This window comes from Bos indicus, chromosome 11, assembly GCF_029378745.1.
Source record: "Bos indicus isolate NIAB-ARS_2022 breed Sahiwal x Tharparkar chromosome 11, NIAB-ARS_B.indTharparkar_mat_pri_1.0, whole genome shotgun sequence".
Classification (NCBI taxonomy): Eukaryota; Metazoa; Chordata; class Mammalia; order Artiodactyla; family Bovidae; genus Bos; species Bos indicus.
Window position 1 is genome coordinate 103,636,683 of NC_091770.1, and position 122,035 is coordinate 103,758,717.

General features: G+C 62.2%; 1 protein-coding gene and 2 long non-coding RNA genes across 4 annotated transcripts; 2 read left to right on the forward strand and 1 right to left on the reverse strand.

Moving 5' to 3' along the window:
* The first annotated feature begins 2,260 nt into the window (after positions 1-2,260).
* Positions 2,261-9,451, forward strand: LOC139185884 (uncharacterized). The gene is made up of 2 exons (XR_011569499.1): positions 2,261-3,151; positions 7,808-9,451. It is a non-coding gene; the product is annotated as an uncharacterized lncRNA (long non-coding RNA).
* Positions 9,452-13,711: 4,260 nt separating this feature from the next.
* NOTCH1 (notch receptor 1) lies at positions 13,712-59,676 on the reverse strand. 2 transcript variants are annotated; one of them, XM_070799603.1, is made up of 34 exons: positions 59,367-59,676; positions 57,495-57,576; positions 40,431-40,693; positions 39,582-39,920; positions 37,392-37,514; positions 36,674-36,907; positions 36,190-36,345; positions 35,845-36,030; positions 35,506-35,619; positions 34,707-34,820; positions 34,207-34,440; positions 34,004-34,114; positions 33,349-33,541; positions 31,763-31,908; positions 31,449-31,562; positions 29,588-29,707; positions 28,698-28,850; positions 27,800-28,028; positions 26,999-27,200; positions 26,043-26,196; positions 25,724-25,908; positions 25,175-25,307; positions 24,771-25,028; positions 24,580-24,692; positions 23,090-23,661; positions 22,456-22,851; positions 21,762-21,910; positions 20,803-21,019; positions 20,534-20,621; positions 20,290-20,455; positions 19,441-19,736; positions 18,259-18,406; positions 18,040-18,137; positions 13,712-16,806 (listed from the first exon to the last, which is right to left on the reverse strand). In XM_070799603.1, the coding sequence occupies exons 1-34, from the start codon at positions 59,425-59,427 to the stop codon at positions 15,352-15,354; spliced, it is 7,602 nt and encodes a 2,533-aa protein (XP_070655704.1). In that variant the 5' UTR covers positions 59,428-59,676; the 3' UTR covers positions 13,712-15,351. The 2 variants fall into 2 exon arrangements, with proteins under 2 accessions (XP_070655704.1, XP_070655705.1); XM_070799604.1 differs by lacking the exons at positions 37,392-37,514; positions 39,582-39,920; positions 40,431-40,693; positions 57,495-57,576; positions 59,367-59,676 and adding an exon at positions 37,080-37,364.
* A 13,503-nt stretch (positions 59,677-73,179) lies between these two features.
* On the forward strand, positions 73,180-82,308 carry LOC139185885 (uncharacterized). Its single transcript, XR_011569500.1, has 2 exons — positions 73,180-73,801; positions 81,273-82,308. It is a non-coding gene; the product is annotated as an uncharacterized lncRNA (long non-coding RNA).
* Positions 82,309-122,035: the final 39,727 nt, after the last annotated feature.

Below are 122,035 nucleotides of genomic sequence, written 5' to 3' on the forward strand. Positions count from 1 at the left end.
GGACGGAGGCGGAGGACGGAGGCGGTGGACGGAGGCGGAGGACGGAGGCGGAGGACGGAGGCGGAGGACGGAGGCGGTGGACGGAGGCGGAGGACGGAGGCGGTGGACGGAGGCGGAGGACGGAGGCGGTGGACGGAGGCGGTGGACGGAGGCGTGGACGGAGGCGGAGGACGGAGGCGTGGACGGAGGCGTGGACGGAGGCGGTGGACGGAGGCGGTGGACCGAGGCGGAGGACGGAGGCGGAGGACGGAGGCGTGGACGGAGGCGGAGGACGGAGGCGTGGACGGAGGCGGAGGACGGAGGCGGAGGACGGAGGCGGAGGACGGAGGCGGTGGACGGAGGCGGAGGACGGAGGCGGAGGACGGAGGCGGAGGACGGAGGCGTGGACGGAGGCGGTGGACCGAGGCGGAGGACGGAGGCGGAGGACGGAGGCGGAGGACGGAGGCGGAGGACGGAGGCGGAGGACGGAGGCGGTGGACGGAGGCGGAGGACCGAGGCGTGGCCGGAGGCGGAGGACGGAGGCTGTGCATGGAGGCGGAGGCGGGAGCCAGGTTGTCCTGTCGCTTTGTGTGCGGTAGTGACGGTGGCCTCTGCCACCAGACTGCGCCCTCCAGGGTGGCTGGTGCAAACCAGGGTGGGCTCCAGGTGCAGAGTCCATGCCTCGGCGCCAAGAAGCGAACTGGCTCAGTGGCAGCCTTACTTGTTGAAATGAAAATACGTTGGACATACTGGGTTAAATAAAATACACTATTCAAATTTATTTCACATTTCCTTTTAATGTAGCTGCCAGGAAATTTAAAATCTCACCTTTGGCTGGCATTACGTTTCCTTTGGACAGTGCTGGTCTAGCAGTTGAGCACATTGTCAGGGGGTCAAGGGCCCCCCTCAGTATCCCCTGATGACCAGCCTACCAGGCAGACCTCACAGGGGCCCTTGGGCAGCCGTCTCAGGTGGTCCGTGGCCAGGAGCCTGTGCCCCTCTCTCTGCTCGGGGCATCAGGTGTGACCCGTGGGTTTTTGTAGGGCAGGCCAGTTGCTCTGCTCCAGCCCTGACCACACCCTCAGTCCTGGATGCTGCGGCTGAGGGCGTGGGAGGTGGCCTGCCCGGCTCGGCCTGGGAGAAGGGGCGACCTCTGTGAGACGGGGCTGGCTGGGTGGTCCAGGCAGAAAGCGTATCAGGGCCTCAGAGGTGGGAAGAGTTGCAGGGAGGGGTTCCAGAGAGGGATGGGGCTGAGGCAGACTGAGCGATTGGAGAGGAAGGGGTGGCAGCCGGTTCCTCGGGGAGGAGGTGGGTCCAGAGGCGGTGGCTGCGCCTGTCAGTTTGTTCTGTGGCACCTGGGTGTCGGGCAGCTGTCGGGGTGCCTGCAGGTTGGTTACTGGTGTGTGGCCTGGCCAAAGGTGAGACGTGGGAGACATCTCCTTGAGGCGTAAGGCCAGCACCATTAGAACCCTGCCAGAGCCCTGGAGGGCCTCGCAGGAGAATGTTCCGCACCCAGGCCAAGCCCCGACCCAGCCAGGCTTGGTGAATGTCAGCACAAGTGTCACTGTGGCCTGAACGTAGCTCTGTCTCTCACCCCCAGCATCTGGAAACGCATCTGGCACCTCGTAGGTCTCAGAGAACTTCTTTCATAAGAGCCAAGTACTAAGCATATAATGTTGTTCAGTCACTCAGTCCTGTCTGACGTTTTGAGATCCCATGGACTGTAGCCCATCAGCCTCCTCTGTCCATGGGAATTCCTGGCAAGAATCCTAGAGTGGATTGCCATTTCCTCCTCCAGGCGATCTTCCTGACCCAGGGATCAAATCCGAGTCTCCCACATCTGCATTGGAGGCGGATTCTTTCTTGCTGAACCCCCGGGGAAGCAATAAGGGTGAAGTAGAGAACACAGATTGGAGAAGGAAACGGCAACCCACTCCAGTGTTCTTGCCCGGAGAATCCCCGGGACGGGGGAGCCTGGTGGGCTGCCGTCTACGGGGTTGCAGAGTCAGACACGACTGAAGCGACTTAGCAGCAGCAGCAGCAGAGAACACAGGAAAATGCTGATCCCATGGGAGCCACAGGAAAATCTGCGTTGTGTTCTTAGCTGCAGTGGGAACCCGGAAATCCTGGGACCCCTCTGTCTCAGAGCTGAACACAGATGTTTGCCGGGCTCTCACCGAGCCCCGGGCACCCGGAGGAGCTGAGGCTGCGGCCGTGGGGCAGACCAGCGTGGCTTCTGCCCCTGGGGAGCTGGACACAGGGCAGCTGTGAATGTGCTCAGGGCAGGCGGGGGCACCTGGCAAGGCCTGGATCCCACCTGCTGGGGGGTGGGAAAGGAGAAGCATTTGTGGCAGAAGTGAAAAGAAGCTTCTGGAGGGGCAAAGGGCAGACCCAGAAGGCGGGCAATGGTGTGGGAGCCAGTGGGTGTGCATTGCGTACGGCTTTGCAGGCCCCGTGAGGGGATTCACGCTTGTTTTCTGAAAGCAAGGGAAGCCTTCAGGGACTTTCCAGCCAGGCGTGACATCATCTCTTTAACCTCCCCCGGGTTGTGTAGCGGAGCAGTAGCCAGAGCCAGGAGCCCAGGGTCCCCTAGGGACATGGCAAGGCTGCAGGGGCCAGGCTGGTGGGGAGAGTCGAACCTCAGATGACCTCCCAGGGCGGGACGTGGCTCTCTGGCTACCAGCTGCATCTGCACCCTCTCGGCACAGCACACGATTCACACACATCAGCCAAGGGAACAGATAGGACAGGAGGGCAAGACCCCGAGCATCAGCATTATGGTGACCTAAGTCACAGGCGTGCACCTGGAGGCCGGGGGGACTGGGGATCCCGATTGGAGCGGGCCTAGGGCGGAGCCTGGAGGAACTCCTACACCTGCGGGTTGCCAAGTGCCAGGCTGGCTGTGGCCTTGACTCCTGGCAACATGAGCTTGGCACACCCCTCCCTGAGCACGGGCTTCTCTGTCCGAACAGTGATGAATGAGCGAGGGAGGCTCTCCAGGCCTCCAAAGGGAGGTGGCCCCTCGAGGGGTTGAGAGGACAGTGCCTGGGGAGTCACACGCTCTGGCCTGAGTGGGCGAACTCAGGGGAGTGATCTTCCTCTTTGAACCTCAACTTCCTCATCTGTAAAATGGGACAACAGCACCGTCGCAGGCGATGGCCCTGAGCATCAGGTGAGGTGCAGACATATACACGGTAAATAGCCAAGACTCACTGGCCCTCACCAGGCCCTCCAGAGGTGTCCCTGGGGGTCATCTGCTCTGGAAATGGGACCCTGGCAGAGCATTGCCAGCAGGGGGAGCCAAAGTGCCGCCTGTGAGTGGGCTGTCTGGGCCCCGCAAAGCCACCGCCCTGCTGGATCTGGGCTCTGGATGCTGGCATGGCCCAGGCTCATTCAGGATCCAGCTTCGGGGCAGCCAGAGGAAAGAGTTTGCGTCAGGCCCAGACTGCAGCCGTCTCTGGAGGGTATTCACTGCTGGACGCCGCTAGGGTGGTGGGGTCTGTAGCCCCCAATACCTGCTCCATCAATCCTCCCGGGGTTGAGCTTAATCGACACCAGAGAACGTGGCTCTTTCGAGCTCTGTGCTCAGTGGTTGAATCCTCACAGCCACGCGGGCTGGACCCAGGTTCGGCACCCGCGGGCACCCACTAGGTCACTGGTTGCTTGGCAGGTCCTGAGCCCAGTGTGGCGGGAAGGACGTCGCCTGGGGCAGTAAGCTTCTCTTTCTTTCCTTTTGGTGGGGAATAACTAACCTCCTTAAGGTCACACACTCTTCTAAGGCTTGTTTTGTTGTTGTTTGTATTCGGCACGGCTTGTGGGACCTTTTCATACTGTTCATGGGGTTCTCAAGGCAAGAATACTTGGAGTGGTTTGCCATTCTCCTCTCTGGTGGACCACATTCTGTCAGAACTCTCCACCACGACTCGTCCATGTTGGGTGGCCCTACACAGCATGGCTCATGGTTTCCTTCAACTCACATGCTAGCAAAGTAATGCTGAACATTCTCCGAGTGAGGCTTCAGTAATACATGAGTCAAGAACTTCCAGATATTCAAGCTGGATTGAGAAAAGGCAGAGGAACCAGAGATCAAATTGCCAACATCCGGTGGATCATAGAAAAAGCAAGAGTGTTCCAGAAAAACATCTGCTTTATTGACTGCACCAAAGCCTTTGACTGTGTGGATCACAGCAAACTGTGGAAAATTCTTAAAGAGATGGGAATACTAGACCACCTTACCTGCTCCTGAGACGTCTGTATGCAGGTCAAGAAGCAACAGTTAGGACCACACATGGAATATGGACATGTTACGTCCATGAATCAAGGTAGATTGGAAGTGGTCCAACAGGAGAGGGCAAGAGTGAACGTCGACATTCTAGGAATCAGCGAACTAAAATGGGCTGGAAGGGGTGAATTTAACTCAGATGACCATTATATCTACTACTGCAGGCAGGAATCCCTTAGAAGAAATGGAGTAGCCATCATAGTCAACAAAAGAGTTTGAAATTTAGTACTTGGGTACAATCTCAAAAATGACAGAATGATCTCTGTTCATTTCCAAAGCGTACCATTCAATATCACAGTGATCCAAGTCTATGCCCCAAACAGTAACGCTGAAGGAGCTGAAGTTGAAAGATTCTATGAAGACCTACAAGACCTTCTAGAACTAACACCCAAAAAAGATGTCCTTTTTATCATAGAGGACTGGAATACAAAAGTAGGAAGTCAAGAAACACCTGGAGTAACAGGCAAATTTGGCCTTGGAATATGGAATCAAGCAGGGCAAAGGCTAATAGAGTTCTGTCGAGAGAACGCGCTGGTCATAGCAAACACCCTCTTCCAACAACACAAGAGAAGACTCTACATGTGGACATCACCAGATGGTCAACAATGAAATCAGATTGATTATATTCTTTGCAGCCAAAGGGGGAGAAGCTCTAAACAGTCAGCAAAAACAAGACTGGGAGCTGACTGTGGCTCAGACCATGAAGTCCTTATTGCCAAATTCAGACTTAAATGGAAGAAAGTAGGGAAAACCACCAGACCATTCAGGTATGACCTAAATCAAATCCCTTATGATTGTACAGTGGAAGTGACAAATAGATTCAAGGGATTAGATCTGATAGACAGAGCGCCTGAAGAACTATAGACAGAAGTTCGTGACATTGTACAGGAAGCAGTGATCAAGACCATCCCCACAAAAAAGAAATGCAAAAAGGCAAAATGGTTGTCTGAGGAGGCCTTACAAATAGCTGAGAAAAGAAGAGAAGCAAAAGGCAAAGGAGAAAAGGAAAGATTTACCTGTCTGAATGCAGAGTTCCAAAGAATAGCAAGGAGAGATAAGAAAGTTTTCCTCGGCGATCAATGCAAAGAAATAGAGGAAAACAAGAATGGGAAAGACTAGAGATCTCTTCAAGAAAATTAGAGATACCAAGGGAACTTTTCATGCAAAGATGGGCACAATAAAGGACAGAAAAGCTATGGACCTAACAGAAGCAGAAGATATTAAGAAGAGGTGGCAAGAATACACAGAAGAACTGTACAAAAAAGGTCTTCATGACCCAGATAATCACGATGGTGTGATCATTCACCTAGAGCCAGACATCCTGGAATGTGAAGTCAAGTGGGCCTTAGGAAGCATCACTATGAACAAAGCTAGTAGAAGCGAATTCCAGTTGAGCTATTTCAAATCCTAAAAGATGATGCTGTGAAAGTGCTGCACTCAATATGCCAGCAATTTGGGAAATTCAGAAGTGGCCACAGGACTGGAAAAGGTCAGTTTTCATTCCAATCCCAAAGAAAGGCAATGCCAAAGAATGTTCAAACTACCGCACAATTGCACTCATCTCACACGCTAGTAAAGTAATGCTCAAAATTCTCCAAGCCAGGCTTCAACAGTACATGAACCAAGAACTTCCAGATATTCAAGCTGGATTTAGAAAAGGCAGAGGAACCAGTGATCAAATTGCCAACATCCACTGGATCATAGAAAAAGCAAGAGTGTTCCAGAAAAACACCTACTTCTGCTTTATTGAGTAGGCCAAAGCCTTTGACTGTGTGGATCACGACACACTGTGGAAAATTCTTAAAGAGATGGGAATGCCAGACCACCTGACCTGCCTCCTGAGAAATCTGTATAGCGGTCAAAGCAACAGTTGGAACTGGACATGGAACAACAGACTGGTTCCAAATCAGGAAAGGAGTACATCAAGGCTGTATATTGTCACCCTGCTTATTTAACTTATATGCAGAGTACATCATGCTGCATCAACTTATATGCAGAGTACATCAAGCTGGAATCAAGATTGCCGGGAGAAATATCAATAACCTCAGATATCCAGATGACACCACCCTTATGGCAGAAAGAGAAGAGGAACTAAAGAGCTTCTTGATGAAAGTGAAAGAGCAAAGTTAAAAAGCTGGCTTAAAAGTTAACATTCAAAAAACAAAGATCATGGCATCTGGTCCCATCACTTCATGGGAAATAGATGGGGAAACAATGGAAACCGTGACAGACTTTATTTTCTTGGGCTCTAAAATCACTGCAGATGATGACTGCAGCCATGAAATTAAAAGACGCTTGCTCCTAGGAAGAAAAGCTATGACCAATCTAGACAGCATATTAAAAAGCAGAGACATTACTTTGCCAACAAAAGTCCGTCTAGTCAAAGCTATGGTTTTTCCAATAGTCATGTATGGATGTGAGAGTTGGACTGTGAAGAAAGCTGAGCTCCTAAGAATTGATGTCTTTGAACTGTGGTGTTGGAGAAGACTCTTGAGAGTCCCTTGGACTGCAAGGAGATCCAACCAGTCCATCCTAAAGGAGGTCAGTCCTGGGTGTTCATTGGAAGGACTGATGTTGAAGCTGAAGCTCCAATACTTTGGTCACCTAATGTGAAGAACTGACTCCTTGGAAAAGACCCTGATGCTGGAAAAGATTGAAGGCAGGAGGAGAAGTGGCTGACAGAGGATGAGATGGTTGGATGGCCTCACCAACCCGATGGACATGAGTTGGAGTAAGCTCCGGGGTTGGTGATGGACAGGGAGGCCTGGTGTGCTGCAGTCCATGGGGCCGCAAAGAATCTGAGCGACTGAACTGAATTGTGTGTGGATCCTTGGTTGAATCTGTGCCCTCGGCAGTGAAAATTCGTAACCGCTGGACCCCCCGGGAGTTCCCAAGGCTCTTTTTTTGAAAACGCAGAGATCAGAAACAGGGTGGCAACAGCTCTGGTATAAGGCTGCCTCACTCTGTTACACTTCACAGATACTGCGTTGTTTTTTTTTTTAATTGAAGATTTGTGGCAAACTTGCGTGAAACGTCTGTCAGAGTTGTTTTCCAACAGCATTTGCTCACTTCCTGTCTGTCACATTTTGGTAATTTTTACCATATTTCAAACTTTTCATTATTATTATATTTGTTACAATACCCGTGGACAGTGATCTTTGATGTTATTGGTGGTGGTGCTGGTTTAGTCGCTAAGTCTTGTCCGATTCTTGCGACCCCATGAACTGGAGCCCTCCAGGCTCCTCTGTCCTTGGGATTTCCCAGGCAGGAATACTGGAGTGTGTTGCCCTTTCCTTCTCTATTGAATTTATTACTATTATACAACTCACTGAAGGCTCAGAGGATGGTTAGCATTTTTTAGCAATAAAGTGGTTTTTCATTAAGATGTATACATTTTTTTTTCCGGAGATAACGCTATTGCACACCTTATAGACTACAGTCTAACGGAAACATAACTTTTACATGCACTGAGAAACCGAAACACTCACGTGACTTCTGTTCACACTTCATTCACACTAACTTCCTGTGACATTCATTTGATTGCAGCCAAGTGCGTTGGAACCAAACGCATCCTATCTCTGAAGTGCGCCTGCATAGAGATTTGCAGTGAATACCGTGAATCTACACACAAGTACGAATTCAACTGCGGATGTGATCGATAAAACATCATCTGCCGTGTCGTTCAAGGGTGTGAGAAGACAGTAAAGAGTGTAGCCCCGAGGTCCTTCACACGTGGTGTCTGTCGTGTTACCTAGAAACAACGCTTCTGGAGCTCAGAGCATCACTGCGTCCAGCCTGGGTTTCTCGGTCCTAATCGGGATGGTGGCGTGTCCACAGAAAGTGGCTGCTGCCTGGCCCGCGCATGCGCCTGGGTCCCCAGAGGCAGAACCGAGAACGCAGCTGTAGGACTCGATGCCATTTCTGAGTCCTGACCTCGTGCCACGAGCTTTGTGCCAGGGACCTGACAATTGCAGCCCCATCGCCAGCCCAGGAGGCTGGGTCGGAGCAGTTTCCACTTTACCCTGAGGTACTGAGTCTCCAAGACGGCACACCACCTCCCTGCGGTCCTCCGACTGTGACCGGGAAGGCGGAAACACAAGCAACACAAATCAGGAAGCTCAGGAGCAGCCGGCCTGGCCCCTTCGATGATCCTTAGGACGGAGTCACGTGGAGCAGCGCCTCCAGGCCCGGTGCAGCCCGCTCTGCACTGGCTTCTGCAGCAACGGTGAGTCGTTTGGGAGCCAGTGCACACGCGCTCCCTCCCGGAGATGCACGGTGCACACCGGCATTTCAGGGCCCAACAGGTCCCGAGGAAAAGGATCCCCTGACCCAGGGCCGCTTCCCAAACCCATCAAATACCCTCTGGGACACAGCGCTCTGGGTCTCTCGATTCTCCCCGGGGTCAAGCTGAACCACACCGTGCAGGTTCCTGATTGAAATACTTTGACGGAATAATCCTTTGCTGTTATGCCTGGGATCCCATCATGACAGTGAGCGTACGAAGGTCTCCACCCACTGTCTGCTGACAGCTCTGCCCCTCCAGCAGCGCTCCTGGGCACGGTTCCCGAATCTGGGCTGGCCCGCAAAGGATTCGTCATTGGCTGTGATGGGATATGAAGCCGCCGCAGAGTGGTCCTCCGCGCCGAGGCTAAGCACAGCCTCTGGAAGCGAGCCTTTCTCAGTGAAGAGAATGGCAGCTGCGGGCAGCCCCCCGAGTAGCACCAAGGCCTGAGACGCTCTGCTCACTTCTTGGCGTGTGTAGCCCTGCGGGTCTGTTTATTTGTGGGCCCTGAGGTTGTCCTTCCTGGCTCCCAGATCCCGTCTCCGCTCTGGCCAGAGGGGCGCAGAGCCACCTCTGGGGCTCGCTCTGGGACAAGGTGGAGCAGAACCTTGGGTTTTCCTGCAGGGCTGAGGGGCCGACAGCCATCCTGACCGCCTAATCCACACCGCCCAACGTGGTGGCCATGCACACGTGTGGCGGTCAAGTACCTGGGCTGTGGCCGGTCCAAACTGAGGTGCGCCGTAAGCCTGGAACACCCATGAGCTTTTAAAGACAGTCCCCCTCCTACCCCAAAAGAAGCTAAAAGATCCCATTAACTTTGTGTCAGTTACATGCTGAGGTGACAGTATTTTGGGTCTGTTGGATTAACTAAGATATATTACTAAATAAACTTCACCCATTTCTTTTTGCATTTAACGTGGCTGCTAAAATATTTGAAATTGCACACATGGCTTGCATTGCCTTTCTGGCAGACAGCGCTGCTCTAAATCACCCTGGAGGCCTCAGGGAAGGTGCCCCCCCAACCCCACCCCTGACGATGAGCAGCCGGGAGAGGAGGGCACGGCAGGAGGGTGGACTGGCCACTCCGTGTTGACCTCACGAGTTTTGCGTGTTGAAAAGCACAAGTCTCCAGACCCCTGGGGTAGGACACCCCGAGGAGGGGAGGGGACCAGGGCTGACAGCTGGGCCAGCTGGCCGTGGCCGTGGCAGCTGTGGGCATGCACGTGGCACTGGAATGCCTGGGATATATATCTGCTAGGGCTTCCAGAACAAGTGCCACACGGCATTCCCTGGTGCTCCAGTGGTCAGGACCCAGAGCTTTCACTTCCAGGGCCCGGGTTTGATCCCTGGTCAGGAAACTAAGATTCCATGGCTAAAAAACATAAGTGCCACAGGCCAGTGGCTTCACAGAAATTTCACTTGTCACAGTTCTGGGTGCCAGAAGACCGAGACCAAGCTGTTGGTGAGGCGGATTTCCTGAGGCCTCTGTCCTGGGCTGGGAGGTGACCGCCTTCTCCCGGGTCTCACGTTTCCCTCTGTGCGAGTCTGTGTCCCGATTGCTTCTTTTTTGAGGACCCCAGTCACATTGGCTTGGGGCCCCCCGCACTGACCTCACTTTCCCTAAATTACCCCTTTAAAGCCCAGTCTCCAGAGACAGCTATTCTGAGGTCCTGGGAGCTGGGGCTTCCACATACGAATTTGGGAGGACCAGAGCCCCAAGCCAGAACAAGCCAGACCCCCAAGCCAGGGCTGTCTTGGCTGAGTACAGCCCTGAGGGAGAGGCTGTGTCCTTTTCCTTGTGGGAGGTGCACCGTGGCCTGGGAGGTGTCCTTTCAATGCACGGCTGGTGGAGCAGGCCAGCTCAGACTGTGTGTCCAGGATGAGAACGGTGAACAGCAGAAATGCTGGTGGGCAGTGGAGCTGAGGCCGTGGGAGCAGGTTCAGGCCCCAGTGGGCAGGTCTCGGGCGGTCTTTCAGCCTGCAGTGGGCACCCTGGGGCCGGGGGAATCCATGCCGATGCTTCTGAGCCCGAGCACAGCTGGGGGTTGCGTCCCCTGGGCATCAGGGGAGGTTCAGGCAGGGGAGGGCAGAGCCCTCAGCCTGTGGCTGTGATTGGTCTGCCCCCAGGAACTCGCCCGCAAGGCGATGGGCAGGGCCAGGTTCTGGGCATGCCGAGTTTAAACCTGACATGGCATCGCTCTCCTTGTTGCTGGGGGCCCAAGGGTTTGGGGGAGCAGTGAGGTCCCCTGAGGCCCGTCCTGCTGCCTCTGTGGGAATCCCACAACCACCAGGAACTTCTTGGGAGGACAAACACTGCTAGGAGTTCTTTCTTTAAAAAAAATAATTCAGGTAAAATTCATAGAGCATGAAATTAACCATTTTACAGCGAATTCAATGGCATTTACCATGTTAAAAATGTGCAACCACCGCCTCTGTCAGCTTCCAAGACATTTCATCTCTGGAAGTAATGCCCCAGACCCACTGGGCATTCACTGCCCATTGCCCACAGCTCCCAGCCCTGGGAACCACTCATCTGCTTTCCGCCTCTCTGGGTTTATTTACTCTGAATGTTTCATACAAACGGAAGCACACAGCCTTTGCTGTCTGGCTTCTTTCACTCAGCGTGATCTTTCTGCATTTTGACTGAGCTGTAACTTGTGTTGGTAACTTCATTCCTTTTTATGGCTGAAAATAGTCCGTCCTGGAGGAGCAAATGGCAAACCACTCCAGTATCCTTGCCTGGAGAATTCTATGGACAGAGGAGCCTTGTGGGCTACAGTCTGTGGGATCGCAAAGAGTCAAACACGACTGAGTGACTAGCACACACACAATAGTCCATCACGTGTGTGTTTAGTCTGGGTTCTCCAGAGAAACAGAGCCAACAGGATGCTGTTGTTGTTGTTCAATCGCTCAGTCATGTCCAACCCTTTGCAACCCCATGGACTGCAGCACGCCAGGCTTCCCTTTCCCTCACTATCTCCTGGAGTTTGCACAAGTTTGTGTCCATTGAGTCCGTGAGACTATCCAACCATCTCATCCTCTGTCACCCCCTTCTCCTTCTGTCTTCAATCTTTCCCAGCATTGGTGTCTTTTCCCAGTGAGTCAACTATTCTCATCAGGTGGCCAAAATATTGGAGCTTCATCTTCAGCATCAGTCCTTCCAATCAGTATTCAGGGTTGATTTCCTTTAGGATGGACTGGTTTGGTCTCCTTACTGTCCAAGGGACTCTGGAGAGTCTTCTCCAGCACCACAATTTGAAAGCATCAGTTCTTCAGTGCTCAACCTTGTTTATGGTCCAACTCTCAACAGGGTGTATCAATACATAAAGAAATTTATTACAAGGAACTGACTCATATTATTATGGAGACTCCGAAGGCAGGAAGAGACAGATACCCCAACTCCAGTAGTCGGGCCCCAGGACGTCCCTCTTCCTCAGCCTTTCTGTTCTATTCATATCTTCTTCACCTGATTGGGTGAGACCCACCTGCATGGGGGCAGGGGAGGGGGCATCTGCTTTACTCAGCCCAGATTGCAATGCTAATCTCATCCCTCACGTGTGGCCAAATCTGAGCACCGCCCCCCCCCCGCCCCGCCCCGCACCGCCAGCCACGGTGACATATAAAATTAGCCATCACAGTGTGGACCTACCCCACCTGGTTCACCAGTCGGCAGCTGATGGGCATTTGGGTTGTTCCCACCTCTTGGCTGCTGTGAGCACATGTGTATATGGACCGGTTATAGAGCCCGTTTTCACTTCTCTTGGTGTACACCTAGGAGTGTAATTTAGGGGTGCTGGGAGTTTTTTGGGCAGAATTCAGGCTGAGAGCCTCCTCCAAGATGAAAGTTCAGCCATTTGCCATATTCCATTTCCCAGTACCTCTTGTCCCAGAAACGAAGCATCTGCACTCAGTGAGGAAATCTTGGGTTCACCCTTGTGCCCAGATGGGCCACGCCAGGGACAGGTGGCACTTTGCAGCGGAAGGTGGTCAGTTCAGTTCAGTTCAGTCACTCAGTTGTGTCTGACTCTTTGCAACCCCATGCACACCAGGCCTCCCTGTCCATCACCAACTCCTGGAGTTTACTCAAACTCATGTCCATTGAATTGGTGATGCCATCCAACCATCTCATCCTCTGTCATTCCCTTCTCCTCCTGCCTTCAATCTTTTCCAGCATCAGGGTCTTTTTCCAGTGAGTCAGCTCTTCGCATGAGGTGGCAAAAGTATTGGAGTTTCAGCTTCAGCATCAGTCCTTCCAGTGAACACCCAGGACTGATTTCCTTTAGGATGGACGGGTTGGATCTCCTTGCAGTCCAAGGGACTCTCGAGAGTCGTCTCCAACACCACAGCGCAAAAGGTCAGTGGACTGTTAATCTGTTTTGAAGCCACTGGCGTGGAGGCGGGACCAGGTAGAGAAAGGGAGGAGCCAGGTAGAGAGAAGAGGAGCCAAGTAGAGAAGGGGTAAGGTCCAGTGGAGAAGGGGCGGAGTCAGATAGAGAAGGGGCAGGAGCGGGCCAGGCAGAGAAGAGGCGGGGCCAGGCAGAGAAGAGGCGGGGCCAGGTGGAGAAGGGGTGGAGTCATGAGAAGGGGTGGGGCAGGCAGAGAAGGGGCGGGGCCAGGTGGAGAAGGGGCGGAGTCATAAGGGGTGGGACAGGCAGAGAAGGGGCGGGGGCAGGTAGGGAGGAAGGCATAGGGAGGAGGGAGGAAGATCCGAGCCCTGTGCTTGACGGCCCAGTTTGGGATTCCTGAGACAGTGGTTCTGCCCAGCCTGCACCCCTTGGGGGTCACAGAACTTACCCCACTCACTATGTCACCAGCCCCGCCCTGCAAAGTTCCCCTGCTCAGATGTTCCTGTGGCTCTCTCTGCCCCACGCCAGGGCCTGGACTCTTCCCTGTGCCCCTCCTGTCTGCAGTGGTGGGCCCCAGGCTAGTAAGTGGTGCCTCACCCTCCGTGACCCAGACAGTTGAGAGACAGCTGAGAGCCTGGTTTTCGGGTTCTGTGTGCCCTGCTCCCTGTGGGGTCTCTGCCCCGCTGCACAGGGCCTGGCAGGGTAGATGGACACTGGATATCTGACCCGACAAAGTGACCCTGGCACCCAGGAGCCTGGGCTGGCATTCCCTCTCTATCGCTCTCCCTCCCTCTCAGAAAGCAAGCCAAGACCACAGTCGAGTTTAGCAAAATCTGGACGACCATCGGAATCATTTTTATTGCAATGTTAACAAAAAAGATGAAAAAAAATACATCATTTTAATCACCTACAGTTTTGTAGGTAGATAACTTTTTTAAAAAGTTTTCTTTTTATGTAAACTATACTCTATCTTATAAAACACAAAAAGAAACCACATCTTAGGAAGAGTCTGATCGTGCCCACTAGGGGTGGCCCCACAGCACGCCCGGCGAGGCTGGGACAGCAGACTCAGTGCGGTGGGCCGCGGGACCCCCCGGCTTTGCTCTCAGGAGCTACGGTTCGGCAGCTGCAGGTCGTGGGGCCTGGGTTCTGACATCCCTTATCAGCACGACCCTGACAGATTTGTCCAATCAGATTTCTTAAACAAAATCACCCTTTAAAAATGTATTTACAGATATGTATCTGCCACAGGCTTATACTTGATAACGTAAAAATCTGCTCTACCCTGGGCACACACCCACCCCCTGAACTGGGAGGGGTGGCCCGCGAGCAGGCTCCTGGTGACCCGAGCACCCCAGGGCACACCAGGCCCTGGCACCAGGGTCTCTGAGCACTGAGGCTGGACACACTCACATTTTTCCAAGTCTCCTATAAAAACCGGGCGCGTCGGCACTGGGCCCCAGGGGCGCCAGTTCATCTTCCGCTGAACCTGGGAGATGCAGTTCAAGTTGAGATGCCTCCAACAGGGCGGCCCGGCAGTGTCTTTCCCCAGGAAGGGGGAGGCCTCCCCAACGTGGGGTCCAAGGTGAGCACCACATGGCCACACCTCCGACTTCTCACATGATGCTAAACATCAGCAGGGGCGAGGGGCAGGGGAGACTCCAGAAAGAACAAGAACTCACAATGCCAAAGAACAGCTACGTAATACTGCACCTGAAACAAAGATTCATGATTGGTACCATGAGATGTACCCTGGGCATACCCCAAGAACACGTTCTGAGAGACATAGCTTTAAAAAGTTTAAAAGTACACCGAAATGCATGAACCACATCATTTTACACTTTACTTTCCTACTTCAGGTACAAAGTAACCCACGTGCCAGAGGAAAGGGCTTGCTTTTCTTTCTCTAGACGCATCTTTTCATAAGATGCAGGCAGTCCTGGGAGGAGGGCGGTCCGGGTTTGGAGGTGGGGGTGAGGGGATGTCTGGGGAAATCAAAGCAGGCCCCGGGCACCCCTGGAGCTTTCTAAACAATGCTGGCTCAGACCACCCTTGTCTGACATCATTTCTTTTGGGATTCAAAAAAGAGGAACTCAATAAATAAATGGCATTTGCACATCATGAATCTTTGTTTATATTTTACAAATACCTAGGAGTCTTTATCCTAAGTAGGAAAATCATGACTGAGAACTAGTTTATTTTCTTTGAGCAGATAAAAGTTTCTACCTGATGCCATACAAAACAGTACATATAAATAAAAAGGCAGTGTTTCCATGTAAAATAAAAGTACATAAATAAATACTAAAAAAAAAAATTTAAAAACCCTTGTCCTCTTATTTTGTATAAAAACACATTTGTTGAAAAAAAGCTCCTTTGGTCGGCCCCGGCATCCATGGAGCGCACGCACACGCCCCAGCAGGGCTTGGGAAAGGAAGCGCAGGGTCCTGGGGGCAGCCGGCTGTTTACTTGAATGCCTCCGGGACGTGGGCGATCTGGGACAGCACGCTGGTGGGCGGGCTGGAGATGCCCTCGGACCAATCCGAGATGTTGGAATGTGGCGAGGAGCTGGACCACTGGTCGGGGGACTCCGGGGACGGGGTGAGGAAGGGGTGCTCGGGCACCTGTAGCTGGTGGCTGGGGGTGTTGTCCACGGGGGAGGACGAGTAGCTGTGCTGGGAGGGGGGCGTCAGGAACTGGGCGGTGGTCATGGGCGGGGCCATCGTGGGCGGGGCCAGCGTGGACGGCAGCGATGTGGGCAGGACCTGGCCGTCCTGCGGCAGGACGGTGTGCGCCGCCAGGTTGCCGGGCCCCAGCGGCTGCATGTCCGCCTGGCTCAGCTCCCCTCCCAGGAAGCTCCGGCCCAGGTGGCCGCTGGCGGCCGAGCTTACGCCGAGGTGCGGCTGCAGGTTTGGCTGCGGCGGCATGCTCGGCGGCTGCATCTGTAAGTTCTGCTGCGGCTGCACCAGGTGAGGCTGGGAGGCCAGCCGCGTGCTGGGCAGGGCCTGGTAGGTCATCACCTGGGACAGGGCGGGGGCGTGCAGCGGGCCCACCGTGCCATGCTGGAGGCCGGCAGCCTGCGTGCTCAGGGTGCCCGGCGTCACGCCCCCTCGCAGCGGGTTGTACTGGTTGGGCACCAGGCCGTTCTGCAGCCGGGACAGCCACTCGCACTGGCCATTCAAGCCCGCAGCTCCACCCACGGTGAAATTCACAGCCCCACTGCCCCCACTGCCGCCCGAACCCAGGATCGTGCTGGTGCTGGAGGCCACGGGCAGGTGGGAGAGGCGTGGTGGCCCTGCCTCGAAGGCCAGCCGGCTGCCCCCGCTCAGCACCGCCATCTCGGGCTTGGCCGCCACGCTCAGGTGGCTGACGCCCAGGTGGGTCTCGGGCATCCCGGGCAGGTGGTTGAGGGGCACGGAGGGAGACGGCTGGAAAGGGGAGGGCAGGAGGGGTGGGGAGGCCACGTCTGACAGGTAGCCGTGGGGGGACTCGAGGGAGTCCACGGGCGACATCACGCTCCCGCTGTCCAGCAGACAGCCCTTGCCATCTTGGGACTTCTTCCTCCGAGCCTTGAGGTCCTTGGGCTCCTTGCCGCCGCAGGCCAGGCCCTTGGTGCTGGGCTTGCGGGCCTTCTTGCCCTGCATGGGGGGCTTGAGGTTGCCCAGGTAGCCGTTGGGCGAGCAGAGCGGGGGCGACAGGGTGGGCGTGCCGCCCAGGGTGGCGCCATGCAGCGGGGGGCTGCGCACCAGGCTGTACTCGTCCAGCAGCCGCACGATGTCGTGGTGCATACGCTCCTGCGCGATGTCGCGAGGCAGGCGGTCCATGTGGTCTGTGATGTCCCGGTTGGCAAAATGGTCCAGCAGCACCTTGGCGGTCTCGTAGCTGCCCTCCCGGGCGGCCAGGAACAAGGGCGTCTCCTCCTGGGGGGAGCAGACGGGGGCAGGTGCAGGGGTCACCAGTCACCAGATGGACCAGCAGTCAGCCCCGCCTCCGCCCTGCTGCGGAGGGGAGGCACCTCATCTCAACCCTCCCCCTAGAGTCCTACCATCACTGTTACGTCTTACAAACAAAAACACCTTAAACGCATCTTCTAAGACCCAGAGGACCTGTGGGATCCTATATTCTAAACCAGTGGGGATCCACCTTCATGGGGTCAGAGACCCCACAGGAAATCTAACAGACTGTGCCCCCCCTTCCCCTCCTCCAAAACCACACAGATGGAGACCCTGCCACGATTTCAGGGGCTTCAGGGTCACTAAAGTGTGTCTGTGGGCACCAGTTGGTCCCCGAGGAACCCTGACATCTTAGCTCTGTCCCCAGGGCGTGGTTTTCTCATCTGTACAGCGGACATGCCACGTATGCCCCATGAGGCTGCTGTGTGGGCTGAGGCCGATGGTGTCTGCCTGGCATACATGTGGCCTTGGCCGCAGCTGCTGCCCTGCCACGGCAGTCCTGTCACCCCAGTCACGCCAGTCACCCTGTCTCCCCAGAAGGAGGTGGGATGATGCCTCTGCCCCATGGCAGACTCAGAAGTGACCGGGCCCAACAGCATCCCCTGCGTCCCTCCCCCAGGACAGGAGATCCCTTCAGGGGTCAGTGAAGGAAGGGGCGGGTTCGGGGACACAGGAGCCCAAAGACAAGTGCAGGAGACGCAGGGCCAGGCTGGGGTTGGGCAGGAAGGAAAGAGCACACTTTGACTGCAGGGACAGACTGCGGCGAGGCTGAGGGAGGCCGGAGGCGGTCCACGTGTAGAAGGTGGACACCCACCGTTCCATCTGGGGGCCTGGCAATGCAGAGCCCCCCACCTAGCCCACCGGCCTCTTGGCTCAGCATGCACCATCTGGGTCAACCCGCCCTGGCCGGTGACAGCCAAGGACAGAGGTGAGGTCGCAGGTCACAGTGACATGGGGGCGGGGGGACAGCTGCAGCTGCCCATGCCCTGGGCCCGGGAGGGGACTGATAATGTGGCCAGAGGGAGGCAGGGAGCGCCGACCACACGGGCACCCACTACGGGGTCCACGTCTCTGTTTCCCCGGGGCTTCTCCTGGGACTTTACGGGTTAGGGAGCCGAGGCCCAGAAGCTGAAGTCGTGGCTCGGGGTCCCCCGGTCGGGAAGGAGTGGCAGAGGGGAAGTGTCGCGCCAGCCAGCCCACCTTGTTGTTCTGCATGTCCTTGTTGGCCCCGTTCTTCAGCAGCACGACAGCAGCCTCCACGTTGTTCACCGCGGCTGCCCAGTGCAGGGCGGACTTGCCTGCGAGGGGAGCAGAGGGCGGGTCAGGAGTCGGCAAGCAGGTCCGAGGTCGGCAGGCGGGTAGGGGTGGGCAGGTGGCCGTGGTGTGCCCCGTCCCTCGGGCTGGCCCAGCCGGACTCACCCAGGTCATCCACAGCGTTGACGTCGGCGTGAGAGTTGATGAGGTCCTCCAGCATGCCCTCCACGGCCAGGCGGGCAGCGAGGATCAGCGGGGTCGTGCCGTCGTGCATGCGGGCATCCAGGTCGGTGGCTCGGTTCCGGATCAGGATCTGGACCACAGGGAAAGTCTCGGGCTCAGCAAGTGTGAGCGTGAGGCCCCCGCCCGCTCCGGGACACGTGCTTGGGACTCAACCCGATTCGAATGCAGCCCTCCTGGGGTCGGGTGGCCCCAGGGAGCCCGGACACACGTGGCATGGGAGCCTGGGGAGTGGGCAGAACTCCACCAGGCTCTGCCGGAGGGGTGGGGCTGGAGCATGAGAGAGAAGGATGGTCATTGTTCGCAGGCGGGAGGGGGGGACGAAAGGAGCTGGGGAGGAGCTGTGTGTGGACCGGCATCACCCCGAGAAGCGCCCAAGGGAATGTCTCTACGTGCCACAGAGACCGCCTGGGCAAACTCGGCCAGGGCCTGCCTCCAGGGGCTCGTTTAATTGTCCCCAATCTCTCATTTCCATAAAAGACAACATGTCGGAAATCATTAGACTTTTGTGACACCCCCCATTTGTGCCCCATTTACCTGCTCGTCTGTGCAGAGCAGCATGGCCCGGGGCCTGGGGGTTTGTGGCCAGGGGACCGGCTGGCAGCTTTCAAAAGCTGCTTCTGCCAGGGATGCTCCCCAGAGACCCAGGCACCCATGTCCCTAATCCATCCTCATCCTGGAAGCCCAGCAAGGCCAGAGCCGCCCCCCCACTGCTGCTTGCAGGCAGCAATCAGCAGCCTCTAGCCCTTCTCCCCATCGCCAGAAGCGATCGATGCCTGCAGCCAAAGCGGGGAGGGCTTGGGGGCCGGGAGGGGCAGGCGCAGGGGATGGGCCTGTCTTGGGTGACAGTAAGGAGGTCCTGCCCCTGTAGGTCCCTGTGGCCTCTCCTGCTTTAGCACCACCAGCCTGGCTGCCCCGAGGGGATGCCACAGAGGATTTGACACCCTCCCTGGCCTCACGCCCCCTCCAGGGTACAAAGGTTTGGGGTGCGGGGGGAACCCCAGCTGTCCCTGCTCTGGCCAGGCTTGGAATCAGGGCTCTGGGCCCAGACCAGGAAGGAGGGAAGGCAGGCGAGGGCACGCAGAAGGGCGCGTGATGGCTGCCCACCTGGAAAACGCCCTGTGCGTCGGCAGACACGGCCGCGTGCAGCGGGGTGCGCCCCATGTTGTCCTGTATGTTGGCGTCCGCGCTGGCCTCCAGCAGGCGCTTGGCCGCGTCGGAGCGCGAGTAGCGGGCGGCCAGGTGCAGGGCGGTCTCGCCGGTGCGGTCCGTCTGGTTGTGCAGGCTGGCGCCCTGGTAGATGAAGTCCGAGATGACCGCGGGCGCGTCCTCCTCCTCCTCGCTGTTGCCAGTCTCTAGGCCCCCTCCGCTGCAGGAGGCGATCATGAGGGGCGTGAAGCCGTCTGCAGCGGGGCAGGACAGGGACGGGGCCAGGTCAGGAAGGCTGGCCCCTGGCAGCTGCTCCCGGGGGTAACAGACCTCAGCGGGGGCGCAGCCCACAGAGGCCCAGTGCACACGGCCACACTGCCCAGCACCAGTGCAATCCGTCTAAGCTCCCCGAGGGCAGAACCAAGTCCAGCTGCCAGGTAGCTGGTGGGCTCCACGTCCTGACCTGCCCGAGACCTTCACCCACAGCCCCGTCCAGGAGACAGAGGAGGCAAGCTAACAGGCACTCTGGGTGTCTCAAAAGATGCATTTTGAAAGAAGAAATCAACTCTGAGGGCAAAGCACACTTTGAGACCTGTACTCCTAGAGGGGAGGCAGCAAGGAGGCTGACCAACTCCTGGGGGTCCTCACCCCCTCCAAGGCCTGGGGAGTTTTCAGGTACCGACCCTGAGGCTTGGGACAGGGGGGTGGGCGGGTCACCAGGTCAGGGAAGCGCGGGCTGCCCAATGCCACCAGGTGCCTGGGGGTGGAGCCCCGGGTGGGGGGCGGCGTGTCTGGCCAGCCACCTACCCGGCCCGCGGACGTTCACGTCCATGCAGTCGGCATCCGCCTCGCCCTGGGGAGGCGTGGGGGCCATGGCAGACACGCGCAGGTCGGCGGCGTCCAGGTGCTGCTGGGTCCACTGCCGGTGGTCCGTCTGGTCGTCCAGGTCAGGGAGGACCACGGGCTCCTCGAACTAAGGAAGGGCGTGGAGCAGAGGGTCACGCCGTGGCGCGGGGCGGGGTGGGGCAGGGACCCTGGAGCCCCGACTCACCCGGAACTTCTTGGCCTCCAGGCCCTCGTCGCCCCACTCGTTCTGGTTGTCGTCCATGAGGGCGCCGTCCGAGGAGTTCTTCAGGGGCCTGGGGGTGACGGGGCCGAGGGGAGGTGCGACTAAGCGGGGAGCGGGGGTCCAGGGAGATTCCCTCCCCTTCCAGGCCCCGCCCATGCCCGGGCCCGAGGCCGGCGCCGCGGAGGAGGGGAGGGGCAGCCCCGCCTCCCGCAAGCCCGGCCCCACCCAGACGCCCCGCCGCGCCCACTGACTTGAGGCCCACGGAGTCCTCGCCGAGGGGCTCGCGCCGCTTCTTCTTGCTGGCCTCCGACACCTTGAAGCCCTCAGGGAACCAGAGCTGGCCATGCTGCCGCCGGCGCTTCCGCGACAGCAGCACCCCGCAGCCCACGAAGAACAGCAACACGAAGGCCACCACAGCCACATACATGAAGTGCAGCGGCGGCGGCGGGGGCGGCTCCACCGTCTCACCTGCGGGCACAGCGGCCGCGGGCGGGCGCCCGGACATCAGGCCGCGCAGCCAGGCAGGCCGTCGGCCGGGGGCAGCGCGCTGGCTCCGCGGCCCGGCGCGTCCTCGCCCGCTCGCCTCCATCCCGCCCCCCAAAATAAGGTCATTTTCTACGCGATTAATCAGAATTGCAAACTATCGCTAAATTCTCTCCTGCACCAGCCGGCTATCTGGAGACAGCTTTTACTTTTTTCTCCTTTAAGGGAGAAGGATTAGGCAACTTCAAATCGCTGCACTCGCATCGAGCTGTTAAGACAAAGGATTTAGGGGGATTTTCCAGATACAAACTTCAACACTTCACATGACATCGATCAATTCTTTGCTTTCTCTCTCTTTAAAAAAAAAAAAAAAAAACTGTAATGATTTTGAAATAATACCCAACAAAGAAAAATCGGGAGGAAGGGGTGGGGCGAGAAAAGTCTCCCCTCCAACATTTGCTGGTGGATGTGTGGACTCCCTTGGGCCAGCCTCGCTGACAGCTGTTGCTACGGGAGAGAGAGCGTGCCCGGTGGGAAACCCCAGAAAAGCGCTCCCCGAACTCTGGATGGCGTGACACACGCCCCCGTGGGTGGCAACTGGCGCAAAGAACAAGAGCATCCCGGGGTGGGGGTGCAGCTGGGAGACCGTCTCCCATGCACAACCCCTCCCAGGACAGTCCAGAGCTCCCGTGGGAGTGCAGCTGGGGGAGCAGGGCTGGCCACTCACTCTGCACAGCCTCGATCTTGTAGGGGATGTTAAGGCTGCCCAGCGAGGCCAGCGCGCCCAAGAAGGCGGCCACGTCCGTGGCGCTCTGGAAGCACTGGGAGGATGACTGGACGCACTGCCGGTTGTCGATCTCCAGGTAGACGATGGACCTGAGGTAGGGGGAGAGCCCAGGTCAGGGGGCTTGGGTGCCAGCCCCCTCCTGGCACCCACCCGGCCAGCCTGCCCCCAGGGACAGGCTCTGGCTCCTGTGGAGTCACCCTGATGGATGGGCGGGGAGAGAGGGTGCTCCCAGAACCCCAGGGGGGCAGCCTGTGCAGGCGGAGAGCTGGGTCTGGACAGGAACAAGCCTGGAGGTGCACAGTGGCCCTGAGGGCTCGCCTTGTCCAGCACCAGCAGGGCATGCGTGGTGCTCACACCGACACTCCTCGGAGCGCTCCCCTGCCGGCAGTGGGGCTCCTACAGAGCCACGGGCGGCCTTGGTCCCCAACTCGGAAGGATGGAGGTGTCCAGAGCCCAGTCCCTCGCCTCCCTGAGAGCTGAGCCCGGGCAGGAATGCTGTCTCTGCCGCTCGCCCGTCACGGGAGCTGAAATCCCAGGTCTCTTTCCCCATCTTGGGAGGACAGTGCTGCCCTCTCTGGCAGGGGGGTAGCCCTGAGGGTCAGGGCGTGGAGGCCGCTAGGAGGGGCTCGCTCACCCGCGGATGTCCATGGGGTCCAGCTCCCTGCGCTGGCGTCTGCCCGCGCCGCCCAGGAGCAGTGGGGCCCCACCGTCCACGGAGCGCCTGACGGGGTGCTTGTGCAGCTCCTCCTCGCGGCCGTAGTAGGGGAAGATCATCTGCTGGCCACTGGCATCACGCTTGAAGACCACATTGGTGTGCAGCAGGCGGCTGAGCTCGCGCAGGAAGTGCAGGGAGCGGTTGCGCAGCTGCTCGGGCGGCATGAGCACCACCAGCACCAGCGTGCCGGCCGCCAGCCGCTCGGGCACATGCTCCGCACAGTCCAGCCCGTCCCACTCGCACTCCGCACTGTTGCAGCCCTGGTCGCAGTGCCCGTCCCTGAAGTGGTCCTTGCAGTACTGGTCGTACAGGGGGCTGGGGGCACACGGCAACAGCTCAGGGCCCCCTCCACGCCTGGGTCCCCTGGGGCCACACCTGCTCCTGTCCACCCGGAGACCCTCGGCCAGCACCCAGCTGTGCACTGCCCTGCCCGTGAAGCCCAGTGTCCTCCCACCCGCTCCGCTCCTGCTGGTGAGCGGACGGCCCCCTCGCCTGCCCCCCACCAGCCCCGCGGGACATCACGGACGTGGAGTGGCGTCCCCTCACGCCTTACTTGCACTGGCCTTCTGCGCGCTGACAGTCGAAGCCGTCGAAGAGGCAGCCGGCCGAGTTGCACTGGCTGTCGCAGCGGCCGTTGCTGAAGTACTTCCAGCACTGCAGGGACTGCGTGCAGTTCTGCCAAGGGTCGTCGAAGTCGAGGGAGCAGTCGCCGCCGTCCCAGCCGCACGCGTGGCTGTTGCACTGCAGGCTGCAGACCTTGTTGCCGGCCTCCTCGCGGCAGCCAGGGAGCTCGCAGGTCTCCTCGATCTGTGGCGGGGGGATGTCGAGGCCCACGCCGCCCCCGAAGCTGTAGTCCAGGATGTGGCACAGGAGCCCGTTGAACTTGGCGGGGCAGCGGCAGCGGTAGAAGGGGCTCTCGGCGGTGGGCTCACAGACGCCCTGGTTGTAGCAGGGGTTGCCGCCCACGCAGGGGCTGCTGGCCGGGAACTGGCACTCGGGGCCGGTGAAGGGGCCCAGGCACAGGCAGGTGGGGCTGCGCGGGCCCGCGATGCACGTGCCGCCGTTCAGGCACCGCAGGCTCCCGCAGCTGCGGGCGTCGTTCTCGCACGTGGCGCCCTCGAAGCCCTGCAGGAGGGGCCACGTGGGTGTGAGGGGTGAGCCGGCACCCCCAAGTGCTGGGGACCCGCCTGGCTGCTCCATTGCGTCCCCCACCCACCCACAAGGGCTGGCGGGCTTTCCTTTTAAAGAAAGTCAACACGAAACACTCGGGGGTGGGGGGGTTCCCAGGAATCGGGAGGGAAGGAGGGAGGGGTGGGCACAGTAGGAGCCTGGGGCACTTCTGGGCAAACTGACGGCCTCCTGGGATCCTGCAACAGGGCTCTCATAGCACCGGGTGTGTCAGAGCCCAGGAACACACGACGTGGAGTGGACTGAACTGAGCGTGTCAGTGTACAGGTCATTTAGCAACATGTTAATGTTGGTCGTTGACGGTAACAGTGTTCCCCAAATGCAAAAGAAAGCGAAAGTGAAGGCACTCAGTCATGTCCGACTCTCTGTGGCCCCAGGGACTGTAGCCCGCCAGGCTCCTCTGTCCATGAGGGATTTTCCAGGCAAGAATACTGGAGTGGGCTGCCATTTCCTTCTCCAGGGGATCTTCCTGACCCAGGGATCGAAGCCTGGCCTCCCGCACTGCAGGCAAACTCTACTGTCTGAGCCACCGGGGAAGCCCACAGGCGAGCAAGATGTTAATAATGGGAAAGCTGGGTGTGCAGGGGGCGAGGGTGCACAGGAACCCTCCTGCACCAATTTTCTACTAAACCGCTCTAAACATAAAGACACAAGAAAAACTGTCTTGAGGGGAACGCGGAGAGTGGAGTCCAGACACACGCCACCTTTTGCCTTCCAGCTCACCCGCAGGCTGGGGGCGGGGGGCGGCGGGGCAGTTCTGGCCACCCCAGGGCACTAGGCGTGCTGAGCGGGGGTGTCCTCCTGCCCCCTTCAGACCAGAAGCCCTCCCCACAATCTGCTGCCCATGGCACCTACCGCTGGGCACTTGCAGATGAACCCACGGGCCGTGTTGGAGGCCACTGCACAGCTACCCCCATTCTTACAGGGCCTGTCTTTGCAGCCGTTGATGACTGACTCGCAGCGGCGTCCTGGGGACAAGAGTGGCGTGAGGCGCCGACCCCCCGCCCCCAGCGCCGCCCGCCACCCCCGACCAGGGCGGCACGCACCGGTGTGGCCGGCGCGGCACTCGCAGTGGAAGGCGTTGACGCGCTGCACGCAGTTCTGGGTGCCACGGGCGTCGCAGGGGTTGGACAGGCACTCGTTGACATCCCCCTCGCAGCGCTCACCCACGAAGCCGGGCGGGCAGCTGCAGCTGTAGCCGCCCACCTGGTCCACGCAGGTGCCGTTGTTGAAGCACTTGGGGCCCCGGGACACGGGGTCGATGGGGGGGTTGCAGTCGTCCACGTTGATCTCGCAGTGCACGCCTGCAAGCCGGGCACCATCAGACCCCACGTGGCCGCTCTCGAGCCCCACGCCTCCCACAGGTGTGCCCCGGCCGGGGGTCAGACGTCCAGGAGGTGGACGCTGGCGACCAGCCCCCGACGCCCTCCCCAGGTGTGGCCAAGCCTACCCTGTGTGCCGCGGGGGCAGGAACACTTGTAGGTGTTGGTGAGGTCGATGCAGGTGCCTCCGTTCCGGCAGGGCTGGGACAGGCACTCGTTCACCTCCTCGGAGCAGTTCACCCCGTGGTAGCCGGCCACACACTGCAGGGGACGGCGAGGCGTGGGCCTGAGGCTCAGTGGGCAGCCGGGGTGCCCCCTACCCCTGTGCGGGCCGACGGGGCCCCACGAGCTACCCTCTTGCCTCGCAAAGCCCTCCTACCAGAAGGACCCAAGTGGAGACCCTGGTAAGGGCCCTGGTAAGCTGCGGTTCACTGCCCGAGGTGGGAGTTAGTATAGAGGTGGGTGAACCTGGGGGAGGGGAAACCCTGGCCTGCTTCTCAGGGTCTCCCTCTTGCAGGTGCCCCCAGAGGACAGCTCCTCCAAGCAGTCTTTCCTGATCACCCAGCCCTCCCGATGAGTCTAGTCTTCCCTGCCGCATTGGCTCCCAGCCCAGGGCCTGGCCCTCGGCAGCACTCAGGCCAGACACACACACCCCCGCCCCAGGGCCGGGTGCCCACCTCACAGGAGTAGCCGCCGGGGTAGTCGGTGCAGGTGGCCCCGTTCTGGCAGGGGCTGGGCGAGCACTCGTCCACCTGCTCCTCGCAGTAGCTGCCCGTGTAGCCGGCCTGGCAGTGGCAGCGGTGTGTGTTGCCCGCATTCATGCAGAGGCCCCCGTTCCGGCACAAGTGGGTCACGTTGACGCCTGCGGGGGACGCAGCAGGCGGAGCGTGAGGCCCCAGCTCCCCTCCCCAGGGGCCACCTCGCGCCTTGGGCAGCACACCTCCTGACCTCAGAGGTCGGATGCCCAGTGGGCACAGAGAAGCCTGGGCTGCTTACCTTGCTGCCGCGCGGCCACCTCGCAGGAGACGCTGGGCACGTCACAGTAGAGGCCGGTCCAGCCGCTGTGGCACTCACAGCGGTAGAGCGCGTTGGTCTGCCAGCACCGGCCGTCATTCTTGCAGGGGGACGAGTCGCACCAGCGCACAAGGGTCTGGGGACGAGGGGGCAGCCTTGCTCACACCCCACCCGCCGCCCCCACGGGCCCAGCCCACCCGGCGGGGGACACACATGGGCGCCAGAAACCCTCGCGCCCAAGGTGGCCCGTGACCTCCCCCCAGTCCACAGAAATGGACACCGAGGCCCACGGGGCCCCCCTGCTCGGGAGCAACTGGGGCTACGGGGGCCCCTCTCTTGCTCTGGGCCCTTGGTGGTGAATCCAGACAACAGGCTGCCTTTCCTTGGAGGAAGATTTTTCTTAAGAAGGAAACAGCTCTCTTCTAATTGGTGTTTTGTGTGTGAACATCTTTAAATAAGATAAACCTCTGATACTTTTACACAGTCTTCATGCAAACACTGGCGTTCAGCCGCCTTCCCCCCCAACAGCTGGTCCTTGTTCTTGCTCTGTGGCCTCTGCTGCCTGAGCTGGAAACCGCCCTGCTCACCACCTCTGCCTCCTTATCTGGCCCCTCCTCGGCTCCCAGGGGTGGGAGAGCCAGCTGGAATCCAGGCGAGGGGCCCAGGCATGCGGCCGAGGTGCTCGGCGTGTGCCCGGGCCCCCTCACCCGGCCAAGGCACTGGGCATGTGCCCGGGCCCCCTCACCCGGCCAGGGCGCTCGGCGTGTGCCGGGGCGCCCCCTCACCCGGCCCGGGCGCTCGGCGTGTGCCCAGGCCCCCTCACCCGGCCGGGGCGCTCGGCGTGTGCCGGGGCGCCCCCTCACCCGGCCGGGGCGCTCGGCGTGTGCCCGGGCCCCCCCTCACCCGGCTGGGGTGCTCAGTGTGCCCGGGCCCCTCACCTGGCAGTTGAGGCCCGTGTAGCCCTGCGGGCAGGTGCACGTGTAGGTGCCGTAGCTGTCGTGGCAGGTGCCGCCGTGCAGGCAGGGCCGAGAGTCACACTCGTTGACGTCATGTTGGCAGTAGCTGCCCGTGAAGCCAGGTGGACACAGGCAGGTGAAGGAGTTGATGCCATCCACGCAGGTACCGCCGTTGAAGCAGGAGCTGGAGGTGGGCAGGCAGCAAGGGGGTGGTGAGTTGGGGGCAGGACCCTGCCCAAGCAGGTACATCCATGCCGGCACCCTCACCGCCGATCAGGGTGGCCACAGGGGTCTGGGCACCAGGACAGGCCGGCAACAGCCTGGCTGAGCTCGGGGAGGCCAGAAGGAGTCCCAGGGAACCCCAGGCTTTCACACCACACCACACTCCTTTCTCTGCCTTCTTTAGAACTTGTGCTGAGAGGAGCCTCATATCACACACAGGTGTGTCGCGATCAAGACAAAGATGAGCAGAAACCAGACCGCGTGGGAGATAAATGCTAGAAACCGGGGACAAGTGTGACGTTCCACGCCGAGCTTCCTGGCAGCCAAGGCAAATAAGGACACACGCCAGTTACGAGGTCCCCGGCTAATGGAAGGAGGAACAGCAGTTCCTGAGGATAAACCACAGGGCTCCTGCTTCTAATCCCCAAGGGAGAATGGACAACGGCCCTTTCAGGAGGAACGGTGTCTCACACTGGCACCAAGTGCCCGCCCCCAGGCGGACATCTGCTGGGTACACAGGTCTGCCGGTGCCGCGCGTGGCCCCGTGGCCGACCCTCGCACCTCTCCGTGCAGTCGGGCGTGTTGTTCTCGCAGTGGATGCCACTGAAGCCCGTGGGGCAGGTGCAGGTGTAGCTGTCCACACAGTCGGTGCAGTTGGCGCCGTTGCGGCAGGGGCTGCTGGCGCACTCGTTGATGTCCTCCTCGCAGAAGGCGCCCTGGAAGCCGGGCAGGCAGTCGCAGAAGGCCGTGTTGATGCCGTCTGTGCAGGAGCCCCCGTTGTGGCACGGGTCTGCGAGGGGACCGGAGAGCAGGCCTGAGAGCTGGGCACCACCCCTCTGCCAGGGCGACCAAAGCTGCAAGCTCCTGGCACTGCCCCTGGGGTGTTCCGCAGGGAGCCCAGTCCAGCAGGCCGAATCATGAGCTTGGGGTCTATGCTGCCCCACAAGCTCCCAGTCCCCAGGCCATAAGGGTGGGCAGGCTTAACAGTGAGACCCACACAGGCCGTGGCCACAGGCCTCCCTGCCCTGCTGGTAATGCCAGATGAGGCACTCGGCCTCTCTTGGACTGCAGGTCGTGGGAGCCCCATTCCTCAGGGGTCAGGACAACTAGGTTAAGAGCCACGCTGGACGGGGCAGCTGCGGCCCCGGGGAGAGGAGCCCAGGAGTCCGGCTGGGAGATGCTAGGATGGACGAGTAGGGGGCCCATCAGCCTGGCACCACAGCCCCTGGAACTGCCCACGACCACCTCGCTGGTCGACAGCAGCCACCCAGCCCTGCCCCAGCCCTTCCTCCAGCCCCTTCCGAAAGGTCCAGCTGGATCGAGAGGGCTGCCAGCGCCAAGCGTGCACCCGGTACTGCCCTGCCCACCCTCCCACGTGACCCTGGCACGCTCCCTGCCCCGCGCCCGCCTGGGGACACGGGTCTGGGCGTCTCAGAGGCGGGGCCGGCCGGCCACTCACTGGGCCGGCAGTCGTCGATGTCCGTCTCGCAGTTGCGCCCTGTGTAGCCCGCCTGGCAGTGGCAGCGGTAGCTGCCGTTGGTGTTCTGGCAGGAGGCGCCCGCGCGGCACGGGCTCTTCACGCACTCGTTGATGTCGATCTCGCAGGTCTGCCCTGGGGAAGGGGACGAGAGTCGCTGGCTCGGCCAGTACCCACGGGGCACTGCCTGCCCCCCCAGAGCAGGCCCTCCAGTGCCACAGGACAACCCTCTGGGGGCGTCCGGGGAGGGGGGAGCTCTCCAAAGGGCTGCCCCCTGACTTTGGGCCAAGCAGGAGACAGACCTTCGAGCCTAGGAGGGTCCTGCAGCCCACTGGCTCATCCCCCAAGGACGGGGGCTCACTAGCAAGAGTCGCCTGAAGCCCCCGAGCCTCCCCACCCCCGTCCCCCCACCCTCTGGGCTGATCCTGCCAGCCCGTGGCCCCCGAGCCTCTCCGAGGCTCCCCACCCTATCCTCCTGGGCTCACCCTGCCAGCCCATGGCCCCCGAGCCTCTCCGAGCCTCCCCCAACCCAGTACCAGCGTCCCCTGGACTCCCCCTGCCAGCCCGTGGCCCCTGAGCCTCTCCGAGCCTCTCCCAACCCAGTACCAGCGTCCCCTGGACTCCCCCTGCCAGCCCGTGGCCCCCGAGCCTCTCCGAGGCTCCCCACCCTATCCTCCTGGGCTCACCCTGCCAGCCCGTGGCCCCCGAGCCTCTCCGAGGCTCCCCACCCTATCCTCCTGGGCTCACCCTGCCAGCCCGTGGCCCCCGAGCCTCTCCGAGCCTCCCTTTGTCCCACCACCCCGGACTCCCCCTGCCAGCCCGTGGCCCCCGAGCCTCTCCGAGCCTCCCTTTGTCCCACCCCCCGGACTCACCCTGCCAGCCCGCGGGGCAGGCACAGGAGAAGCTCTCATAGTCCTCTGACTCCCGACACTCACCGCCGTTTCTGCAGGGCCCGGGGGCACATGGGGCCAGCACCACCTCACACGTGGCCCCTGGGAGGGACAGGCAGGGTGGTGAGCCCCCCAGGAGCCCCAGCCAGAGGTCAACGCCCTGGGCACATCCTGACAGAGGCCACGGCAGCCACCATCAACAGGGGGTTCTACCGTCCAAGCACGTCTGGTTGCCCTGCGTGGGGGGCGGGGGGTACACACAGCGGGGCACCGGGCCCCTGGCTGTGTGAGTGCCTGAATGTGAACCAGGGGAACACTTGGGCCCCCACAGGCTGGGGGAATGGCCTGGGCCCCAGCCCCCGATAGTGCCAGGAGCAAGGGCTGGGCCGGGCCTGACAACCCCCCCACACACAACGTCACAGGGGCCCTGGACTGGCTCCCAGCCTCATGCTCTGCTGGTGGCAAAGGGCCCTGTACTGAGCCAGTGGCCTGGGAGCTGATTCCAGGGGTTCGGTGCCTTGGGCGGCTAGTGCCCATCTTGGGAGGCCCCTGAGCAAAGGCTGTGACTGCAGGGAACGTGCCAGCCTCAGCCCTCAGCATGGCTGCTTATCAGGGGAGCACCGGACACGGCGTCAGGACCCCGGGTGGGAGCGGGAGTCTGCCTGGACCCCGGCACTCTGGGTGACCTTTCCTCCCTGAGAGCCCAATGCGGGGTTTCCTGTTTACGGCCCACGGGGCTGTGTCCCGAGCCCGCGAGGAAGCGTTATCTTCCCGGCCGCCCATTATCTCCCCGGCCCGCGGGGGTGACCGGCCCGGGCCTTTCATTCTATCGGTTTCCACAGTGACCCCAGCCGGCAGGAAATTCGCCAGGGTTTCCGACAATTGTGCAGAGGGAAGCAGGAAGCGGGCGGACGGGAAGCGGGTCAGCACAGGCCGGCTCCTCCCCGCCGGCCGCCAGCCCCGATGGCAGCGTGTCCGAAAGGGACTCGGGTGTGCCCTGGGCGGCCACCGGGAGGGGGGCGTTTCCTCACCGGCCGAGGAGAGAAAGTCCAGGTCCCCAGCTTCAGTCAAAGAAAACACTGCTCGGACCACAGGCCGCCGGTGTCGTGAGAACCGCAGTCATGGGCCCCACCCCTGCCTATGGGGGCCTCTCAGGACCATCCCCAACGGCAGCACCCCCTGCCCCATCCCCAGGGGGCCTGGTGGCCTGAGCGTGTGTGAATTCCATTTTTTAGTACTTGCCAAATCTCTCCTCAGGAGGGGACCCACATCCCGCCTCCCCCGGCCGGGCCAATGGCAGCAGCTGAGATGCCAGGGACCCGTCTCCCGCCACTCTCAGCAGGAACACAGGGCTCCTTGTTTCCCCACACAAAGAGGGCCCGCCATCAAAGGACTCCCTCAGGCCTGGCCAGCAGTGGGGAGGGCAGCCTGGCCCCCCTACCTCCAGGGCAGCCTGAACAGCAGGCGGGGAGGCTGACAGACCAGGCCCAGCTCCCCCGCCAAGGGGGCCACCTCCCAGGCAGGTCCCCCAAGTAGGGACTTGCTTGTGCTCAAATTTTCTCCCAGGCACCTGGTTATTTTATGAGCAAAGACACCTGCAGGGCAAGGCCCTAACGCAGCCAGGCCTGAGGCTCGGAGCACAGAGCAGGGCCTTTGGGGTGCCTGCAGAGGCATGCAGACAAGGCCAGCCCAGGAAGGCCGCCCTGCACCTCAGCCACCTGCGCCACCTGCCGAGGCCCCGCCCCTGCCCTCCAGAGCCGCCCACACCACAGGCCCCGCCCCTGCCCTCCAGGCCCCGCCCACACCACAGGCCCCGCCCCTGCCCTCCAGGCCCCGCCCATACCTGTGTAGGGCAAGAGGCAGTTGCATTTGTACCCCGCCACGTCATCGATACACGTGCCCTGGTTCAGACACGGGTTGGATGCGCACTCGTTGATGTTGGTCTGGCAGTTGGGCCCTGGAGAGAGAGGAAACGCGGTCGGTGTGGCCGTCACCCCGGTGCTATGGCCAAGTTCTGCCTGGCGTGGAGGAAAAGCCCTGCCCTGAGCCTGGGACCTGGGAACCCACACCAGCGGGTCCAGGAGCCACCGGGGTTCTCGACAGCTGGCCTGTGTCCGGGCTCCACGTGGCCCCCAGGGCCTGCACCGTCCCACTCACCGCTGAAGCCCTCCCGGCAGGCGCACACGTAGCCGCTGGTCATGTCCTTGCACGTGCCCCCGTTGACGCAGGGGTTCGACTCACACTCGTCGTTGTTGACGTCACAGTTGGCCCCACTCCACCCGGGGTCACAGTCACACTTGTACCTGCAGAGGCGACCACACGGCGGCTCAGGTGTAGCCAGAGAGGGCGGGGCCTAGGCTGGGAGCAACCCAGACTCTGCCACCGTCCTACGACCTGATTAGATGGAGACACTGGCCCGCTCTGACCCTTGGAGTCCTTTAAACGACTTTAAATAGCCCACCTCGACTAAGATGGTGGTCAGGGTTTGGGACAGTGCCCAGTTCAGAGCAGTGGTCAGGAGACCATCCACTGTTCACCTGCTGCTTGACCCTGAACAGGCTGCTTACCCTCTCTGTGCAAAACGAGGGCGTGTGGTCCCTGCCATGTCCATCACCCCATTTAGATAGAGCCAATGCCAGGCACGTAGTGGGTGTCGGAAACTAAAAGTCAGCTTCTCTACACTCTAATGTTCTGGCACCACATGTATGGGCGGGGTTCCCACACCAGCTGGGTGTCCCGCAACCCAGTCCTGGCCCTAAGTGCCTGGAGTCAGCGCAGACTGCCCTCTACCCCCCAGCGAGGAATGGGACCCACTAGACTGGCCCCAGGTCAGACACTAACCCCAAGCCCCAAGTTGCCACCTCTACTTCTGACCAAACAGCCAGGAACCAGACCTCTTCCTTTGAAATTTGCAGAAACGGCTCACAAAACTCAGAAAAACTGTTTGACTTACTAGATCAACGGTTTACTATAAGCAGGGAAACCTGGAACAGCCCGACGGAAGAGACGTACGGGGCCAGGGATGGGGAAGGGCTCAGAGCTGGTCCCCACCCCATCCCAGCACCTGTTCGCCAACCCGGAAGCTCTCTGAACTCCCGCACTTGGCCTTTTTATGGAGGCTTCCTCACACAGGCGTGACTGAATACATCACTGGCAGTTGGTGATTAACTTGCCCTGCAGCCCCTCTCCCGTCCTCGGCGGGCAGGGTGGGACAGAAGGCCCCGGCCCCCAGCCTCAGCCTCGGATGACCTTCGCAGCCTCCTTACGGAAGCTCAGTGGTGGTTTGGTCACTGAGTCGTGTCCGGCTCTCGCAACCCCATGGACTGTAGCCCGCCAGGCTCCTCTGTCCATGGCATTTCCCAGGCAAGAATCCTGGAGTGGATTGCCATTTCCTTCTCCAGGGGATCTTCCCGACCCAGGAATCGAACCTGGGTCTCCTGCATCACAGGCTGATTCTTTACCGACTGAGCTGTGGCCCAAAGGGGCTCAGACATGACCCAAGACACCCCTTCCACTCTCAGAGATCTCACCTCTGGTCTGCTGCCTTGGCATAGACGCGTTCCCTGGTCATACTCGGAGCTGAGGGCAGTGCTGGGCTCAGACCAGGAGCCGAGCGAGCGCCCGTGCATGGCACCCTTCAGGGCTCCCACGGCAGACCCATCCTTGGGGAGCACCTGTCTGCTCCGCCCAAGACCTGCCAGCTCCCCCCACACCCCCCCCAGGGCGGGGCTCCAAGGACGCACCCGTTGAGGCTGTCGCGGCAGGCCCCATGGATGCAGGGGTTGCTGCTGCACTCGTTGACCTCAGACAGGCAGGTGGGGTCGTGGTAGCCCTCGGGGCAGCGACAGGTGAAGCCGTTGATGCCATCCTCGCAGGTGCCCCCGTTGTGGCAAGGGCTGTCCGCACACTCGTCAATGTTGATGTTACACATACTCCCTGCGGGCGTCCCAGCAGCTCAGACACCAGGAGCAGGAGAGGGGTCGGGCTCCCCGCCCTCGGAGCCTCAGTCTCCCTCTCTGTGAGCACCCCCCTCCCCCCGCTCCATCCCAGGCCCTCCCGAGGTTCAGACTCTCACCGATACAAGCTCTGCTCCCGGGACCCAGGGCCCACGCTGGACACGCTCGGGGCAGAGGGCAGCATGTGCACCGGGAGCCTGGCTCCACTGTGAGCCTGCTGGGCTGCTTCTCACCCAGCATGCCAGGTTCAAGGATGTCCATCCCAGCGTCAGCCAGACCCACCCCCCGCCCCCGGCCCTTCCAGAGCCTCTGCCGACAGCCGCCAAGGCTGCTGGCCCGAGAGCTGGGCCCCCATAGTCCTGAGACCCTGATCTGCAAGTCAAGGCCCCGACGCAGGCGGGAGAGCAGAGCCCTGCAGGCCCCCGAATCCTGGGCGGCTCACCTGTGTAGCCTGGCTCACAGGCACACTCGTAGCCGTCAATCTTGTCCAGACACGTGCCGGAGTCGCAAGGGTTGCTTGCGCAGTCATCCAGGTTGATCTCGCAGTTGGGTCCTGGGGGTGGGAGACCGGAGGTGGTCACGCGCTCCTGCTCGCTCATCTGCAGCTGCCCCCCGCCAGCCCCACAGCTGCCCGGGGCCAGGCACCTGTGGTCCCCTTGAGGCAGAAGCAGAGATAGGCGTTGTCGCGGTCCTGGCAGGTGCCCCCGTGGCGGCAGGGCTGGCTGTGGCACTCGTTAATGTTGCTCTCACAGTGGTGGCCCGTGTAGCCCGGCTGGCACAGGCAGGTGAAGGTGGCCACGCCGTCCTTGCAGGACCCGTAGTGGCAGGGGTCGGGGTCACACTCGTCGATGTCCACCTCGCAGTGGGGCCCCGTGTAGCCTGCAGGGGCGGGGGGCCGCTCCCTGGGTTACCAGGCTGTCCAGGACACCATCGAGCAGACCCGGGGTCCTCTTGTTCCCGCCAGGGAAGCCTGGGGATGTCTGGGGCACCCCCCGCAACTGCCTGGGGTCAGAGACGTGCCCTGCTCTTGGCCCCCTCCATACTGAGGGGTCACCTTTCCAGCCTCAGCCTCCGAGCAGCCCCCTCCCCTGGACCCCACCGCCTGCTTCTGCCCCTCCGCTCTGCCCGGGGCCACGGCCCCGCACCTTCTGTGCACACGCAGGTGTAGGTGTTGGGCCCGTCCAGGCACTTAGCGCCGTTCTTGCAGGGTGTGCTTGCACACTCGTCCACGTCATACTGGCACAAGTGCCCGGTGAAGCCTGTGGCCGGGGAGGGGACGGCAATCAGACGCCAGGGGCACAACGGCACCACAGCCAAGCCCTGGCTGGCCAAGGTCGGGGGGCAGGGGGCGCCCGGGAGTGCTTTGGCCAGGGCTGGGCAAACGGCAAACGCCCGTATCCTTGCCTCGCCCTCTTTCAGAGCCCACCCCTGGGGTCCTAGCCCTCCCGCCCTGCCCCCTCAGAGGAGGCTCAGCCCAAGACGGTTGCCATGGCTACAGCCGGGCTGGGCTGAGAATTCGGTTCCCAGCTCGGTGTCTGGGACAGTTGATTTGCATCGCAGGAGGTCCAGGGCTCTGACCCCCAACACCTCCCCGGGCCTGGCGTCCCCCAGCCGTTCCCTGCGACAGGCTCAGGGCCCCCACAGGCTCTATAGGCCCTCCTGGCCATCACATCCACTGCTGCCGGCAGACGCAGGTGGGCGTGGCTGGCCGGCCCTCCTCCCACCAGGGCACGACAGCAGGAAGGACGGTCTCTGGGCCCCGGGCTTCTCAGCGAGGTGGGGGCAAGGAACGCTGCCCGGCCCAGCTTTGTCTGCTGGGGGCTGAAAACCAACCCACCCCCCTGCCCACACTCCGGAGGTGAGGCTCTCACGCCCCCTTCCCGCCACGGGGACCTGACCCGGCCTTGACGCAGGGGCAGGGCGGGCAGCGGGGCCCAGTCTCACCAGTGGGGCACTCGCACACGAACTCGTTGATCTTGTCCAGGCAGCGGCCGTTCTGCAGGCAGGGGCTGCTGGCACACTCGTCCGTGTTCACCTCGCAGTGCAAGCCCTCGTAGCCTGGCAGGAGCGGGCTGGTCAGCAATGCCCCATTCTCTCCACACCTGCTCCCCAGGGCTGACCCATCTGCCCAGCGCTGGCCTGCTCTCCGCTGCGCCCCAGAGCCTAGCTCAAGTCTCCCCAGATAACCGTGGGGGGTCTGTGGCCTGGGTGGGCACGGAGGCCGGGGGCAGAGGCGATGCGACTTCCCCACCCCCAGGGTCAGGCGGGCAGCCGGCCGCGTACCGGGCATGCAGATACACTGGAACTCCCCGATCTGATCCAGACAAGTGGCGTCGTTCTGACACGGGTTCGATACACACTCGTTGACGTCGATCTCACAGCGCGGGCCGGTGTAGCCCTGCAGACACTGGCACTCGAACGAGCCCAGCGTGTTGATGCACTTGCCCGCGTGCTCACAGGGGTTGGCGCCTGGTGGGGGCGGGGGGGGCGGTGGATGCAGTACGGGTAAGGGGTGCTCTGGGAACCCTGGCCTCTGGAGCAGTTGGGGCTGTGCCCGCCTCCCCATCAGACCCGCTACCCCCATCGGACTACGTCCAACAGGTTCCCCAGCACCCCGGCGGCCCGTACCCAGCGAGCACTCGTCCACATCCTGGCTGCAGGCCGGCCCCGTGTACCCCGAGGGGCAGGTGCAGATGGCCTTGCCGTTGACGGGGTTGGTGTCGCAGTTGGAGCCCTCGTTGCAGGGGTTGCTGATGCAGGCGTCGTTCAGGTGGCACAGCAGACCTGGGCATGGCGGTGGGCATCAGCGGCGTCACTGTCCCCCCACCTCCCCGGGCTGGGAACGCCGACTGCCCACAGCTGGTGTCCGCTCCCACCCGGCTCCCCAGGGAGGGCCCCCCTGCCACGACACAGCCAGTGACCCTGTGGAGGGCCCTACGATGCCGGAGCTATTCCAGGAGGCTCACAGCCGCCCGCTTCACTCCAGGAGGCCCCTCCTGGGGTTCCCCCCTTATGGGCCCCACAGAGCTGCAGTGTGAGCTTCTGTGTGAGGCCCCTCACCCGGGCCTGACCGCCAAAGGGCCCTCCGCCCGGTGGCAGGCTGGGCGCTCACCCGTGCGGCCGTGGGGACACTCGCAGTAGAAGGAGGCCACGCGGTCGTGGCAGGTGGCGCCCTGGAAGCAGGAGGCGCTGGCGCAGTCGTCGATGTTCTCGCTGCAGTCCTCGCCCGTCCAGCCGTTGACGCACACGCAGTTGTAGCCGCCGTGGGTGTTGTGGCAGGTCCCGCCGTTCTGGCAGGCGTTGGGCATGAGCTGGCACTCGTCCACGTCCTCTGTGCAGTACTGACCTGCGAGGGGCCGGGACAGTCGGTGCCTCCAGCCCCCTCCGCCAAGCTGAGACCCTCACCTCCACCAGGAAGTCTTCCTGACTTCCTCCAGCCCCGCCAGCCAGAGTCAGCCTTTCCCCTGCACCCCTGGCACCTGGGGGCTCTCGCCTGGCTGCTCCGTGTCCATGCTCACCTGTGGGCAGGGCCTGCATCCTGCTGGCCAGAATCCCTGTGTCCTGGCCAGCAAGCTGGACTCAAACTGGGGACCTGATTGTGGCCAGGCCAGCCCGGGGCCAGGCTGCAAATGGCCCACACAGACGGGCTGGTGCCGCCCACGTCTGTGCTGCTCCATGGGGCTGGGGGGCCTCCGACCCTGCCGGGGGGGCGGTCAGCTGCAGGTCACAGCATCCTTCCCGCCCCCAGATCTCAGCTCCCTCCTGCCTGCCCCCCACGGGGACAGACTCCAGCAGCAGAGGTGCCCGCCCGAGCCTCCCGCTGCACGCACCTGTCCACTCCGGGGGGCAGCGGCAGTTGTAGGTGTTCACGCCGTCCACACAGGCGCCTCCGTTCTTGCAGCTGTTCCCCGGACAGTCGTCAATGTTTTCCTCACAGTTCTGGCCAGTGAAGCCTGCAGCAGGGGCCAGCCGCCCGGTCAGGCCTCCTCACGGGGCCAGGCCCGCACCCGTCCTGTCACGCTTGCCCTGGGTTCTGGCACCTTCCTGGCTGGACCCAGGACACCCTACTCTGGGCGGAGAGCTGCTCTCCACGGCCTGTCCTGTGATGCCCACCGCCTCGGAGCCCTTGGAGTCCCTGCCCCACACCCTGCCCTCCCCACTCCTGTGACCGGGCCCCACACCCCAGAGCCCACGGTCAGCACATTCCTAAGCAATCGTTTTGTAAAGGGCCAGCTGAACAGAGGGGACCCACAATCACAGGCTCCCCAGGGTTCTGTCGGAGAAGACGTCTGTGCTATGGCCTCTCTGACTGGGCACTGGCTGCGGGCCCAGCCCTGTGCTCAGGGTTGTCTGCACACCCCCATGTGCGGCCGCGGATACCCCATCTGACGGAGCAGCGCTGGGCCTGGGAGACCCTACGCAGGGAACTGGAGCAGGGAGACAGAGGGACCCCGGCAGGCAGTTGGGGGTGGGGGTGTGCGTGCAGGTGCGGCCCCCACACTTCCCAGCAGCAGAGGCGCAGGCAGGGTGGGAGCCCCCCACCCTCTCCCTGCCCTCTCCCAGCCAGGAGGTGGCCACGCACCACCTCCACGTCCAACCAGTTAGCTATTAATCCGTTCGACTCCCGCTGGTTCAATAATCAACCCAGAAAGGTGCGTCTGGCAATAGCCAAACCTGCAGCCGGTTACTAATTAATGCCCCTCCCGGGGCGCCTTTGGACCCCCTCCTGCCCCTCCCTCGGAGGCCCCCCCGACTAGAGCCTGGCACCCACACTCCAGTCCCTCCTGCGTGCGGCGGGCCTAAAGCGCCGCCTCTCCGCACCCTCGGATCACCTCTGGCCGGTGGGGCCACCCGCTGCACGTGTGCAGCCTCCTCTGCCAGGCCCATGCCTCCCACCACCCCCCGGCCCGCACCACAGCCCCGCCTGACCCGCGGGGCCAGACGCAAGGGCGCAGGCTTGGGGTCCCACAGCCTGCCTCCCTCAGGAAGGCATCTGAACTCAGACTCTCAAAGAGCCACGCAGCCCAGCTGGGCAGTGGGTAGTGCCGGGGCGGGCAGGTGGTGAGGGGAGAACCAGGGACCGGAAATGCACACGCCTGCCGTCTGCACGCAGAGGCAACAGGCCCGGGGCTTGCGGGCGGGAAAAGCACTTCCTCTTTGCAAGGGCCGGGCTGGGCCAAGGGCCGTGTGGGGGCCGGAGCGACCTTTGGGTCAGTCCTGAGTCAGCCAGACCCTGGGCCCTCCTCTCTCCAGCACCCAAACCCCACCGACCCCACCTCCTCGTCGCCCCACCCCAAAACACCCTCCCCTTCCCAGTTCTGCCTAACTGCCCCTATGCAAGTGATAGACTAGAGGTTTTCGAACCTCTTCGTCATTATTAGTATTTTTAGATCAGCAGCAGCAAATCAGACTCAGATGAAAACTACAGTGGAAAGTCTGGGACATGAAACAGGAACGCTGGAGCTGCTGGGGGGATGGGGAGGGCTGGGCCTACCCGTCATTCCTGCCCCGGCAGTGGGCAACGGGAGAGGCCAGGAGGAAGGCCACCACTGGGGGGAAGCACGCGTGAGCCCCGGCCCCCCCCGGCCCTACCTCCAGGAACCAGGGGAAGCCCCGCGGGCAGCACAGGCGAGGGTGCTCCCCGCAGCGGGGGAGAATTCTGTAACATGCACGTGGTCCCAGGGAACTCGGGATAAGGGGCCTCCCGGGGGGGCCTGAAGGAGGCTGGTATCCACAGCCCGGGAGACTCGGAGCAGGGGGCCAGGACAGCAGAGTGACCCCGGAGCAGACGGAATGCTCAGGCCCTCCCTGGGGGTGGCAGGGTCCCTGGCACAGGGGAGGAGCACTAGGGTGTCACAGCAGACCTGTCCTGGGGCGGCACTTGGTGGGTGGGTGCCCCCATCCCACAGCCTACCCTGCACCACCCCCAAGATTGCCCTCCAACCGCCCGGGCTCGGGTGATGCCCCCAGACCCAGCCTGCCCGGCTCCCCGCCCCCTGAACGCTTCCAGCGGGCAGTACCTGGCAGGCAGGCGCACTCGTGGGTGGTGTCCCCCGTGGGGCGGCAGGTGCCCCCGTTCTGGCAGGGGGAGGGACTGCAGGGCACGTAGGGCAGCTCGCAGTGGGGGCCGGTGTGGGTGGGGCGGCAGACGCAGCGGTAGGAGCCGACCTCGTTGAGGCAGGTGCCGCCGTGGTGGCAGAGCCCGGGGCTCTGGCTGCACTCGTTGACGTCCTGCCTGCACGTGGGGCCGTGGAAGCCGGGCGGGCAGTGGCAGATATACGACGCCTCAAAGGGCAGGCACTGGCCACCGTTGGCACAGGGGTTGGAGGCGCAGGGGTCGGCCTGCTGGCACGTCTTCCCTGGGGGGGCAGGGGGTGGGGGGGTGGTTAGCCGGCCTCCCTGGTTCCTGTGAGCTGGGGGCAGCGTCCAGACCCGGACAGTGGGTGAGCCGGGCATGGGCCCAGTGGCATGAGCTCCTCACCGCCCGGGGACCCCAACCGCTCAGGGGCTAAGTGACCACTGTGGGACGCACAGTAGGCCAGGGCCCCTGGGGAGCTGACCCAGACTGCGTCCCTCCTGAGCCGGCGGTGACACCACGGCTCCTGCAGGGATTGCGGGGAGTCTCCCCTTTTCTTACAGAGGCTGCGGCATGAGGCCGGGGGGTGCCCTCGAGCCGGAAACTGACACCTCCAAGGCTGGAAAGCGGCATGGGGACCCCAGAGTGGGGACTCTGGGCAATTTCTGGATCGCTGACCCCCACAGCCGAGCCCGGTCCAGGACCGTCCACGGCACGCGGACGGGGGCCCGGCATCGGCTGTGTGGGCGGCTGGGGGAAGGCCAGCCCATCCCCGCCCCTCCGGGGTCCTCACCTGACCAGCCCGGGGTGCACAGGCACTTGTACTCAGTGAGCGTGAGCAGATCACAGGTGCCGCCGTTGAGGCAGGGGCTGGCGAGGCAAGCGTGGTCGCGGGGCGTCAGGCACAGCGGCCCCGAGAAGCCCAGGCGGCAGCCGCAGACATAGTCCACCAGGCCTTCTCGCTCCGTCGTGTGGCACGTCCCGCCGTTCTTGCAGGGGGCGCTGAGGCAGGGGTTGGGGGCCTGGCATTGCTGGCCCGCGAAGGCCCCGCCGCAGCTGTAGCAGACACGCCAGGGTGGTGAGCACCCACTCCCCACCTAGCCCTCCACCAGCCCCGGCATCCATGGGGGTCCCCTCCTGGGCAGCAGCCCCCCTCAAAGGGCTCGGGGAGGTTCTGGGACCAGAGTGGGGGTCATTGCCCAACATCACCATGGTGCCAAGCGCCACTGAGCTCTCCGCTTTAAAGTGGTTACTTTTACATCAAGGGAATTTCATGTCCATAAAAACAGTGATTATGTTAATTGGAGACATTAGAGACCAGAGTGTTTGGCGGGCCCCAGCGTCGGTTTCAGAAGCCACGGAGGCGTCTGTCTGCACCCGTGAGCCACTGAGAAGGGGCTGCGCGGGCCAGACCCAGCCATTCTCCGTGGAAGGGAATGGTGTTGTGTGCAACCTTTTGTTTCAGGGACCTGCCTACTCTCTTTCTCTCCAGGTTTTCTGTAACGAATATGCATTATTTGGGTAATAAAAGAGTTCACAGATGGCTCTTCTTTCAGTACAAACACGAGAGCAAACAGGGATGGGACTGCAGACGCCACGTGGCCGGGCTCCCCTGTTGTTGCCGACGTGGAATTCTTTCTCGGGGTCTGACGCGACAGGACTGTGCTGCTCGGCGCTCCACCCTCACCCACGCGTGGTGCCCGGACGCAGTCTCTCCCTTTCGGGGGTGAAGGCTTCACATCAGAAGCCCAGCCCGCTGCACAGCTGGAGAAAGCAGGGGCCAGGAGGACGGCCACTCCGGCAGGCCCTGTGCCGGCTCCCGGGCTGCGACGGTAGCAGGTGAGCCGGGAGTGGGGGGCGCCTTGCCCCCGGCCCAGCCCCAGGCCTGGTCCCCGGCGCTCCCCACCGGGAAGGGCTCGGCACCTGCCACCCCTGCCCCGGGGCCGCCCTTGGCCACCTGTTGCCTCGGCTTCTTGAGACGGGGCGGTACATGCCCCCCAGGGTCACCTCGCGGCCTTGAGCTTGAGGGAAAGCCCAGGAGAGGCTCTGGGACCAGCCAGGCCTCCCTCTTCCCAGCGGCAGAGCCTCTGGGGTGGAATGCGCCCACGGCCCCCAGCTGGCAGCGGCCTGGGAAGGCAGCCCTGACGCTGGGCCCACAGCCCTGGGCGCTGGTGGTTGGGGGCCCCTCCCCCTGCAGGGCAGCCAAGGGGACTCTGGGGGAAAAGAGGGCCCTCCTGGGCTCCGACCACCCCACCTTCCCAAGACCCCCCCGAGAGGGGATGCTCCTTGGGGTTCAGGCCTTCACTCCAGGACCCCTTGCCCCCGACAAATGCCAGCCGGCCGGGGCCCCCTCCCTCCCCTCCTGCCCAAAGCTGCACAGGGAGAGGGGGCGGGGGCAGCCTCCGTCCTGGGGGCGGGGGATCGGTGAGAAGCAGGGGCTTTCCTCTGAGGCTGTGGCTTGGGCAGGGCGGGCGGGGAGGACGCAAAATGGCCACTCCGGACCACCATCTGTCGCCTGAAGCCAAAAGTCCCAAACCAACTGGCTTAAAGAAAAACAGCTGCCCTTCTGGGAGGGGCGCAGGGGCGGTAACTCAGGGCTGAGCCGCGGCTCCCGCCCAGCCCGCTCAGGGAGGGGAGGAGGACGGTGTGGCTGGCTCCTCTCTGGGGGCACAGACCCCAGGACGCACCCCCTGTGCGACCGGCACCCTGGCACCTCGGGCTCCGGCAGGGCCATACCCTGGAGCCTGGGGAAGGTGGCGTGGCCCCCACTGAGCGTGGATCCAGTTACAGGCTGCCTGGTCCCAGCCTGAGTGGCACTGGGAACCCAGAGCCCTGGAGGGGAGGGGGGAGACCCAGGAGGTAGCACCTCCCCCACCTCTCAATGCCCTCCATTGTCAGGCAGGAGCTGGCCACCGCTCCCTATTGGAGAAAAGGCTCTTTTTTTTCTTTCCCAGCTACTAAAGAGCAGCAGAAAGTGGGAGCTGGACAGAGGACGCTTGGTCATCAAAGTGGGGCGGGGGGTGGGAGCCCGCCTGCCCTGTCCATGCCCAGCTCCAAGGCGTGGGAAGCCCACCCAGGTGGGCGAGTTGAGGCAGGCCTGCCCCATGGCCTGGGGGAAACGCACACAAGGCTGCCCAGCGCGTCCTCCGTGTGGGCTCCGCCTTCATCACTGGTCTGGTTCAGCAGCATTCCCAAGTGGACCAGAAAGGCCCCACCGGGGTGCACAACCCTCCAGCCTCCAGCCACGGGGCAGTGTGTCCCTGAACCCCACCCCAAGCCCGTCCTGAACGGGGAGCCTAACGCAGAGGACTGTGGGAGAACCCACCTGGACCGAGAGCATCCTGGCCAGGGAGGCTGCGTGAATTACAGTGGGAGGAAAAGCGCGCCCAGTAAATCAGGCGGCGGCAGCAGGGACAAAGGGCGGCTGGGGAGCAGGTGCGCCTGTGGCCGGGGACGCGGGCGGCAGCTGCTCCTGGCCAGCGCAGCGGCGGCTGCCAGCCCCGGCAGGCGGGGGGCGGAGCAGGAGCCAGGGAGGCTCCTCCGTGGGGGGATGGCAGCGGCTGAGGGGGCCCATTGTCCTCCCTGCTCCTGTCCAGGCCTGGCGGACGCTGCTGTGAAGGCACGCTGCCCATGCGGGCCGGCTCCAGGGCTGGGCCTGGCCGCCGTCCACCACAAGCACCCCAGCCAGGGGAGCGGCAGGGCAGCGAGGGAGGGACAGCCTCGGGAGGGGGGGTGCTGCTGAGGCAGGTGCTCCGGGGGGGTGCTGGGTACAACCAGGGCCTGGCTTAGCTCCATGGGAGGACGCCCGGGGCCAGGTCAGCCTGGCGGGGGCCAGGGGTGGGTAGGCAGGGTGGAGGGGCCTTACAACCCATCACAGAGGCCTGTCCCTGCTCTGGGCGGCCTCCAGCCATGCTCCCCCCTCGCCTAGACGTGTCCCCGCCTGCCCCCAACCCTGGCTGCAGTGCCAGGGTTTCCTGGGGAGGCGCCCACGGCACCCGCACTTCCCTGAGAAGGTAGAGAGCCCGTGAGGCTGCTCAGACGTGGCCAGTCCGCTGGGACCAGTGACCAAGTCCCTCGTGGCCATTCGGTCCTGAACACCTGTCCTGGCAGCTCAGCCTAAGTGCCTGGCAGGGACAGGGGCCTGTGCTTGGAGGGGAAAGTCGTGCCCGACACCTGCCTCAGGATTCCAGGCCAGGGGCCGTCGGGGACCCTGAGGCTGGACGAGAACCCCCCCCCCCCCGCCCCCGTGCACCGTGCCACTCGGCTCCTGGCGCCTGGGGGCCCGTGGCAGCTTCCCCTTCCTTGCTCCCCTCTGAAAGTGGTCCTTCAGTGTCTCCTCCTCCACTCGCCTTTCCTCCGGCCCACACATCGCCCAGCGGAGTGTCCTGGCCCACCACGGCCAACAGCAGCTGAGGGTCAGGTGGTGGCTGGGGGCTCCAGGATCAGAGCTGCAGAGAGGCGGCACCCGGGGTGGGGGGCGGCAGCGCCGAACAGCTGCTGGGACACCCGCTCACCCGCCCGCCAGCCTGGAGCTCATTGGAGCCTCCTTCAGTGTTTCCTCCGAGCCAGCTCCTCCCCCCACCCCTCCCACCCCACAGCGCGGCTCCATAGAAATGCAGCCCCAGAAGCGTCCGGAGGCAGATGCTGCCTTGACCTTTCACCCCTTCACCCGGGACTAATGCTAAATGATGCTGTTTTCCTTTCTGAGTTAAGCGAGCCATCTGCCACCCCCAGGGGAGAGATGACAGCTCTCTCTACCCGCAGTTCCAAGGCAGGACTCAGCACGAGGAAGGACTCAATGGGTTCTGCCCTCGAGGAGTCTGTGATTGAGTGGGGGGTTGAGCGGGGCAGAGCTGGGTGAGCACAGGGCCCTGGCCGGGTGGGGGTGCAGACGGGGGTCATCGGGGGTGTGCCGCCCCCTTCCTTCTGCAGGCCAGACAGAGGCGCCCCAGGGGAGGGGCATCCAGGGGCACCACCAATGGATGAGCGAGACAGTCCATCAGAAGAACTTTTGGGGGGCTCTGCGGCACAGATGGGCACTGCCTGCCAGGCCTGCGTTTCATGCGAGTTGGGGGATCGAGGGCACAGAAGCCCCAGTGCAGAGGTGGCCTGGGCATCTGGGGCACAGGGGACTCTCACTCTAGCCAACACCGCCGGACTGGATTTGCACACAGTTCACCGATGTGTCCCTGGGGACGGTGGCTCCACCAGGGCCCGGGCACCTGCTTAAGGAAAGCCGTGGGGGACACAGGGCTCCCCAGCACGGAGGGCCCCATCCGACCCTGCTGCCTGGGGCCTGGGATATCAGCGCAAGAGCCGGTAACCCATGGCTGGAGGCCACGTCTGCAGGCCCGGGGCCTGTGCCCCAACGGTGGGCAGGGACTGTGCCACCCAACGCAGACAGGGATGGATGCATGTCCCTGACCCCCAGCCATGCAGCCCGTATCCCCGGGGGGCTGAGTCAGGGCCTGGGGTCCTACCTGCTGCAGCCGAAGTCCCCTCCCACCCCCCACGCCCAGCCCCAGTCTGCCTGCAGTGGGGTGCCTGCTAGAAGACCCTCCCCACACCAGACTGCCTCGCTCACAGGCTTTCTGCCCAGGACCCTCCAACAAACACAGTGTCACTGCGGCCCCGAAGAGGGGGGCCAGGGAGCACGGATGGCTCGTCAGGGTACCCCCTCCTCCCCAGAAGTGGTCCAGGATGCCAAACAAAGACCACTATGGCCCACCACCAGGCAGGCAGGCCCGTCCACCTCGGGGCAGCTTGCCCGGGAGGTTCTCAGACCCCCAGCCCAGCCCGGGCGACTGGGGCCATCTGCAGACTGGGCAGAGGAGGCTCTTGCCGGCTTATGGAACAGGAAGACTGAGGCCAGGAGAGGGGGGGTGCATCGGACAGACTCTGAGCCCCCAGCTCCTCCCTCAGAGGGGGCGAGGTCAAGGAGTCCACCTGTGCTCCTGGACAAGGCTTGCCAGGGGTCCTGAGCCCCTCTGGGCAGAGGCTGGTTCAAGGGCCCCGAATCCCAGTAGGGAATCACAGCTTCCAGGATGCTGTGTTCGTGGCAGGTAGGGGGGTGCGCAGTGACTGCGGGTGGTGCTTAGTGGCCTCTGCTGGCCTCCCCCACTGTGCCCACCCACCGTGCCCATCCTGGGGTCCTTCCCCCACTGGGCACAACCAGGACAGCTCAGCTGTGAGGAACGGAGCCCCTGGGAGACACAAAAGCCAGGGGTGCCCAGGGACTCCGACGGCCCCAGGGTAAGAGCTGCAGCGGGCGGGGCTCCAGGTTTCTCTCAAACCCTCAGCATCCTTGGTCCAGACCACTGTCTGAGCCATGACTCTGCCGTGCCCGAGGGCACCTAGACGACGGCCCTCTGCCCTCTCCTGTCTCGGTCCCTTTCTGCTTCAGGCAGGGTGTGCCCAGGGCAGCCCGGAGCCTGGCCAGCCCTGCACGAGTTTGGAGGCCACACTGTGCGACAGCACCCCACCACCTGCAGCCCCAGCTGCCCCAGGAAGCGACTGCAGGGACCCAGCCGGCGCCTGGCTGAGCTGCGGTCTGCTTCCAGCCCGCACGGCCGCTGGGCTGGGGCGGCTCAGAGCTGCAGGGGAGGGCGCTGCCCTGGCTCCCAAGCTTCAGGGAGGAGGCGAGCAGCAGCCAGGGCTGCAGAGGGACAGGGGACCCCGGAAAAGGTCCAGCCAGGTCTGAGGCAGACAGACCCCAACCCCCAACAGCAGCTGACCCTCAGCGGAGAACAGGCAGCAGCTGCAGAGGAGGAAGGGGGTCCAGGCAGGGTGGGGCGTGGAGCCGCTGGGCCCAGCAGCTCCTCCCGGGTTCGGGGCTCTTTGTCTGCCTCTTTTCTCCCAAGTTGCACCTCTGGATGGTTTAGAATAGGCTGGAAAGAGGAAGTGCAGGAGCGCGGGGAAGCCCTTTGTGTTGTGTGTGGACGGAAGCGGTCCTCCGGGAAGCCACCTTTCCCACTGCGGGGAAAACAATGCTTGCGGCTCGCCACCCCCCTGCGGCGATCAGAGCTGCCCCACCCTCGACGTGGGAAGTGGCTGCCCGTCTGAAGGGATGGAAAGGCAGAGGTCAAGCGGCTTCCTGGAGATGGCCCAGCTGCAGTGGGCAGAGAACGACCCGGGCCCACCCACGGGCAGGCACACCGCTGCTTGGCCGGCCCCTCCGGACATTGCAAAAGGCACAGCCAACATGCTGTCCCGAGAACCCTGGGGGCTGCTGGGAGAGGAAGAAAAGCCTGCTGCCCACTCCTCCCCCGCGGTCCTGCTCTGCTGGGTTAATTCCCCAACCATCACCCCCAAAGATGGAGCCAGGAGCTGGACAAAGGTGGGAATGGGTGTCCTTACCCAGGGCTCACCCCAACAGCCCCCTGAGACCCACGTGGTCAAGCCTGCAGCCCCACCTCTGGGAGGCCAGGGAGGGGACCCCCCCCAGCAGCCGGGGAGCTCTGTTCGCCACAAGACGGAGCCAGACCCGTGCCCCAGACACTGGATACAACGAAGGGAAGGGATCGATGAGCGTGCGGCCCGCGCCATGGTGGGGGGGGAGGGCGGCGCTTAATCCAAAACTCGATTAATTAAGTCAGCAACCACAGACTGAGATCCGAGCCAAAGCCAGAAACGATCCTGCAAGTGCCCGCCTCTGCTCAGCTGTGCGGCGGTGCGGGGAGAGGGGAGGCCTGCCCGGTGGCTCCCATCCTCTCCCGCCGACCCGAGCGGACACTCAGGGCAGCCCCGCTTCTTCCCATTCTCCAGTTGAGAATGCAGCGCGGGAGGACACTGAGGACCCCCCTCGACACGGGTCCCCGAAGACACTGTGGACCCCCCTCCCTGCTCCCGGACCTGTACTCAGGCTTTATCTCACTTCTTTCTCAAAATGGGCCTGCAGGGACACTGGCCCACTGTACACATGAGAAAACCAAGGCTCTGGCAGGTTATGCCCACGGCACTACCTGTGTTTGAATGCAGCTCTTAACCTCTGCTGTCCCCAGTGGTGGTCAGACTCCAGGCCCTTGGTGTGAGGGTGGGGGGCGGCCAGAGCACAGCGCCCCCTGGAGGCAGCTGGGAGGCCAGCAGGAGCTCCCTGGGTGGAGGAGGGGGTGTGGGGCCTCCGCACCCCATTCCTTTTCCCCCTCCCCCACCCTGGAGGCCTGGGTTTCTCGCCTGACCGCCTGATCTCCCAGACCGGGAGGGCCGGAGCAGACAATGTGTTCTTACAACCCCACAAGATCTGCTGAAACTCAAAACCCTGGATTGGAAGTGGGGGCGGTGTCTGAGTGAGAAGCCTGGGAATCGGGGAGCTCCCAGCCGGCGGGGTGGGGCTGCCCTGGGCCCCGGCTTCCCCACACCCCTTCCGTGTGGCAGGAGGGGTCCCACCAACGCCGGACACCTGTCACCACCCTCAGCCACAAGAGCTCATGTGGCCTTCCTTCCTGTCTGTCCAGCTCTAGGGACAGAGAGGAAGCACGGAGCCCACAGCCGCCGGCCGCTGGGCGGGCCAGCGGAGAGCGGGCCCTGATGAGGCTCCCGTGAGACCCTCTCCCTGGACGCCTCTCCCAGCTCAGGCTCGCCACCTGCCCAGTGCCCAACCCCTGTGCGAGGCAGACCACCAGGCCCCGTGTCCCCAGGCTTGCCCACAAGCCCGCAGCCGCCCTGGCCCCCACCCCAGGCTCAGCACAGTCACCAAGGCACGGGACCACAGCAGACACCAGGAGACACAACCCTGGCAGCTGCACCCAGGCTGGCGTGGACCTGCTGAGAGACAGACCCGCACTGTTCTGGGCTCAGGGGAGACTCTTCTCCACGGGGAAAGCAGGAGGTTCTTGGGCTGGCCACAACCTTGTGCCCTTCCGCGAAAATGAAAGTGAAGTCACTCAGTCTTGTCTGCCTCTTTGCCACCCCACGGACTGTAGCCTACCACACTCTTCCGTCCATGGGATTTTCCAGGCATGAGTACTGGAGTGGGTTGCCATTGCCTTCTCCAGGGGATCTTCCCGATGCAGGGATCGAACCCAGGTCTCCCGCACTGTAGGCAGACGCTTTATCGTCTGAGCCATGAGCGCCCTTCAATGACCTCACCCAAATCCGGGGCTGGGCTGGTCTCTAGAGAGCCTTCTGGATGAGGCCTGGGAGCACTGGGAACAGGCCTGAGAGTGGAGTGAAGCCACGCTGATATGTCCCATCGGGACCCATGTGTGTTACTGTTTACAGGGGAGCTCAGAGGGGCGGGTGAGCAGCCCCCGGTCACACAGCCCACCATGGCCTGTGCTGTAGAGTACAGCGCTCTCCCAGCCTGGCGGGAGCAGCGAGCTGGAACAGGGCAGGGCAGCTGACGTGGACCGTGCCTGCCTGTGGCCTGGAGGCCAGGCCTTCTAGAAACCCAGATGGGCTTAGCTGGGTCCAGCCCTGACCCAGGCCATGTCCCAGATGCCTGCCGAGCGCCGTGCTGGGCCGGGCCTGGGCCCTGGACCCCCGGGCAGAAGCCGTCATGGCCTGAGGCCCCTGCCACCGTGGACACCGGGACACACAGCCCTGCCTGGCCTCCCCCACCCCGTCTGGCTCTCAGTCAGGCCCAAGGCCACCCTCATCCTGAGCCCTGGAGGGGGAAGTGAGGGGAGCCCCGCCCTGTGCGGCCACCCCTGGGAGCCGGAACCAGCCTGGCGAGCGCAGGAGAGACCCTCAGGCTGACCCGGAAGGCCCAGAGGCAGTCACCTCCCTCAGCCCTCTCCGTGGTCAGAGGGGAGACGGAGGCGCTGGGGGCGGAAGTGGGGCCAGCACCCCCCACCCCCAGGCCCCGCCTCAGCCCGGTCTTAGCCCAGCATCTCTTGTACTGAAAAGCTTTCAGGGAAAAACACACACACTCAAAACTCTGGCTTCTCCCCTAGACCTGTCATTTCCAGTAACCGTGTAGTTTCCGCTTACCAGCAACCGAAACCAAGAGGAAACAGTGGGAGGCAGGTCCCCGAGCCCCGGGTCCCTGCGGGAGGGGGGGCACCGACAGAGCTTTCCAGGGGCAGCCGCCCACCTCCTCTCACACGGAGGGGGGCACCGACAGCTTTCCAGGGGCAGCCGCCCACCTCCTCTCACACTCATCCCCCGGTGGACCCGTGATGACCCGCCAGGACCCAGCTGCCTGTCCAGCAGGCCTCCTGGGGTCAGGCAGTAGGCTGGCAGCTCAGCTGACCCAGGATCAAGGGGTGAAGGAAGCAGGAGGCCGGCAGGGTCCCCGGAGGAGGGCCAGCCTGGGGCCCGCGTGTCACCCCGAGTGCCCGCCCAGCCTCCAGCGGCCTGTCCCCCGTGCGGCGCAGCTCAGACCCCCAGCCCCTCTCCCGGCCCGCTGCCCTGACCCTAAGGCCAACGTGAAGACATGGGACCTGCTTGCCCCAGGCCTCGGCAGGGCTGGCTGAGGCTGGACTTTCATGCTGCCTGCGGGGCAAAGAGTTTGCTCAGCAAATCAGCAGTGTCAACAGAGGGACAAGGGATCGTTTACCCAGCGGAGAAGAGCAACCGATTCAAGCACTTCAGAGACACCCGATGGACACCCAAGCCCAGTGACTGACTTGTCCCACGAGGACTCCCAGGTTGAGGCTGGTGGGGACTGGCGGGCTGTCTGAGTGCCTCTCGTGTTTGGGAACCGCCACGTGGGCGTTGGAAGCGCGGCCTCCCCAGGGCACCCCCCGCCTCCACCAAGGCTTGCTGAGAACCAGGACCCCGGATGCACCTTCCAGGAAACGGAGCGACTCAGGTGCAGGAGGCTCACGTCAGACCTCTAGAGGCCGTCCCAGGCCCCCACCCAGGAGAGCCCGAGACAGCGCAGCAAGGGGCTGGGGATCCTGGGGGAGCTGAGCCACAGAAGGGGCGGGCGGGCGCCGTGTGGAAGGCGAGGCCGGGCCCTTGGAGGTGTCCACACGCCACCCGACGGGCTCCCATGCAGAGCAGCAGCTCGGTGTCAGGAAGGGAACGGGCAACGATGAACCTAATTCACTTGAACGTGTGAATGCCGGTATGATGATGACCCCTGCGCCCGAGCCTCGGCGGGGAGTGGATGGCGAGGTCAAGGCCCCCTTTCCCAGGACGCTTCCATCCCAGGGGCAGCGAGGGTGCAGGTGGGGAGTAGAGCCCCAGCCAGGAGGGACCACTCAGCGGTGAAACCCTGGGGAGGGCGTTCTGTTCTCAGAGTTCCACGCGTCTCAGAGACGCACAGAGAGCTGCAGCCCACCTGTGACGGGGGGACCCACTCAAGCCTCCCCACTGGGGCCGAGCAAGTGTCCAGATGCTAACATTGCAAGAGCACCCCTCTGGTGCCCTGCAGGAAACATGGAGCCTCCCTGAGCCCCGAGAGCCACTGGGAGGTGATCGGCTTGTGGCTAAGAGCGAGGGCCCAGGCCCCTGACCCTCGGCCCTCTCACACCAGGCGGGGTGCCTCCCACCAAGGGTACACCCACTAACTCCGAGATGAGCCCTGAGGGTTCAGGAGAGATGTGCTCCAGGCCAGGGCAAGGCTGGGAAGCAGGCAGACGGCATGGGTAGGGGCTCAGGTCTCAGACTTGCCCCCCAGCTGCCCTTCTTCCTGCTGACCTGTCTGCAGCCCATCTGCCTGAGTCTCCACAGTGGACTCCCTCCAAAAGGCCCTAGTGGGCCTGGGGCACCCGGGCGGGGTATTCCCACAGCACCAGCCTCGTCCTGCAGGAGGTGAAGGCATCTGCCCTCGAGTCTGGTTCTCAAACAACGAGCCAGGCATGCGTTTGCCCTGCCCGCCTTGCCCCAGCACCTAGAGAGCGTTCAGTAAACGCCCGCTGCCCCTCGCATTCCTGATGCCCCGAGCAGGCGGTGGGGTGCCGGCCGTGGAGCCCTGTGCGCTCATCCCCTGGACCCGAAGGCACGCCACCCCACTTTAACAGGTACCCCTGGATGTGCCAGGCCCCACTCAAGGGGGTCCCATGGCTGGCCATGCGGACACAGGAGTGAGCGCCGCCTCTTCCAGGGAGCCTTCCGGACACCCCCCACCTCTGACACCCACCGCCTCTGGACTTCTGCCCAAGGCCATACCAGGATGACCATGCTGGGCCACCACCATCCACCCCCCGACGTTCTCAGGCAGGTCGAGTCCAGCGAGCGCCCAGAGGAGTGACGCACGGACATGCACCCCGGGCGAAAGAAGCCAGGCGGGAGAGGCAAGCAGTGCGAGTCCACGCATGTGAACCACGCAGATCAGGTAGAGCCAGAGACAGAAAGCAGGTGAGAGCACGCAGGGCTGCGGGGAGGGCAAGGGGGGACGCCTGTTTAACGCCTATGGGGGTTTTGTTCAGGTGGTGAAAACCTGGAACTAGACAGACATGCTGGTCCCACAACGTTGTGAATGTACTAAACGCCGCTGAAGTGCAGACTTTATTCGGTTATTTATTTTGCTGTGTCGCACAGTTCCCAGGTGGCACTAACGGTAAGGAACCCGCCTGCCAATACAGGAGACGTAACAGATGCGTTTGATCCCTGGATCGGGAAGATCCCCTGGAGGAGGGCATGGCAACCCACTCTAGTATTCTTGCCTGGAGAATCCCCATGGACAGAGGACCCCGGAGGGCTATAAGGGCACAGGGTCGCACAGAGTCAGACACGACTGAAGCAACTAAGCTCCCCGACCAGGGATGGAACCTGTGCCTTCTGCAGCGGAACCTGAGTCCTAACCGCTGGGCCACCAGGCAAGTCTCCCGAAATGTACATTTTAAACATCTAAAATCATAAAACTTACATTACGTGAAACCGACCGCCAAAATACAAATATCAATCCTCCCTTCCCCCTGCCCCGCCCCAACCCCACATCTGGTCTTCAGCAACCTGTGACCTCAGCGGAGCGAGGTGGGCGGGGCCTTGAGGAAGGAGATGCCAGGGAAGAAGCCAACAGAGGCCACTTTGGCAACGGGCTCTTCTCTGCCCAGCGGCCCTTCCTTTGCAGCAGCACCTGTCAATCACGGCCCCTGTTCCAGTGGGTGTGTCCATGGCCCACCAGCAGTCCCAGGGGGTAGGGGGTAAGGACACCGAAGCCCAGAGCTGGCCCCAGGCAGGCAGAAGCTGCCCTACCGCACGGCCAGGCCTGGCTCCTGGGCCCTCCTCCCCCGACCACGCTGCAGCCCACTGCCGCCTCCTGGGCATCTGCGGGCCCATCCCAGGGTCCTGCCAGGATGCCGCTGGAAGGGAGCTCTGGGCGGCCACCTAACCCTGCACTCTCAGGCACAGAGGAGGAGCCAGTCGCTCTGTACCTGCTACAGTCCATGGGACTACGGGGTGCGGCCGCCAGAGACAGCCCGGCCGGGAACTTCAGGACCCATCAAACGGCCCCTGACCCACAGGTCGCGATGCCCCCAGGCCAGCCGCTCGTTAAAGCCTCTGGGAAGAGTCTGCCAGGCTCCGGATGTGCCCGGACACGAAGGCAGAAGCTGAGGCAAGCTGGCCCCAGGTGCCCTACTCCCGTTCCCAGCCTCTTCATCTCTCAGCCTCAGCCGTTCCCACCTGTAAAGCGGGGACTGAGGATGAGATGCAGAGCCGGCCGCCACCCTGAGGGGGTGTGAGGCCGCCGAAGAAAACGTCTGCCGCACTTGTACGAGACCGGATGAAAGGGGCTGTCTGTGCATGGAGCGACTGTGGGCACTTTATTGAGGAAAGCAATCAGGACACTCAATCAACTCTGCAAAGCCACATCCTTTCACTATTTATAGGCGAGACATGAAACAGGAAAGGTGCCCTCCTCGAGCCCAGCCTGGCCCGGCCCTGCCCAGCGGGAGCCCCATCTGCCCGCGACGGCCATAGCCACCCATCAGCGTCACTGTCAGCGAGGGATGGAGCCAGTGCCGGCTTCCGCGGGACCCCTGGGCTGCCACCCAGCCCCGGGGGAGTGGAGCCGTGCCGCCCTCTGGACCTGCCCCCACCGCCCGCCACCTCGGGGAGGGGGCCCCGCACCCGCCCTCTCACTCGTGGCCCCGGCTGCCCTGACCCAGCTCAGCTGTCCTGACGAAAAGCGTTCTCTCTCAGCTGTCTGCCCGGCCCCACCCTCTTCCAGCTAAGGGCACAGCTTTCTTTTTTTTCTCTCTTTTAAAAAAAATCCCTATTTTTTTTCCCCCAGTGGAAAAAACACTGGCCGCCATAGAGGCAGAGCCAGGCCCGAGGAGGGCACCTTCCTGTGGGGGTCGCGTGCTCCCTGACGTCCGCCCCCCGTGGTCAGAGGCAGCAGGTGATGGTTTTGGGCTGCGGCTGTGCGTTCGCTGTGTTTTTCTAACCCTGCGTCCTTGGCGCCCAGGCGCTGACAAACAGAGGAAGTCCTGTACAGACCTGGTTCGGTCTCAGCCTGGGGTGGGGGTGGGGGTGAGGGTGAGAATTAACCTGTTCCTCCCCCAGCCTCGCCCGGGACGCGCAGGTGACTCAGTGGAAACGGGCGGGCCAGGTGACACAGATGTAGAGTGTTCCTCTGCAGCCGGGTGGCCGAGTCACTTCCACTCGGCCCCTGACCCTCTTCTTCTAAAGGGAAGTCGTTGTCCCCGCCCTGCTTCCTCACAGGACGACCAGCGAGGGCCCCGGGGGCAGTACAGGCAGGATGCGGCCGTGGTTAGGAACACACGTCCCCGGACAGAGCGAGGCGGGGCTGGGCGCTACGCCGGGCTGTGTGACGCTGGGCCTGGCGCCGACATCTCTGGGCCCCACTACACGCCTGATGCCCACGGTTCCGGGGTTGCTGCCAGCCACGTGGGGCCGGGCCGCCCTGCCCACGGCACTCCCCTCCCTCTGACGTGTCACGTGTTCAGGCCGCCTCTCCTAACCCCCACACTGGAAAGCGGAGAGACCATGGGGGCGGGGGCTGCATCGGACCTGGGCCCACATGCCCACGACCAGAGCAGCGCCCAGCACACAACAGGTGCTCAGAATTGGGAAGGAAGCAAGGAGGGTGTTCACGGGTGCCCCCGCGGGTGAGAAGTCCTCGGAGTCGCTGGCCGGCCCCTCCCAGGCGGTGCCCCGGCTCGGGCCCACCAGGCCGTATCTTTCGGGTTCTCTGAACTCACTCATTAGACAACTAAACTCTCTCGAATGGGGATCCTGAAACCAGCGCTGTCAGCTCAAAAGGAGAAGGCAGCAAGGGAGCGGACACTCGCCCCGCGCCTGCTGCGTGCCTCTTACGTAACCTTCACGCACCACCAAGAGATCAATCGCAGATCAAGCGCAGATTACAGACTGGGGGAATCTGGGTTCAGGCGACCCGATGACCTGAGCTCATGAGGACACTGGGCACGGGAGAGCCTGGCCTCAAGTACAGGATCGTCCAAAGCCGAGGTCCACCACCTGCCCAACTTCCCTCCAGCGTACTCTGGGCGCCGAGGCGGCAGAGGGTCCCAAAGACCCACCTGAGGCCGCCCCTGGTTCACCAGCCTCCCCAGGCACCCCCAGCTGGGGCCACCACACACAGCCACCCTCCTGGGGCAGAGCACTCCGCCCCCAGAGGCTCACGGCCATCGGGTGGCCCGGCCCCGCTCTCTGGGACTTCCTGAAGGGCCTTCGCAACAACACGGACCTCTTTTTCCGACCCCGAGCCCCGCAGACACCTGACGGGCGGCTTCTGGGGAAGGCTCCCTCTCTCTGGATGGAAACGGATGAGTCACCTGGCGTGAATGCGCCTGGCACATGATAGCACCGATTCCCACGCCCTGGCCACAGGGGAGCAGCAGGAAAGTCACAGAACTTTCTGCAGGTTCCGGCTGGAGGCTGCAGAGCCAGAGCTCACACCCAGGTCGGCCTGAGACCCAGACACCCTGGAGAGAAGAAAGCAGCTCTCCCCTTCAGCCCAGAGAGCTGGGCCGCCCCCGCCAGCAGAACCTCCGCAGACCAGTGGGTGGTGGGTGAGAGCAAGACGGCGCGGACCCTGGGGGGGGCCACAGTGCCCCCACCCTGCCCCGCGAGCCTGGACTGGGGCCTGCCCACGGCTGGCCCTGGCCAGCCGTCATGGCTGATCCCTTGCCTCCGGCCCGAGGCGCCCAGAGCTGGGGCCTGCAAGGACGGCACTTCCGTTCAACTTCCCAGTGGGTCTGCAGGATGCACACAATGGGGTCTCTGTGGGCCGAGTGAGGCGGGGTGCCAGGCCAGACAGGCAGGCTTCCCGCCAAGGTGGCGGTGGGGAGTAGCACCAGGCCAAAAGGAGGAAAAAGGCCGGCACCCTAGCCCTGATCCAGGGCCTGGCTTGGGGAGGCAGGAACTTGCCTGCCCAGGTTTGCCCAGGTTTGGGGGTGGGAGAGCCTCCCCCAACCCCGTCCCTTTGAAGCGCCTCACCCGGAGGCCAGTGGGTGACAGCTGCAGCAGCCAGGGCAGCGTGTGGCCGGAGCGCTGGCCCGGGGTGGGGGGCCCCAGGCTGCCCCGTCCCAATTCCCCAGTGATGGCGCAAGAAGAGACGGCTCCTACTTTCCCCAGCCCAGCACTGCCCCTGCCCTCCCCAGAGCCCTCTGCAGAAATACGGAGACTGCCCCCAGCCCTACACACACACACATCCCAGTGAGCGGCAGGGAAGGGAGTGGGCATTCTGGGAAGCCACGCATACTTAATCACCCAGCATTAATCCGCCTCCCCAACAATAGCCCCTGCACTTCCACTGAATCCCAGCTGTCGGTCTCTCAATGAAAGGAAACAAGATTTAGGGCATCAAGCGTCGGTGAGGCTTCTGCAGGAGGAGAAAAAGGCCCCAAAAAAAGCAAAGAAAAAAAAAAGTAGTGCGCATTCATTAGTGTCCGACAAAGACACAATGCGTTTTGTCCATTAAACTGCTCACAGCCCTGCTTAATTGGCTTCAGTCTGGGGCCGGGGTGGGGGGAGGAGGGGCTGCTTGCCCACTGGCTGGGCCGGCAGTGAGCCCGGGCTGGGGGTTGTCAAGGGAATGGGCCCTCAGCAGTTGGAATGAGGGCGCGCCAGCCCGGCTGGGGACCCACTTCTGCAGCCTGGGGAGGGGGCGTTTCTCCAGCCGCCAGGAACCTGCTCGGTATTCCCATCAGGGACGAACTCAAGTTGAAGGGCATCGGCCACAGGAGAAAAACTTCCTGAGAGGCTGACCGGTACTCGCAGGCAGGCAGGCGATAGATCCTAACCAGGTTCCCTGACTCCGGACACCACCGCCACCCCCGCCCCCCACCCCCGTTAACAGCTGAGGACCCAGGGCTGGGAAGGCGAAGGGCCACCAGGTCAGGAGGTCAGAGCTGGGGACAGAGACAGAGCTCCTGGCAGGAACTCCCACCCATACCCCTGCGGAGACGGGCACAGCCACCACGATGAGTTCCAACCGCCTTTCCCCAACCTCACCTGAGGCCAGAGAGGAGAGGCCAGGGAAGGCAGAGGGCGGCAAAGGGTGGGTGTGCCTTTGAACTAGTCAGTTTCTCGCTCAGAGGCACCTCCTGTCCAGGAGGCGCTCACCCGCCTGGAGCAAGCCTCACCTGCCCCCAGCAGAGGCACTCTCCCTGGCTGGCGGGGCGGGGAGGGCCTGGCCTCCATCCAGATGCTCTGGAGCCTCCCTGCAGGCCTCAGGGACTTTGGGAAGAAATAGGGGAGCAGGGATGCCCACCCAGCACCCCAGGAGCCCGAGGTGGTCCTCAAAGGAGCGCTCGAACCCCCAGCGGCCAGGCTGGGCTCCACACGCAGCATAATTGCTGGTGATTAAGTAATTGCCAGACTTTGTCCAATAAACTAGCACGTGACCGCGCCCAGCCTTCTGGGCCATCTCCAGAAGACAATGGCCCAGTGTTCTGTCCCCGCTGGCCCGCTGCAGAAGGCAGGGGCTCCGCTCCGACAAAGCAACAGGTCCCTGCAGGGGCGCGGGGCCCATACTCACATGCAGGCCTCGGTGCCGTTGGGGAACACTTCACACTTCCCACCGTTCAAGCAGGTCTCACCGGGCTGGGAGCAGCGCAGGCCTGGGGAGGGGCAAGAGGAGAGGTCAGCTTGGCCAGCACCCCCAGGGGCACTGTCCACCCTTCACCTCCTGTCATGGGGTTACTGGGTGCAGGGGGCCCCCAGGAAGCCCTGCATGAACCCCAAGGGGACTCAACATTCTGCCCAGAGTTCTGGGGTCAGAGATGGGGCGGGGAGGAATAGACTGGCTGGGTGGCAGGTGGACAGGTCAAGCTCAAAGTGGGTGGAGGGGTGGGGAGGAGTGGCCTGAAATGCATTGTAGACAGCAGGAAAGAAACGCTGGGATGACCCTGGGCCAGTCTCCCAAACTTCTCACCCCTCACCCCAGCTTCACTGGGGACCTTGGCTGGGCTGAGGCCCCTATCCAACCACCAGGATTGTCTTGCTGTTCAAACAAGTTCTTCCAGGGGGTGGCGCTGGGGGGGTGGCAGTGCTGGCCACACTCAGCTCCCCAGCTCGTGGGAAAATGCGACAGCTGCAAGAGCCGCTGCCCCGCCCGCCAACAAAGCGCCCGGCGGAGGAATCAGAGCAGCCCATTGTGCGCCAGGGCCACCTCCTGGGGCACCAGGACTGCACCCCAGGGACCTGGCCACGCCTCCACCGAGACTCAACACCGGCTCCCCAGGGTGGGCATCTTCAGTGGCAGCCTCCCCACCCCCCCACAGCCAGGGGCTGGGGGTGGCAGTGAAGATGCTCCATTTGGAAGGAATTTGACTTCATTCCCAGGAAGGGATCAATTAATTCACTACCCCCCACGCCACCCACCCCCTGCCTCCTTCTTACCAGGGCTGTGTAAATTAAGCCCCCTCTGGGGGTGGGGACGGGGGTGTGACATGGAACCCCATCTTCAGGAAGTAGGGAGCTAGCTCTCCCTCCAACTTTTAGGGGAAGAGAAGCATTAATCACCATCCGATTCCTTGGAGCTCCTCTCCACGGGAAATGGAGAGGAATGACCAACCCCCCCACCCCTGCCCCGCCAACCCCTGCAAGGTTTCCAAATGTGAACTCCACAAAGTGAAAGTCCATCCGTAGCAGCTGAATCTTCCGCACACACGAACCCCACCCCGCCCCAAATTGTGAGCCAGGATAGGAGTAGCGACCGGGTGTGGGGAGGGGACACCGCGGGCGGGGCGGCCAGGAGCCGGGGGACACCTGGGTCTGGGGCCCTCGCCCGGGTCCTGCGCGAACTCTCCTACTCCGAAGGGAGGCCGGGCCGGGCCGCCTGGTCCACCCTGCTCCCCTCTGCCCACCACGCTGGGCAGCCAGGTCCCGCAGTGCGGTTCTGTAAAGACGATCACGGCGCCCTGGACCCCAAGCTCCGCGCCCCAACATCCGCCCCCGGCGCGGGCAAGAGGCGAAGAAAAAAGATAAATGGCCCCAAAGCAACAGGAAACCAAAACCGACTCGATTCAAACCGAAAAGTAGTAGGCAGCTCGTCCGCCCGCCCCGGGAGCGAGCCCCACGCGCGGCTGGTAAAGGGCGAGCCCAGAGCTAGGTCTCCCAGGCCCCCAGATGCCCACGCCCGGCTTCAAAGCCGACTTCAAACCCGGCGCCAAACTCGGTTCCAGGCGCGAGCGGCGCCAAGTCCATCCCGATCGGGCAAGCGGCGCGGGGGAAGGTCAGTCTTTCTCCCCGAGCCCGGGACTCTGGCTCCTACCCCGCCCCGGGTCGCCGGGTCCCCCTCCCCACCCTGGCCGCCCGCTCCCAGACACCCGAGGACGCGCGCCTAGGGAGCCGCCAAAAGTTTCTGAAGGCGCGGAAAGTTGCGGGCTCGCGGCGGGCAGTCGCCTACCTCGTGCGGCGAGCGCAGGCAGCAACGCCAGGCAAAGCAGGGGCGCCAGGAGCGGCGGCATGCCTGCCCACCGGCTGCCCGCTGCTCCCGGGGGCGGCCTCCTGCGCCCGGCCGGCGGGGGCTCGGGCACACCCGCGCGCAGAGGGACTGTCCCACGGGCGGTGACGGCCCGCTACTGCCCTCTCCTTCCGGGTGGAGAGCGTCCCTGGGCTCTCGCGGCCTCCCCGGCCCGGTTCCGCGCCCACGATCGTTCCTACGCTGCGCCCGCGGCCCGCGCCCCGATCCCGGCGCCCGTGCGCTCCCTCCCGCGGCCGAGGCACTAGTGAGGCTCCCGGCCGCCGCGCGCTCCGCCCCCGCCCCGTCGGCCCCGCCCCCGGGGCCCGCCCCCGCCGATCCCTCCGCACCCCGCGCCCCCTCGCTGGCCGCGCCCCTCCACTCTCCTCGACCAGCCCCGCGCCTCCTCAGGCTGGGGCGCGGGGTCCCAAGCCCGGGTCCTCCGGGGATGGGGGCCGCGGCCGTGCGGAGCGGGGTCGGGGCCCATGCCCTAAGGGACTACTTCTCGTTCGAAAGTTTTCGGAGACCCAAAGTTTGCTCCGGGGTTGCGGAAGGATCCGGCTGTGGGTGCCGCCGCACTCTGCGACAATTGGCAACGATTTACATCTCAATAGCGGAGGAGGCGCAGGCGGAGCGAGAAAAGGGGCGCCTTTGACAGGCCTGTCCCCGAGAGGACCTGGGCCGGGCAGGCGAGTGTGGGGGTCCCTGGGACAGAGGCTCTGGGAGAAGTCGCGCCATCGGCAGCCCTGAGTGTACCCCTGGCCCGGGGCTCCAATCCTAGAAGCCCCCCTGGTCGCAACTTAAAACCTCTGAAAGATCCAGCCCAGACCCGCCCCCACCTCCGCGGCTGTGAAGATCGGGGCATTTGACCCTGAAGGATGGTGGTGCCGCGGCTGCAGCCTCTGCCAAAGGGACCCTGGGTACCCCTAAGGAAATAGCCTGGGGCCAGCTCCTGGCCAGAAAGATTGCGCACCAGCTCCCCCACGAGGGACCCCCTCCGGACGCTCCTTGGTCACCGTCCTACCCCTTCTCCCGCGCCTCCAGCCTAAGGTGGCCCGCGAAGCACGCTGTGGGTCAGGCAGCCCTGGACCCTCCCCCGTGCTCCTTCCGGGTGACTTATTTCTGCACCACAGCGCCAGATTTGGGCATCCTGTGCCAGCCCGGGTTAAGTGCTGGGCGTCCAAAATGCCTGCCATTGACCCTGCTAAGCCGGTTTACAGCCTCACACTGGTACAAAACAGCACCCCCTCTCAACACAGGGTAGTGAGCCGGCTTGCGGTTCCCTGGCAGGAGAACCCTCAGGACCGCAGAAATCCCAGAGGCTGACTGAGAAGCCGCCCTTGCCAGGGAGGCCCAGAGAGGTGGGCAGCGTGGGGCTTGCCTGCTGGTGGGCAGGTCGCTCCAGCCCCCCTCCTTGGTGCACCTGTTGCAGGGCACCTGGGGACAGCTAGGATGCACTTGTGACCACCAGGAGGGACAGCTTGTCCAGCTGCTGCTCAGACTCCCTGGCCTGCCTCCTCCAGGAAGCTGGCGGCATGGCACTTCTCAGAGCCTGGGGTAACTCCTCTCAGGGTCAGTGCCCGGGAGAGGAGGCGCCTGGAGGCAGCAGAGATGTTTATATAACAGCAGCCAGGCGGCCTGGAGGAGCAGATTTTCCTTAGCAGGAAGGGGGTGGGGGGTGCGGCTGCGAAGTCCCTCCCCTGCCCACCCACAACAACCAGCTCACAGTCTCAGGGCTCTGCACGCCACAGCCTCTCCTCTCCCAGGGATGGACAGAGGAGGGCTTCAGGGCCGGCACTCCTCTGGGGCCACTGCCCGTGTGCCCTTCCATTGGAGCCCAGCGTCTCTGCCAACAGGCCCCAGATCAAAAGCAAAGGCCCATCCAGCCCTGGCTTGGGAGCAAGTCCTCAGCCTTCCACCGAGGAAGCAGTCTTGGAGGAGGGACTTGGGACTGGGGGAGTCTCACCTGACTCTGCCAGCCCTGCCAGGCCTACACTGGGCCTCTGCCCAGGGGCCGGATACTCTCATTAGCCAGTGATAACAGAGAAGGGGGCCTCCCAAGCTTCTAACCCCCATGCCAGCCACCTGCTTCCTGGGGTATCCCGTGGGCGACTGGGGCCCCCAGGAGACCCTGGCAAAATCAGAAGTGCCTGGGACTGGGGAGGGGCTTGTGTGAGGCCAAGGTCAGGGGCTGGGCCAGGCCTCCCTCCCCTCCAGGCCTGGGAAGGAGGTGGGCCAAGCCCTGGCAAGTGGGCACCAAGTTTTTCCAATCACAAATTAGGCCCCTTCTTATCTCTCTTTAACAACCTTCCCAGGCCAAGGGGTTTGAGGCGGGGAGGACTGGGGGTCCTGACGGCCCAGACCCTGGAGACCTCCTCTTACAGGATGGGCAGCCTAGGGGCAGCCCTGGTTGGGGGTGTTGGGGAGAGGAGAGGAATTTGGGGTGCGGGTCCTGTCCAGAGCCCAGTGGGAGAGTGGGGCCTGGGGTGGCCAGCACTGAATCTGGGGGGCACAGCAATGGAACATGGTTTGGGGCTTCCTGCCTCCTTGTGGTGGGCACTGGGGCCAGGTTTGCCGGGCGGTCCCTGCACAGGCCCCCAGGCCGCCTGGGGAACCTGGGACTGGTGGGGGTGAGGCTGCAGGCCCGGCTCGCAGAGGGGTCAGTGTCTTGTGGCCACGCTCTTCTGCAGGGTCCAGCTTGCTGGGCCCGAAGAGGAGAAGGCCCTCAGCCCCCGCATCCCAGGCTGAGCTGGTCAGTTTCCCCTCTTCTGCCCCCAGGGATACCATCGCCAGGATGGGCAGGGGAGGTCTGCTGGGGAGTCCATTCGTGCCTCCCAAAGAAACTCACCCCAGCCCCCTCCTCCAGGGAGTCCAGCATGATTTGGCTTGCTGGGTGGGGGGGTGCTGTTTAAAGCTCCCCTGCCCTGATTCTAAGGTGCAGCCAGACAGAGACTCCTGGTCCTGGGGCCCCAGCCCCTCTCCCTCCTGCAGAGGTTGGTCTTGGTGCTTCGGATGCACCTGGAGGGCGTGGGGTGCTCCTGGTTTTCCTGGTCGTCCTGAGAAGACTGATTCTAGGTTGGCCAGGTCCCTGCCTTGCTCCTCAGCAGGCAGATGGGCTCCGGAAGCCTGGGGTGAGCTGTCTGGGACCACAACAGGGCTGCTGCCCGCCCTGGCCTCGTGGGCTGCTCATAGCGTGGGGGCAGCTGGGCAGCTCGGTGCAGGTGACGGTGGCCCTGCGGCAGAGGGGACAGAATGTGGGGAGAGGTGAGGGTGGGGGCGGGGGCCATGCCCGCCAGGGCAGCCGGGGGTCGAGCCCAGAACCCCAGGGGTGGCGCTTGTCCACCTTTTGAGCTTAATTGTAAAATGTGTCTGACCCGCTTGGGAAGAGAGGGCCTGGGCGCCTGAGACATGCCCAGCCTCCTGCCCCACCACAGCCAGGCCTTGACCAGCAGGCTCACTGAGGGCCCATGCTTGCCGCCCTGGGCTTGGTCTCCTCCTCTACCAACAGATTCCTAGAGTCCTGTCCACGCTTTTCGTCTTGAAAGCAACCCAGAACATTTCCAGAGGTTCGAGCGTTTTTCTGGAGGTGGTTTTGGTGGCGACGTAGCATGCCTCCACCACGACGGGCTGCACCCGGGCCGGGCACCCCCGTGCTTGTGTGCCTGGGGCTCCGCCTGCTCCCCGCTCCTCTTCCCCAAGCTGGACTCCTGCCAGCACCCAGAAGGGAAGGGGTAGGCTGGGTCTCCAGTTGGCTCATCTGCCTGCACTCACTCCCCACGCAGGGATCCACAGTCACCCGGGTCTGTCTGTGCTGGGAGTGGGCCGGCCGGGGCCCCCCTGCGGGTGCTGGCAGACCTCCTGGGCCAGCTCCGCCAGGCCTGGGGACAGCCCCTCGTGCCCTGAGTCCCAGGCGGTCTGCAGTGGGTCGGTCCCTGCTCTGCTGAAATAACGCCTCCCTCACTGGCCTCACCAGCTCCAAGATGCTGTCCCAGGGCTTCCCTGGTGGCTCAGTGGTAAAGAAGCCACTTGCCCCTGTAGGAGACATGGGTTTGATCTCTGGTCTGGGAAGACCCCACCTGCCGCGGGATAACCAAGTCCACGGGTGTGCGCCGAATCGCTTCAGTCGTGTCCGATTCTTTGCAACCCTCTGGACCGTAGCCCGCCAGGCTCCTCTGTCCATGGGATTCTCTAGGCGAGAGTACTGGAGTGGGTTGCCGTGTCCTTCTCCAGGGGATCTTCCCCACCCAGGGATGGAAACTGTGTTTCTTGTATCTCCTGCTTTGGCAGGCGGATTCTGAACCACTGAGCCATCCGGAAGCCCCTGCGCCACGACTGCTGAGCCCATGAGCTGCAACTATAGACCCGTGTGCTGCAACCACTGAAGCCCTTGTGCCCAAGAGAGGCCCCCACGATGAGCAGCCCGGAGCTGGAGAGCAGCCCCCACTCAGTCGCAACTGGAGAAAAGCCCGAGCAGCGACAAAGACCCACCATGGCCAAAGATAAATAAATAAAATAATTTTAAAAAAGAAGCTGTCCCAGAACCCCTGGGCCTCCCAACTCTCACACCTCCATGCGGTGTTCCTCAGGGGGTGGGGTGGACGCAGGGACCTGTCACTGTGGGTCCTGCCGCCCCCAACAGATGCATACACTCTGTGACTTCCAAACGGTGCCATGCTGCAGGACCCTGCACCAGGCCCTGCCCTTCTGAGGGGCCTGTCCACCTGTCACACACAGCGGTCACTCCCTGAGGGCACAAGGCCTCTAGACAGCTCAGGGCCAGGGAACGGGGTTGACTGTGAGCCCCCCGGCCTGCCCCCTGCTGCCCAGGAAACCCAGGAAGGAGGGTCAGCCTCTCAGAGGGAGGCACAGAGCCTAGGGAGTGTTGCCCAGGCAAATCCCCTGACAGGTAGCTGCCTCCCTGAGCAGGTGAGCTGATGAGGCCTGGCTGGTGTGGGCTTCGAGAGCCGCATAATTGGCCCTGGCGCTTGTCATGGAGGCATGGGCTACGGGGCGTGCCCAGGCCCTGACAGACCACCTGCTTCTCCGTAGGGACCCCCCTCCCCAAATGCTCAGAGCTTGACCCAGCAGGAAAGGACTCTGGGCCTGGTCTCCCAAGCTCTGAAAAGACGGGCCCGGCCTGGACCTCTCCAGACCCCTGACCCCTAAGCTGCCCAGAGGGCCAGGGCAGAGCTAGACTCGGGGTTGGGTCACTCAGGGCTCAGTGGCCCATTTCTGGGTATCCCTGGAGACAGCCAGCCTGAGGAGGAAGGGCCCACCTAGTACTGGGGGCATGGTGTGGAGCAGGGTTGGCTGGCTAAAACGTGGGGCGGTGGGGGGCAGGTTGGGGCGGGAGGTGGGGGTGTTCAGAGAAGGCTGTCCAGCTCAGAGGTGACACCCCTGCAGGGCTGGCTGAGGGGCGGGGTTGCCCACCTTTTGGACAGGACACTGAGGCTCTGAAGTCATGGAACCCAGCCTGGTGTCCCCATCCCAGCCCCCACCTGTGGGTCCTGGGACCCCTGCAGAGCCTGCTGGGAGGTGGGGGCAGGCTGGCTCTAGGGAGCTTCTACCCAGCCCAGCCCTGCTGGCTGCAGCTCAGAACTTTCTCCAAAAAAAAAAAAAAAAAGAAAAAAAAGGGCCCCGGGGGATGAAACTGCCTGGCCCCACCCCCAGCTTTGGTAGGAGCCTCGGCAGGCTTGAGTCACTCACTCACGCGGGAACAACCGGGCTGGGCTTCTCCTCCCCCAACTCCAACCTCTCCCCTTCCTTCTCTCTTCCCTTCCTTCCTCCCTCCGTCCCGCCTTCCTTCCCTTTCTTCCTTTCTGAAGTTAAAAATAGCTGGAAATTGCCTTCTTAAAAAAGTCCATCTTTATTTTCACAGGGAAGACACAGGCTTCCCACAGCAAAATCTTTCTGCCCCAGAGGGATTTGCTGAAGAGGAGCCTCTGCAGACATTTTGCCCCCCACCCACCCTGCGAACCCACCCCCCCACGCCCACCGCCCCCGCCCCTCCAGCTGCCCGACCCCACCGTGGGCCCATGGGGAATCTCCTGCTTTCTCAGGGCTGCCTGGGTTTCCTCCCATTTGCTCCAGACACATTTAAACATGTCTAGGACGTCCGCCCTCCCCTGCACTCGCCCGCCCCCCACCACTGCCGCGGCCCCCTGTTAAAAAGAAAATGGGCCTGGACATCGGGGTTTGGGTTACACGGAGCCCAGGGAATTCTCTTCCCGGACTAAACGGAGCGCAGACATTAGCAGGTACTGCACATCTGTGAGTTATTTTCATGTCTCCAGGGGCAGGGGAAAAAAAAACCCCAACAATCCTTAAGTAAGACCAGAATTCTCTATATTTCTGCCTTGACAGCTAAGGAAAAAATTTGCCAAAAACCAGAGGCGCTGCTGAGTGTTGGCGTGGGAATGTTAGTTTAGTCAGAGACTTGCTCTGGGCCGTTTAAATAAAAACAGGCTCTTTGGTGGCAAATGCCAGTGGTCCATGCCTGCGATGGGAGCTCCCGCGATCCGGAGGGGGTTCTGCAACCTCCCGCTCTCTTGTCCCTTTTTCCTTGGCCTCTCCAACCTTCTTCTTTTCATCACAATCAGCATCTCTCAGGCAAACATTTGGTGCAACAGTTCTCAAAAACCAGCAAGGAAAGCTGTGTTTCGTGTGGCGATAATTGTGTGGTCCCCACTGGAGAGAGGACTGCTCAGCGCTGTCCAGCCCGCCAGAGGGGCCTGCAGCCACCGAGGGTCTTAGCACAACATAAATCAGACCAGCTATTGCCCGGGCACAGGGAGGATAAAAATACTTGAGCGCTGTGGGAGCCAGCAGGCTGTGATGGGATTAGGGTGCCTGTTCCCGGGGGCGCGGCCGTGGGGCGGTGTTGGGGGCGGCAGACCTGGGAACCCTGATGGTGACCCCTCCTGGCCTTAGCCTCATGCAGGAAAGTCCAGGGTGACTACTGAGCCTTGAGCAACCCGCCTGGGCACCCGTGAGGCTGGGGGGATGGGCCTCATGCGTTTTCTGCCCCGCGTTCCCTCTCATCTCACAGAAGGAACGCTGGTTCCCACGCCTGCGGGCAGGACCCGGAAGGGCTGCCAGCCCAGGGCTCTGCTGGCGCCAGGGTCAAGTGCCCCTGTGCAGGGCGCTGGGGAAGGTGGGCTGTGGTGGTGAACGTGACAGGGGCCCCTCACCCCTCCTGGGGGCCCTGGCTTCTGAGGGTGGGTATCCACCCGCGCTTCCCCAAAGCTGGGGGTCCTGAGTGTGTTTGTACTACCGTCTGCTCCTCACTTAGAACAGCAAGGCTTGGCTGTTAATACGCGGGAAGAGCCATGAAGCAAAGCAGATGCCATCTCTGCCTGGAGACCTCTGCCCACCGTGGCCCTGCAAAGCTGGGAGCGGGGACAGCCCTGCACTGCCCCACCCCGGCTGCCGCAGGGGGCCCAGCTAGTCCCAGAGAACGTGATGCGGTATGCCCAGCAACCAGCTGCAGCGGCCTGCCGTCCATCCATCCATCCATCTGTCTGTCTATGTGCCTGCACATCTTGCCAGGCCGGGGCTGCAACCCCCGGGCAGCAGTGACCTACCCGGCCTCTGTGTTAGGAGGCCACCTGAGCCCCGACCTCTTCCATCGGCTGAGTCTGCTCTGAACCGACTGGACCCCCAGCTGAGAAATGGACTGGTGCCCAGAGTGCAGGGAGGCGATGGCAAGGCAACAGGGGGTTGAGTAGGGGTTGGAGACCTCCGGCTTTGCTTTGAGCAGGACGAGGGTCCTGGCTGGGTGGTGAGAGAGCCTTTTGTGGACTCAGGGGACATCGCTCCTTCTGTGCTGCACGATGGGGCAGGCGGGAGGCAGGGCTGTTGGGCGAGGTCAGCTCGGGAGGCTTCTCTGGGGAGGCGTCGGGGGCAGAGACCCCAGGAAGTGAAGGGAGATGTTGTGCAGGCAGACTGGCCCCGGCACATCCACTCTGCTCCCAGGGGAACCAGCCACGGGTGCCAGGGGGCTCTCCTGAGCCTCTAGCCTGGCTGCGCCGAATGAAATTGGGTGCATTCAACAGGATCCGTGGGCCCCGTGTCCCTCACCATGCCGGGCCCTGCTGGCCAAGAGCAGGTCCTGGTTTATCACTTGCCACCACTCCTGGGTGTTACGAGCTGAGCTGTGTCCCCAGAGATGCAGCGGATGGTTTCCTCTGGGAACCTGTGAATGTGGCCTTCTTTGGAAATAGGGTTTTTGCAGATGTGATCAAGCTGAAGTGAGGCCAGGCTGGAGAACGTGGTCTCCCATCCAGTGACCCGTGTCCCGAGACGAAGGGATCTGGGACCTGGGAGCAGGCTCCGTGATGATGGACCCAGAGATCAGGCGCATGTGGCCGCAAGCCAGGAATACCCACTGAGAACTGCCCACCGCCGGCGGGAGCCGCAGAGGCTGGGGGAGCCGGGAGACCGTCTTCGGCGCCTCTGACACCTTGATCTCGGACTTCTGGCCAGGAAACCAATGCAAGGGGTTTTAATGCAGAGAAAGCTGGTTTTTGAGTTTCACAAGCTTTGCACCAGGGGGCTGCGGGTGTTCGCAAGGGGGCGGATCAAGGGTAGGTGGGATCTCTCGGGGTTTGCCTATACCAGCCTCCGTGCCCGCCGGCTGGCACGCGGCAGCAGCAGGGCCTGCGTTAGATGAGACGACCTCGCGAGATGCCCTGGTGTCGGTCCACTCGTAAAGTGGGACTCGGCTCGTCGCGGCCTGCGGGGAGAAAGCTGCCCTGGTTTCCGTGCTTGGTGGCTGCCGGCCCCCAGTGCTGGGCCCTTCCCTCCTTGGGCCAGGAGACGACCCGCCGCCCCACGGGGCGAGGACGCTCTGCCAAAATGCGACGACGACGCTGAGACTTGACCTTGCCCTGCCCACTAGACGCAGACTCCAGCTGGCAAGCCGTGCTGTGTTTGCGCCCCCGGGTACGTCCCGCGTGTGGAGGTGGGGGGGCCAGCGCCATCTCCCAGAGGCCCTGTCAGCCCCCACACCACTCATTTATACCCCCCCCCCACACACGTGATGCTCAGTCCCAAGCTGGGCCCTGGGACCCACAGCGGCCGGGGCCAGGGACCCAGGGACCCAGAGGGGACGTGAAGGTGGGGAGGATCCCCAGAAGGGCCCGGCTTCCTGACCGCAGCCAACCTTACAGGCTCTGAGCTTCCCGAGTGGGGAGACCAAGGCAGAGAGGCTCGGGCTGGCACCGCACTTCGGGTGAGCCAGGGAGGCCTGGGCCTCTCTCCCTCCGTGGGAAGCAATTTTTTTTTTTTACTTCAAGGCCAATTGAGGAAAAAGAAACATGTTTGTGTTTACCGGTTCCACTTTTTTCACATGAATGAAAACACTCCCATCGACCCCCATTATAAAAATTCAGACAAAACCAAGAAGCGTAGAGAAGGGAGTTATGCCGTGGGCAACCCCAGCCAAGGCCGAGGGTTTTGCTTGTTTAACTTTTATGGGAGTGGAGTTGACTTACAGCGTCAGAAGCCGTGTTTAAAACACATCTGGGCGCTTTTTCCCGCCTTTGTTAGAGCCCGCAGGGTGGACTGTCTCAGAGGTGGAGGCTCCTCCTCTCTTAGGGTCCCTTCCCAGGAGCCTCCCCAGGCCCGCACCCCGACCTCTGGGCCATCTTTATGGTTAGATGTCATGTGACTTTCTTGAGTTTTCACCCATCGGGTCAGGACTCGTTCCGTTGAGGACAGGACTTGTGTGGGACAGTTTGCCCGAGATCCGCAGAGCCTGAGGCTCGCAGTAGAGACACTCAACCCGGGGGATGAATGAAAAAGTACAAGCCAGGGACTTTCTGAGCCGGCTCATGGCAGTCCCCTGTCTCCCACGCTGTGTCCGCTCTCCGGCACCTCGCCTGGGGTCACCCCACAGCCCAGGGTCTCTGCAGCTCAGGTCTGCATCTCAAGGTCAGGAAAGCTCTAGGTTCTGTCCTGACCAGGAGCCCACTATGGCTGTCCCCTTGCACGAATGCACGTGTTCACATTTAAAAATGAGTTTGCATTTGTTTTAGAATTCAGGTGCATCTCATTGTATTGCACTTCTTGAGCACTGCGATCTTTACAAATTGAAGGTTTGCGGTGACCCTGCATTGAGCGGGTCAGTCGGAGCCATTTTTCCAGCAGCATTTGCTCACTTCCTGTCTGAGTGTCACATTTTGGTAATTCTTTCCATATTTCAAACGTTTTCATCGTTACTACATTTGCTATGGTGACTGTGGTCAGTGAATCTTCGTGTTACTACTACAGCTCTTGCATTTTTTAGCAATGAAGTATTTTAAAATTAAGTTCTGTACTTATTTTTCAGGCATAACACTATTAACCGGTTAACTTAAAACGCTCAGTTGTTTCCAACTCTTTGTGACCCCATGGACGGCCTGCCAGGCTCCTCTGTCCACAGAATTCTCCAGGGAAGAATTCTGTAGTGGGTTGCCATTTCCTGCTCCAGAGGAATCTTCCCGACCCAGGGATTGAACCCATGTCTCCTGCACCTCCTGGATTGACAGGCAGATTCTTTACCACTGTTACCTCCTGGGGGCAATAACACTCTTACACACCCGATAATGTAGTATAGAGCTATTGCACACGCAACAGACTCTATTCTTGTGTAAACATGACTTCTTGAGACCCTGGGACTAACCCATCTGTGCAACTCTCTCGCTGTGACTTCCTTGCTTTATGGAAAGGTCTGGAGCTGGATCCACACCATTCCTGACATCTACCACCTGCCCCTGAGTAAGACCCAGCTCAGAATAAACAGGCTGTGTTTTGTCCCATGGGTTTCAGCTCTTCTCGGGCCTCACAGGTACCCAGTTTGAGAGGCTTCACCTCAAGTGTCAACCCCAAATAAGAGGCGCCCCCAGAAGACAGGCCCTGGTACAGGGATAACTGACTTCTGCGCTGCCAAGGGCTTCCTGAGTCGTCCCTAACGCCCGAGGGAGAGCTTGGGGGGTGCATCTTAGACTCTGGGGTCAGGACCCCCTGATCCACATTTCTTGGCCACAGTCTAGCAAGCTGAGTGGCCTTAAGCAGGTGGCTTTCCTGCTCTGAGCCTCAGGCTCCTCATCTGTAGAGTGGACTCACTTCTGGGACTTGTGAGGGGATGGAATGGGCTAAGTGGACGCTCAGGGCTTCTGGGTCTGGCTCGCAGTCAGCCTTCTGGGTGGACATCTACTGCTGCTCCCTTAATCATCCACCCGTGTGTCTGGACTTCTGTGTCCACTGATGGGCATGAGGCCCGAGTTGCCCGTGGCAGAGGTCCAGGCTTTGTGCAGAGTCCATCTTCCACAGGAGTTGCTGAGTGGTGGGGACACGAGCCATCTTTGCCGCATGGTGGGGAGCAGAGCCCAAGGGGCCCAGAAATGGACAGAGACAAAACTTAAATAGATGGCATCGCTGGAGCCCCTGGATTCAGCCACGCCTGGAGCTGTTCTGAATAAAACCATTCATCCTTCCAGGGCTTTACTACTTACAAAGCAACTAAATATTTATCTTTCCCTTTTACTGATAGCAACCCTGCTGAAGGCTGGGCCAGGCTGTCCTGACTGCAGGACCACTGGGTCATTGAGGCCTCAGAGGCAAAGGTAGCATTCAGGATGGGCACAAGGCATTGGGAGCAGAGCCCAGATGAGAGTCCAGGCCTGTATCCCCGAGATGCCCGGTGGCTGGGCAAGCTCTGCCTGCCTGTGAGAATGGCCGCTCGGGGCTCCTTGAGCTGCCCTGGTAACCGGCCAGAGCCGGGGAGGCCTAGCTGCCAAACAGCAGCCAGAAACCCTCCAAGGCCTGCCCCCCCGCCAACCCCCGGTCTCCGTGCCTTTGCCAAGCCAGCCTGAGAAGCCCCTGTGGCCAGTGACCTCAGGGCTTGGAGCAGACCTCCTGGCGTGATGCCTGTCCACAGCAGACACTGCATCCACCCACTTCCTTCCCAGGTCGCCCGGCCCGGCTGGGGCTGCGCCACGGCCACTGGGTGCTGGAGCCCCCTTCCCACCCGGGCCCAGGGTGGGCACCCTCCCTCCAGCCGCCCCGTGCCCACTTCCTTCCTCTGCCCAGGCTGGACGGCTGGGCGAGACGGGGGTGCTGGCTCCGCTCAGGAAGCGCCTGAGCCCTGCGTTCTCCCGCACGCGGAGCCGTGCCGGCTGCCTCCATCCCAGGGTGAGCAGGTGTTTCCGCACCTAGGCGCTCAGGGGAGCCTCCCAGCGGGAATCGGAGGCCCCCGGAGGCCCCACAGCGAGGCCGCAGTTTGTGCTAACTCTTGGGAGACGTTCCCATCACCCCGGCAGGCGCTGGGCTTCGGTGTGTCCCCCCAGGAACCAGGCAGGCCGGCCCAGCCCTCACTGGGCGAGTCTTGTGCTGTCCTGAGACCGTGAGGGCCTGGTGTCCGGGTGGGAGCCCCGGAGCTGGGCTGCCCCCGGCTCTGCGGGTCCTCACTCTTCCTCAGGCGGGTCCAGCTCTCCCGCATCGACCTTCCCATCTGTAAAGCAGGGCCAACAACCTGCCCCAGAGAGAGCTACAGTGAGACATGCGGGGGACAGGGGCAGAGGGGTGGCCAGAGGTTAGATGTGGTGCTAAAGAGGAGCAGACGCAGGTCACAGTAGGAAGTGACATGGCTGATGCCAGACCATGCAGGTGGGGCCCCTTCTGGGCCTGACCTGGGAGGGTGCCCGGCTCCAGGGCAGAAGCCTCGCCTGGCACCAGGGTCTTCAGCTTGCTGTCCACAGGGAGGGTGCCTGGCCCCGGGGTCTTCAGCCTACTGTCCACAGGGGCTCTTTTGCACCCTGGTCTGGCCCCACCCCAGGGCCCATCCCCTCCCCAACCTGAGAGGAGAAGGCCTGGCTTCAAGGCTTCATCCTGACTGTTCTGGTCACCAGCTTTGTGACCACAATGAGTCACCTCACCTCTCTCCTCTGGAAAATGGGAATATTTCTTCCTACCCTATTCACCCCGTGGGATGGGCCAAGGATTAGAAAGCTAATACAGGGTGAAAAATGCCCCCTGCCTGCCCAGCGCTGCAGGGAGAGCCTTGGGATGCTCAGCCCACAGGTCTGCTGGACATGTGACCCACACAAAGGAAGGCGGACACATCATGGTTTGTCTGCACTCTTGCACAGAACGCTTCCCCACGACACTGCGGTCTCTGCGACACAAGTGCCCCCAGCACTGTCCCTCAGGCGTGGTTCTTCCTGGAGTAGAAAGACGAGGGGTCAACGCACTGAGCGCTGAGCTCAGTGGCTGAGCTCCTAGGCTGAGCTCCTAGGCGCGCTCAGCTCCTAGGCTGGAGTCACACTGGGTTGGGGTTAACCCTAATCCTCCCTGTATGCACCGAGCTGAGTGCTGCGTGACCCCAGAGCTGGGTTTTGGCCTTCCAGGGTCACAGCCTCGGAGGCCATGGGTAGCCAGACAGCCCGCCACAGCTCTGGGGCCCCAAGCCCACAGCAGGGCCCTGCTTGGCTGCATGGGTTGGGGACAGCGTGGCCTGGCGTCAGTCCCAGCTGTGGGGTGTCAACCCTCGGGCCAGCCCGTCTGCCCTGGACCTGCCGGCCTGGGCCAAAAATGGAGTCGGACAGTCCTTTCGGGAAGCAGCCCCAGAGGAGAGAAGCCAGGTCAAGGCCAGCCTCTGGGGTGCAGTAAACAGGAAAATCCAGGGGCTGGAGGCCCAGCGGGAAGGGAAAGGGCTGGATCATAGGGCTTCACAGAATGTTTGAAACAGGCAGGAAGTGATGACTTCTTGGCGTCTACACCCCCATCCCCGTCTCCAGCTGCCGAGTCAGCTCGGAGGTCCACCAGGGGCCCTCGTGGGAATTTCAGGGAGCCCACAGCGTGGGCCGAGGTTGGTGCCAGCCCGACACCCCACATGAAGTCCAGGCCCCCATCTCAGCCCCCGGGGATGTGCCGGGGAGCTGCCGGTTCCCGGGCAGCCTGGCCCCAGGGGGCGGCTCAGCACGGAGTCCCGTCTCCGTGCCAGACAGGGTCCCAGATTTATTCTGACTTCTGTGTGTAGCAACAAGCATAAAGTGTTCATATTTTTGACCCAGTGATTCTGCTTCTGGGAATTTAACCTGAAGAAATAATGCGAAACCCAGAAAACCAGCCGCCCGGAGACTCCTCTGGCTGTGTTATTTATAAGCGATAGAACCCGGAAGCGGCCCAGATGTGCGTAGAGGCCGGCTGAGAAACCGTCCGCGTCTGTCTAATTGAATGATGTGCAGTTGTTAGAAGTCAGGCCTGTGGAAAGTTCCAACATCGTGGGAAACGGTTCCTACGCGATGGGAGGAGGCGGCGGCGGCAGACTCTCCGGGCCACGGGGACGAAGCCTCGAGCACCCAGCGTTCCGGGGGCCCCGGCATCCGCCCTGGTTCCAGGTGGTAGGAAACCGTGGTTTGGGCTCTTGCCATGCTCTGCTCTGCTTTGTGGCCCGTGCAGGGGGCGGGGGGGACCTTCTCACAAAACCCTGGACTTGGAGACCCACCCCCCACCGCGGGGCCCCCAGGGGCTGAGACTGCAGGCTCTGTCTCCAGCTCAGCAGCTGCAGGGCAGGAGGCTCTCTGGGGGCTAGTGTGTGCGCCCCTGGTGTGGCCTAGGGTGAAGCCTGTTCTCACAGCCGGGACCTGGCCCTGTGCACTTGGTGTGTGTGTGGGGGGGTGGTCTCTGAGACCCAGTCCACTAGGATGCGTGGAGTGAGGGGTCTTCTCCCAGGGAGACTGGCTGGGGGCCGACACCATCGAACCCTGAACCCTCTACCGGCCGCCTCTGCTCCCGCTCCTGGAGCCTGCTGGGGTCTTAAACAGAACATGGACAGCAGTCAGTGTCCCTGCCCCATGAAGGGCCTGGGCTCGGGGCGTGGGGAAGGGCCTGGGCCCCCTGGACGTCTGGGAGAGCGTGAGCTCCAGGCCCGGGTGTTGGCAGTGCCTGGCGGGCAGGGAGCCCAGCCAGGCACAGGGCAAAGACTGCGCAAATGGAGGAGGTGGGTAAGTGGTCAGGTGTCCGACCGGGGAACGGTGCCACCCCACCCAAGCCACACGCTGACCCTGGGGTGAGACGCAGGCCTCCTCGTGGGAGGGCAGGGGCGACAAGGACCTGGCCCTTGAGGGCTAGTGGGTCCCAGGGAGCAGAGGAACCCGCGGCCCATATGCCAGGCAGCAGGCCCCGGAGAGCAGCCAGCTGCGGCCACTCTCCTCCTAACCTTCTCGTGTCCAGGTTTCTGCGGCTGGGTCTTCCTCCTGCAGGTGGCAGGCGTAGTAGCCTCAGCGGCAGGGCCTCGGGCAACCAGGGTTAGGTTGGGACTCTGGCCGGAACGGCAGTGGCCCGCATTCATCCCAGCAGGCCGCACTGTTTCTTTCTCTAATGGGTTATCTGACCATCTGGTGAGGAAGGCCGTGCAAAAGTGGAGAGCTTGAGTCACGTGGCGGGAGAGAGGCAAGGTAGGATGGGATCTGATGACCCCGGCAGTGGCTGCAACGCTTCTCCACAGTTCCCAGAACACCCTGGGGCCTGATGCAGGATTTTGAGCTTCCAGTTTTCCTGGGGAGAGGGTCTGAGCCTTCACCAGGCTCCCCAGGACCCCTGGGGCCACGCAGAGGGGTGGGGGGAAGCCTCCCACGGTCTGCCACCATCAGGCTGGCACTTGGCCACACACACTCCCCACTCTTTCTGTTGAAGACCTAATTTCAGAGTGACCCAGGAGCCTAACAGGGATGTGAACAGGCTGGGGAAGGCCACGCAGATGGTGAGCGGCACACCCCCTGCCCACAAGGCAGCCTTCTCACCGTCAAGCATCTCAAGGCTCACAGAGATGCGGATCGCTTCCGGGCTGAGTGGGGGCATTGCTCTTCTCTGCCAGGAGCCGGGACCGGAACGGGCCCAGGCTGGCTCCCTGTGGGCGCCTGCTGCTCCTTCATCCCCTCCACACCCCAGATGGGGAGCCAGCCCAAGACCGAGTGGGGAAGCCCCGGTCTGACTTCAGACCTTCCACCCAACCCCTCCTGGCCTTTGCCCTCAGCCCTCATGCCAAGCACCCCCCACTTCGTGCCCCTCCCTAAAAGCGCAGCCCGGGGCCTGGTCTCTGGGAGGGATGCCAGCCCGCCTAACCTTCCCCCAGCCTCATTGTCTCACCGGGAAATCAGGGCAGCGCTGCCTTCCTCAGGGACTTCAAGGCGACATGGGCGGCTGCCACGTGGCCTCCTGGGGACCTCGTGGGGACAGGCTGAGTGCTGCCCTTGGCACGAATGAATGAAGGAAAGAAGGAAGGAAGGGGCTGGAGTCCTGGCATGTCCTCAGGCCCATGTGCTCAGTGAAGAAGGTGAGACAGGAAGGCAGGTGCCACAGGCTCCCGTTTCTGCGAAGAGCCTGCAGGCGGTAAATCCTTGCAGGTACAGTGACCCCGCCAGGACGGGGCGGGCACGGGGTACGAGTGATGCCCGTGGGGTGGGGTCTCCTCCGGGGGCGACAAGGAGGCTCTGGGACTAAATCGTGGTGATGCTCGCTCACTGCAGAGAATGCATGAAATGCCGCTGAATGGTTCAGTTTAAAGTGACTACGTGTGTGTCGGGAACCCCTGTGTGGCTCAGACGGTAAAGAATCTGACTGCAATGTGGAAGACCCAGGTTCGATCCTTGGGTCAGGGAGATGCCCTGGAGAAGGGAATGCTTACCCTCTCCAGTATTCTTGCCTGGAGAATCCCATGGACAGAAGAGCTGGCGGGCTATAGTCTATGGGGTCGCAAGGAGTTGGCAGGACAGAGCGACTAAGACGCACGCTTCTGTGTCATGTGAGTTTCAGCACCACTGCAGAAGCCTGAAGCGTGGGCAGGTCGGGGTGCTCCCTCCAAGTAGCTGACCCCTACTGGCACGACACCAGTCCCAGGGGCAAGGGCTGGCACTGTGCCCCCAGGTGAGGAAGGCCCTGCCCTTCCCAGCCCTTCCCCCCCTCACCCCAAGCCAGGCCTCCCCTTCAGCCAGAGCCAGGGCCCTGTGCCAGGGACCAGAGCTGAGCTGGACCTGCTGGCTGGCAGGCCCGTCTGGCACTCAGACCCTGAGATGGGGGACAGGCCCCCAACACCGCTGCCAAGGATGGGAGGGTGAGATGCCCTCTCTCTGCCCTGAACCCATGCGCCCCGGCCCCTCACTGGAGGCCCGGGAAGACCCGAGGCTGGGAGCCACCTCAGTTCCTTGCAACCCCTTGAGGCTCTTCTGATGCCGCTTCTCAGGTTTGCAGGTGGACAAGATCCTTGTTTCCAGCCGTCGGCCCAGCCTTCCAGCCCCGACCCCCAGGTTTGGCCCACACCATGAGATGCCCTGAGAATGCCCAGACCTACAGGCCTGGCGGTCAGGGCACCCATCTCCATTCCTGGCCTCGAGGTGCCTCGTCCGCTGTCCTCCCCTAGACGCTCCTGAGCCCGCCCCGCCCAGCCCTCCCTCTGCGTCCCTGGCAAGCCCCTGCCACTCCCAGAGCCTGTTCTTCATCCCCACTTTGGGAACCAGTGGCCCTCCCAGCACTGGGAACCTCGGCCCACCTGCCTCTGGTCATGTTCCCACTCCCAGTGCTGCCTCCACCACGGAGCTCTCCTGGCTTGTTCAAATGCCGACAGGAATCCCCTCAGCCAGCTCCACTGAGCCAGTCGGAGTTATCACTCAGCCCTGGCTGGTGAGGTCAGCGGCCATCCCCATTTGACGGATGGGCTGCCGAGGCTAGGAAAAGGGAGCCACTGGCCGTAAACCGCACAGCAGATGTGGGGCAGAGTGGGGCTGAGTTCCCTCGGAGAAGGTGAGAGCATCTGACCCACCCTGTCTAGTTCCCAGGGGCTCCAGGGGGTGGCAGGGGACAGAGGGGGCCACCCTCCTGCAAGGCTGGGCCTCCCGGGGAGCCTGGCCCCAGCTGGCCTGCTGACTGCTGGTGTCCCCTTGCCGGGCTGTGGATGCCAGCTTCAGGGCTGGTCAGGGCCCTGCCACCCCCAGGCTGCCCATGACTTCCACTAACCCCCTGCTTCCAGGATGGCACGTCCCTGGGCTGGGGTAGACAGGGGACAGGCCGCCACGCCCGGGGCCTCCTGGCTGCCCCTTGGCCTCATTTTCCCCCATCCCCGGTGACCCACCTGCTCCGTGCCAACCTCCCCGATTACCAACGTCACCGACAGCCCTCCTCCCTGCGCCTGGCACTCCCCAGGCCTGTTCCCACCTCTTAACCTCTGCCCTTGCTCTCTCCCCGAGGTACATTGCCCCCCGCCAGAAAGCACACCCCTGGACCTGTCTCTGGGAACAGTGCCGATCAGACTGGCCGTGCTTTCTGGGTGCTGACTCTCGTGTCCTCTCTGATGGGTACCAACCCACTCACCTCCTGCTCCTTGGGAGGCAGACCCCATCCCTAACCGCCTCCCCCACTTCCCAGACAGCGGCAGGGGCTGCTTCTGAACTACCGGCCGTCACTCCAGATCAGCAGAGGGGAACCCCCAAGGCATCCATGACCCCGCACGACCCACAGCAGCCCCTCATGCTCCTGCGTGGCCCACAGCCTATGGGACAGGGGCCTCTCCCATCTCACAGAGTTAGCAGATTTCCTTCCCTCTGCCCCCCCGCTTCTGCCACACCTCCCCTTCCCACCTTGGGCTGAGAGCAGATGCCCTGTCAGGGCAGGGATGTCCTGTCCCCTTTCACTGCTGAGATCACTGAGGTCAACAGGGAGACTGCAGGGCTGCTGGTAGCTGTGGCCGCCCAGGTGAATGGGGTGCGCTGGCGTGGTGCAGCGCGCAAGCTGAGCCACTGTGCTTGGTGGGCCCGGGTCACTCCCACCCGCTTCCGAAACCTGGCCCCTCTCATCCTTGTCCGCCCTGCGCCTGCCAGGTGTGAGTGGCAGAAGGACTCGGAAGCTGGGCGAGGATGTGCCTGGCTGGCCAAGAGCTGGAGACCGCAGGCCCTCGGAGCTCAGGCAGCATTCCTGGGATGCCTGTGCCCCATTCAGCAGCCAAGGCACTTGCTATGCAAACACTCGGGGGCCCCGCACACAATGGTTCCCGCCAGCCTGGCTGCCCAGCCAGACCTCGCCTCCGCCTCCTCCCCACCCCATTGTCCTTCCCTCTGGAGAGGGGCAGTGTGGGGGCACTGGAAGGGGGACCCAGGCCTGGTCCCTTTCTCCAGGGCAGGAAGGGGCTTCTGGGGTGGCTGGGAATGCCCCAGAGGATGAATGGCCATGCAAATGAGATGCTGATGAGCCTGGGCCAGGCCTCCCCAGAAAGCAGTCTTGGAAGCTGCCCCTCAGCAGCCCGCAGGGAGGGGTCCTCCACCCCGGCCCTCCCCCTTCTGTGGGCCGACCCTCCAGCCCCTCCACAGAGACTTTCTTGGGTGGAAAGGGCAGCTCACTGGGCCTCCCGCCTGGGCCTTAGGCATTCTCTTTCCTCTGTTTGGAATCCCAGCCTGGTAGGCCCCCCTCCTCAGGGTCTGACTGTCCACAGCATGGCCCTGGGCCCCAGGGATTGTCAGTGCCCCTCCGCTCCCCGCTGCAATGGCGCTGTGTCACCGCTGTTGAGGTCTGAGTCCAGAGGGAAGAGCCTGCTTGGTCAGGACTGAGTACTGCAATCAGCAGCCTGCTTAATGAATGAATAAGCGACCTCTCCAGCCTTCCACAGCTCGTCCCACACCCCCAGAGTCCCGACCCAGATCTGGAACAGGGGGCCGGGCTTTGCCAGCACCCCAGCCCCTCCTTCACTCGCATTCGCCTGGTCCTGAAACCAACAGGGATCCAAAGAGTGCGCTGAGGAAAGCCTTCTGCACATGCCCTGGCTCTCACGCAGCCAGTCTTGAGGGCCAGCAGGTGCCCTGTCTGTGGGGCCTTCCCCAGACCAGGTTCTGCTGGCATGTCTAGTGCACACGTCTCTGCCAGCCCCCTCTGTTCCCTGACACAATCGGAAGCCCATTCCACACACCGCTGGGCCTCCTTTTTATCACATACAGTCTGCAGACACGGCCTTTTATTAAAACTGGAAGGCTTTCTTCCTTACTCTCTGCCTTCCTATGTGGTTTATATTAGTACATTCCACTAATGGGCATTTAAGGTTTTCTTCTGGCTGGCTCAGGAACCATGCTGCCATGACCTGGTACCCAAGGTGACTGTGGGCAGGATGCCCTCCTAGAGGTGGGACCACTGGGTCGCAGGATGTGAGTGTAATTCTGAGGCATTTTGCCAAACGCCTGCCTGCTGAGGCTGTAACCATTTCCAATAATCTACAGTAATATGTGCGAGTCCCTGTATTCTCATGGCAATGCCAGGAGTGTGCGATCGGAGTCTCTGCCGGTCTGAGAGGCACACATGCCCTCAGCGCAGCCGTCATTTGCGTTTCTCTCACCAAGAGTGAGCCTGAGTGTCTTTCATCGCTTTAGGAGCCATTTGCTTTTTCCTTTCATGAAAAAGGAAGAGTATTGAGACTCCTGTTCTCGCCCTTTGCTTTTTCATTTTATCCCCCGCTGCGTTGTGGCCCTGTTGTTGATTTGTTGGAGTTCTTTACATATGATAGAGACAAGCTCTTTGTTTGACACAATTTGCAAATATTTTCCCCAAGTTGCTTTGTGTGGCTTTTGCTATGCAGAAATTTTATTTTGTGTATTTGAAATGATCCAAACACTCCTTTGTGTGTTTCTGGGTGTTTTTGTATTTTACATCCTGCTTAGGAAGTTCTCATCTCAAGTTTATAAAGAAATTTCTTCTATTTATTGTTAAGACTTTGTGGTTTCAATTTTCCCCTTTCAAATCTCTGACCCATTTGGAATTTATTTTGGTACGAGATGTGAGATATAGCTCCAACCTTACTCTCTTTGTTCTTTCCAGATGGCTTCCCAGGTATGGGTGGGTCTCGAATGAGCCATCTTTTCTCACTGATTTGCAATTCTGTGTTTGCCATGTGCGAAATTCTCTTACGTGTTTGAAACCGTTTGAGGTTCTATTGTGTCCCATTAATCTACTTGTTTATTCTCGCACCAGCATCCCACTGTTTGAACTATTCTAGGTTGTAATGGTTTTGATGCTTGTGGGGGCTAGTTTCCTCTTCCTACACCGGCAGAGAATGCAGGAGCCATAGCCTTCGCCTTTCCTCCTTTGTAACCTGGTTCTATCTGAGCAAAGTGCTGAGAACATGCGTGCCCCAGCAGCAACGCAGAGGACTGTGGCTACAGCGTTCCGCTCCAGACGGGGGACGACAGGGGTTCTAGAGAGGAAAGTAGAAGTGCGGTTTGGTGCTTCCAAGGACTTTCTCTGTAAAGGAGTGCTCCTCCTCCTTTTCTCCTCCCAGCTGCCTGGAATCTGAGGTGATGGCTGGAATCCAGCAGCCATCTTGCACCACTAGACAAACTTGGAAAGGAAATCACGCAAAAAGGTAGAGAGATGGAAGGATCCTGTGTCTTGAATACCACGGCGCCGCCACAGCCAGGCAGCCCTGTGCTGCCTGCCTCACTAGGGGCTCCTTTTATCGTAGAGAGAAATAAACACTCATCAGAATAAGCCTCTGAGTACGGGTTTCTGTTATAGCAACCAACCTAATTCTTACTGAAATATACTTCTTCTTCAGAATTTTCTTGGCTGTTTTTGCTTGTTTAGTTTTCTACATGAAACTTAGAATTAGGTTGTTTAATTGAAAAATGTATCTCATTTAGCTTTTCAGAAAGTGAACCATCAATATATTTATGGATTTGTTAAGGAGAATTGATTTCTTTATGGTATTGTCTTTATATTTTAAGTTAGGTCTTTCCATACGTTTAAATATTGCTTTATGTCCTTCAGTAGCATTTTAAATATTTCTTAATGTGAATTTGGAATATCATATTGATCTCCAAATATTTTATAATTTTACAGCAATCCTATATATGCAGAGCACATCATGAGAAACGCTGGGCTGGATGAAGCACAAGCTGGAATCAAGACTGCCGGGAGAAATATCAATAACCTCAGATATGCAGATGACACCACCCTTATGGCAGAAAGTGAAGAGGAACTCAAAAGCCTCTTGATGAAAGTGAAAGTGGAGAGTGAAAAAGTTGGCTTAAAGCTCAACATTCAGAAAACTAAGATTGTGGCATCTGGTCCCATCACTTCATCCAAATAGATGGGAGAACAGTGGAAACAGTGGCTGACTTTAGTTTTTTGGGCTCCAAAATCACTGCAGATGGTGACTGCAGCCATGAAATTAAAAGACGCTTACTCCTTGGAAGGAAAGTTATGACCAACCTAGACAACATATCAAAAAGTAGAGACATTACTTTGCCAACAAAGGTCCATCTCACCAAGGCTATGGTTTTTCCAGTAGTCATGTATGGATGTGAGAGTTGGACTATAGAGAAAGCTGAACGGTGAGGAATTGATGCTTTTGAACTGTGGTGTTGGAGAAGACTCTTGAGAGTCCCTTGGACTGCAAGGAGATCCAACCAGTCTATCCTAAAGGAGATCAGTCCTGAGTGTTCATTGGAAGGACTGATGTTGAAGCTGAAACTCCAGTACTTTGGCCACCTGATGCGAAGAGCTGAGTCATTTGAAAAGACCCTGATCCTGGGAAAGATTGAAGGCAGGAGGAGAAGGGGATGACAGAGGATGAGATGGTTGATGGCATCACCGACTCAATGGACATGAGTTTGGGTAAACTCCGGGAGTCGGTGATGGACAGAGAGGCCTGGTGTGTTGCAGACCATGAGGTCGCAAAGAGTTGGACACGACTGAGTGACTGAACTGAACTGATAGGGAGTATTTCATATATCGCCCAATGGGTTAATATTTGTACATGAAGGATATTGAGATTCCTGTATTTATTTAGCTCCCAGACACCATAAGGAATTCTTTAATTGTTTGAAAGAGTTCAGTTTTTTAAATATTCAATAAAATTGTCTGCAAATGGTGACACATTTATCTCCTCTTTTTCCTATAGTCATAACTTTATTTCTTTCTCTTTTTTAATTTCAGTAGCCAGTACCTCTAGAACAATGTTAGATATTGGTGGATCCCATTGTCCACTTCTGACTTTTATACATGTGTTTTTAAAGTTTTCACATTAAGCAAGGTGTTGCTTTGGGGTGAAGACAGATATTTTATCAAGTTAAGAAAATATTTGCCCAGCCCTATTTTATTGAAAGTGTTAGTTGCTCAGTCGCGTCCGACTCTCTGCAACCCCATGGACTGTAGCCCACCAGGCTCCTCTGTCCATGGAATACTCCAGGCAAGAATATTGGAGTGGGCTGCCATTCCCTTCTCCAGGGGATCTTCCCGACCCAGGGATCAAACCTGGGTCTTCTGCATTGCAGGTGGATTCTTACCATCTGAGCCACGAGGGAAGCTTGTTTTATTATGATTTTTTAAAATCCAGAATATTGATGCATTTTGTCAAATGCCTTTTTGGATCTCAGTGGAAATATCTCTTTTCTTTTAAGCTATTCAAAGGTGAGGTACAATCATATAATTCAGAGTGCAGAAAGTCCACAGACGGTGTGCTCAGATGAGGTAATTTGAAGGACTTTGTAAAGGACTATTTACAGAGGTGGGGGCGGGGATTGGGGAAATAGCAAGCGATCCCACAGCCTGAGGGCCATATGCGCTCCAGTCTTTAGGGCTGGGACAGGTCAGCACAGGACGTGGAGAGAGATGCTCAGGTGAGGGATGAGGCCAGGCAAAAAGGGAGGCCACGAGGTGGAGACTCCTCCCACCCCCATCCCTGCCCAGCCTCACCTGCAGCCTCCGAGGGCAAGTCCATGGAGGATGAAGACGAGGGTACAGAGGTGCGGGCCGGAACCCTGGCTCCTAGGGCCCAGGTGGGGGTGGAGAAGGGGGGCGTCATCTTTTTAGGACTGCTAGGTTCTGCCAGCTGATGCCTGCCTAGGAGTTCTGCCTTGATTTTCAAAAGTGAAATTTGTCTACAGTTTTAATATATTTTAGTGCAATTTTACAGTTGCATTTGATATTCATATTATGCTGTTCCCATAAAATAAAATTGGAAGCTTTTCTTTTCCTTCTTTTTTTCCCCCCTTCCTTTATGGGCTGAAGCAGTTGAAACCGCGCTTGAGCAATCTCCTTCCTGACACTTTGGCAGAATCCTGCTGGCGACCTGTGCTTTGGTGGGTCATACGATTGCTTTTCTTCTCTGATCACTGGTATGTTTACATTTTCGATATTTTCTAGTGCAAGTTTTGGTTAAAAATTGCCCATTTCATCCAAGATTTTAAAATCCATTTGCATATAGTTGAGCAATGTGGACATGGAGGATCCCTCGGCATTGGCCCCCACATCCCGCTGTTAGGGTGTTTCCACCTTCACCCTTTCAGAAAAACCTGGTTAACAAACGTGCTTTGCAGGAGGATGTCAAGATTAGGCTGCTATGCCTCAGCGTCTTGCACAAAATCTCGCACCTCGGGTTTCCCTGGTGGGTCAGGGGTAAAGAATCCGCCTGCCAATGCAGAAGATGTGGGTTCAGTCCCTGATCTGAGAAGATCCCACGGGCTCCAGAGCGGCCAAGCCTGTGAGCTACAGCTATTGAGTCTGTGTTCCGGAGCCCGGGAGCCACCACTTCTGAGCCCACGTGCCTAGAGCCCACGCTCTATAGCAAGAGAAGCCCCCATAGTGAGAAGCCCCCTCACCACAGCAAGAGTAGCCACTGCCCACCGCAACTAGGGAAAAGTCCGGGCAGCAACCCCCTGCTCCCAAAGGCACTTCACGGGTGTTTGCTGGACGACGGACACGCAGCAGGGCGAGACTAAAGCAGAGAAGCCGAGTGAGCCCACCCGAGCGGAGGCCCGCTGACCCCGGGCCGTGAGGCTGTGGGAAGCCGGGGACTCTGGCGGCATTGGCGACGGGGCCGTGAGGCTCCGAGACCCATAAAACTGTCCCCGGGCTTCAGAGACAGCTGGGCCCCATCAGCACGCACCTAGAGAAATGGTCCCAGACCCTGAGGGGAACCCGCGTGGGAACAGAGGGCCTCCGTGAGGGGCTGAGGTGGTCGAAAGGTCGTGACGCGGAGCGGGCAGAGGGGACGCGGTGGCCGCAAGGGGGTCCTTCTTCCCTCCGTGTGACCGTGTAGGTGTGTGGTTAGTACCGTGGACCCCGGGGCCAAGCCCGGACGCCAGCCTTCCACTGGGACCCCCGCTGACCCGGGGACACTGAGCCTCAGGGGGCGGCCCGGGGGGCCACAGGGCACTGCGTCAGGCTCCCGGGCCTTGGCCAGCCCCACCCGCAGGCCGGCAGGCTCTGTCCTTAGTGATGTGGTGAAGACGTTCTCCGAAAAACCACAAGCATCCCCGAGCCCACCTCCCCCGGGGGGCTGAGACGGAGCACCCCCAGCTGCAAGGCCCCGCCCCGTGGGAACCATTACTTCCCTGGGTGAGGGGTGGGGGCAGTGGCTAGGTTTTGTATGAAGACCGTTTTCCCAACCAATAAAATAAAGATTCTAAATGACTTGGCAAATGGTCTTAACGACAGAAGTCATTTTCCTTGGTAAAAAACAGACAGCATCAAAGTCTACAATATCATAAGGCTGCCCCCAACCCCGACCCAGAGACTCCTGGTATTACCCCCACCTTTATAGCCCCGAACACTGGGTACTTATAAACAAACCCAGCCTGGGTGTTTCTGTCGGTGAAATTCTCTAAAGACAACTGCGGACAGCCCAGTGTTCAGAGGGACCCCATCCTGGGCCGGGCTTGTCTGCCAGACCCCCTCAGGCAGGGGGGCTCAGAAGGAGGCGGCCAGGGACTGTCATTCCCAAAGAAGTTATTTTTATGCGCAGAGATGTTTGTGGGAAAGTCAAGGGGAGTGGGAGGAGAGGAAATAGAGAGGCCCGCTCACAGGCGGGAAGGGGACCGGTCTCTTCAGTGGCTGCTTTCTGACCCTGGGCTGGGGAGGGACGGGGTGTGTGGGGGGAGGGCCCGGGGTGGTGGTGGGGGAAGCGGGGAAAGAGGGGACGTGGCTGCCCTTTGCTCGGCCTGGCCAAGCTCCAGGGGCTCAGGCTGGGGGCTGCAGGGGGCCTCTGTGCAGCAAAGCCCTGGTCCTCCCAGGGCCCAGCTCCAACTAGGGCCTAATTATAGCTGGGAGGGGGCGGCCCCTGCACCCCACAGAGCACGCTGAGATAAGCCTCTTTAGACAGGGCCTGCTGCTGGTCTCGCCCGTTCCCAGTCCTTCTGAGCCGCTAGGACAATTTTCGGTGGCCAGGCAGCTCCCAAGGGGTCAGGGAGGGTGTGGGCAGGGTGTCTGCTCAGCCCGCATTCACTGAGCCAGGAAACTACCCCCTAATCCACCAACCCCCTACCCCCTTACCCCCCACTCACCCCCACTCCCTCCTCCAACCTGCCGGGATGCCCTGCCCCCCAGCCCCGCCATCCTGCAGCCCTTGGAGGGGAGGGTGGGCACCCAGCCTGAGCAGCTTCACCCCTCGGTCTTCCGGAAAAGCCTTGCATCTTCTGGGCCTGATGAGAGAACTTCCTGCCAGAGACACCCTGCATTCCCGGGCTGGTGGGCCTGCCCGTTTCCTCTTATTCTCTTATTCTCATCCACTCGTTCACACATTCATCTGTTCAATACACACAGGGGCGAGAAGAGAGGGGACCGAATGCCCACGTCTGCGTCCAGCGCCTTGCAGGCCATGTGGGTGCCAGGCCGCCGAGACATAGCCCGCCTGTTGAGGGTGTGGGGGGCAGGTGGGCAGCGAGCTGTGCCGCCGACTGACCCCACCCGTTTCCCATCTTGGTCCTCCACTGCGCTCTCTCCTGGGGGCCCCACCCACCGAGGCGGCCCGATGTGGGTGCTCAGACAGCAGGGCAGGGCGGCCGAGTCTCCCTGGAGCCCTGGGGGTCCTTGCACAGATGGGGAGATGGAGGCCAGGGCAACAGCAGGGTGCCAGCTGACCACATGCCTGAGGCCCCCCAAGCTGTCCTGACCCGACCCGTCCCCGCCACATTCTGGCTGGCGTCCTGCCCCACCCTCGCCGCCTGGGTGGGCCTTTGAGCTCCCTGGGACCCTGGGGGGTGGCTCGGCCAGGTGCAGGGACCCCTGCAGGACACACTTCCTGGCCCTGCCCTTGAGGTACCCAGAGTTGGGGGCTTTGTCTTCAGAGGGACCCAGGCATGGGCCAGGGAGCAGCCCCTGACCACTGGGACCCTGCCACGGAGCGGGCACCCCACCCTCATCCAGGCCAGCCCGTGTCCACTGGTGTGTTTGCCCGTGACACCTGGGTGTGTCTGCCTGCTCTGCCCGCCTCTCTACTTGGGCCTTATCTGATGGGCCTGCTCCATCCCTTGTGAGCCCACACGGGCCCTGAAGAGCAGGAGACAGCCCACCGTCTACCCCCTCAGCCCCTTCCGGCCACCCTGCCCTGCCCCTCCTTCAGCGGGGTGGGCCCCGTCCAGGCTGGCCGGCTGGCTCCCGCCTGGCTCGACGGAGCCCCATCTCACTGCACCTGAGATAAGGGCCCGGCTCAAAGCTGCTTTGTTCGGCCAACAAAGGGACATTTCTGCGGTGCCCTGGGAGCCGGGCCCTGGGCTGGCCCGGGCTGGGGACACCCCAGCCCAGCCTCGGCACCAGCTCAGGAAACCTTAGCCTGGCCCTGGCCGGGCCCCGGGAGCTGGGGACGTACCTGTCGCAGGCTTCCCAGGCCCTCGGGCTCACAGCGGGTGTCTCCTTTCTGCTCCCCAGCCCGGCCTGCCCACAGCCCAGGCCGTCCCCCCCAGCTCCCAGCTACGGGGCCCACAGCCTCTACCTCCAGGGCCAGGAGAGCAGCCACCTGCGGGCAGGGGGGTGCCGGGCACACTGCTAGGAAGCCGAGGCAGCTGGCCGTCCGCAGAGAGCAGGGAGCGCGCCCGCCCGGGCCTGGGCCCCAGCGCCCCAGCCCAGCCTCCAGGCCTTTGCCCACGCTGTTCCCTCTGTAGGAGTCCTTCCCGCCCCCCACCAGCTAACTCTGACTCAAGGGCGCAGGGACTGAAGATAGCACCTGGGTAGGGGCCCCTTGCATGTCCGGAGCTGGGCCAAGGGTTCACGGTGTTTGTGGCAAGTCGGATTGCATCCCCCGCAAGGGTAGGTTCACGTGGACCTTCTGAAGGAGAATTTCTCTGGACTCGGGGTCCGTGCAGATGTAATTCAGTCAGGATCTGGAGATGAGACCCTCCCAGGGTAGGGTGGCCCCACATGCAATGACAGGCGTCCATGGCCCCACGGACATGAAGAGGGCAAGGCCGTGTGACGGCAGGCTGGGATAGCGGCGATGCTGCTGCCAGCCCGGGAGCTGCGAGGGTCGCCAGCCAGATGCCAGGGGCTGGGAAGGGCAGGGAGCGTACTGTCCCCTGGAGCCTCCGAGGGATAGCGGCCTGCAGGCAGACTTGCCTCCAGAGCTAGGAAGTGGTTAATTCCTGTTGCTCTAAGCGTCCCGCCTGTGGTCCTCTGTGACAGCTGTCCTACCCCTTGGCAGGGCCACCTGGAGCCCTCTGGACCCCCGCCGCCCAGGGCGCCCCCCTCCCAGGCTCGCAGGGTTCCCAGCAGGGCGTCTCCTGGAGCGCGGCGGGTGTGTCCCTTTCTAGCTGACCGCGGTGCCTGCCTCCCCTCAGGCACACAGCAAGCACTCAGCGACCGCCCCGTCCCCAGGGAAGCAGCCCAGCGGTGCTCGTCCCCAGGGGCGGCCTGGGTGGCTGGGGAGCCGGACCTGGGGCCATGGCAGTTCCCACCCACCCCTCTGCCTCCCTGCTTGGGGTCTGCAGCCCCCCCAGCTTCCTCCTCCTTCCCCTGCAGCCCTGGTCACAATGAGCAGCCCCGGGGCGTCCCTGCAGTTGCCCTCCCCCAGGCTGGCTGGAGCCGGCCTTCCTTCCCCCTCACCTCTGCTTCCCACGGGCTGGCGGGAGGACAGGCCAGCTGCTCACCCGGGCCCAGCCTGCACGCCTCGGGTCACGGGGTCACGAGCAAGTGCAGCCGGGGAGCCAGGGCCCCCTCACCCTGCTCCCAGACCGAGGGGCTGCCCCTCAGAAGGCTACAGGGGGCGCACAAAGGCCCAGCAACATGGGCCCACTCACTGCCCTGCCACCCGGCCCCTCTGCCCACAGGCCCTGCTGGAACCAGCCAGTGGGGGTGCTGACCCCACCCCCGGAGTAGAAGGTGTGAACCTGAGCGACCAGGGGCAAATACCTCCAGTTCTCCAAGCCTTGGTCTTGGCACCTGCAGGATGGGACCCCGGGACAGGGTGGTGAGGGGGAGGGGCAGGAGAAACGCTGGGCAGGGCTCCTCCTGGGCCCCAGCGGCTCCCATGCTTCCTCTCGCTCTTCCCAGCCAGGCAGAGGTTCATGCGTTCATTCCCATATTCACCCTCCACGCGTCTGCAGAGCGCTCACTGCGAGTTGGGCCCATGGGCCCCTGGGAACTCGCCCTCAGGAGGGGTGGCCCTGCTAGGGGTCCGCAGAGACGCCTGAGGTGGGGACTGAGGCCAGCAGGGTGAGTGGGGGTATCACATAAGCCAACTGAGAGGGCAGGCAATACTCCAGGGGTCAACTCAGGCACAGACCCAGAAGAAGGCCTGGGCACTGCAGGAAGGCGCAGACCCCAAAGCAGTGCGGCCAGGTGCCCGGAGGACCACAGGGCCAGACCCCAAGGCTGAGGGGGCAGCCAGGGCCTGCCTCCAACCCAGCCCCCCAACCCTACGGGCGGGAAGTGGGGCCAGCGCAGGGCAGCGCTCCCTCCAGGGCCGAGGGGCCGGCTCCCCGCACAGGTGCACATTCGCATCGCCACACTTTCCCACACACCCGGCCTGCACACTCACCCCCTCCCTCGGCCCCCATGCTGATGGTGGGGACAGGCACTCAGGACTGGGGCCGGGCAGGAAATATCCAATAAATGTTTATCCGGTGACACACGGGCTGAGTCAAGAGCCCGGGGTGGGCCAAGAGCCGGGACTCCAGACGGCGGGAGGTCCCGGGACAGGGGGTCTGGTCACCCCGTGCAGGGAGCTGTCCTGGCTCTGCCCACGCAGGGGCCCTCTGGGCAGGTGCCCTGTCCTCCTGGAGAGCGTCTCCCTGCCTCCCTGCGGGCATCACACAGCTGCAGGTTCCCCCTAGCCCCGACCCTGCCCACTCCTTGCCCAGGGCCTAGGGCCTTGTAGACTCGGGTTTGGGTGAGGCCTGGTGGCTGAGAGGGGGAGCCGGCTGTACCCCATGCCTGAGTGCACGCGTGAGTGTGCACACAGGTGGGCTCCGTCTGTGTGTGAGTGTGTTACCACATGCTGCGTGGGTGCTCCTGTGTGCGCACGTTTGTGTGCATGTACTTGTCCTCAGGCGTGTGTGCTGGGTGGGTGCCTGCGAGTGTACATGTGCACTCATATGTGAGGACAAGCGTGTGCAAATGTGTGTGGATGAGCATGTGCACACGTGTGAGGACGAGCGTGCACGCACACACGTGTATTGCTGAGCGTGTGCACACATTGCAGCGTGTGAACGTGTGCACACACGTGTGTCGAGTGTGTGCACACCTGTGTGGACGAGCGTGTGCACACATGCACACTGTGTGGGCTGCTGAGGCACAGCGAGGCAGAGACCCCAGAGGAGGCCTGTGTCCCCTGGCCTGGGCGGGTCAGCTGTGGGCCTCCGGGTCCTCGTCGCCCTGTCTGATCAATGGGGCTGTTATGGGCTCTTTCTCTCTGATGTGCCCAAGCCCCACCAGGCCCTGCTTACTCTCCAGGTGGACACCCCCCAGCCACTTCCTCCCCGCCACCACGGGCCACTGTCCCAACATCTGGTCGGTGTTTCCAGCTAGCCGCAGGGCGGGGGCTGGGAGCCAGGGGGGTGACTGCGGAACAGCGTGGGAGTGGCCTTGGGACTGTGAGAACCAGCGTGCTGGGGGCAGTGTCTAGCCTGGCTAGTTGGGGGGAGGGGACCGGAGTAGGCGGGCCATTGGGCCCCAGCCTAGCAGGGGCCAGAGGCAGGTGGGCAGGAGACCACCTCTCCAGGCTCTGCCAAGGAGGGGGTCCTGGGCTGCAGAAGCCCCCGCCTCCAGACCGTGGGAAGTAAGGGGTGCGTCCAGCCCAGGTCTTCCCCGCAGGCTGCCCCCACCCTGGGTCTTGCCCAGCAGGCTGCCCCCACCGCAGGCCTTCCCCAGCAGGCTGCCCCCACCCTGGGTCTTCCCACAGCCGGCTGCCCCCACGCTGGGTCTTCCCCAGCAGCCTCAGTGTCCTCTTTGGTTGGGTGCAGCCTCCAGGCTGTAGGGAGGCCTGGGAGGTCAGACGGCCCCTGCCCGGCCCAGAGTGACCTTCCTCGCAGTGGGGCCACCTGCCTCCTGTTGCGTGAACCCTGCCCCCCAGCTGTGGGTCTACCCATCGGCCTTCATGAATTTCTGCATCCAAGCCTGCAGAGTGCACTGTGAAGGGCTGAGCCAGGATGTGGGTCTGAGCCCCTGCAGGGTCTGCCCCCCACCCCAGGCCAGCCTGCTGCCTGGCAGGAGGGTGCCAGGGCAGTGGAGGCAGGGACCCCCGGCACACTGGGTCTGCATCTACCTTGGGCTCAACGCAGCCCTGGCTGCAGAGGACACAAGGACACCAGTCCAGAGCGGCGGCCTGACAGTGGCTCCAGGGGGGCGGCTCACCCCACTCTGGCTCAGCCCTTCCGGGTGAGGTAATGGGAAAAAGTTGCCGCAGACGAGCCCCCCACCCCAGGATCCCCGAAGCCACCCGCAGGCTTAGAGAGGCTCCTCTGGGTCAGAAGCCCCAGGTTCCCGGCCCCGCATCCCCGGCTCTGGGGCCGACGCGGGGGCGTTTCCGGGTTCTCAGACTCCACAGGCTGGGGGCTCATTTATTGCTGAGGCTTTGATTTGTGTGTGTGTTTGCAGCCCTTCCCCTCCCCCTTGGAGTACAGGAAAGCAGTTCCCCAGGCTCTGGGAGCCTCAGAGGAGCGCCAGCCGGAAGGAGGGACAATTAAATCCAGAGAAGAAAGAGTTAACCCCAGCTCGGCTCCCTCCAGCCTACTGGCCTGGGCACAATTCACCAGGAAATAAACAAGAAGCGGTGTTTCCATTTGTCCTCAAAAATACAAGGATTTCCTCTCTGGCTGGTCTGGCCTGGCCCCCAAGGCCCCTCTGAATCCCAGGGGGCAGCGCAAGAAGGGGGCTCCTGGGATGGGCAACCCCTCATTGGGCCCCTGCCACCCCATGACCCTCAGGCCCTGCAGCCGGCAGGGGTGTCCTGGGACCCCTGGCTGGATGGAAGGCCCTCCCTGGGTCTTGGCAGGTGAGCCAGCGCCTCCCCGAGTGGGGGAAGGTGGGTCGTGCCCCTCTCCCCTGCCTTGCTCACTCACTCCTCGAGGACCTGCTGTACCCACACAGCTCTGCTCCCAGGAGCTCAGCACACAGACTGGAAAGCAGCTGCGTGCATCCACTCGGATGCCCAGTCAGTGTGGGCGGAGCGGCTGGCCAGGCAGCGGCTTGTGCAAAGGCTCTGTGGTGGGTGAGTACTTGGAGCCTCCAAGAAACAGGGAGGAGGGCGTGAGGCTCAGGGAGCCAAGAGAGGAAGGCACCAGGGCAGTGACAGCCCCCCACACACACCGCCCACCGCCCAGGCACAGGGAGCTCTGATCTCGCCACAGTGGGGAGTCCTGCAGGGATTAAGCCTCGGACACTGTTTCATGATCCCTCCTTAGAAGCTCACACCGGTGGAGGGGACCTGGGGCAGAAGAGGGGCCGGCAGAGCCTGCAGATTCTGGGGCACCACTGCTGGGAAGCGGCAGACGTGGGGGTCCAGGGTGAGGGGCCTGCCTTCTCCTGGCAGGAAGGTGGGGAGGGAGCAGGTGGAAGTGTAGCTCTGGGATTCAAGATACAGGTGCCCTTCCAACCTGGAGACCGGCATGGCCTCCCTGGGAGCTCAGAGCTGAAGGAGGCTTCCGTCTGAGCACTGGGCCCTGCGGCCAGGCCTCCGGGGGAGGGCCCCTGAGGGCACGAAGAAGCCGGAGGAGGGGAAGGAGGAGGCGGTGGGTGGCCCCTGTGGCATCCCGTTGCCATCCTGGGCTAGATTTCCTCACCCAGAGAGTAGGGCCCCAGGGGGTTGTGCCCTTGAAAGAGGTAAGAACAGGCTCATTTAGTGGGAGCTGGGCCTCAAAGGCCCGTGCTGTCTTAATACAGGAGCCTCCCGGGTGAAGCTTGGGTTGGCCACACCACTGCCTGTAAGTCCTCCTAGATTGCCTCACCGCACCGAATCCCCACCAGTCCCCAGGCTGACTGTTTGCTCCGCCTGACGCTCCCTCCTCCCACCCCAATCCGTGGGTGCTGTGCCTGCATCGCCTCTCTTCCAGCAGCTGGTGCCTGTATTATCCACTTTGCCCAGGAGTGACAGCATTTGGGGGCCGGAAATGTCAATACATGACCCCCGCTCCCAGGGAGTCCTGGGGTGTGTTTCGTGTGGTTCCCCGGCTTCTCCAAGGACTGAGCCGGCCTGGACTTCGGGTCTGCTCCTGAGAGAGCCACACCAGGTCTGCTGGCCCTGGCGTGGCTCCAGGGAGGGGAAGCTCAGGGTGGGGTTCTGGAACCCAGGTGCTGTCCAGCCAGGTGGCGGAACAGCCCCGGCCTAGAGCCACAGGTGTGTACCCTCCTGCCAGGGCGATCTGGGAGGGGGGGCCGGCTGCGGTCCCCCCAGACCCAGGGGCTGGGGGACGATCACGTTACGGCTGGGTCTGGCGGCTGTCAGCCGAGCTCCCCTCCATCCACAGGAGGGGAGACTCACCCAGACCCCTGGCTTTACCCTGCAGCCAGAGCTGAGGCGGGCGATGTGGGGCTCCAGGACCTCAGTGGACACAAGGAATGCAGGGGAGGCAGGCACGGCCCCCCGGGATGGGTCGGGGCTCTGACCTGGCAGGAGGGCACTCTGGGCCCTGGGTGAGGGAGTCCAAGGAGAGGACACCCCCAGGAGTGGCCACTCCTTCTTCTAGGGGTCTGCAGCCCTCTGTTCTGGGCACCTCGCAGATGCCCCATGGGACCCCCGCCTTCCCCTTCCCTTCCGCGCCCCTCCCAAGGCCAGGCTGCTGTGACCATTGGGGCAGGGGCGGGGGGACTAGTGAGGGGGGGACCACAGGACCCTGGGGGGCCAGGGCGGGGCCATGGTCATGCTGCGTGGGGAGAGTTCTGACGGTGGTTCTGGGGCGTGGGTCAGGATTTGACCCTGGAGCTGGTTCTGGGGCTCAGCCCACATTAGCTGAGGGGCGGGGGCAGCACATGTGAGCATTGGAAGGACGCAGAGAACCCTCTGCCCACCTCTGCCTTCCCGGAGGACAGCCCAGCCTACGCGGCAGGAAGCACGCTGCAGCGGAGGCTCCATGGTGGCCGGGCCGTGGAGGCCAGCTGGATGGGAGAGGGTGCGTCCAGGAGCCGCCTCCCAGCTCCCGAAGCCTCCGTGATGGGGAATGTCAGAGGGCGGAGGCCAGAATCGCCCCGGGGCAGCTGAGCCAGGACAGCAGCCAGCCCCGGAGGCCCGCGGCAACGGCGGCAGGGCGCGCTGGTCTCTGTCAGCCGTGGGGCAAGGCCGATGGGAACATGGGCAGGAGCTGGCCGGGGGGACTGTCCTGCAGTGCGGGGACAGGTGAGCTGGAATGGCACCAGCTGCTGCGGTAGAAGCATTTTCACCTGGGCCGGCTTTCAGACCCGGAGCCCAGCACTTGAATCAGAGACGGGTCCCTTGAGGAAGAACCCTGTGAGGACAAAGCAAGGTTTGCAGAGGCAGTTCTGCCGGAGCCTCCTGGAGGGGTCCGGATGTTTCCCAGAGCAGCGGCGTACCCGAGGGAACACACCGGGAGACCACTGTGACTTGTACCTGACCGTCCAGCGGAGCACGGGGGTGAGGTCATAAGTGGTGCCTCTCTGCAGAGCATCCTACAAGCTCTCTGTGTTGATGATATTGAGGGAATCTGACTGGTGGCCCAAGAGGTGCCAAGTGGTTGACAAGCCCAGCAAAGACTCAGGGGCTTCTCCACCAGCGGGCGGTACCTGATGGCAGAGACCAACGCCGCCCTCCAACACTGCAAGGGGCCGCTGGTCTCCGACGGTTGTGGCCCGATGGCGCCTCTGCACCTGCCCCAGCTGCCTCAGTGGTCCAAGAGGCAGCTCCAGAGACCCCCCTGGGCACTGCCCCACCTCATTTGTTGGGTAGCTCAGAACGCAGTCAGTTTTGAGTGGAACCTGGAGCAAGAGAGCGTCCGTAGTGAGTTCGGGCTGTAAAGCTGCCCTACTCCATTTGTCCAGGACCAGGAGACCCCAGGAAGCCAGAGTCATCATGGACAAAAGAACCAGGTAAGCCCAGCCAGGGGCTTCCCAGGTGGCTCGACGGGAAAGAACCTGCCTGCTAATGCAGGAGACATAGGTTAGATCCCTGGGTCGGGAAGATTCCCTGGAGAAGGAAATGACAACCCACTCCAGGATTTTTGCCTGGAGAATCCCATGGACAGAGGAGCCTGGCGGGCTGCGGTCCGTGGGGTTGCAAAAGCGTCAGACACGACTGAGCGATGAAGCAACCACAGGCCCAGCCAGAGGGCTCCGGCCACGGGTCTGATCACTGGGCCTCACTGCTGCGGGAGAAACTGGGCCCGGTGTGCCGGGCGGGTGAAACCGAGGGCCTGCGGGGGGCTGAGCAGGGGCCCCCAGTCATGGGGATCAGGAACTTCAGAAAGGGATCTGATTTGGACGCATGGTCTTCGCAGGTGTAATTAGCTAAGGGTCTTGAGATGAGACCACCCTGGCTTGAGGAGGGAGCTGAAGCCACTGACAGGCGCCCTCCAGAGAGAAGAGGAAACAGACCCAGTCACAAACGAGCAGCCCCATGAAGCCAGAGCAGAGGCTGGAGCGACGCGACCACAAGCCAAGGGGCCCTGGAGCCCCCAGCAGCGAGAGGAGGCAGGACGGACCCTCCCCTGCAACCCTCAGAGGCAGCGTGACACTGGGACCCTTGATTCCAGGCCTGTGGCTCCAGAGCTGTCCAGCTGCTCAGTCACGTCCAGCTCTGTGACCCCATGGACTGCAGCACGCCAGGCCTCCCTGTCCATCACCAGCTCCTGGAGGTCACTCAAACTCATGTCCATTGAGTCGGTGATGCCATCCAGCCATCTCATCCTCTGTCGTCCCCTTCTCCTCCTGCTGTCAATCTTTCCCAGCATCAGGGTCTTTTCCAATGAGTCGGCTCTTCCCCAAAGTGGCCAAAGTATTGGAGCTTCAGCTTCAGCATCAATCCTTCCAATGAATCTTCAGACTTGATTTCCTTTAGGATTGACTGGTTTGATCTCCTTGCTGTCCAAGGGACTCTCAAGAGTCTTGTCCCGAACCTCAGTTAGAAAGCATCAATTCTTTGGCGCTCAGCCTTCTTTATGGTCCAGATTTCACGTCCATACATGACCACTGGAAAAACCATAGCTTTGGCTATACGGACCTTTGTCAGCAAAGTAAGGTCTCTGCTTTTTAATACCCTGTCTAGGTTTGTCGTAGCTTTTCTTCCAAGGAGTAGGCATCTTTTAGTTTCATGCCTGCAGTCTCCGTCTGCCGTGATTTTGCTGCCCAAGACTCCACTGCTCCCATGTTCCCCCCTCCATGTGCATGAAGTGATGGAACCAGATGCTAGAAGGCGGAGACCCTATTTCCGTTGTCGGCAGCCCCAGGTCTGTGACCCTTTGTCATGGCGGCTCCAGGAAAATCAAACAGTGCTGACGACGGGACAGAAGTGACATGGCCAGGGCTGCCCATCCTGGCCACCGAGTCCTAACTTTGAGCAGTAATGTGCCAGGTTCTCAGTGGAACTGAGAACTGGAATTGGAAGCCAGCCTCCCTCCTGCTTTGGATCAGCGTCTGTAATGGGAGGGCTTGGGAGGAAGCCTGTGCCGGGGCCCCCGAGAGCGGGCGCCTGTTGGGAGGACCTGTGCTGCCCAGTGCCTCGCCTGCCCCCCAGGACAGGCGATGCCCCTGTCCTAGGGCGGGGCTGGATTCACGGTGCGCCCTCAGCAGCCATGTGCCTCTCGTCGCCTCTCACCAGTGCCCAGCCCTGTCTCCTGGGGGAGCCCAGAGCAGCTTTCCCGGCCACCTGGTCCCAGGTGTGCCCAAGGAGAACCTCAGGGAAGGGCCCCCACCCCGGGATCTCCCCGGGGAGTGCTTTTTCCAAAGAAGCTGTACGGGAGACTTGGATGCCCCAGAATCAAATGTCTGTGCTTTGAACACTATCAAGGCAGTGGAGAGGCAGCCCAGGGAATCATATACATGACAAGGGGTAATATCCAGGATTCACTAAGAACTCCTACAGGGACTTCCCTGGCGGTCCAGCGGCTAAGACTCTGCAATCCCAATGCAGGGGGTCCAGGTTCAATCCCTGGTCGGGGAACAAAATCCCACGTGCTACGAGTAAAGATCCCACAACGAAAGCTGAAGATCCCGCGTGCCACAGCTAAGACCCAGTGCAGTCAAACAAATTAAAAATAAAAAAAAATTTTTTAAAAGAACTCCTACAACTCAACAACAAAAACAAGAATCCGACTCCAAGGTGGACAAGAAGACAGGCGTTTCTCCAAAGGAAACATACAGGTCACCAGGAAGCGCATGAAAAGAGGCTAAACACCAGGGGTCATTGGGGAAAATGATCGTTACCACAGCAAGGTACCGCCTCACACCCATTTCATCATGCTGCTGTCAACATAAAAACAGAACCACCAGGAAACAAGTTTTGAAGAGGATGTGGGGAACGTGGAGACTGTGAGCACTGCTGGTGGGCCGTAAACGAGTGCAGCCGCTTTGGGAACAGTGTGACGGGCCCTCCAAACACGCAACACAGAATCATTCACACCGCACGGGGACTCCCCAGGCGGCCCAGCGGTTAGGACTCCGTGCCTTCATTATGGGGCCTGGGTTTGATCTCAAGCTGAGGGATTGAGATCCTGCAAGCCTCCTCAGCACGACCGAAAATAAATAAATTAATTAAAAAAAAAAAAAGAATTACCGGACGATTCAGCAATCCCACTTCTGGATGTTTACCCAAAAGAATTGAAAATAGAGACTTGAGTAGGGATTTGCTGGTGCACGTTCACAGCGGCATTATTCACAACAGCTGAAACGTGGAAGCAACCCGCGTGTGCCCTGATGGGTGCAGAGCGGAAGTGAGTGTGGGCAGTACTAGCTTTGGAATACGACTCAGCCCCGAAAAGGAACGGAATCTCCATGCAGATGGCAGCGTGGAAGAACCACAAGGACATCACGCTGAGTGAAATCGGCCAGCCACAGAGGAACGATTATCCTATACAACTCCAGCTTGGTGCGGTCCCAGGGGGTCACGCTTACGGAAACAGTCCAAAGACGGCTTGACTTTATCTGTGGGGAGATCCGGGCTGTGGGAACAGGAGGGGCCAGTTCATCCCGGCTTCTTTTAGGGAAGCCGGGAACCACCGCACCCCGATCCAGCCCAGCCCTCCCGAGCTGGGGTTTCCTCCTCTGTCTGATGGGTGATGGCTCGGTGAGCCCTAATGGGGGTGGGAAGCTCCTGAGATGATGCCTGGTCCCAGAGCCTCACTGCCACAGCCCCTGGCTAGGCCCCCAGAGCCTGGCGGGAAAGAGGTGTCCCAGACAAGGCTGACTCTGTCGAGGGTCAGAGGAGGGACAGAGAAGTGCCCCACGGGAGGCGGGGAGGGGACGTCAGCTGCCGAGTAAAACAGCCCCCGTGCTGTCCCTGGTGGGCTCAGCAGGGTACCTCTCTGACCCTCAGTCTCTTCATCTGCACAGCAGCGTTCGCACAGCACCTCCAAAACCGCACTCAGCAAGCGCCTGGCACGCAAACAGCAGCTTCACAACTAAGCTGCCCCGAAAGCATGTTTGATAAACCGCGGAACAACGCTTTCCGTGAGACCCAGTCCCACGACCGGCAAGGGCGTTGCAGAAACATGTCCAGTGTCCGGGTGAGCGCTCACCATCCAGCGTCAGGTGAGAGCGTGATTGGATGACAAACCAGTGTGTTTACCCCATGGCTATCTCTCCCTCGGGAGGGGAAGGCTGGGCCCCAGGGCGGCTCGTTTGCAACAGCCCCTCTGGTCTAGGGCGAAGCTCCGGGCCCTGAGCTGCTTGAGGGTTACCCGAGGAATGAATGAACGAACGGAGCCTCCAACTTTGTGAGGCAAGATGTGTTATTATGAGTGTGCAGGGCCAATCTAGAAGGACATGCCCCAGGTACTAAGAAACTGTCCCTGCCAGGAGGAATTACTGCTGATTTTTATCTTCTCTTTTTGTGTGATCCTCCCCTTATTTTTTGCATTCCCAAAGAGCTGCGGTGAGTGTGTGGGAGAAAAGGGTAGAGCTGATGGGTTGCTGTGCAGGGTGGGAGTGGGATGTGGGAGTCACAGCTCTGTGCCCTCTGGCCCTTCTGCCAGGCATGATGGACAGTCGGACGGATGGACGGACAGATGGACAGACGGATGGATGGATGGACGGATGGATGGATCGTAAGGAGGAATGGTCCTAACCCCACGGACAGGGCAGTGGGTGCTGGAGGCCCGTGGGCTTCAAGCCCTGAGGAATGTGTTCATTTCACCTCCTCCTCCCCCAGGGAAAGATGGAGGGGAAGGGGCAAGCTTCAGCTCCCCACCCTGCCCCCCGCCTTCCACGCCCCTTGCACAGGGCATTTTGCAAAAGATGAGAAGGAAAAACCGGGCCCTCCCCACTGCCATGCGCTGGCCCTCGGTAACAAAAGTGATTCTGTACTTGAGAAAAGGAGAGGGTTATGAGAAAAACTTCCCGTTACAGGGCTTTACATTTGGAGGGAAAATGCCAGGCCTTGCCGGGTCGTACCAAGGGGGGCTGTCACAAAAGCCCCTTTGTTCCCCCCCACCAGTGCCCGACAATGGTACAGAAAGAAATTATCTTTTCAGCAAAAGATTAAGCGGGCGTCCCAGCCAGGCTGGCTTGTTTCCATGTGGCTGGGAGTTGGGGGTGGGGTGAGGGGGTGGACTCCTCTCCAGCCCCAGGTCCTGGCGGGCCTCTTGGAGGAGGCAGCAGCAGCTTCCCAGGAGCTGATGGCACAGCTGGGAGCAGGGGTGGGGAGACCCTGAGGCTGGATGAGACCGCTGTTGCCCCTAGTTACAGATAAGGAAGCCGCCGCTGCCCCACCCCCGCAGCAGCAGGCTCTCTCAGGGTCCCTGGCGGGCCCTCCCTGCCCTGGGAAAGGGATGATGTCAGAACAAGGGGGCTTGGGCCACCCAGGCGGGCACCAGGGGCTGAGCCTCCAGGAGGAATTAGGAAACCAGTCTGCGGCGCTCACCTGCCCGCCCGGCTCACCTGCCGGCCTGGCCCTCGCCCAGCCTCGCACCTGAAACTCCCAGTTTCAGTCTCCGCTGTGTCCAAGACTGCGCCCCACCCGGCGTCAGCCTGCCCGCCCCCCACCCACCCAGCACTCCTGAGAAAGCCCCTCCTGAGAAAGCTCCCAGGACAGGGGCTGCCGGAGGCTGGGCTCCTGGGTTTGCAGGGCTCCTGGGAACACGTGTGCTTCCGGGAATGGAGATGAGTCTGGACGGGCTGGGACCACCCTCAGCCCAAAGCCCTCAGTCCAGTCTGGGTGCCAGGGGGCAGGGGGCATCTGTGGAGAGGGACCACCTGCAGCCCATCTCCAGCAGCACCAGTGAAAGCGAGGAGCAGGTCGATGTGTGGAGGAGACCCCCCCCTTCCCCAGCCCCTCTCTGCCAGAGGGGTCTCTGAGAAGGCTGGAACCAGGGCCGTCTGCGGGGGCAGGGTGGTCCTGAATTGGGAGGGTGGGCTTAGGAGGCCCTGCTCCCGCCCTGCACCACCCCTCAGCAGGCTCTACTCAGGTCCCTCCTGTCCTGGGAAGGAATGGAGTGGAGGTACAGCTGGCAGGAGATTGGGGATCATAAAGGCTTCCGGTTGAGAGGGCAGGCTCAGAGAGCAGGGGTGGGCTAGAGGGAGAGTGTGAGCCCTCCCCCGGGCCTGGGGCTGCCCACCTGGACCTTCTTCTCCTCCTGCCCTCCCCTGCCTTTCCCCCTCACTTCTAGGCCCAGAAACTTCCAAGCAGACTCTCGGGGGTGGGGGGAAGCAGCCTGGGTGCTGGGCCCCCACTGCCTCATGACGGATGGGAAGCTGAGGCCCAGAGGGGAACTGGCCAAGTGAGGTGGGCAGCTGGGGGCGGGGGGCGTCTGATGACCATGGCTTCCCATGGCCGGCTCCCAGAGTGGCCACGGCGGCTGGCGAGGGGAGGAGCGGCCCCAAGCTGCCCAACGTCTTCTTGCTCATAACTCGTAACTCCGACGGGGCCTGTCTCCAGGCAATTTTGCAGCTTTGCTGAGCTGTTGCTCAGCTTGGGTCCCGGCTGTGTAGCCCTGTCTGCAGCCCTAAGAGCCCAGGACAGGGCCCCTGGGTGCCCAGGGCTGCTGCTCACATCCCAACATGGATGGAGCCCTCCCAAGTCCCAATTGCTCAGAGGAGACGCAGCTTGTGATGTGAGGTGCCCACGTGCACGGGCAGGGGTGGGTGTGTGGGAGGGGCAGGTGCCACCCAGGCGGGGTGTGTCCCCCAGATGCCCGGCCATGTGGTGAGTCACACCCTGGGGATGCAAGGCGCTCAGCTTGGCCCCGACGCTGCACAGTGGGCCTTGTTTCAGCACTGGATTCACAGAGCTTGAGGCCCCTGCCGTGGCCACAAACCTGGTGGGCCGGAGCCCAGCTTGGCTGCAGGGGATCTCCACTGCCTGCCGACCTCCGGGGTCTGCGGGTGTCCCTGCTGTGCTGCCACTCGGGGGTCCCCGCCCCCTGCTCGGGGCTGAGCACTGGGGCGGCTGGGTCTCCCTGCTCACCACCGAGGGCTATGCCCGAGCCTTCATGACCCCGGCTCCCTGTGAGGCCCCAGGGCTGGGTGGGGGGGCCCACCCCGAGGGCCTCAGCGAAGTCTCCGGGGGCAGCCCGAGCCCCGGTGTCTCAGCTCGGGGGCCGCGACCCACATGCCCTGGGCGCTGCCGCCCTCCAGGCCCAGTGGAAATGGGGCAGTGGAGCCAGAGGGCAGCTCCGTCCCCTCCCTGTGGGTCCCTGCCTCATCCCGCCCGGCCTGCTCTGCTCAGCCTTATCCCCCGACCCACGTCAGTGTCTGCACTCAGGGGACTGGCCATGAATAGAGGAAGAGGTGGGACCCGTGGTCCAGCCCCCCGCTGCTCCTCCCGGCAAGCGCCCATGCCAGAGGTGCCCGAGGGTGGCGGGCAGGGACTCTGTGTGTGCATGCACACGCCTGTGTGTGTCCAGGGGAGTGTGTGCATGCCGGGAATGTGCCTCAGGCTCCGTGCGGAGGCGCACCTGTCCCCGCACCCCGCCCCATCCTCTGCGCACTCCTCCCGTCCCGGGATCCCCATGTCAGGTCGAGCACTGCCCGGGCATATTCCCTCCTCTCCCAACCTCGGCCTCGAGCCCCTTGGGGTGCCCTGGTCGGAAGGGAGCTCACCGACCGCTTGGCCCCGTGTTGAAGGGGGCGTCCGTGCTGCCTGCTCTCAGGCCCTCCTGAGAACCCCAGGCGGCCCCCAAGCTGGGGACCAGGAGATGTGGCAGGAGAGGCCTGCTCTTGACAGGTGTCCTGGACTCCGTGCCAGGCGGGGGGCTTCAGGGCACCCTGCAGCGCCTTGGACTTGCCTCTAGGGTGGGCACCAGGGCAGCGGGGACACAACCTCCCCAGGAAGCAGTTCCCTTGCAGGGGGAGGCCCTGGGAGCTCCCGTCAGCTCTCCCAGGTGGATGCAGGGGCTCAGTGACCCGGGCCAGGCGCCCTGCACGGCCCTCACTTCCTCCGTCCACTCTGTGCGCTGGCAGGGGCCTGCAGAGTGCCAGCGCCGGGGCCTGCCGTGTCTGGTGTCTCCGGGGGGTGATTTTGGGGGTGTGGGTGGGATGGGGGAGGGGAGAGGTCCCAAGGGCCCTAGCGTGTGGGGGAGGCGGGCAGGGAGGGGCGGGCCAGGTGGACAGGAACACCTGCCACTGCAGCCTGGGAACGTGGGAACCGAGTGGCCGGCTTGGTCCCGCAGGGAGAGACAGGGGTGGGCCGGGGTCCCTCAGGTGGGCTCCCTAGCTGGTGCTGACCCTCCCCTCTAGCGAGCACAGCTGCTATTCAAGCTCCGATCTGCTTCGGGCTCCGCTGAGTCCTGGGCCCCAACCCGAATCTGTCCTGGGAAAAGGGTGGTGGCCACAGAGCCTGGAGGACCACAAGGAGGGGGTCCAGCCCCCCAGGGCTGTGCCTGCACGCTGCCTGCACCCCGACTGCAGCAGAACCTCTCTGCCTGAGTCCACCCACCAGGGGCCTGGCACACCTCCACTGCCCCCCTCCGCCCAGTCTCCACTGACCACTGGGGGTTGAGCTGGAGTTTGAGTCCAGGAGCCAGGCTCTTGCCCAGGCAGGGCACCCTGGAGGGCAGTGGGTGGGTGGGGAGGACTGAGCCCTGGCTGGGTGGCCTCTGGCAGGCCTGCCGGGTGGAGGCGGCCCTCTGGTTAGGAGTCTCCTGGCCCAGGACAGTGGTTGTGTGAGTTTAGCCTCTCAGCAGCCTGGGGAACCCTGTGGCTGGGGTGGGGGCCATCTGCAGGGAGCCGCTGTGCCTCCAGCCCCTGCTGTGGGCTCCCCGGGTGCCAGCAGGCCGTGGCCCAGCCAGCCCAGCTCTGCACACTCAGACGTCCTCTGTATCTCCAGCCCCCTGCCCCGGGCTCAGTTTCCCCACCTGTCAGGTGTGGGGGACACCTCCTCCCCTGATGAGGACTCAGCCTGAGGCCCACAGACTCCCCGGTCTGAGCTTGAGCCTCCTGGGGTCTCTAGTCCTCTGACTCTGAAAACTGGGTGTGCCGTTCTGCTCTAAGGTGCATTTTCCCCAGGGGGGGTGAGGATCAGATTGTGGGGTGTCTGGAGCCCCTAATGTAATGTGGCAGCGGGGGAGGGCAAGGCTGTAGTTCCCCAGACTTGGCTCAGAGGTGCAGGCTGGGGATGTGGCTTGGGGAGGCCCCGTGGAAGGGTGCTCATGGCAGGGGTCACTCTGGGGTGGGGAAGGGGGCCCATGCTGCAGGTGACAGGGGCCTGCAGTGGGAAGGCAGGATCAGGAGGGCCGTGGGCAGATGGGAGCATGCGGGGAGGGGGCGGTGCAGTGGCACTGGGGCCTGATGGACGAGGACCACTGGACGTTTCCCCACAGGCTCACCCCCCGGGGCTCTGGCCTCCCTGAGCCGGGGGCCGCCCCGGAGCCAGGATTTCCTGAGGGAGTGTGTGTCAGAGCCGGTGGCTGGCTGGGGCCCTGGACAGGGTGGCTCCTGGACAGGAAGTGTGCGTCCCTGATCCCACCACTGAGGACTCTCCTGAGCCCTAGATCAGCAGCTGGGCGGGTCCTGGGAAGGGAGAGTGCAAGCCGTGCCCACAGGACCCGACCAGCCTCACGCCCCAGGCCCTCCCCAGCTCAGGAGCCCCTCAGGGCTGCCCTTGGCTCATGAGATTCAGCCACCCCTGCCCCAAAGTCAGCGTCTCCCCCAGCTCCACGCCTAGGACCACGTCTTCTAGCTTCCTAAATGGCCAAGGAAATGTCTCCTCCTGCAGGAAGGCGGCAGGGATAGAACTTCCACCAGTGGGCATGGCCAGGCCCTTCTTCCCAGGGTAGGGTTCTGAGGGTTTCCCAGCAAGTCGGATCCCAGGCCGAGCTCCTGGACTGTGCCTGGCCTGCTCTGCTGCCCCAAACAGGCTTAGAGAGGGCCCCCAGGGGCTGGAAGGAACAGGGCGTCCAGCACTGTTGGGAAGCCTGGCCTGCCCTGCCCTTCCTGGGTACCCCAGCCATCTCTAGGTTCTGTCTGCCCTGACCGCGGCCACACTGACCAGTTCCTTCCCCTGCCTGCTGCCTGCCGGGGGCTCCCCAGTTCCAGGGACCTGTCCCTTCAGGCACAGACCCCGCATGGATTACAAGCCTCAGGCTGGAGGGCTGGGCAGGGCCCACGAGTCCCAGGGACGTGCAGTGCTTTGCTGCTCCTGCTCACCCAAGGCGTGGGGTGGAGGGGTGGCTGGGGCACCCACAGGCAAGGTGCTCGGCTCCCAGGTAAAGTGGGCTCAGGACGCCCTGCCTCCAGGCTGCTCTGAGACCCCCAGGACCTGTCTTGGTTAACGGTGACTGTGGGCCTGGCTTCGAGTTCTTCTTGCTGCATTCATTCATTTAATGAGTATTTATTAAGCTCCACAGGTCCTGGCCCCTGCCACCGTCGGCCCCTCCTTGGGGAGCCCCAGGCAGGAGGGATTTCGGGGATTGGAGTCTGGGTGTGGGAGTGTCTGCCCAGAGACAGTGTGGCCGGAGTCGTGGGGTCAGGCCAGTGGGGGAGCCAAAGTCAGAGAGGGGGGTCATGTTCCATGCCCCTCACCTGAACATCTGTTCTTGGAAGTTAGGGCTGGACCACTGGCAGGACCTCTGGCTGCTGACAGCTATCCAGAGGCATAGAGGGGCCTTGGTGGGCAGCTGAATGGGTGGCTGATGCAGGTGCTTCAGGGGTCAGCGTGGGGACCGTGTGCTGCTCCGACCTCCAGGGACACGGCCCTCCCAGCTGCTTGTGGGGGACCTCCGTCCCCGCTGCCTGGGGCCGGTCCTCCTGCTGAGCTGCGCTGTCCGCCTCCTCCCTCCACCCCGCCCGGCTCCCCGCCTGGCTTCCTTGACAAATTTCTGTCCCTCTTTAGACCTTAGCCGGGACAGGCCCCACCAAGGCCTTCCAGACACGTTCTCCACCCTCTTCCTAGGGAGGCCGTGCCCCGTGCTGTGCACCCCTCTGTCCAGCCCCTCTCTGTCCGTGCTCTCCTGGTCCATGCTGGACCCTGAGCCTGGAGATCATCACTGCCATCCAGCGAGCCCCCCGGCCCCGCCCTGTGAGAAGCAGCAGTTTGATTCCAGGGCGGCCGAGGAAGTGAGGAGAGGTGGGGGCAGCCTGCCCTCAGGGCAATGTCCCAGTGCAGGGCTGCAGGAGTTGCACCTGTCCTGGCTGGGCCCCTTCTCCCCCACCCGCCCCCAGGGGCCTGAGGGTGGATGGACTGTGGGCCACACGTTTCTGGATGCCTGACGTGCCCTTGCTCTGGGGTGTACTGCCCGCTATTCCTGGCAGTGCTTCTGGAGCAGGCCTGAAGGGCCAGGAAGGAAGGTGCTATCAGAGGAAGGGGACCCACCTGGTGACATGCCCACAGCCGTGGGGGCAGCCTCAAGGGCACAGGACTCCCAACCCCAGCCCTTATCCTGCCCCCACACTGACCCGAAGGGCACTGTCACCAACTGCATGGTTGGACTCCTCCCTGAAGCTCTGGACACTCAGTTCTTGAGTCTGGGAAGGAGGAGGAACAAGAAATTAGGGGTGTGTGTGCGTGCATGCATGTGCGTGTGGGTGTGTAGGCGTGCTTCCCCTCCCACGCCCATAGTTGGGTCATTCCCTGAAATGAAGTACTGCAGGTGACCTCACACTCTGCTGGCAGGCGTTGCTGTCCCTGGAACAATGGCCCGGGCCCGGCATCTCAGAGCGTGGCTGCAGGGACAGGCGGGCACCTCTCCCCTGCCCTTTCTCCAGCCCCTGCAGAGACCCAGCTCAGATGGCCTTTTTAGGAAGGGCTGCCGCAAGGCCCCTGATATAATCCCTCCCACAGTGCTGTCTCTGTTCTCTCCTCTGTGTCCTCTCCCCAGAGCAGATCCCGGCCTAGAGTAGATGCCCCATGAGCCTGTGCTGAGTGAGTGGAAAAGGGGAGGAGTGGATAGATGATGCATGGATGGGTGGGTGGATGGACGGATGGGTGGATGGATAGTGGATGGATGGATGGATAACTGGATAGATGGATGGATAAATGGATGGATGGATAGTGGATGGATTGATGGATAAGTGAATGGATGGATGGATAGTGAATGGATGGATGGATAAGTGGATGGATGGATACATGGATGGATGGATAGTGAATGGATGGAGGGATAAGTGGATGGATGGATAAGTGGATGGGTGGATAGTGGAAGGAAAGTTATGACCAACCTAGATAGCATATTCAAAAGCAGAGACATTACTTTGCCAACAAAGGTCTGTCTAGTCAAGGCTATGGTTTTTCCAGTGGTCATGTATGGATGTTAGAGTTGGACTGTGAAGAAAGCTGAGCGACGAAAAATGGATGCTTTTGAACTGTGGTGTTGGAGAAGACTCTTGAGAGTCCCTTGGACTGCAAGGAGATCCAACCAGTGCATTCTAAAGGAGATCAGCCCTGGGATTTCTTTGGAGGGAATGATGCTAAAACTGAAACTCCAGTACTTTGGCCACCTCACGCGAAGAGTTGACTCATTGGAAAAGACTCTGATGCTGGGAGGGATTGGGGGCAGGAGGAGAAGGGGACGACAGAGGACAAGATGGCTGGATGGCATCACTGACTCGATGGATGTGAGTCTGAGTGAACTCCGGGAGATGGTGATGGACAGGGAGGCCTGGTGTGCTGCAATTCATGGGGTCTCAAAGAGTCAGACACGACTGAGCGACTGAACTGAACTGAACTGAACTGAATGGATAGATGGATGGATACGTGGATGGATGGATGGATAAGTGGATGGGTGGATGGATAAGTGGATGGATGAATAGATAAATGGATGGATGGATAAATGGGTGGGTGGATAAGTGGATGGATGGATGGATAAGTGGATGGGTAGATGCATAAGTGGATAGATCGATGGATAGGGGGGTGGGTGGATGGATAGATGGAAGGAAGGAAGAATGGGAGGACGAATAAATCACCACCAGGCTCTGTTGTGTCCTCTGATTACACAGTAAGGAGAGGGTTAGACACTGGGATTTATGCTCAGTGTAGTCAGTGCTGAGATAAAGATGCTCGGAGCATGCAAGAGTGCAGATGAGGGACTTTCACTATAGGGGGGCTTAGGGAGGCCTGGCTGGAGATCCAGGTTGAGACCTGAAAGACAGATAAGAGGCAAAGTTAAAGTTGTGTTCCAGGCAGGGCACAGCATGGCCAAAGGCCAGAGTTTAGGTGGAGAAGGTGAGGCAGGAGTGGCCAGACCCATGGGTCAACAGCCCAACCTTTTGCCCCGTTCTCCTTGTCAACCCAGGATGCCCGAGAGCAGGGGGGTCCTCCTCCTGGCACAGGCTCAGCTGCAGCAGCAAAGAGTACAGGGAGAGAGCACGAGGAGACAGAGTATGGAGAGAAAGGACAGAGAGACAGTACCAGGAGAGAGAGTACAGGGAGAGAGTATGGGGAGAAAGTACCAGAAGAGAGAGTACAGGGAGAGAGAGTACCAGGAGAGAGTACAGGGAGAGAGAGAGTACCAGGAGAGAGTATAGGGAGAGAGTACCAGGAGGGAGTACAGGGAGAGAGTGTGGGGAGAGAGTACCAGGAGAGAGTACAGTGAGAGAGTACCAGGAGAGAGTACCAGGAGAGAGAGTATGGAGAGAGAGTACAGGAGAGAGAAAGTACCAGGAGAGTTTGGGGAGAGAGAGTATAGGAGATAGTACCAGGAGAGAGTACCAGGAGAGAGTACACCTGGCCGGCACAGCCCTGGTGCCCTGGTCTCCACCAGGGTCCTGCTCTCTGGGGATGACACTCAGCAGGGTTTGACCATGACTCCTGCCTGACGCCCCAGGGCTCCCCCCACTCTGTTCTAGAAACAGGATCCGGGCCCCAGGTGGAAAGACCCTGAGAGATGAGGGCGGCGCCCCCTGAGCTGACCCCCGCAGCAGGGAGGGGAGCGCTGCCAGGAGCCCCCTCCGCCTTCTGCCTGCTCCCTTCTCCATCACGAGGCAGGTAGGTGGTCCTCAGGGAGCAGGTCCCACCACCTGCCCTCTCAGGGATGGAAGCCAGGGTGGCCGTGGAGCCGGGAGACCCTGCCCAGGCTCCTGTATGAGGAGCCAGCCTCTGTCCTGGGAGTCCGGCTGCTTTTCCCGTGAGTGTGAGAGAGTGAAACCTCCGTCTCTAATTATACCCTGGCCCTTCTCCTCCTGCTGCCAAACCTTCCCACTTCAAAGGCTGCTGGCCTCTGGGCAGGGAGGGAAAGTTTCTGGGTGTCCTGATGTCTTCCCTCCCCCTGGGGTGGGGTCCCTCAGCAGCAGCCATCCCAGGCTGGGGGAGGGGGTGCAGCCCAGGGCACCTCATCCTTCCATGAGCCCTGGGGGCTCCGGGCCGTAACCTAGCTCACTGGACCGCCAGCCCGTGCAGGTGGGTAGGCACTCAGCCCAGGACCCCAGCCCAGCCGCACCCCCAGCTCCTCTGGCCCTAGCTGGGTGGAACGCTGCGACCCAGAGAGGTGGGGCTGGGAGCCTGGCCTGCTCCCCACACCCGTGCCCAGTGCTTCTCCAGCTCCAGCCCCTCTCTGGCCCTCCGTGCCCACCTGCAAGCAGCCGCACCCACTACACAGCCTCTAGAAGCCCAGCCCCAGGCAGCGGGCCCCCCACCGCTGGGGCTTTTCTGAGCCATGGCTCATTCCAAGTTCGCTGCCCTGGGCTGCCCCTTCCCCAGGCTCTGCCTCCAGACACTCTTGCCAGAGACACACAGAGTTGGCACCTCTAAGACCATGTGGCCACCTTAAGCTGGTGGCGGGTGAGGGGGGCGGGGGCTGGGGATTGCTCTCCAGGCCAGAACTGCACCAGAGAGGGAGGCAGGGGTCAAGGGGCAGGGGCAGGCCTGGCCCAGGCTCAGGGCACGGTGCCCAGAGATGCCTAGAGGTGTGGGGGAGGCAGAGCCCAGGTTCCCAGGCTGGGGATCAAAGCAGCTGGAACGGGCGGCTGGTGAGAGAGGGAGGCAGTGTGTACCTGGGGAGGCCCTGTGGGCAGGGCCAGGACGTTAATGACCCTACCCCGGGGGTGGGGTGCGGGCCAGGCACCCACCAGCCATGCAGCTGGATGGTTCCCACAGGGCTGCAAGGGAGTAGATGCCAGTGCTGGGCCTGGGGCGGCACGCCGGGGTGCGGACGCCAAGCAGAGCTGGCTGTGTTGGGGGAGTACCCGGGGGCGAAGGTCTGCTCAGTGATATTAATAGAGGCTGAGTGTTCAGAATGAGGGAGGCAAGTTCCTCTCTGCTCTGCACTGATGAGGTCTCCCAGGCCGAACTCCCAGGCTCCATCCCAGGAGCCCTGCCCTAAGCCCCGAGCCATCACCCCCCCCTGCAGTTTCTGAGTCCCGTTGCTCCCAACACCTTTTTGTCCATCCTAGAGCTACTTGCTGGCCTTGCCCTGTGTGTGGAGGTGCCAGCTGCCTCCAGCCTAGTGGCCCGCAGGGCCAGGGTCGGGGTGCCCATGGAGGTGGTTGAGGATGCCCGTGGAGGTGGTCAGCCAGCGCTGGCTCAGTTAAGATGAGATATTCTTCCCTTGAGGACTCCTCTTCAGGAAGGAGGGAAGCAGCGGGGAGGGGGGAAGAGGAAGGAAGGGAGGAGGGATGGGAGGAGGGAAGGGAGGAGGGATGGGAGGAGGGAAGGGAGGAGGGATGAAATGGGGAAGGAAGAAAGGGGGAGGCAGGAAGCTCCCAGGACCCCTCAGGCCTCTGAAGCGGGCCTCCTGCCTCACCTGCCCCCCCACATTATACGGTGAGGCTCCGAAACTCACTGCCTCTTCCCAGAGCATTTGATCTCGATTTCAAAGGGGTCTTTGTGCCGTGCCCGCTGGCATGTGGGCCTGGCCGCTCCTGACTCACCTGTCCCTCCCTCCCCCGGGCCGGGCAGCTGAGCCAGGGAGCAAGTGTGGCCTGGCCCTGCCTCTCCCCGCAGCCGGCCAGCCTCCTGGGGATTGGGGGTGCGGCCCGCTGGCCCTCTCTTGGCCCGCCCCAGTCTCTCCCCAGCCCCTGTCTCCTTCTCTGTCCCCGCTCCCTGGGAAAACAAGCCTCTGGTCTCCTCGGTCAGAGGGACAAATGCCAAATGGGCCGAGGTGGTTCCCCGGGGGCTGGGCAGGGGGGTGAGGCCTCGCAGCTGGGCAGCAGCCTCAGCAAATGGTGTGTGTGGTCAGGCCTCTCCGCCCACCCCTCTGGGGCCCCCAGCCCTCCCACAGGCTCCTCCTGGGGGGCAGGCCATAAAGACTCGTTGGCGGCTTCCCCTTGGGCAGCCGCGGGCAGCAGGCACAGAGACAGAGTCACGCCAGGTGCTGGGCAGGCCTGACAGTGCCCACGCCCTGAAGAGGGGTCCTGAGGAGGGGCAGGGTCTCCTTGACTGCACGGATCCCAACCCCACCACCACTGTGGGAGCCCCAAGGCCTCGGGGGGCAGAGCCACCCCCTCCCCAACCCCCACCCCCGCAGGCTGGCCTAGTTCCAGCCCCCCACCCCCCCAGTTCTCCTCCCTCTGCAGGCAGTGGCCCCAAACACCCCCCACCCCTTCTTGGACCCTTCTTCCCTCTATAGGGGCTTTCTCTGCAGGGACACCTCCCACCAAACACCCAGGGGCCCCTGAACCACATGCTGGCCCCGGGGCTTGGGGGTGATGGCACAGGGACCACCCAGCTCTGCTGCAGGGAAGCCACCTGTGGGGACACAGTGGGTAGGGGCCTAGCCCTGGGCACTGGACGTCTCGGCCCTTCACTCGGCAACTCTCTTCTGAGCGTCTGCTCTGTTGGGCATCTCGTGAGGTGTAGGGGAGCCGAGTGGCCCATGCACCCTGTCCCCAGAGAGCTCCGAGTTGGGGTGGTTTGGGCCACCCCAACAAGCCTGGAAGCAAAGGGGTGGCGGGGTGAGACGAGCAGCGGTCTGCACCCCCAGGGGTCTGCTAACTCCACACACAGGCGCCCGAGGGCTCTGGTCTCGCCTTAGAAGGAACTGATGGCGTTTGGGGTTTGCACCTTCCCCTCGCCACCCGCCCTGAGGTGTAACCCCCCGCAGCAGACGCCTCCTCCCAAAGCCTTGCCCAAGGAGCTGTTGAAACCTAACCCGAGGGGCAGCTGAGGGGCAGGGTGCCATTCCACCCTGAGCCTGCCAGAAGGTTCAGCTGGTGCTCGGGTGACTCTACCCAACCTCGGGGGCTTCTGGGGATCCAGTAGGTCAGGGTGCCTAGCATGTTCATCTGGCTGTTTGCCACCTCTCTGGGGACCACCCAGGGAAGGGACAGTGGTTTCTAGGAAGCAAGTGGGCAGACAGTGCTGCCCAAATGGTCACAGGCATTCCTACGGGGGCGGGGCCGCAGCTGAGTCAAGCCAGGCAGGGCCTCTCCCTGTGAGCCCAGCACAGGGCCGGGGCACAATCATCCCAGGGCTCCTGGCACCCACCGGCATCACCCAGGGGCAGCAAGTGGGCAGGGCATGGACCACCAGGGGCCGGGGCTGGAAGGGGGCTCCCACGGAACAGGAGTGCTCCAAGCGAGAGAAGACGGCAGGGGAGCAGGGCCCGCAGCCCGTGGGCATCCATGGGTGCCTAGGCGGAAAGAGGCAAGCCGGGGGTGGCGGGCCAGGCTGGGCACCGCTCACGTTCTGGCCACGGTGCCCAGGGAGCTTTGGGAGCCAGGAGGGCCCTCCAGGTCTCACGCCTGGATGTTCTTTGTTACGGGCTCTCTGGCTTCAGACCCACTGGCCAACTCTAGGTCCCGGGCAGGAGAAGCGTGGAGCTGGGAGACAGAGAGCGGCCCTGTGCTCCCTGCATTCTTGTCTCGCCAAGAAGCCTGGCGGGCACCGCCCAGGGAGGGGGTGGGCCAGGCGGCCTGTGCCCTCACAGGAGAGCCCCTACTTGAGGCGGGCTGCTCTCTCTCCCAGCCGCACTCTCGAAAACAGTGACCCTGCCTGCCTCCAGGGCTGAGCCCCCTTGGACCAGCCCCCGGGTGCTGAGTGAACGCCGGTGCGCCTGCGTCTTGGGCCCTCCTCACGCTCACACCTGCCGCCAGCTCAGCTGTCCATATCTGGAGAGGAGCCCAGATGATCCAGGGAAGGCTGGCAAGCGGGTGGAGAAATCAGAACCTTAGACGCTGGGAACGTGAAATGGGGCAGCTGCTCGGAAATCAGGCAGCAGCTCCTCGAGGGATTAAACCCAGAGCTGCCAGATGGCCTGGCCGGGCCACTCCTGGGGGGACACATACCCAGGAACAAGGACTGCATGGCCACATGACGCCCGGACACACAGGCTCACGGCAGCCAAGAGCCGAGTGCCCATCAGCAGGTGAAGGATAAGCTACTCGTGGTCCATCCGGTCCGTGGACCGTCACTGAGCCGTGAAGAGGACTGAGGACAGACACGGCTCAGCCTGCGTGAGCCTGGGAGGTCATGCCCAGCGAGAGGCCGGCCCCAGAGGCCACGTCGCTTATGATTTTCCCTTACGGGAAACGTCCAGAACGGAGGAGTCCACAGAGGGCAGAAAGAGGCTGAGTGGCTCCTTAGGGTGGAGGGTGGCGTGGCGGGTGGGGGACCCCGACCTGATGAGGGGTTTCTTCTGGAGGAGATGAAGAAGTCCTAGGCTTGACTGGTGACGGCCGCCCTTGTTTGTGAATAAGCTGAAGACCCCGAACGGCGCACTTGAAATGCGCAGACTGGATGCCATGTGAATTCCACACCAATCACACTGCTAAGATGCAGACATGTGCTGGGTCCCCAGCCAGGCCAGGTGCCCAGCTCCACGCAAAGGCGCAGGGGCCACGCCTCCTTGTCACCACTCCATCCCCTGCCGCGGGCGAGGGCGGGTGGCCGCTGGAGCCAAATGGGCTTGGGAGGGGGGCCGGGCCCAGCTCCAGCTGCCGTGGGTCGAGAGCTGTTTGTTCAGGAGGCTTGGGCCCTGCTCCCGACCTGCCCAGAGCCCTCCTAGCCCGCCTCTGCTGGCCCCTCTCAAGCCCTCCCAGAAGGATGTTTTTCCAGGGACCTGCTGAGCAAACGGCATTTAGACGGTGGCCTGGAAGCCTGGTGGGGACCAACCTCTCGTCCCACCCTGCTTAGCAGCCTCCTGTTTCCTCCGGATGGTCCAGGCCTGGCCAGAGCCTGCCCAGCTGTGTTGCAGCCTCTCTGAGACGCAGGACCCAGGAGGGCCGGCCCCACAGGTGGTCCTGGGCATTAGAGAGGCTGAGGGCAGGGCTTGGGGTCCCTCCACCCTCAGTGTGACTGGGTTTTTTGATCCTCAGGATAAAAACATCTGGGGAGGCCCGGGCAGCTCAGCCTCAGCCTGGCAGCTCGGGGAGCCCAGCCCAGTGGCCGAGGAGGGGGAGGCATCTCAGCAGGCATCTTGTCCCTGTCCCGGGGGCCCCCACTTCCCTCCCCCCAGGCCCTGGCCCCAGCCCCTAATCACAACCACATTCCCCACACTGGCCCCCATGTGGCCGGGCCCTGCCCTGGGACCTGGTCGGGGTGGAAGGGGGTGGGAGTTTTTCCAGAAACGGGACCATGAGTCACCAGCCAGCCCAGGAAGTGGCTGCCTCCTGTCCAGCCCGCCAGCTGACCACTGGGCCTCGGTTTGGACCACAGAGCGAGCCATTCCCGCATGACCTCAGTGTTGACCGAGTGCCTTCTGCACCCTGACCCAGGGGGCTCCAGGCTTGGGGGGGCAGGACCCCTGTTGGCAGCCAGCACAAGACCCCCACTGAATTGGAGGGGTGATAGGCACTCTGGGGAGAAGGGGGTCAGTGGGCCTGGGACATGTGTGGGAGGAAGGGCCTTCCCAAAGGGAGCAGCTCGTGGGGAGCGCAGAGGTCTGAGCAGACAAAGCAGGAGGTGGCAGGGGAATCTATCAGAGGGGGCGGGCCGGGGCCTCGGAGGTGGAGAGCAGGGGCTTCCCTGCTGCCAAGGGTATGTCCCTGGGGACCAAGAGGGGACCGCTTCAACTCCCCTGACCGGCCTGCCTGGCCCCAACTGCAGGCTTGGGCCCGAGCGCAGAAAGGGCCAGAGAGGAGAGGCAGGTGGTCTAGGACCAGGCCCCCGAACCTAAACCCCATTCCATTAGCTTCCAGGCCCCTCTCCTGCCAGGGTGCTGGAATCTGCAGGGAGCAGAAGGTGGCAACTGAGGGGTCCTTTCTGGGTCCTCTGACCCCGGGCTGTGAGCAGGGCCCGGACACTGCGCTTAGCAGGCCGGGTGCAACCCGCCCTGCCGGCCCCTGAGACGTGCAGAGGCCTGGAGCTTGGGCCTTGGGGACGTGGCAGGGCCGGCCGGCTCCATCAGGAGCGGGTGATGTGTACCCAGCTTCAGGTCCTGCCCCCACAGTCAGGGCAGACGGCAGAGGTCCTCGCGTGGCTCCGCATCATACGCGAGGGAGGGCCTGGCGGCCTCATCCCCAGACCGGGGAGCCAGAGGTCACAGCGCTCACGTCTCCCCTCCCCAGGGACCTGGCCCTGCTGTGGCAAGGGGAGCCCCCGGGTCCCCACAGAGGCCTCCAAGCCTACAAGGAGCCCTGTGTGCCCCGGGGAGACCGAGGCACAGCGGGCTCGAGCACTTGTCACAACATACCCACCCTCCAGACTCTAGACCGACTCCACCCGCCTCACCAGCCCAGGCACGGATGTGTCCTGAGTCCTGGCTGATGGTGGGGGAATGGGGGAGGGCTGTGTGCATCTGCCCCTGAGCACCCCACCCCCGCCGCTTTCCAGAGCCCCAGCCCCAGGGAGCGAGGCCAGTGGGGCACCGCCCAGGAGCCCCCTATCCGCCCAGGCCCCCAGGCCAGGAGAGGAAATGCTCGGTCACAGCTGTTCACATGTTGGGGATGGCGGTGGGGAGGATGTGGGGGGGGACACGTTCTTCCTTGGGTCACAGAAGCTCCGCCTCCCCTCATCTTCGGGAAGCCTGGAGGAGGGAGTTCTGGATCCCAGCCGGCCGGACAGCAGATTCCAGAGCCTTCTCCGGAGCCCCTCCTCCCCGCTCCCCACCCTCCGCTGCCCTGCCATGGCCCCCCGGGTGAGGGGGGTGCTCCCCCACCTCCAGCTGAGTTATCCTCCCCGATGGAGGTGATTTCCTCTGCTCGGCCTCCTCCCCACTTTCGCCTCCAGAAAGACTAATTAAAAATGAACCCAGGCCAGGCCAGGGGCCGGCCCGGGCCCTCCCAGCTGTCAAAACACGCTGTGCCTGCAGGGCGACCTGGACGGGGGAGGCTGCCTGGCCTAGCTCGCAGGCCGGGGGGCTCCGGGACCCCTCTCTGCTGCAGTAGCTTTGACTCCATCCTGCTTGCCAACCCCCTCCACCAGCCTGGCAGTGTCAGGGATTCATCACCATTGTTGCATTTTAAGAGGCAGCCAGAGAGGATGGTCTGGGGAGACCCTCGGGGCTGCGGGGGGTGGGGGTGCTGAGAGACATCAGGGGTGCAGGGGGAGGGTGTGGGGGCTTGGGGTGAATCTCGGCCTTAGGGTCCAATGGGCTTGGAGGGTGGGGGGTATCCAGACAAGTCAGGAGATATGAAGGCCCAAGTGGGCAGGCCAGAAGTGGTGCGGGTGTGGCTTTGAGCTTGGGATGGTCCCTGAGGCAGAGAGTGGACACGTCGGTCCACGGCTGTGGGTTGGAGCTGGTGAGAGGTCTTCGGGAGGGAGTCCTCCCCAAGGGCAGTTGGTACAGAAGGACCCTCAACAGGTGCCGGGGCCAGAGGGCTTGTCTGGGCTGGGAGGGGCAGTTTGGGGCGAGGAGCGGTGAGCCCAAGGTGCCAGGATGGGAGGGTCCCATAGCCAGAGCCCAGGGAGGGGACAGGGGCGTTCCAGGGTGGGGTGGCTAGGAGAGGCAGCCAGGCCAGCTGGGCTCTGCCACAGGTCTGCTGCATGACGGCCCCGTACCTGACAACCCAGCCGCAGGGGCGAGCCCATGGTCATAATCTCCAGGGCCGGTGGTCAAGGTGATCTTTGGGGGAGGCTGGGACAGACTGTCGGGCTTTGCTGGAAGCCTCACTGCGGAGGCAGGGAGTGGGGAAGGGCCCCAAGAGGAGGCAGCCCCACCCAGTGAGGGGACCTCAGGTGAATTTCTGCCTCTCTGGCCCTGAGAGCCTCGCCCGTGGGCTGGGAACAGAGCGTGGAGCTGCTGCAGGGTGAAGGAGACCGTGGATGAGAAGAGGCACGTTTGGGAGCAGCTGTGAGGGAGCTGCTGGATTTGGGGCAATTGGGAGCCTGGGAGCCGGCAGTCAGCCACTCCAGGGGTGCCCTGCGTGGGGAGGGTGAGCAGGAGGCCTCCTGGACAGGTGCAGGGAGGGGCAAGCCAGGGCTGGAACCTGTATTTCAGGGCAATAAACTCCCCACCAGCCGAAACCAGGAGAAAGGGATGAGAGAAAGGAGGTGCGAGGTCCGGGCCTGCTCAGGCCCAAAAGGAGGCTTTTCTGGGGCAGCCCCGCCTGCACCTGGAGCCCACGGGCAGCTGGGGAGTGGGGGCGGGGGGTCTGCTGGGGCCCCTGGCGGCCACCTGGCTAATTTACTCTGCAGAAGCGTGGAGCAGGGCCTGGCCTGAACGAAGCTTCAGTCTTTTAAAGGACAAGGCAACGTGAACTTTCCTTTACTGTCAGGCACCACGCGTAGGCCGACTCAACCGACATAATTTTGAGCAAACTCCGGGAGGTGGTGAAGGACAGGGAAGCCTGGCATGCTGCAGTCCATGGGGTCATAAAGAATTGGACACAACTCAGTGACTGAACAACAATATGTATGGGGGGCTTCCCTGGGGGCTCAGATGGTAAAGAATCTGCCTGCAACGCAGGAGACCTGGGTTCAGTCCCTGGATTGGGAAGATCCCCTGGAGAAAGGAACGGCTACCCCTCCAGTACTCTTGCCTGGAGAATCCCATGGACAGAGGAGCCTGGTGGACTGTCCATGGGGTTGCACAGGGTCGGACACGACTGAGTAACTGACACACAATGAAAACAACATGTGTGGGACCTGCCGTAAGACGGGCGGAAAGGCCGCAGGCTGCGAGGTGTCCACCCAGGGCGGCTCTGGCTCCGTGAGAACTGCACGGCGGGGGCAGGGCTGGGGGCTGGGCGGCCACCAGCACAGAGCTCCAGGCCGCCGCCGCTTGTGTTTTTTCCTTTCTTCCCTCCCGTGCACCTGCCGGTTTGTCTGCGCCGAGCAGCACAGCCTGTTTTGTCGACGAGCGCCCTTTGGTTGAGGTCAGGCCCGGCCCCACACGTGCTACCTGCCCTGCCTCAGCCACAGGCCAGCACCCCCCAACCCCGAGGGCTCGGAGCCCAGGGTTCGGGAACCAAGGCGCCTGCGCCCTCCCAGGGCTGGGGCACTAATAGGTCACAAATGAGCCAGCTCCCCCATCCTCACTCCTTGAGGGAAGCCATCACCCTTCCTGCAGGTGAAGAAAAGGAGGCAACCAGCAAGCATCTAGGGACGCTGCACAGTGCCAAGGCCAGCCGAGGAGGAAGGGGACACGGGGTCCCCAAGGGGCAGAAAGGGCCCCTGCGGGTGGGCGGGGCGCGGGGCGGCTGTGAGTGTGCGGGGCGTAGTAGCAACAGGCAGGACGCCCCGTCGCCTAAGGAGGCTGAGGGCCCGGCGAGGCAATGTAGTCTGGGAGGACTTTTTGGAGGAGGAAGAGGAATTTCAGGGCACTTGGAGGCTGGGCACTTCTTTTGACTCCGGTTCTCCCCCTGTGAGGAGGTGAGAGGATGCTTGTCCTATTGGCTGATTGGGTTTGTTTAGCTTCAATTTTTGGAAAAGAGCAGATGAGCTCACGGACAAGAAGTTTCTAGGGCTTCTGCTCCCTCCGTGAGGGTCTGTTTCCGTGTGGGTCTGTTTGCACAGTGGGTCCAAGAAGCTTCATGTCCCAGGGTTCACCGGCGAGCCCCAGAGACCTGCAGGCTGAGCCCCAGGCAGACCGAGGCCAGTCCGGGCTCGGCACGCTCCCCACCCATCTCAGGAGCCCAGGAGGCAGCTTCTGGGACTTGCCAAGGGCTCAGAGGTCCACACCCCCCCCAGCCCAGAGAGCCACTCATGAGGTCGTCAACAGAGCAAAGAGGAAGCTGGCCTGGGAACTCGGTGGTGCAACCCGGTCCTTGGTGCTGACGACCTCAGGAGCTTGTGCAATGAAGCTGGGGTCCGGAAAGCTGGCCGCCTGTGGCCGCACGCAACGGGCAGGCCAAGGGGTCACGCAGGAGGCAGCCCACTGGTCCTGGTGGCCCCAGGCGAGCCACGACAACAGATCACTCCCACCTGAGCTGGCCAATGGGGTCCCAGCCCCTGCTCCGGTCACCGAGGCCTCACTTACCACCCCCAGCTCCAGGGCCTTCTGCCCTGGGGGCTCCCAGGGCACAGGCTATCCCCCACACATGGTTAAGTGGCCACTGTCCGTCCCGGGGGACCTGTCCCAGCCTAGTTCCTGTCATGTTGCCCTTCCGGCCCTCGATCCCCCGGGACAGAGCAGGAGGTCTGGCCAGAGCCAGGCTCTGCTCTTAAAAACAGACCTGGGTTCAAATCCTGACTGACCCTCCTCTGAGTGCACCCTGCGGCAAAACCCTTTCCCCCTCTGTGTACGGGGGTCATGATGGGGGCCATGAAGGGGTCCACTTGGGGCTCATGGTGGGGTCCACTCAGGGGTCATGGTGGGGTCTACTCACTGGCCGGGAGCCCCCTGAGAGGAGGCCAGAGTCCTCCGTCTGGGAGGGCCCTCAGGGCTCCTTGCTGAGAGGAGAGCCCGAGGTGGGCTGGGAGGCTCTGGGGGAACCGCGCAGGGGAGAAGCCGAGGGAGGTCACTGCAAGCCACGGGGGCCCAGGCCAGGGCAGCAGGAGATGGGCCCAGGCGAGGAGCTGGCCGGCCCGGCCCAGCGTGTGCCAGGAAGCCTGGCCCAGCAGGGCACAGGAGCAACAGTCTGGTGCCCTCATGCCGGCTCCTCCCACAGCTCCTGGCTGGCGGGACTTCCCCCCAGCTTTGCCCAGCACAGGGCTGGGAGGAGGAGGTGGGGGTTACGACGTCCCCGGCGCCCCCCAGCGGCGACAGCCCCCCAGAGGACAGCCCTAGAGTGAGGGGGAACGGGGCCTGCAGGCCCTCCCCCAGGACTCCCAGACCCAGGGCTGGTCAGATCTGGGTCGGCTGGACCCTGGTTATCTCAGCTCCCCCGACAGGGCGCTAGATACAGAGCCCAGAGGCCCTGGCCAGGCAGGTTATCAGGGGCCACGGAGATCCTGACCTCACCAGACCCAGGCTGGGCATGGGGGTGGGGGTGCCCGAGGCGTTTCCAGCCCGCCCAGTACCCGCTATCTGGAGCAGCCTCGCCCAGCCCAAGATAATTGCCCAGAGCAGAGATAGACGCTGGGAATAAGGCCAGGGGGCCAGCTCCCAGCTGGGGAGGGAAGATCTGCCAGGCCAGGCCAGGCCACAGCAAAGGGAGGTAGGCCCCTGGGAGGGTGGCCCAGCCTCAGAGGAGCGGCTCAGCCCAGTGCTCACTGGCTGGGGGATGAGTTGAGTGTCCCATTGCAGAAGAGGCCCAGGGCTGGGTTGCCGAGGGCCCAGGTATGTTGAGCAAGAACCCAGACTGGGGCTCACGCTCCAGGCTTCCTGCCCCAAGGACCAGCTTCCCGCGATAGGCCACACTGTCTGTGGGCCTGGCTGGGTGCTCTCCCCTGGGAAGAAGGCTTCAGGATGGAAGGGGTGTGCCTGCCCCGGCCCGGGGCTTCCAGGGCAGCCCAGCTCTGCCAAGGACCTGCCAGCCAGAGCCCCGCGCCCCAGGCAGGGCCTCCCCCGTGCCAGGCCCAGCGCGTGACTCCTGGCCCGGGCAGGGGAAGGAGACACCCGCCCCACCCACCCGGGGCGCCAGGGGCTCGTGAGAGCGGAGAGCGCCTGGAAGAATGGGATACACAAAGCCCCTCTTCCCACGCGAAGGGCCTTCCAGGGCCCCCAGCCCGGACCCACCCGGCGCCCAGGGCCCGTCTTCCTGCCCGCTCTTGCGACACGCAGTGAGGGCTGCCCAGAAACCCGATCTCAGGCTCAGGCCCCGACGTGCCCCCGCCGCCTGTGTCGTTCGGCTCTTCTCATGGCAGGCAGCCAGTCCAAGGCCCCGTGGAGAAGCTGTGGTCCTGCCCGCAGGTTCTCCAAGGGGCAGCAGTGGGCACTGCCTCTCAGGAAAAGGGGCTCTGAGACAGGACCTTCCACAAAAGCCTCCATCCCGCCAGCTGGCCAGCACGGTAGACGAAGCCAGCCCCTGATGCTCTGGCAGCCTGGGGCGAGTCCACCCAGTGCCGGCCCCTCAGCGTGCCCACCTGGGCATGGACCTCTGCCTGGCACCCTCGTCGGGTCCTGGGGCTGGGCCCCCACGCCAGCCTCCTCCAGAAGTGGTGCCACACTGGCTGCTGCCCTGTGAGAGGGGCGGGGAGCCCCTCCCCTAGGCCGCGGGCTGCCCCAGGAAGCCCCTCTCTGTCTCCTGGGAGAAGGGGCTCCGTGCGGCCTGTGGGAAAGGGACACTGAATGCCTTGGGGAGGTGCTAGGTGCTGGGTGGGCAAGTCCGGGTCTCGGGGGGTTCTCCAGGACCTGAGTGATCAGAGCTGGGCAGAAGCAGCAGGTCTGCCTGGGGAGAGGGCACTGGACACCCCAGGACCCTCCAGCCTCAAGCCCAGCCTCCGTCCCCCACCCTCCTGCTCCTCTTGGGTGGTGGGGGTGGGGCAGGTCAGGACAGGTGGGCAGGTGGGCAGGCGACCTGATACCCTGGCTTCCTGTTCCCAGCAGTGGCCCCCGCAGGTGGTGCTGGTGACAGGGGCCTTCCTTCCTCCGCAGCAGATGGCGAAGGAGCTGCGGTGGCAAGAGATACACAAGCTGTGGGCCTCCTTCCCGTGGTGGAGTTGCTGGAGCAGGGTCCTCACAGTGGGTTTAGTGGAAGAGAGGGGGTTGGCCCGGCAGCCAGAAGCCTCCTGGAGGCAGGCAATCCCCTCTCTGCACGAGGCCCAGGCTCCTCCGGCTGCTCTCCACACTGAAGCCGGCAGGCCTGCCCTGCACGGGTGTGCAGGTTGGGCGCTGCGCAGGGGACCGGAAGCCATCGGGGCAGCGGCCCTGCCTACACCAGGCATCTTTCTAAACCTCAAATCAGAGCCCCTCCTCAAGAGCTGGCTTAAACCTGGAGCAACGTGCCCCCCACTCCCCACCCCAAGGGATGAAGCTTGACTCCTCTGCCCCCGCCACGCCCCTGCACGGCTCTCAGCCTGAGTCTCAGCTCTGCCGTGAGCTCCGTGCTCCTGCTGCCTCCGCTGTCCCTGTCGGCACCTCGGTCACCCCGTGCTGCCACCTCCTGGTCCCAGAGACATCTTTCCCTCCCCATGTCCTGGCCTCTTGGTCTGTGGGCTCTGTCACTCTGCAATCCCACAGACGTTTGGAGGAGGCAGGGGGGCGGGAGGGGCCTGGACGTCAGGTTTTGCTGGGGAGAGGACCAAAGACTGGGGCTGAGAGTGGAGCTGGGAGATAGGGAACAGAGGGCCCGGGGAGCCTCTGGTCAGGGGGACAATCCATGGCCAGGCCCAGCGAGCTCAGTGTCCCTCCCTCCTGTACCTCTGCTCCTATGGCTGTCCACTGCCCACTGCCCACCGCCCACTCCAAGTAGCGCTGACATTCAAGGGCCTCCCCCAGGGCTCCTGAGAAGAGCCTGTATCTCCCCCAGTCTTGAGGGGGTCATGATGGGCCTTTGTGGGGCCTGGCCGGGCCCTCGGGACATCTGAAGCCCAGGTGACTTCGGAGGCTCACTGGGGGTCCCAGGCCCACTGACGGCGCTGGGCAGTCCCTTCTCCCCCAGCCCGTCCCCACCAAGGCGGCTCCGGGTGCCGAGGGCGGCACATGCCTGGGCAGGGCCACTGCAGC

Coding starts and splice junctions, on each gene's coding strand:
- NOTCH1 (XM_070799603.1), bottom strand. CDS start 59,427: ATGCCGCCGCTCCTGGCGCCCCTGCTTTGCCTGGCGTTGCTGCCTGCG. Junction 34,821..35,505: donor CGTGTGCGAGTGCCCCACTG/GTGAGACTGGGC, acceptor CCCCGGCCACAG/GCTTCACCGGGCACTTGTGC. Junction 18,138..18,258: donor CAACGCTGTGGATGACCTGG/GTGAGTCCGGCT, acceptor CTCCCCTCGCAG/GCAAGTCCGCCCTGCACTGG.